The sequence below is a fragment of the Glycine max genome, chromosome 20 (genome assembly GCF_000004515.6).
Source record: "Glycine max cultivar Williams 82 chromosome 20, Glycine_max_v4.0, whole genome shotgun sequence".
Classification (NCBI taxonomy): Eukaryota; Viridiplantae; Streptophyta; class Magnoliopsida; order Fabales; family Fabaceae; genus Glycine; species Glycine max.
The window spans coordinates 33363868-33508046 of record NC_038256.2 but is presented as its reverse complement, the minus strand read 5'-3'; the positions used below and the strand labels follow the sequence as shown (position 1 = coordinate 33508046).

General features: G+C 33.4%; 9 protein-coding genes and 1 long non-coding RNA gene across 12 annotated transcripts; 6 read left to right on the top strand and 4 right to left on the bottom strand.

Annotated features, from left to right (window-relative positions):
- Positions 1-17292: 17292 nt before the first annotated feature.
- Positions 17293-17949, top strand: LOC102668097 (uncharacterized). The gene has a single exon (XM_006606797.4). The coding sequence runs from the start codon at positions 17422-17424 to the stop codon at positions 17686-17688; it is 267 nt and encodes an 88-aa protein (XP_006606860.1). The 5' UTR covers positions 17293-17421; the 3' UTR covers positions 17689-17949.
- A 5682-nt stretch (positions 17950-23631) lies between these two features.
- LOC100777589 (major facilitator superfamily domain-containing protein 12) lies at positions 23632-26240 on the bottom strand. Its single transcript, XM_014772521.1, has 7 exons — positions 26233-26240; positions 25656-25743; positions 24762-24845; positions 24599-24678; positions 24061-24187; positions 23769-23828; positions 23632-23655 (listed from the first exon to the last, which is right to left on the bottom strand). Exons 1-7 carry the CDS (start codon positions 26238-26240, stop codon positions 23632-23634), a joined length of 471 nt encoding a protein of 156 aa, XP_014628007.1.
- Positions 26241-40197: 13957 nt separating this feature from the next.
- LOC102667975 (uncharacterized) lies at positions 40198-42084 on the top strand. Its single transcript, XM_006606796.1, has 2 exons — positions 40198-40410; positions 40846-42084. The coding sequence occupies exons 1-2, from the start codon at positions 40198-40200 to the stop codon at positions 42082-42084; spliced, it is 1452 nt and encodes a 483-aa protein (XP_006606859.1).
- Positions 42085-68261: 26177 nt separating this feature from the next.
- On the top strand, positions 68262-73767 carry LOC100776546 (anaphase-promoting complex subunit 11). The gene is made up of 4 exons (XM_041013550.1): positions 68262-68416; positions 71848-71883; positions 72534-72652; positions 73485-73767. Exons 1-4 carry the CDS (start codon positions 68262-68264, stop codon positions 73598-73600), a joined length of 426 nt encoding a protein of 141 aa, XP_040869484.1. The 3' UTR covers positions 73601-73767.
- Positions 73768-75141: 1374 nt separating this feature from the next.
- LOC100306281 (low temperature induced protein 6B-like protein) lies at positions 75142-76430 on the bottom strand. Its single transcript, NM_001354203.1, has 3 exons — positions 76208-76430; positions 75943-76043; positions 75142-75433 (listed from the first exon to the last, which is right to left on the bottom strand). The coding sequence occupies exons 1-2, from the start codon at positions 76295-76297 to the stop codon at positions 75960-75962; spliced, it is 174 nt and encodes a 57-aa protein (NP_001341132.1). The 5' UTR covers positions 76298-76430; the 3' UTR covers positions 75142-75433; positions 75943-75959.
- A 15642-nt stretch (positions 76431-92072) lies between these two features.
- On the top strand, positions 92073-96999 carry LOC100794974 (transcription factor PIF3). Its single transcript, XM_006605713.4, has 8 exons — positions 92073-93092; positions 93206-94424; positions 94519-94623; positions 94750-94815; positions 95193-95258; positions 95351-95869; positions 96485-96605; positions 96687-96999. The coding sequence occupies exons 1-7, from the start codon at positions 93007-93009 to the stop codon at positions 96590-96592; spliced, it is 2169 nt and encodes a 722-aa protein (XP_006605776.1). The 5' UTR covers positions 92073-93006; the 3' UTR covers positions 96593-96605; positions 96687-96999.
- Positions 97000-97865: 866 nt separating this feature from the next.
- On the bottom strand, positions 97866-103998 carry LOC100776005 (neurofilament heavy polypeptide). 2 transcript variants are annotated; one of them, XM_003555122.5, is made up of 3 exons: positions 103777-103998; positions 101868-101959; positions 97866-100376 (listed from the first exon to the last, which is right to left on the bottom strand). In XM_003555122.5, exons 1-3 carry the CDS (start codon positions 103835-103837, stop codon positions 98166-98168), a joined length of 2364 nt encoding a protein of 787 aa, XP_003555170.2. In that variant the 5' UTR covers positions 103838-103998; the 3' UTR covers positions 97866-98165. The 2 variants fall into 2 exon arrangements, with proteins under 2 accessions (XP_003555170.2, XP_040869109.1); XM_041013175.1 differs by lacking the exon at positions 101868-101959 and having other exon boundaries at positions 103777-103973.
- A 169-nt stretch (positions 103999-104167) lies between these two features.
- Positions 104168-104897, top strand: LOC121174272 (uncharacterized). Its single transcript, XR_005890242.1, has 2 exons — positions 104168-104516; positions 104619-104897. It is a non-coding gene; the product is annotated as an uncharacterized lncRNA (long non-coding RNA).
- Positions 104898-121153: 16256 nt separating this feature from the next.
- Positions 121154-142221, top strand: LOC100793929 (uncharacterized). Of its 2 annotated transcripts, XM_006605711.4 has the most exons (5): positions 121155-121674; positions 122672-122791; positions 140120-140259; positions 140515-140674; positions 141915-142221. In XM_006605711.4, the coding sequence occupies exons 4-5, from the start codon at positions 140527-140529 to the stop codon at positions 142055-142057; spliced, it is 291 nt and encodes a 96-aa protein (XP_006605774.1). In that variant the 5' UTR covers positions 121155-121674; positions 122672-122791; positions 140120-140259; positions 140515-140526; the 3' UTR covers positions 142058-142221. The 2 variants fall into 2 exon arrangements, with proteins under 2 accessions (XP_040869111.1, XP_006605774.1); XM_041013177.1 differs by lacking the exon at positions 140120-140259 and having other exon boundaries at positions 121154-121674.
- LOC102667710 (aspartic proteinase) lies at positions 121186-124157 on the bottom strand. Its single transcript, XM_006606795.4, has 5 exons — positions 124079-124157; positions 123536-123689; positions 123310-123429; positions 122916-122999; positions 121186-121344 (listed from the first exon to the last, which is right to left on the bottom strand). The coding sequence occupies exons 2-5, from the start codon at positions 123674-123676 to the stop codon at positions 121186-121188; spliced, it is 504 nt and encodes a 167-aa protein (XP_006606858.2). The 5' UTR covers positions 123677-123689; positions 124079-124157.
- Positions 142222-144179: the final 1958 nt, after the last annotated feature.

Genomic DNA, 144179 nt, shown 5'->3' with positions numbered 1-144179 from the left:
TGATTGCCCCAATTAGTGAAAAAAGTGACATTTTCAACGGTGAACAATAATACTCAATTAGTAAACGACTTAACAGAAAAAGGAGAATTTGATTGCCCCAATTAGTGAGAAATCAAATCAGGTAAGTATCTGTCTAGTTCAACATGTGCACAGATTCATGCAGAATCAGTAAAATGTTTCTTAATTACAAGAGAGAAAAGTGGTAAAAAATAACGTGAAACAAGCTGAGGAAGCTAAGCCCAAAAATTGAGCATCATTGAACTAGAAACATAACCATAAGCAATCACATGACTTCTCAGGTCAAGCAAGAAACCAAAACCAAAACCAATGGAGCACAGAAGATGTGCCCTAAGCAAACGTTAAATAATTGTTTACTGTCCCATGTGAGCATGTTTGGACCATGAATATGGGGACTTACCGGTGGGTTTGAATCAGATTCCCTTGTCTAAGTTTAACAAAGGACGTCTAGTACTACTATATAAAGAGAAACCCCCTAGCTAGCAAGTTGGAACACAAGACAATTCTTCAATTCTTTCCTACTCATTAAGCCTAATATTCTCACTAACCAAAGAAACACTACTCACTACTCTCTCTGTAGTGTTTTCAATAGCCATGGGTGGCAACAGGCAAAGGAAATCTTCCTCCTTCAAGTCTGTTTTCAACATTTTCAAATCTAGCAATAGGCAAAGAGGAGGGCACTACGATGCTAATTATGATGATGCACCAAAGCAATGGACCAAAGTTTGGCCCAGTGATGAGGACAGAGGTCGCTGGGGGGTGGCTGATCCTGTCATTGACCTCAGAGCCACTGCTTTCATTGCTCAATACAAGAAACGAGTTTCTGAGTCAGAAATTCATTGCCAAGCTCAAGTTCAGCAGTAGGAAAACTCTTGTACCATGGATTTTAATAATTTGTTTGTGCCCCTATTGTAATTAGTTATTGATTATCATATGTGAATTCCACAATAATTAATGCTGTTATGAATAAACTTTCACCTTTGTTAGATCAAAGTTTGGCTTTCTTGTTGAAGTAGAACATATTATCTAGTACTAGTAGATACATAACTACATTACATCATTTATCTCAACGTAGTTCTTGTTGAAGTGGAACAAATTATTATCTAATACTAGTACATATTGTCCTTCAAGTTTATTCTTCTTTCACCTCTTTTGCTTTCAACATAGTTCTAGAGTTTGGATATACATTACATCATTTTCCTCATCAGTTTGAGCTCACTTCTACAAGGGTCAAGAGCAACAACTGTAAAAACACCTAAAAATGTTGATCCGCTAATATGTCTGTCATTGAAGTACATGTAGTCTTTCAAATCTATAAATGTTTTTTCTTTCCGCAGTTCAGTTAAGAGGCTTCTGGTCCATAACGTCATTGTTCTCATCAATTTACGCTAACCATTTGAAGGGCCAAGAGATGCTAAGTTTAGAATTGCCGAAACATCAAATAATGTTGGCCCTCGAGAGTACAGTTTTTCTTCCAATCCAATATAAAGAACAGAACCAAAGTATTAAGAGAAAATTGTTTCTATTATTGTTTTGATTATAACCTTTTTAGACAAAAGAAGCTAATCAAAGCACCGTAAATATTTTCCACTAACGTGCATGAATTTTCCTTCCAATGTGAAGAACAGTACCAAGTATTCTGAGAAAATACTTTCCTATTGTTGAATTACTCGTTTTACTAAACAACTTCAATAACGAAAATCAGCGGGCTAAGTAAGGCGCTTCACTTTTTTTTTCATGCCTTTGTTTATCCCTTTTCAAGCTAAGAAACGTCTAAAACTTTCTCAGAGTAGCATCACTTCACTTGTTTATGTTTGATCCTTCAAATATAATGCATAACCTCCTTGATGTATATCTATGTGTACTGGCATGACACTTGGGTACATCTGCATTTAAGTGACTTTAAAAATTCTTCATTAATTGTATGGCAATAACAAGCTATTAACGATCAATATTCGTGAAGAGTTAAGTGAATGCCAGCTCTTGGAATCCTACATAGTACAGACTTCCATCAAGTGAGTTTGTGGTTTCTTTTACGTTACAATGTGTACGTCTCACATGTTTCTTGTTAACCTGTTTCATTCATTTTAATCATAGTTTTCATATTGTCCCTTGCTCTCCCTTCTTTTTGGCCCCACTTTTATTCCTTCCTAACTATATACTAACATAATTTTTTATTTCATTCGTTTCCGTAAATAAGAAAAAATGTTGTTAAATGAATATTTTAAAACTTACTAGAATTTACGTTAAGAGAAATAAAGGATAAAATATGCAGTTGGGTTCATGTTTTAGATAAGCTAAGAGTAAATCTCTTTTATACTTGAATTTGACATATGTTACTTTAGTCTTTAAATTTAATGGAATGAAAAGTAGTCTCCAGATCTATCGTTTGTTTGTAACATTTGTCCAATTGTAAACCAATCTCTTATAACTTTTAACAAAGAATCAAAGTGTCATACACATCACATGCCGGTACAATCCACACATGAAGAGTTGTAAATCACCTAATTAGTCTATGAATTTGGCACCCACTACCACATTAGTTTTTGGATTTAAAGAAATTAAATAATAGTCCTTAAATCCTTATTTCATCCATCACATTAGTTCAAATATTAACTCGTTTGTTATTTTTAACATAGTGTCATAATTCAATAAAACGAGTAATTAAAATTAAATATAAGTGACATTTTTTTGAATTTTCTCTCTTTAGAAAACAACCACACGAGAAATTAAGATGAATAAAATGAGAAAGTGTTGGAATTAGGCTTCATTCTATTTCACCTAGAATTCCTAATATGAGTTTTTAATTCAATTCGATTTCTCACTTTGACTATCATATTTTTTAAATTATTTAAATCCTAATTCTTTAGATGTTTAAAACATCATTCCTAATTATCAACTCTAATTCATTTAGTAAAATTAAGAAGAAAAAATAAGTATTAAGATTAGAAATCCCTAATGATAGTAAACATATATCCAATTATTGTTCCTAGCCTAAAAGATCACTAGGTTTGTGTCCCATTGCATGTCTATAAAGTAAATTGTTTAGCTAGATATAGACAAATTAAATAACAATAAACATGTAGAAGAAGGAGAAGAGAACTCCACAATTGCTTGAAGAAATGTGAAGGATCCATTCTTGTGTTTGACTTGCTCTTTTGGTTCTCTTGTCTTGATCCATCAGAGTTGTAATTTTCCTTCTTTATTACCTAAAAATAAAACACAAAATGTAAAAAAAATATAAATCCTAATTAAAATTAGAAAATAAAATAGAAAACACATTCCACTGTAAAATTCTAGAATTTATTTATTTGATGACAAATTGAGTTAAAATTTTAAATAAGTAGCTTAAAATCCCCTATATAAATAATAGGATAAATTAGATAATTCAATGGATTATAATTTACGAAGACACTTGATTATCACTTGTCACATTCCATTGAAGATAACATACATGAGCTAACTTGGACTAGTATGATGGATGTAATACAAATTCGGAGACTATTTTTTAATTTCGTCAAATCTAGTGATTAATGCAATAATGGGTGCCAAATTTTAGGAACTGAACAGAGAGGGTTTGCGACTTTTATCACATGGACTGTACAAACAAACACAAGTGAGTTATAGGACTTGTCACATATCTGTCAGACATAAAATGTTTTTAATAGAGACGCGCGGTTTATGGTTAGACTAATGTGATGAACAAAATATATATTCAGAAACTATTATTTTATTTTATTAAATTCAAAGATTAAAGTAACAATAATTACTAAATTTAAGGAACAAATATGAAATTTACTCCTAAATTAACCAAATCTCATAATGCTCTCGTTTTTATAAGTATTTTGCTCTAACCGTGATTTTCACACAACATTTACATCCACGGCAAAGATTCATTCTAATCTAATTCAAAGGCGAGTAAAGTTTTTGGTCTAACATGGATAAAAAAAGTTTTGGCTTAGAAATATCACCACAATATGCTTTAACTTTAAGGTTATCTCACTTTCATTAAATATATATAGGATGCATCTTCTAAACAAGATTCAAAAAAATATATGCGGTCTTGAAATTAATTATATATAGAAGTGATAAGGTTGAATTTAAGAACTGATTTGAAGTATAACATTAAATTTAAGAAGTGGTTATTTTGAAGGAATATTGAGGGGTTGTAGGGAATGGATTCTTAGGGGTGACTTTTTATTTTTATTTTTATTTTACTACCTTTATCTTTGTGGGAGTGAATCTCGCTTGAGCCATATACTGCTATGAGCAGTAAAACTGTAAACTCGACATTATTGGCAATGCCTAACTTAGGAGTTATTATAGGTTGAGATTGTCCAAGGCGCACAACTATAAGAGGTTCAAAAAGAATTTAGACAACTTTAATACAAAAAGAGAAAATAATACATGTATTTTTTTTCTCTGAAAAAATAATACTTATACATAAAAGGTTCTTATTTATTATTTTACTTTAGGTGATAAGATGTAAGAGGAAGTCTGATTATTAGTTAGATTAGAACAATCCGCACCAGTTAAACAATCCAAGAAAGATCATGATATCACCTAGCAGTCTTGGTCCTGTGGATTTTTTTCATGCCAGAGTAAACAAATGCATGTAAGTAGGTAGATTATTGGGAGTAGAATCGTGGACTTACTTAGGTGCATAGATTAGGAGTGGAAAAGAGTCAATAATAACTAATAACGTGAATCTTCAGAAGACAAGAAAGTACAAAAGCAGAACCAACAATCGTGCGTTATTGATGGAATTCCCTCACAAAGCTTGTTTAAGTCAAGTACGAAACTAGCGGAGCACAGCAAATGTGCCTTGACATAGATGTTACAAAACAAACTCTCGTTTATTACTTTGCCAACTCAGCACCATTTGAACCATTTATGTCGGTCTTACCTCTTCTTTTTCATATTCTCTCACTATTCACCAGCATGCATTTGAAGCCTCCCTAGACTATAAATTAATCATATTACCTTTGAATTGAAAACCAACACAATCCACTCCAAGTTCTTTGTCTTCACAGTGACTGATTCAGTCATTGTTAGCCAAAAAAAGCACCAAAACCATGGCAGCTGGTAATAGGCAAAGGAAATCTTCTTCGGGTTTCTTCTCTATTTTCAACATCTTCTCATCAAGGAAGCCCAGAGGAGGGTACTCTGATGCCCCTGATTCGTGGCGCAGAGTCTATCCTAGTGATTACGACAAAGGTAACTGGGGTGTTGCTGAGCCCAATATTGACATGAAAGCTGAAGCTTTCATTGCCAAGTACAAGAAACGTGTTTCAGAATCTGCACTCTATCAACTTGATCCCGCTGCTGAAAATGCATAATATGAAACCATGTGTATATTTGTTTATGTATCTAGATTGTAATTTATGCATTAATATTGCTTCTACCTTGTAATAATGGAAATTATGTTAATAAATAACGATGATATATGATTACTTTATTGTATTCAACTACTTGTTTACCATATATTTCCTGCTCTTCAGGTGTATTTTACTCTTCCTTCTTTATCTAATACTATATGCTTTCACTCGGGTTTAGAAATAGCCTTTGGCTTTCACAAGGCCAAATAAAGTATTTTTTCTTTTTAATGATTACCATTACACATGTTGTGTAGCATTATTAACTTCTTCCATGATGTCAGTTAACTAATGCAAGTATGGTGAAGTTATATTAATTCTACAGGGTGTGACAAGTTCCTGTTGTATTCCTTGGCCCTAAACGTTATTCAGCTAAAGTTTTCTTGTATCTGCATGTGCACTAAATTAAAGCAAGATAATGAATTCTTCACAACAGAACATGGAAAAACAGAACAATAAAGATGGAAACCACTAGATTCTTTGTATCAAAATCATTTCTTTTCTTTCCTTGTGCGCAAAGAGAGAATTAAGAAAACTACTATTGATAGATCATGTGGGCTTGAAGTAGGTGTGCGAACCATATCAAGGAATTTCATTGTATCCTGAAGGGATTGGCGATATATCCTATTGCATCCCATTTCTAGAGATTGATGGAGATAAATCAAATCTAACAGCTAATGTTTTACACGTGTCTTGTACAATTTTGTCTTTTCTTTGTTGTTTCTTCTTCTTTCTTGCAAGATCATCATCGTCAATGATTTTTCTTGTGTTTTTCTTTCTGTCATATCACAGCTGAATGTTTCTATCTCTTCTTAACTTTATTTTATCATAAAGTTGCTTCTTGGATTATGCATACACACACTAACTTACATGTAGTCATAAAAACTTCAGTCACATATCACTGGTTTACGAATGAAGGAAATAAAAATTTTAGATTAAATTACTGATTTGGTCCTATAGTTTTAGGATTCTTATTTTTTTACTCCTTATAATTTTAGTCCCTATAGTTTACATTTTAATTTTCTTTTAGTCTCTATAGTTTTAAAAGTGATTTTTTTAGTTCCTATAATTTGTATTTTAATTCTCTTTTAATCTCTATAGTTTGAAAGTGATCTTTTTAGTTTTTATACTTTATATTTTAATTCCATTTTAGTCCTTACCATCAAAATATGAGTAATATTATCAATTATAATTAACTACAAAATATTAGCAAGTAATTCATAACTAATTTATCGTAAGATAATTTGTAATAAAAAATTGATAATTTATAATTAATTTGTAACTAATTATTTTTATATTTTTTGTAGTAAGGACTAAAAGATAATTAAAATAGAAATTATAGAGGCTAAAAATATCACTTTCAAACTATAGGAACTAAAAGAGAATTAAAATACAAACGATAAGGACTAAAAAGAACACTTTTAAACTACACTAAAAAAGAATTAAAATGTCAACTATAGGGACTAAAAACACTACTTTCAAACTATAGGAACTAAAAATGTAAGAATCACGAAACTATAGGGAGTAAATGAGTAATTTAACCAAAATTTTATTTTATTATTTGGAAAAAGGTTTAATTCTCAATTAATTTTCATTATTTTAAAAATTTTACCATTTAAATTTTATTTTCTTGTATTTTATCACCAAGAATTTTAATTTTTGTATATTTTATCACCCAAGTTTTAAATTTTTGTGCATTTTATCAATACTTACGTGTCAGTAAAAAGAAGTCACCAATTTTTACAAATCAATGTCTTTTTGTTTATAATACAATGATAAAATGCTTTTGGGTGGTAAAATTCACAATAACAAAACTTAGGTGGGTAAAATGTGTACAGATTAAAAATCGAGTGGTAAAATTTTAAAAAATAAAACTTGAATAATTTACAAAATAATAATAATTAAATTGAAAATGTACAATTAATCCTTATAAAGGGAATAAAATGAAAAAGGTTATAACTCTTTCAATCCTATATTATTTTTATTTTAAATATATTATCTTCAAAAGGCTAATGATTATGGTAAAATTGATAAAGATAAAATAGTTTTTTTACGATTTAAAAGTTTTGTTCCATCAACTACATCCAAATTTAGGAGGAAAGAAATTAGTTTTTTAGGGGGAATTTGGGTTAAAAATGGAATGGATCATGATCCATCATTTTATATTATGTTGCATTTTAATTTTACAAACTAAAAAATAAAACAACTATATAAACAAATTTTGAAAAAATTAACGTAGAAGATTATTTTGTAATTTAGTTAAATTTATTTTTCTAATTATAACTATAATTAATTAATTTTAAAATTCCCCTTCTTTCGTTCATTTTTAATTACTTTCTTATTTCTATTTTATTTTATTATTATTTATTTAATTATAAATAATTTCCCTTTTATATAATTTTTAAAATACTGTGGAAAATAAAATAGAGTCAAGCATAAGTATAATTCTTACTTCCACCCTTAAATGTTTTAATTTAATTTTGGTCTTTGGATATTCATATATGTTAATTAGAAATATTGAGGATTCTTGTTTCTTTCTAATTTTTCACTCATTATAATTATCTTATTGTTTTTTTATCTTTCCAAATATTTAATATGGTTTTATCTTTATGTATTTATCATTTGTAATCTAATTATTATTTTGTTTTTATATAACTTTATTTGATATTATTATACTTGAATTCATTCTATTTTAGTCTAAGCATCAAATATAAAATATAAAATGAAATAAAAATTGATAACCAAGATCAAGAACCAAACATTGGAATATGATATCCGGGTTATTCTTATTCATTTTCACAATAATAGAGAAAAATAAATTTATCAAAAATTTAAATATTTTAATTTAATTAAATTGAGAAAGGATAATCATTAATAACTAAATGCCTTATATTAAGTATGAAATAAAATGTATTTATAAATAAATAATTAAAATATAATTTTGGTCTCTTTATTTTTCTCAATTCAAAATTTTGAACTCTTTCTAAAAAAAATAAAGACGTTTAATTCTCTAGTTTCCAGAAATCAAGAAATATAGACTTAAAGCTTAAATCAATGCCTTATTGTTAAGTTACTAACTTGATTGCCTCTTATATATGTGTATATGTGACATGTCAAGTTAATAATTATAATTTTTAAGTTTATTTATTGATGACAAAATAATTTAATTTAATAAATAATTATTTAAAATATTAAATTTATTATTTTTTATTCAAAAAAACACAAAATCATCGAAAAATAACCTAATAAAACCATGATCATAAAAAAAGATAAAATTGTATTTTTGATTCCCCAGTTTATTTTCAATTTCAGATTTGGTCTCCCAGTAATTTAATTCTCGAATTAGGTCCTCCTATCTTGTAAAATCGTACAATGTTGGTCCCCCAGGTCACAATTGGACGTTGACGGTTAACAAGTGATGTTGACTGACATGTGTCACCATCTCATTGGATGATGATTACCACGAGTCATGTTTTGATTGGATGTCAACTATATGAAAGATGAAATGCATTGTTGTTTTCATTGACCAATTAGAACATGACATGAAACCGTCATCATCCAATAAGAACGTGACACGTGGCAGTCAACATCACTTGCTAACAGTCAACGTCCAATTGTGACCTGGGGAACCAACATTGCACGATTTTACAAGATAGGAGGACCCAATTCGAGAATTAAATTACTGGGAGACCAAATCCGAAATTGAAAATAAACTGGGGAATCAAAAATACAATTTTATCTTTTTTTATGATCATGGTTTTATTAGGTTGTTTTTTGATGATTTTGTGTTTTTTTGAATAAAAAATAATAAATTTAATATTTTAAATAATTATTTATTAAATTAAATTATTTTGTCATCAATAAATAAACTTAAAAATTATAATTATTAACTTGACATGTCACATATATAAGAGGCAATCAAGTTAGTAACTTAACAATAAGGCATTGATTTAAGCTTTAAGTCTATATTTCTTGATTTCCGGAAACTAGAGAATTAAACGTCTTTATTTTTTTAGAAAGAGTTCAAAATTTTGAATTGAGAAAAATAAAGAGACCAAAATTATATTTTAATTATTTATTTATAATGTCCAATTGTCGCCTGGAGGATCAACATTGCACGATTTTACAAGACAGGAGGATCAAAATCATGAATTAAATTAATAGGGATCAAATTTGAAATAAGAGATAAATTGGGGAACCAAAAATACAATTTTACCAAAAAAAAAAAACTAATCACCAAATGTTACATGAGATAAACCGTGTTAGCTAGAAGTCAACATTAAAATTAATTGGTAAATTAATTGGACAAATAAGATCAAATTTTCTGATTTTTGAAAATGAGAACTAAATGTATTTATTCTATTTTTAATGAAAAAATTAAAATTACAAATTAGAAGAAAAAAAAATAGAAGAATTAAAATTATATTTTACCCTAAATAAATAAACAAATGTCCAAAAAGTTTAAGGCTTACAGACACGGAGAAGATAACCATCCAGAATTCTCAATTTTGTTTCTTCAATTTATCTGTTTTCGTACATTAAAAAGATTACATTAATGTGTGTTATTTTGTGTCATATAATCTAAAAACAATACGAGTATATGAACAAGTTTATAATATCACATGAATTAGAAATATCAATAGTCAAATTTACATGTTACAAATTTTTTTTATGAATTTATAATAAAAATTGTATACACATTTATCAAAATTTTGTAGAAAAAGTTCTATTATTATGTTATAAAAATTTATTAAATTAAAATGAATCATGTTATCCACCAAACAATAGTAGCCAATAATCGTTGAAAAAAAATACTTTTATCTAAAATTAAGCGTTAATTTAGCAAAAGTTAAGACATCATATATATATATATATATATATATATATATATATATATATATATATATATATATATATATATATATATGATGTCTTAACTTAGAAATATTTTAAAATGAAAATAAATAAAAAGAGCCATGGTCCCCAATTGACAATGTATCTCCATCCCTGGCAATGCTTAAAGGTGTTGATATATCATTTCTTATTTTAATAATTGCAGCTATACAAGAATAAGGCTAGTGTTCTACCCATGCCAATTTAGTTACTCTTTTTTATTCGCATTTAAGAATTCAATAATCAAATTTACCTATCTGGATCATTTTAGCCGATTTGCTTAAACCTACAACTGATCATACATGCGTATGCCGAGAATTAAATTAAACACTAAGTACTTGTTTTATGGGCTGATTGAAAAAGTCTATGGGTATAATTGAAAATGTAAAGTAGTAATTTTTAAAAGAATTTTTTTAATGTGAGTAAACGGATTCATAAATCAAATTAAACAAATTAAAAAAGATCATGGTATCACTTACTCTTGTGCAGTCTTGGTGCTACTGTGGCCTGTGGGTGGACCAATTTCATGCGACAGCAAACAGATTCATGCAAGTAGGTAGATTATTGGAAGTACGATCATGCACTTACTTAGGTGCTTAGATTAGGAGTAGGAAAGTGCCAATAATAACGTGAACCTTAAGAAGACAAGAAGAGGACAAGAAAGTACAAAAGCAGAGCCAACAATCGTGCGTTATTGTTGGAATTCCCTCACAAGTTTGTTTATGTCAAGAACGAAACTAGCGGAGCACAGCAAATGTGCGTAGACATAGATGTTACAAAACAAATTACCCTTCCAAATCAGCACCATTTGAACCATTTATGTTGGTCTTACCTCTCCTTTTTCAGATTCTTTTACTATTCACCAGTCATGTGCATTTGAAAGCCTCCCTAGACTATAAATGAGTCATCTTACCTTTGAATTGAAAACCAACACAATCAATCCCCTCCAAGTCCATTGTCTTTACGGTGACTGATTCAGTCATTGTTAGCCAAAAGAAAAAAAAACACAACAATCATGGCAGGTAATAGGCATAAGAAGTCTTCTTCGGGTTTCTTCTCTATTTTCAACATCTTCTCATCAAGGACGCCCAGAGGAGGGTACTCTGATGCCCCTGATTCGTGGCGCAGAGTCTATCCTAGCGATTACGACAAAGGTAACTGGGGTGTTGCTGAGCCCAATATTGACATGAAAGCTGAAGCTTTCATTGCCAAGTACAAGAAGCGTGTTTCAGAATCTGCACTCTATCAACTTGATCCCGCTGCTGAAAATGTATAATATGAAACCATGTGTATATTTGTATGTATCTAGATTGTAATTTATGCATTAATATTGCTTCTACCTTGTAATATTGGAAACTATGTTAATAAATGATGATCATATATGAATTAACTTATTGTATTCAACTACTTGTTTAGTTTTTCATACTGATCAACCCAGTCTATTGCCTGCTCTTGCATTCTATTGCTTCTTCTTTATGTAATACGTAGTATATGCTTTCACTCTGGTTTACAAATTAAATAGCCTTTGGCTTTTTCACCGTATTTTTCAGATACTTACCATTACACATTGTTTGTAGAATTAGTAAGTCCTTCCACGATCTCAGTTAATACACTCCCTTGTTAGAGAAAGTCTTTCCTTGTTATTTGTGTCTAATTAAAAAATGTAAATAAATCAGAGGAAGTATGGGTGAGGTGTTACTTCTGAACTTGGTGGATAACTTCTTTCATTTACACCACCTTTGAGGTTTATTTCGCCATGACTTCATGCAATTAAGATTTTTCAAAAATACAATGTTAGCCAAAAGCACTCTGGCTTCGAGGGCAAGTACCTCCAAGAAGCAAAACCAAAGAGGAAGAAAAGGTGAATTTCATTCATATCTACCTTATTACATTATACTTATATTTATACTATGGTGAAATAACATAATTTGTAATTATGTGGTGATAAAGCTTAATAGAATTGGAAATGAAAGAGCATAGTAGTGGACTAGTGGCAGACAAGGTTGTCAGCTTAGCATGGCAATTATATGAAGCCCTTCAGGTATGCTGGTGCACTGCTCTTTCTCTTAGGCCTAGTTACTGGTTGTTCTTGCTTGTTATCATCCCCTTTGCCTTCCAAAATCACCTTGTCCTCTAGGTGATATTAAGCTTGAAGTTGTTCCCGATCCTCCCACTTCGTATCCTCGAGAAATAGGTCATCCCACTGCACAAGAACCTGCAGCTTAGCTTCACTAGAATTTGAGTTTTGTCTAGTGCCCACTATAGCTAATGGCGTAATAAGGGGTTGATTATCAATTGCAATAGGTGGTAACGATAATTGTGGAGCACTGTCATCAGTAGGAGGATGATGAAATGGTTTAAGCATAGAACAATGGAACACGAGATGAATATGGGCAGCTTCGGATAATTGAAGTTTATATGTGGTTGGGCCAATTCTGTCCAGCATCTTAAAAGGCCCATAAAATGTCTCAGCAAGTTTGGAATAACCCGTTTGTCGACCCGAAATTGAGGATTGCTTGTGTGGCCGGAGTTTCACCATTACCCAATCCCCTGTTTCAAATTGAACATCTCTACGTTTCGCATCCGCTAATTGTTTCATCACCATTTGGGCCTTTTGAAGCTTTTTTCAAAATTCCGCGAAGACTGCCTCTTTGTCTATTAAAAACTCATCCACCTTGGAAGATCCCGCAATGTATTGGGGAAAATTGAAGGGCTTTTTCCCAAATGTGATTTCGTATGGCGATGCACCCAAACTCGAATGACACGAAGTGTTGTAGGACCATTCCACCAAATTTAGAAATTCCCCCCAAGGCGAAGGTTTCTTATGGACAAAAGAACACAAGTATTATTCAATAACACGATTCAAGACTTCTGTTTGTCCATTCATTTGCAGATGATAGGCAGAGCTCATTCACAATTGCGTGCTGCTTAAACGAAACAAGTCTTGCCAAAAATGGCTAACAAATAACGGGTCTCGATCTGAAAGTAGACTTCGCGACATGCCTTGAAGCTTCCCGATAATGTCCATGAATAAGACTGCTACCAAATGAGAAGTATGGTGGTGTGCTAGCATGCCCAGATGAATGCCATTTGAGAAGTGATATACAAAAACAAGTATAGTAGTATTGTCGTGAAATGGAGGTAGTAGGCCAGTAATAAAGTCCAAGGAAAGATCCTCCCATGGCCGACAGGGCATCGGTAAAGGACATAAAAGCCCTGCTACCTTCTTGGTTTCATATTTTGTATGTTGGTAGTTGATACAAGCTGCCACAAAGTGTTCCACATCCTTTCTTAAATCAAGCCAATAAAAAATTTTCGTTAACCGCGCTAAAGTTTTCGCTACCCTCATATGGCCGTCGGTGGGGGTGGAATGATACTCCGTCAGAAGAGTTTGAATGAAAGGAAGCCCTTGTAGTAGCCAAATGCATCCTCTCTTTAAGACTAAATTTTGAGTGACTGAATACTCTGGGTGGGCTTCTGGGTGTGTGATGATTGCTCGTCGGAACTCAGTGAAAACATAATCCTGGGCCAAGTGTTTCTTGAGTTCTTCCAAAAATGTCAAACAAGGTACTGACAATAAGAACATGGTACCTGCTGGGTTGTCTGGAATCCTTGATAACGCATCTGCCACTACATTAGTGGTATCGGAACAATACTAGATGTAGTAATCATAGCCCATGAGCCGTGTGAGATACATTTGCTGTTCAGGAGTTTGAATCACCTGGGTCATGAACTCCTTGAGGCTCCGGTGATTAGTCAGAATGGTGAATCAATGGCCCAAAAGATATCGCTACCCCTTTTTACGACCACCGTTATTGTAAACAGTTCACGCACATAGGTAAATGCTTGCAGTAATTTGTGATTGAATGGCTTGTTGAAGAACACGATTGGGTGGCCCTTCTGAGATAGGACTACGCCCATTCCAATGCCTGATGCGTCTTTTTCCAAAGTAAATGGAAGTGTAAAATCCGGTAAGAAGAGAACCGAAGCCGAAGTCAAAGCCTCCTTGAGTGTGTGAAAAACATGTTGAGCGTCAGTAGACCACTCGAAAGGATCCTTCGTGGTGACCTTGATCAAAGGAGCTACAATGGAGGCATAACCGCAAATGAATTTACGATAAAATCCAATGAGACCCAAGAAGTTATGCAGGGCCCATGTGGATTGTGGGACGGGCCATTGATATATGACCTGGACTTTGGAAGCAACTGGTTCGACACCCTGGCCAGACACGACATGACCTAAGTATTCAACTTGCCTTTGAGCAAAGAAACACTTGGAAAATTTAAGCACCAATTGGTCGTGAAGGAGAACTTCGAACACTTTCTCCAAGTGAATCAAATGATCTTCCAAGGTACAACTATAAACCAATATGTCGTCAAAAAAGACGATAATGAATTGGTGAAGGTATGAACGGAAAATGACATTCATAGTGGCTTGGAACGAAGAGGGTGCATTGCACAGGCCAAAAGACATCATCACCTTGAACACATAATGTCCATGGTGATTGTGAAATGCAATTTTGCAAACGTCATCCTCATGCATACGAATTTGATGGTAGCCTTGTAAGAGATCCAGCTTAGAGAATCAGCTCGCACCTCCCAATTCGTCTAGTAACTCATCGATAATGGGAATGGGAAAACGATCCTTAATTGTTATCGCATTCAATGCTCGATAATCAACACATAAGCGTCATGTTCCGTCGTGCTTCTAGACCAAGAGAACAAGTGAAGAGAATGGACTGATACTAGGACAAATGAGTCCTTTCTGCAACATGTCTTCAACCTGACTTTCAATTTCCTATTTTTGAAAGTGAGGGTAATGGTATGGGCATACATTAACGGGGTCTGACTTAGGTTGAAGGTGGATGTGGTGATTTATGGGTGGTGAGGGAGGCAAGGATTGAGGAGGGTGAAATAGAGAGATAAATTTATAGGTGATTTAAATTATTTCAGAATTCTCGGCAGAAGGAACAAGTTGATAGAGTGCAGATTCTGAAACACACTTCTTGTACTTGGCAATGAAAACTTCAACTTTCATGTCAATATTAGGCTCAACAACACCCTTGTTACTTTTGTCGTAATCGCTAGGATGTGCGATGATAATGATGCAGAAAGGCTACATTTGACCAAAAAGCCTAAGAACGAACTTGCTGAATTTCTTCTTCAATGAATGGGTACCAGTATCACATCCCAACCTAGACATTTGAAGAGTGGCCTTTTGCATCCTAACTCGTTTTAATTGCAAGTGCCTGTACACGCACAATGAACCATAAAAAGCTTTGTTAGTTTGATAAAAAATTACTAATACACAATGAACCATAGAGGCTTCATTAGTTCACCGAAGTTGGTGGCGATGAACTCGGCGCCACCGGCAGTGTCGTCGATGACCTCGCGTGACACTTTGGGTTCTCCAGAAGCGAGTGGATGGGGAAGGGGAGAGCAAAGGGCATAAAGGAAACAGAGGAAAATAAATATTCATTAATTACAAATAAGATCATTCTATTCATCTGTCCAATTATATAGCTCACTAAGCAAAACATACGTGCATATTTGTAATGACAATTTGATCCAAAAGTATCCCATAAGTAAATTGTGAGGGTTAACAATGATGTAGAGTTAACTGTAAGATTATTTTGTCCTATTTCTTTAACATTCAAAAACTAAAATGAGTATTTACTCTTCCAATTTAATAAAAAAATGGAATCAAGTTAAAATTCGAATTCAAGCACTTTGATCACACAACAATTATTTAGGGTTTTAATTGCAATTTCAGATTATGATCATTTTTAGTTTGCATAAACCTGGGCATAGTAAGCAATCATTAGGATGATGTGGTTATTATAATTGTTGTAATTAGGATAATAGGATGCTATTCAGAACTTAAATATTCTTTGTTTTCGTTTGTGAAAAAAAATATTGATTTCACATAAGAAAATCAATTAGCATGCTTTTTAAATTGTCAATCCCAAATAATTTTTTTTAAAACTATCCTTCATTCACTGATCAATTTTTGAACTCTACAAAAAATAAATTAGTATTTTACTTTCATTACACCGACTCCCTTTCATAGGTGTAAATTGTTACACCATAAGAGTAAAAAATATCACACCGACCTCCCCCTTAGTTAGGAGAACTCAAAGTAATATGAAAAGATGGAAGAGTAGGAGTGTAATAAAAACAAATCTCAAGAAAATCTGTGTAATTTATTCAAGTTTGTATTTACCCCATGAATTAAATGAACTTAATTTTTGGGTATGTCTATGTCACGTAAAGTGCATGAACAAACATGTCGGCCTGTATATCCAATAAAAATACTAAAAAAGTTTCAATTATTTTTTTAAAATCTATCAAATAATGAAGATTTCATTTTTTTCTTTCATTTTTAAGTTAAAAAATCAGATATAAAAAATAAAAATACATAAAAGGTATAAATATAAGCATTCATCTCATCCGTGGACTCAAGCCATATACCTACCCTATTGATAGCTATCTGTAACTAATTTATCTAAAAGGAAAAATAAATCTCTCAAAAAACTAAAACATATATTACACCTCTGGGTTAAAATTCTTAATTATTGTTTTTTATTAACTTTTATTTTACGTATCATTTTGATTATTGTTTTTAATTTAATTTTCTACTCAAACCCTTCTTTTATTTTATTATTCTTGCTTTTAATTCCATAGAAGAAGCAAATTTTTACTAGTTAATGAAGAATCGACCCTATTCTCCCGTTTACTAAAATTATTTTTTTGAAAAGAAATAAATTTTTAAAACTTATTGACTCAACATCATTTGATTTAGATTAGTTTGGGATTTTTATTTTTTAGACAACCCTAAAGCTTGTTTAAGTCAAGTAAGAAACTAGCGGAGCACAGCAAATGTGCCTTGACATAGATGTTACAAAACAAACTCTCGTTTATTAACTTGCCAAGTCAGCACCATTTGAACCATTTATGTCGGTCTTACCTCTTTTTTTTCATATTCTCTCACTATTCACCAGCATGCATTTGAAGCCTCCCTAGACTATAAATGAGTCATATTACCTTTGAATTGAAAACCAACACAATCCACTCCAAGTTCTTTGTCTTCACAGTGACTGATTCAGTCATTGTTAGCCAAAAAAAGCACCAAAACCATGGCAGCTGGTAATAGGCAAAGGAAATCTTCTTCGGGTTTCTTCTCTATTTTCAATATCTTCTCATCAAGGAAGCCCAGAGGAGGGTACTCTGATGCCCCTGATTCGTGGCGCAGAGTCTATCCTAGTGATTACGACAAAGGTAACTGGGGTGTTGCTGAGCCCAATATTGACATGAAAGCTGAAGCTTTCATTGCAAAGTACAAGAAACGTGTTTCAGAATCTGCACTCTATCAACTTGAGCCCGCTGCTGCTGAAAATGCATAATATGAAACCATATGTATATTTGTTTATTTCTCTAGATTTTCATTTCCAAATTAATATTGCTTCTACCTTGTACTGGTAGAAATTATGTTAATTAATAATGATGATGATATATATATATATATATATATATATATATGAATTGTATTCAACTACTAGCTTTTTAATTAGTTGTTCATATTGATCACCCAAGTATATATTTGCCTGCTCTTTAGGTGCAATATTGTATTGTATTCTTCCTTCTAAATGGAATGTATGCTTTCACTCTGGTTTATATATATCCTTTTGCTCTAAGTACACAAGGCCTTACAGTATTTTTCTGATTACCATTACACATGTTGTGTAGTATTATTAAGTCCTTCCACGACTTCAGTTACACCCCCTTGTTATGTGTGTGTGATTAAAAAGTAAATAATAAAACGGACGAAGTATATATGTGTGAGATTACACCACCGCCTGGGGTTTATTTCGCCATGACTGCAATTAAGATTTCTCAGAAACATTACGGTATACGAACATTCAACAAGTGCATGACTTTATAGTTTGACTTCACCTGTTGAATCTATGATATTTGAGGGTGAGGCCCTAATAATATATTGACTAAGTTTACTTGTTTATGGTATGTGCGATAAATTAAAGGAAGATTTCAGTTCCTTGTATCGGAAAAAGACTGATCTTAATTTGGGAAAGAATTAACTGATTGCCAGCCTTGTGGAATCCTACATGTTTCCACCGGTGGAGGATTCAGTTTTCCTCAAGGCACAATATTATACATTCTACATGCATGTTTCTCTTTTCTATTCGGCCAATCTTTATTCCTTCCTTATATTATCTACCAGATAATTTGTCTTTCGGGTGATTCAAGCTTGGAAATAAATTAAAGGCAAATTTGAAAGGAGGGAAAAAGACTACTTCACAAACCCACGATTTTCAGAAATTTGGACCTCTTGGATACTAAAACAAGATAAAACTAGTTAGAATTAATTGTTGAAATGTTTTATTCTAATAATTAATGTGGATTAATATTATAAGATAATTATATTAATTATTTATTATTAGTGAGTTTTATTTTATGTGATCAAATTAAGTGAGCTCGTTAGACGATTAAATCAAATGATATGAATTTAAATGAGTAGATGTCTGGCTCATTAGGGAATAATGAGAATCCTATTTGGTTAACACGTTGTGCGAACGCTATGGTCCCCGATATATCGAGTCATCACACATACAATTTCTCTTCTCTCCATCTGAAGAGTTACAAAGGTCCTATTGAGGTATAAAGAGATTCCGGTTGAGAAAGAACCATGAAGCCATCAGTTACGCTATTAGTCGGTTATCCGTTGTCTCTACAACCTTCCGTAACAAATCATAAGAAGAGTACATAGATAATAAATCACCAACGAATTTAGATTTCGCTGCATTTATTTGATCAATCATTATGGATCCAAGTATTCCTAAAATTCTTCTTGATAATCTAAGCATAATGTGTTCTTGGTGATTATATTGGTATTTTATAAAAATCTTCTAAAATTTCAACAAGTGGTATTAGAGCCACCATTACTATTAGATTATTGGGATTTAAAGTTATTTGATTCTTATTATACCTTAATTGCTTTGTTTATATGAACCCTATTTTTTTGGAACAACACATATTAATTGTCGGTAAATTCAAATATTGTCATATTGGATATTTGGTTTGAATTTGAGTGTTTTTTTTCTGGCATCGTGTTGGGCTTTATACACTGCTTCTGTTTATGTCGAATGTGATTATATATTGTTATATATTGGAGGAAGCCCTATGAAAACAATTTTTTCTTTAAGATTTTCGAAAGAAAACTCATTACGGTGGATACAAACACAATTGTACTTTTACACTTTTATCTTTTTCCTTTTCGACATACGGTTGTATCACAATTATGTGAATTGTTGGCTGCATTGCAATTACCTGAATTGTTTTTTTATTATTGTAAAGTCTGGGAATTACTATAACAAGAAAGTATACATAAAGATGTTGTACACTTCTTTAGTTATGGATTATTGCATCTGATTTTCAAATTTTTTTTGGCATTATTGGTTAATTGATACACATGATTAGTGATGCTAGAATAAATTTGTGATAGCGTTATCTACGAATGTGATATTTACTTGTTTTATTTTAAATATAAATCAATGATAGCGTTAAATATATTTTAAAGATATAATATTTACTTGTCGTAATTAATGTTTTATATTTTTCTACTATCATGATTGGGTGTAAATCTAGCAATAACAAATCCTTCACATTTATTTGCATGTCTAGTAATTTTTTATAATTAAATTGATTGACACAATATATTGTCAAAGTAATTCATATTGTGAAAATTGATTTGATTAAAATTACATCAATTAAAGAATGCAATTTATATCTTTTTATGGTAACAATTAAATTAGTCACTAATAACCGTTATAGGTGTGAGCTAGGAAAATCCCAACATTAGGCATATGCATATTTGGGGATGTTCAGCTGAAGCAATGCCTTATAGGTTGCATAAAGGTAAGTTAGACTTAAAGATAATTAGTTACAATTTTTTTTAAAGTTCTCGCATGTATAAGTTTTACAATCTCACTTTAAGACCATGTTTGAGATGTGCAAGACTCCTTGAGGAAATTAAGTTTGGAGGGAAAGTAAACATAATGAGTGTTGTCTTTAAAGAATAACCTGTTATTGATACTAGATAAGCTTTTGTACTTATCATTGTTCAAGAAACGGATATGGTAATTAAATAATAATGTTACTCCTAACATTATTAAAAGACAAGACAACACTAAGATTTCCTCTCAAACATCACCTAAAGTTCAAACTCAATAGTCTTAAGAAGTGTAATTAATAAGATTTTCTACAAAAAGAAAAAATGTAATTTGATATGATTATGTTATATTTATTTAAGAACATGAATATGACATTAGGTTGACTGAGAAGGTCTAATCATTTTTAGTCAAGTCATGTTGTGCTCTAACTTTCAAGTGGATTGATGTCATAAATGATGTAATAAAATCGATGGTTGAACATGAAATTAGGGATATCGTCAAATTTTCTCAAAGTGTGAAACCCATAAGTTGGAGATAAATATCTATAGTCGAAGCAAATTCAATGGGTAATATTGAAATATATAAAGTTTGTTTTGTCACAAAAAGTTTTACAAGAAGAAAGACATTCAATGATCACAAAGAGACTTTCTTTTTTATTTCTTAGAAAGACTCTCTTAGGACTATAATGACACTATAGATCATTTTGATGATTGTTTTGCATACATGGATGTAAACCTTATGTTTCTAAATGGAAACATTGATGAAACAATTTATATGGTGCAACCAAAAATCCTTGTTTAAGATGATCCAAAGTCTATGGTATGTAAACTAAAGAAATCCATTTATGCTTTTAAACAAATCTCGCGTCTATAGTATTACAAAGTTCATCAAGATTATCTCTTATGGTGTTGAGGTAAATTTGGTGATGATTGTGTATGCTAAAAGTTTAGTGGGAGTAAATTTATTATTTTGGTATTATATGTTGATGACATCTTACTATCATCATACAATTTATTGTTGTAAAACAGTTATATTATAATTTATCATGTATGCTTAAGTTTATTTTTTTTGTTTTAATTATTGTCCTAAAATAATTTTTAGTGAGATTCCTAAGGTGATATATGAGTAATATTGGTATGCAACACTAGAAAGTAATAAAGCGCATAATGTGCTAATTGAAGAGAACAAGAAACTGCATGTTTTCTTATCGAAAGTCTAGAAGTTTAGAGATCATTAGGTATTCTAACTTCGATTTTTACAGAATATCTTAATAGCAATCACTCCACATAAGGATCCACATTTAACCATATTGGTGGAGTTAATATTTTTTGCTATGAGATATTATACTATAATTTATGACTACTAAATTATTGTAACTAACTTGACTATTGTTGCCAACATTAAGAAGTCATCGGGTGTTTATTGAGACAATATCTTAGTGGTCTTATTAAGGATTCAATCAAGTACAAGTTTGTTGATATAAAGTATTTGGTTGTTAAATAAAGAATTCAAAAATGACAAATTTATATAGAACATATAGGGACTCATTTCATGCTAGTTGATCCACTTAATAAGGGTCTAACACTTAAAGTTTTTTCATGAGCATACTGCTCATATGAGTGTAATTCCTGATAGTATCTTAGTTTAGCGAGAGTCTTGGTTATGTTCTATATCTTATGGTTTACAAACATTTTGTTGTTTGAATTTTTTGCAGAAATAAAGTTGAAGTTTATCATTTCATTATAAGCTTGTTTTGTTTGCAATATTTATGTTTTATTTGGATTGATCTTTATAAAGAATAAAGTTTAGACCAATTGGAAATAAGCATGACTAAGATTACATTACATGTAATTTCCGTATTGCTTATCCATATTGATCTATGCATTGAGTGTATTGATGTGGTGGTCATTGGGGTCTAGTTACATTCACTACTAGAAATTAGACTTTCTACATCGATTATTTGGCCCTTTCTACATCGGTTATGACCCGATGTTGTAGCGGCAGTCGTTGAAAACCCACACCCTTCAACGATGGTTATTGGACCGATGTAGAAAGGTGACAATTCTACAATGGGTTACAAGATTGACCATGGTAGTATTCTAAGAAATTTGCATCGGTTTTCTGTCAACCGATGTAGAATGATGCCAATAATGGCTTTATTCTACATTGGTTTTTTGGACGCTCGTTTTAGTATATTGAGATATATACATTGGTTTTTAGACCGATGTAGAATGCTGCCCATAATGGGTTAATTCTACATCGGTTGACCGTCTTAGTATGTTTAGTGATCTATACCGGTTATTTGACAACCGATGTAGAATGTGTGTGTGTGTGTGTGTGTGTGTGTGTGTGTTTTTTTTTGTGAAATTCAGCCAGTAACAAATATGCAAATACATATCATTAAAATGAAGATTTGTAGGGCAGTAAATTTCCATAACTTATAATTAAATGTCATTGAGATAAATAAGGTACATTCAGCGATTTTATTACCTTTATCCCTATCTATAATATATACAAAATTCCATACTAATACTAAAAATAACATGTCATCAGTTGTTTGAGGTTTAAAATTATACACTGCTTTCTATACTAATACTAATATTGGAAATAGCTTGAAAAGATTGTAGATTAGCTAGACATACATTTTATACTTGGTGGGATAATATATATGAGCAGATAGTCATCAAAGGCCAGAGAAAGAGCATCAAACCAAAGTTGCGTCCAAAATTAGCCATAAAGTGCAAACACATGAAAAAATTCTCTTAAATCATGAAGAGAGAACCCAATCACCATAGCTTACAAAAATCGTTGATCAAATAGATGAGTGCATGAGAAATCTTAAATTCCAAACTGCACAAAGAAGAAATCCCAACCAAGCCTTGGTAACATACCACGAGTCCAACAACAGAAATTATTCCCAAAATGCTGAATAGATGTGAATTCTCACATATATACAACCCCTTGGTATCAAAATTGAGCAATAAAAACACAAGAGGCAGGGCAGGGAGGTTGATGCAAAATTGAGCAATAAAAACATATATGGTCCATAGTTAGCAAAGATAATGTGTCAACTTACATTCTCATCGTCAAAATCATACTACTCAGCAGCTACAAAATGAAAAATATTAATGTTAGTAACTTCAAACTTCCTTACAACTTAAAAGGCTATATTAGCTAAACAACCAGGAGTCAATTTTTTGCTTGTAAACATGTTTAATAACAAATAAGCTTCACTAAACATAATAACTAGTTCATTCTTCCAAAAGAGTAGAAACAAGTGGAGAATTGGAGATTGGCTAAGGAAATGTAATATACATAAATATCCATTAAGGATACTTATTTAATGAGGAAACCTGTAATGCTATAGACACAACGAAGCTACAGTTGCATGAGAGCAGGAACCTATGTAAAACATCATCAGGCAATGTAATCAGCCATGCCATTATTCAAACTTCAAATTTTTTGAAGCTAAATGAACTACAATGAACTTAGAATGGACAAAATTTGTAGATTACCAAAGCTTTGGCTGATTGGGCCATTTGTAGGTCATTGATGACAAAGAAAGCAAGGTATGCCTGAAAAAGAAGCCATTTTGGTATCAAAATGTTCATATACCATAATATTATTGTTATGCTTCATTGGAAATTCAAATGCAAGCATGAAGTTTTAGTTTCTTTTTAATTATGCTCCTAAATGAGTGTCTTCCTCATGCACTATATCTAACATATAGCATAGCCTAAACATATCAAGCTAGTCCTCTTACAAGATAATGAACACAAATAAGCAAGAAAGAAACTGTGTGCTAACCTGTGAAACGTTGAGAACCAATCTTGTAAGAACATAAACAGGACCAACATGATAATATAGAATTCTCTTGAACCAGTAATCCCATGAAATCCTTGCATGAACCATTCCATGTACATCCACCTTCAATCTATGAATAAAACAAAAGAAAATCACTAAATACTAAAATAGTAGCTAAACTGCTCAAGCAAGCTATTTTACAATAGTTTCGAGAGGGATATAATTGAATAACATCAATGATGATAGTGTTCTTTGTTTAGTTGAAGTTATACAATTATAAGCTTGCTCTCATACCAAGTCTACATTTTCTTTAAGAATTTCTTTACAAGGTAAACACGATATTTTTAATATTTTCATTTAATCTGACTTCAAAGGGGTTATTCAAGCATTGCTTTTCCTCATATTTACAACTTCCGGATATAGCATCTTGATATTATAAATAGTATATACAAGAACATTTTTCCAGACATACAACTATTGTATGTGAATAGCAATAGGCTTTAATCCATGAATAATAACGGCAGTAAGCCAAGAAGCACACCTGGGCTCTTTGGTTGCAAGATGAAATACGCCCACAAAGCAACATCCAATAAAAATTGACAGATATGCAATCCAGCAGTACTGCTCATTTGGAGGAGTAAAAAGTGATTATGTTTGACAACAACTGATTAAAGATGGATCCAAATAATTACAATCTAACATACCTGATTTTCAACATCATCATGTGTTTTTCCATTGATGACACTGAATACTATCAATGCAACTGCATATAGGCTCAGGTTGACAACCTTCAAAGATAATTAGTTGTATACATTAGTAATTCATATTAAAATATTATTGATTTCTATGGAAATTTCACTAGAACTTACCATGGTAAAAGCATTGCGACAGCTAGCTAGTGCCACTTTGCTTGTAGAGTTCAGCGTGATGCAACTCACCACTTGTCATTCTCACTCTCAATTAAATATTTTTCATGTTCTATGTTTTTCCTTTTTGTAAGCATTCCAAATAAAACAGCTTGCAAGGATCGCAAGGTAATTCCAAAAAAGAGCCTTACTTTACAAAATACGGTCTTGGTCCTTACTGCTTGCTTCAAGAGCCGTAAATAGAAAACTTGACAAGTTACAAATCCAAAAATCAACTAGTGGCAACCCAAAGGTGACATTAAGGAAAAAATTATTGGAAGAAGGTATTTGGAATCATAAGGTAGTGTTAACCTCATTTGGGATGAGATGTCTAATAAGGTTAGGAAGGTTGCTAAAGTAGTAGTCTTGGGTGAATCAATAGACTATGGACTGAGATTAGAAATCTTGGTACTAGGATGAAAATGTGCGAAAAGGTAAGAAACAAAAGATTGTTTTAAAGCCTAGCATGAATGCAATAACCCAAAAAAATGGGCAAGGTATCGAAAGTTAGAAATGAGACAAGGAAAGTTGCGACAAGACCAAAAAATTTATAACTAAATTAACCATCATGTTATATGTCTCCAATAAGATTACGCCATGCATATGAACCATAAAGTGTACTCAGCTTGATTTATTTTCATGAATGTTGACACAAATAGATAAAGACAAAGATAAACCAGACCAAAACAATACCTTTACAAAATCACCAGCCTGAATCATAAAATCTTTAATCACTCTATGAAATTGACAACCCTTGTAACCAACCGGCAGTCCTGCTTTGCTGCCAATAAAATCAGATCATTAAAAGTATTAGTTAACTTAAACTCACAAACTAAAAAGGCAAACATTCAGTATCCTTTTGGCAGTTAATACAAGAATAAATCAGGAGAAGGCGGGGGCTCAAGAAAATACCAAAAGGTTGTTGATTTAAAAGATCCTACCTAGTCTCAAATGAGATGGGGGTGGAAGAAATGTAAAATGTACTAATAACAAATAAACATAAGACCTTTAAAATCATAATACTTAATTAAGCTTCAATTCAAGATAAATAACATGTGCCTTATACTTTGATTTGATATATAATCTTAGCATATATTTGGTTCTTAGATTTAGTTAATAAAATAATAATATTTTTCTCTCATCATTTCCACCACGTTGCTGAAATAGAAGAGGGCAGATGCCAAGCCAGTTGGAAGGGCTAAACAGAAATTACAGTTGCAAGGAGGCAGAAGTAAATGCAAATTTTAGTGGCAGCAAGGAGATGAATTACTTTCCCATTATAATTACAGATTTTAGTCGAAGCAAGATCACGACAGCAAGGATTTCTGGCTGGGGTATATTCAGTTACGAATTTCCAGGGTTTGGTTCTTGCCCACCCTAGACATCTGGTGATCAGTATGATCTTACAACCCCACAGGTGAAGGCTTTTGTTTGGCATCAATTGCTTGATTGGTTACAAAAAAAAACAACAACATACTATCGAATGAGGAGGATTTGAGATGCCCGTTCTGCAATGCATGCAAGGAGAATGCCAATCATTTGTTATTCCTATGCAAGTTCTCGACAAATATTTGGAACAAGTGCTAAAATTGGGTGGGAGTGGAGATGGTACAGCACAGCGATCCTCAGAAGTGCTTTGTTCAACACTATATGGGAAGCTTCTTGAAGAAACCAACAAACTTGGCTTCGGCAGTATGGTGCGAAACAACATGGGTCCTATGGCAGCACCAAAATGGGATTATCTTTCACAATGAGAGCCTTGATGTGGATAGAGTTTGGGACTTGATTGTTAGCAAATCATAGGCTTAGTCAACAAGTAAAATCAATACTTTCTCACACTCATGGCATGCATCGGCAACTCTACCACGAGTATGCATTTAAGGGTAAGCAACTAGTGGGGGCTTTGTTTTCACGGGTTGGGTCAAAGAAATTATCAATATACAAACATTCACACTTCAAATGCTATTCATAGGGGAGCAATATGGATACTGGATTGACAGATGGGACATATAGTATTATTGTAACGCTTGTTGGGGGAAGGGATCGGGGAGCAACATGGAGAACAATAATATGGAGGAGAATCAAGGGATAACTTTAATATGGAGGAGAATCATAGGGGATCAATATGGAGAACAATAACGAGAGATACAGAGTGATTAAGTTCCACTTTAGCACCACTATAGTCCCAACTCGACCATGTGTGGAGGAGAATCATGGGATAACTTTAATTTAATTTTTAAGAGGAATCATAATTACATTGAAAAGTTGTTTATAAATTTCTACTAGTCTTCAATGAAAATTTCTTCAACTCTTTATTTATTATTATTCAACGGTTTATAATTACATCGAAAAATTTAGTCCTACAAATGTAGTTATAAATTTTAACACTTGTTAACACAACTTCAAAAGATGCATATAGTCTAGAAGAAAAGAAAAACACGGTATAGAGGTTTCTAGAGAAGCCATATCAGCTAGAACAACGGTTGTTTATACATGTTGAAACACACTACTTATATCATACTGCAAGAAAATCTAAAGTGAAATATTAAAAATAATCAACAACAAAAGCATTGCTAGTCTATGTATTTATAATATTTTTTATCCGTAAGAATCAAAGATAGGTACTAAGGAATTTATAACAAAATTATGCATATTACTCAACCAAATGCGCTAGTTAGACTCCTTTGGTGCATGTATTTTTAATTGAAACTACGTAAATGCAGTTGCAAATTGATATTTTATTTGTCAATATTAATTTTGTAGCCAACAATTAAATTTGGTTTTAGACTACTATCTTCCAGCCATTGTTAGCAATAACTTTTGTAACTATTATTGGAGACAACCATGATATAACTACAATAGGAAGATGAGTAACAACACAATAGAGTTTCCATATAAAAAAGAGCTTAAAAACTGATCCAAATAGAGTTTGCTTGATCTCCTTCCCTTGATCAAAACAGAGTTTGAAATACACTTGCAGAGGCACTTTGCTGAGATGGCTTTTAGAATAGAACAAACTCATTTACAACTCAATTCAGAATCATTGCAGGAATAACATAAAATTGTACCACACGATATTATGTTGTCAAAAGTAAGTTGTATGCAAATAAAAACAAAATGAATAAGAATTGGCATAATATTAACTCAAAAGTCTAATTGGCAGGAAACTTGACAGACATGACATGAGGATTCAGCACGCATGCTGCAACTATAGCAGCCACAATAGTGGACAGAGTTTCGATCACGGATCCAGGGAATTTCGCAATGCAATAGCACCATAACGCCACTAAGTTTTGATTAAATTAGAATCATTTTATCTTAATATGCTAATTTTCTATATAAATTTTCATTGCACTAAGTTTTGTGTTATACTTATCAGTATAATTAATTTTGTTTACTAACAGGAATGTGATGAGTGAGAAAGTTCTAGGCCTTCTATTCTAGGTCCAATTGTGATGACTGAGAAAGTTCTAGGCCTTCTATTCATAGTTGGGGCAGTATTACATGGGGCAGCTCACAGTGCAAAATCATGATTCCAATTTAATATAATTTATACTGAACTATGTATATGGTGCAAGATCTTTTGTCACAAGCAAGTAGGCTAATGCATAGACTGCAACTATTGATATGCAGTATTACATGGGACAGCTCACAGTGCATAGTTGGGCTCTAAACCCGAAACAATTAGTTTCAGCACTGCAAAATCTTAGTTAACTGCAACCACATGCACCAAAATCTAATGGTGGAGTTCATAATGAGAATCCAGTAGAGGAAGTATCAAATTTGAACTAAATTTTTACAATTTATCTATTGGAGAATTTTCTGCACTAAGGTTGGAAACGATGAAAAAAGCCCTAAAAGGGATTTCAAGTTACAACTAAGTAAAATTAGGGTTTAAAAAAACAGAAACTCACAATGGCAACAAGTTGATATTATCATAAACACCAGGCATGCATCAATCAAACCTATTTTGTCGAGGACAACAAGAATAACAAACTTACGCCTGAAAACAATGTACTTACCGCACGACCATCAGAGTGAAGACCAACAAGGTTGTGGCTAGCTGTCGAGACCTACACAGACAATGGCAAGGTTGCGATGGAGTGAAGGACCTAGGTATGACCTTCTCTTTTAGTAAGAACCCAAGCAAGAAGATGAGTCTGCAAGCGTGCAAAAAAAGTGTAAAATTACGAATTAAATATCAAAATTTCAACGACGGTGCTTAAAATAAATTGTAGTAATCTTTTAACATACGAAGGCGGTTTTTATAAAATCATCTTTGTAACATTAACATCAAAGGCGGTTTTATAAAAACCGCCGTAAACTCCTTCAGAAAGTCGAATAAAATTTCAAAAATGCCACCTCGTGGTTTACTACATAGGTTTTCCAATAACCGATGTAGATTTAACGACGTAGAAAGCGTAATTTGTAGTAGTGATTTGTTGTAGTGACGAAAGTCACAGTGATTTCATTATTGATAGATAAGATGGACCAAGTTGTTAAGGTGGCAGTCTAAAGGTAAATAGCGTACAGATGCACACTTAAGATTTTTTATATAATCATCACAATATGTAGTCTAAGTGGGAGGTTGTTGGAATTTTCTATTCCAATAATTAATGTGGGCTAATATTATAAGACAATTATACTAGCTATTTATCATTAGTGAGTTTTATTTTATGTGATCAAATTAAGTGAGTACGTTTGACAACTAAATCTAATGATATGAACTTAAATGAGCAAATATTAGTGTTGGCCCATTAGAAGATGATGAAAACCCTATTTGGTTAACAAGTTATAAGAAAGTTATGGTCCTCAATATACCGAGTCGTCACATATAGTTTCTCTTCTTCCCATCTGAAGAGTTATGAATGTCTTATTAAGGAATAAAGAGGTTCCGGTTGAGGAAAAACCATGAAACCACTAGTTACGTTGTTAGCCGGTTATTTGTTGTCTCTATAGTCTTCTATAATAGATCCTAAGAAGAGTACATAGATCATAAATCACCAACGAATTCAAATTTTGTTGCGTTTGTTTGATCAATTATTATAGACTGAGATATCTGTAAAATTCTTATTAATAATCTAACGTAATGTGTTCTTGGTGGTTATATTAATATTTTATATGGATATCCTAAAATTCCAACATTAATCAAGAATGAAATAACAGTCAGGAAAAAAACATGTACAGTGTGTTATCACTATTGGAAAAAACATACTTAACGATGATCTTTTTGACTCATTTAACGATGATTTTAAATTGTCTTTAATGCTAACATCCTGAAAAATCAGAATATAACAAAGCCACTTATGTCTTTTTGCATCATTCTTATACATCTTGTATAGTTTTGTTGCCATTATTAATATATTTTGCCTTTTTCAAAACAAATATCGAAGCCAATATTGAAATACTGACAGTTATTTAAAGCAACTTTATTCCTAGTATTGCTTGTAATTTCCATCTCTTCTTAACTTTGTTTAGTAAGAGTTTAGCTTAGTAAGAGTTTAGCTCATTCAGGGTTTTAATTATAATATAATTTATATATTTAAAAATATTTATTTATTATTATTTTTAGTTATATAAAATAAAGTAAAAATATTTATGATATAGAATACATATACTAAAGAGCTAGTCAGGTTGTGAAAATGCAAAATAGATATATAGGGTTTGAAGATTCGTTCAATAATATAATCATTTAACTAGAGGGGCCTATAAAAATCATGGTTGTTGGGACATAAAATCAAATTGAAAGGGTCACTAGCATAGTCTTCAAACATTATTAATTGATTGAGTGGCTTTAGCATAAACATTCTGCACAAGCCCTTTATGTCTGTGGTGTTTAAGCTCTCTCTTTGGCTACCTTCCATCGCCTCATAAATCCTCATACACCAATCTTTACGGCATAACATGTGCCATGCACCCTCCAAAGTGAACAAAGACAAGTAAACATCACAGAATTTGAAAACAAGAAGAATCCATGAAATAACCCGCGGTTTTTAGAGATTCGTCCTTAATTGCCTTGTCTTGTCTTCTTTTTTTATTTTTTGATTCAGAACCAAAAAAGAGAAAAGCGAATCCCTGAATAGTGAAGCCAGCTAACTTAAAGTTATTGATACATCGAGTGTGATTTGTGAATCTCTTTTGTTACAAATTTACTGGATGGGATGGTGGCCATCTATATTGGTGAAGGTTCTACTTTCTCTGGATATCATAGGAATTCCATTTGATGGTTCTCATGGGTTTCTTAACCGATTGTTTTTACTTTATAGACCCTCGAATCAACCTTTTCTAGGTCGCTGAGTATTCTCTAGTACTCTTGCTTACTATTGCATTTGATTTCTGACCTATCTCACATCTCAACACAGAGAACTGATTAGTGTATGCCAAATCTTCAATGTATCATGTTATAATTTGTAATTATAAAAGTTTAAATTTTACACTGTTAGCCGTTATCATTGGTATAATTATCATTGGTATAATTTTTAGAATAATTATTATAAAAATTAATAAAAATTTACTGTATATAATATTTTGTGATTAAATAATAATGTAAAAATTTATATGTTTACATTGTGAGGACATACAATATTATGATAATAAAACAAAATGATTTGAGATTTTTTTTTTTTTTTACAAAAGAAAGGTACATTTTCAACCTAATAGCCAAATCTTCCAGTAAAATATTATGTTATGCATGAATTTATTTGAATACTTTAGTCTTAAGTGTCTAACAGCTCTCTAATAATTTGGTAAGAAAGTTTATCTGTATGCTTTAAATAGGATTTTTTAAAAAATATCTTGTGTGTCAGCACACAATTTTAGACTCAGCTTCATTCTGAATTTCTGATCAGGCCATTAATTTGAGCTAGAAAATTGAAGCCATGTTCAAATGTAAAACAATCAATTAAAAAAATCATGGAGAATTGCATATCAAATTATTGATCCACTACAAAAAAGTTGTGTTTTACTGGCAAAAAAACTTCTGGCGGTCATTATAAAAATTACATTATTTCTTATTTGTTATGATCATATCTTCATTTTGATTAAAAGATCACTCCAATTATTTTTTTATAATACTATATCTCAGTTTCATTTTAAATGATAGGGATGCTTAGTTTTAAATAATAGTTGAGATTAAAAGTAAAACGGAATACACAACATTGAATTGTAAAGATTTTAGAAAGAAATTTGCAAATTGACAATTTTAAATCCATAGGGTTAGGTAATAATACTAGTGTAAATTGTTACATGTTGTGGCGGCTGAAATCTGTCAATACTTGCAAGCTGAAAATTATTAGAAATGCAAATAGTGACGATTGTTAGTTGCTAGTAAACTGAGATGCTTTTTGTGACGATTTTTAAAGGAGGATATACCAGCGGCTGTTTGAAATTTGTCAAAAGTTGTCTGTAATATGCATAGTTTCGATAAATTTTTTAGCTGTCAGAAATATCATTTGTGGAGGTTTTTAACTGCCACACAAATTACAACTTTTTTGTAGTGATCTGAAATAAGCATCTTAGAAGATAACTGGAAATCTGAAATTGCTGCTGCTATAATATTTGGAAAAGTCACAGTGGTCTAAAGGCTAAATATCTTCATTCTTCTTCATAGGTTATTTTATCTTCACTTACCATTTGGACCTTTGGTATATTCCATTCAAAGTTTCAAATGCAAAGGAAAAGTCTTAACTGCTGGAATTGTCAATGTTGAAGAAGAGTAAGTCGAGGACATCTCCATCTCTACTAGCACTATTCTATCAGTAATTAAGTGTAAAGGGTAATGTGAAAATGATCTATCGATTAAAGAATCAGTAATAGCCCATGTTTGTGTTCAAATGTAAGCAAAATTGTTTCATAATCTTGATTCATCCAAATATGAATTACTTTGCCACTAGGGACACGTTTAGTAGGAGAATTTTTTTTTTCATACTGAGAAATATAATTTTTGGGAAAAATCAATTCCTGAAAATCATAATTTTTCATAAAATATATTTGATTAGTTTTAATATGTTTTTTAAAATTAAAGATTCATGTAAATATGTGACTAAAACTTTGTTTTCACTCAGAAACAAATTTTCATACTTGAGAAATATGATCCTTAGGAATGTTTTTACGAAAAAATGAATTAAAATTAATTTTCAAAAATCATAATTTTTTTTAACAATCTTTTATTATTAATTACATACCAAACATAAAAATCATAATTTTCTGGTCTAAAAAACTTTCGTTTAACTACCCCTAGGAACCAAATAAGCACATTTTCACTATTAATGTGTGTATAAGAATTATGTTGAATTGACCCTTAACGAGGAACTTTTGCCTTGAATTCAAGCCCGCCAGCAAAGACTTCCAATTTCAAAGAGGCAGCACTACATATATCGACTCATTATTTTAATATTTTTAGCTAAAAAATGTGTTTTAACATTTTAGAAAAAGTAGTTTGTGATAAATAAAAAAGTGCCGTGTACAATATTTAAAAGATTGGTTTAATTTAAATTATATTAATGACTAAAAAGTTTATTTAGTTGCAAGAAAATGAGTGGTTTTGTGAAATTCTCCTAGAACAAATAAAATGTTAGTTTTAAAAAGATTTTAGCAACGAAAGTTTTTCTTTGAGAAAAATAACCAATTTTAGTTCTTCGGCAAAAGTGATGGAATTTCTGTTCAAGTCTTTTCGTGTTGGAATAATGAATATACAATTTTCCAGTAATGGTTGTTAGAAATAAATAGCTTTTACTCCTTTTATTCCTGTAATATATATAAAAGAATCGTGTTCTGGCGTGAAAATTTTCCCCCAAACTTAAAGGAAAAAGGATGCATATTTTTGTTGATGCACACACCGGATGGTGCACATAAGGATTCACATCTCACATATGTCACACTGAAGACACTTGTTGCAACTATCACGCTGTCAATTCAATTATGTCTATATACTGCATGTGAAGTGCGTGTTCACATATATGCCATTAATTTGAAGCCTTCCATTTTTGTTTGTCACGACTCACAAATAAATAAAGCGTCACATATTAGAAGAAAGAATGGCTAATCTTGATTTTTCTGTCAACATATATATTTCCAGAATTCTAATGAAATTTAATTTGAATGGTCATTACCATTGAAAAAGGAAAAAACTTTTGTCTTGCGGCATCATATTGAATTCAAACATATCTAGAACCTTACTGAAATGTTGCATAGTATACCGGTGGATGGAACATTTCATTAAAAGCATATTAAAGTTTAGGCCGTTATTCTAAATTTTTTTTAAAAAATAAAGAATAAGTTGCATTGTCACATATAGGGTATATAGATCAACCAAGCTAGATGAGTTCTGGTTTTGAGTCTTTGAGCTAGCCAACATTTTTATAAGATTGGAATTGATCAAAGTTGATTCGATATCATATGATCTGATAGCATTTGATATTTTAAGATAATGTTTAGATTAAGAATTATTTTTTACTCAAATGAATATTTTATAAATAATATATATGATTATATTTCTGTCGTAATTTTGTATTATTTAAGGATGCTATGCTACGCACATATTTAGAAACTATTTATTAAATAAAAAATATATATACAATTTTTTAGCAGGAATAAAAAATAATTGTATTGATCGATTAAATTATAACACTTAAATGTTATTGCTTAACCAAAATATTAATGAACAATAATAATTTTTAAAAAATGATAAAATTGGCTTTAGATTTTAAGGGTATGATAAAATGACATAAATTTTAAAATGAATAAAATAATTCTAAAAATTATTTAACTTTAAGTTTTTATTTATATAATTTTATATCATTCATATAATATCTAAATTTTCATATTTCAACTAAATCTTTTGTGAATATTTTTTTTTTAAATTTAGGTTTGATCAGGTTCTAAGTCTCAACCTAATTAACCCATTAGGATTAGTCTATTACTAAGAAATTTTTTTTATAATCCTATGTCCTCTCTCAATATAAATTAGAATAACTATCTTAAATTGAAGTGTTTTTAGGAATCATTATTCAACGGTTGTGTTTTGAGAATTTTTATTCAATGAACATTTTTAGAATTTTAACTTTTTATTTCTTTCAATAGTTTAATTCAAAAATAATTTTATTGCTTCATGCACTCCCATATCCCATATAGTTTCATGCATTTTTCTATAATATTTTCTTAGAGTAAATTACACTTATTTTATTTTAGTTGATGACTTATTAGATTCATACTTCTTCATGTTTTATCTCTACACAAGTCCCCTAACTTTAGTACTTTCGTTACAAGTGCACCCCCTACACCATTACAGTGTTAATTTGGTTAACTGAAATGTCTCACCTGCGTGTTGCACATGCTTCTTTGATGAAATTATAGGATACTTCTGTCCTCATCTACATCATCTTACACAAGGGACACATGATGTCTCATAGAACATGACTAGTGCAGCTTCAACGAAGGAATCCGAGGCATACCCAGAAACCAAAAATGTGGGAACCCGAGATTATTAACCCCTTCAACATAAAAATTCAAAGGGTAAGACAATCAAGTCATTGCATATTCTTATCAAATAGATAGTTTTAGTATTACAATTTATTGTCTGTTTTTTATTTTATCTTATTTTAAATATCTTGCCTTTTGAAATGGTGTTTCATCTGAAAGGTAATCTTAATCAGATCCAAATCATGCAGCATATCTGAATTTCACTTCAGGATTGTATATATGGGTTTTCTTTTTGTGATTTGCATATACATTGGGGATTTGATTCCTTTTTTCCTTGTTTGGATGGAGATTTTAGCACTTCAAGAAATTTGAAATACATGAAATATAAATTTTAGCACGATGTTTTGATAAAGTAATTTAAATTTTTTATATTTTAATTTCTTTGTTCGGATATAATAATTCAATTTTTACCTAATGTTTTAAATATTGATTTAAGAAGTTAAAATTTTAATATTAGACTTTACCAAAAATAAGCATTAGTAATTAAATTTTATCAAAATAAACATTATTCAATTTTAAATATTTAATAATTCAAAATCATTTGAATATTATATAATATTTAATAATTTGAATTGCAATTTGATTAAGCAAAAGAGATCAGTATACACTTGACACCTCAACTATCAATTGACCTATAAAGTATGATGCAAATCAAAATTATATCAATTATCACTACCGGAAAAAAAAAACATTCGAAGACGGTTGTTTGACACATTCAAAGACGATTTTAAAATCATCTTTGAAATTAACCTTGTGAAAAGTTAAGACCTTCAACGACGGTTCATAATAAATTATCTTAAAAAAATTATCATTTTAAGACGATTTTGAGACAAATAATTGTTCTAAGAATTGTGACATTCTAAGACGATCATTTCTAAAAACCGTCTTAGAATGTTTTTTTTTAAAAAAAATTAAATTAAAAAATTGATAATTCTAAGACGATTTTTTCAAAAACCATCTTAGAATTTTTTTTAAAAATAAAAAAAATTATTGCGATATAAACAAACTCTAAATCAAAAAATGAGATTTAGTTATATAATGTTCTCAAGTAAAAATAGTTATTCATGATTTTCATAATAGTTAATTAAATTATTACGGTACCAGAAGCATAGAAACATTATCCATCTTCATTTCATAAATGGAATCAACTTACTGCCTATTGCTTTAAACTATGAAACAAACAATGATAGGCACTTATTTATGTTTATCTATGTGATCAACCTACTTAAATGAGAAAAAGCGGTTGTACATATATTATTTAGTACAATTAAAATTTAAAATTACTATTTGAAATATTCATCATTTAAAATAAATATTTTTAACTTAGTAAATCATATCAAGCAGGGGTAAATCATCTTGGATAAAATAGGCCAACGATCTTAAATAATAGTCATAAGTCATAACATATATTGCACCTTGGAAAAAAAAGGATCCACACAACTCAGGAGTCCTACACCACCTGGTTGCATCATAATCCTACAAGCATACAAATATTAAGAGGTGATGAGATGAGCTGAGAAAGAGAGCTATGTTCAATTGAAGGTGATAATTTCAAGGAAAAAGATTCATACTGTCCAAAAAATAGTAGTTGGAGTATCATTGAAAGCCACTATGGCAAGACCAAAGTCGCAAATCTTCAGTTTGCAGTCAGCATTTGCTAAAATGTTTTTTGGCTTTAGATCACAATGAAAAACATTTGCTACAAGTTCATTAAGAAGTTCAAAACCATTCCATGAGTTCAAAGACAACATATATATCTTTGAATTCCCTTCTAGAAGGAGGTAACATAATATGTTTGATCTCCACAATATGTTTGAAATGATTTGCAAAACAAATTCCACATTTGGGAAACTTTAAAAATGAATACAACTCATTTCGTTTAAGTAATTTACTTTATTACCCTAGAATATACAAAGTGGGACTAAACTACTAAGGGTAGAATTATCAATACAAATAATTAAAACTAAAATCAAAACCAACCAAATTTTAGTGGATTTTTAAATACACATAACTTAAATAAAAAAAAGGATTTTAAAAATCTAAAAGATTTATGACTTTCCAATTAAAGAAATTTATTTATAAATCAATTTAATTCATAATGTTGTTTCAAACACACTAGCACTAACCATTTTAAGTATGAGGCTTGCTATAGCCATACACAATAGAGCATAGCTGAATAAGGTACATTGTCAAAGATGTAAAATACCAATAGACCTTCAAAAACATTCTATCAACAATTCGATAGGAATGGTTCCCATATTTAATAAGGTTCTCTCTATCAATGAAAAAGTCATGATCTGTGTCAAGCTCTATTAGTTGCTATTCATAAGTTAGTTTGGTATTGAAAATTTGCAAGTGAATAGCACTCTGACCCATATTTATGGCTCTTTTTGTATAAATTGTACATATTTTCTTTATTGTGTGATTTTAAAGGGTAGAAACTCCAATTTTGTGACCTAATGTTGAATCCAACTCAGTTTCAGGCCAAAGAAGAAAAAGGTTAAAGCTGTTGATGACTTGCTCAGTGAGGCAGATCTGCTCAGCGAGATGCATTCGCTTAGCAAGGCATCCAACTCGCTTAGCGGATGGGAAACCCTAGAAGAGGATAAGTGAGAGATTTGCACGCCCAGCGTGCAGCCAGCCCGCCCAGTGAGGATGTTGTCTATTATCGCGCCCACTCTCACTAAGCAAAAATCCACTAACTCTCGCTTAGCGAGCCTTCAAAAACTGAAAAGTCCAAGAGCCTTTAAAAACACTGAAGTTGGCGGAGTTAAAAAGAGAACCGGTTGAGAGCAGCAAAGAGAGCTTAGTTTCGTGAGAAGTAGGGAGATTTAGGGTTGAGAAGTTGGAGGAGACATTCTCCACCATTTTCTTCCATTAAAATTTGTTTTCTAACTGCTTTGTGAAGCTTTGCTTGTAATGAAAGGCTAAGCCTCTTTGTTGAGGAGTTATTCACTACTAGAAATACACTTTCAACATCGGTTATTTAGAACATTCTACATCGGTTCTAAAACCGATGTTGAAAGTGACAATGTTGAATGTATGAATGTTAACATCGGTTTTGGAGAATCGATGTTAACATACATATGACAACATCGGTTCTCCAAATACCCGATGTTAAACACAATGAACAACAGCAAAAAAAAGTGTAGGCATGATGAACGTTGACATCAGTTTTCTAGTAAAACCGATGTAAATATGTTAGTTTAACATCGATTTTCTAGAAAAACTGATGTTAATATATGCCCTTAACATCGGTTTTGCTAGAAAACCGATGTCAACGTTGATGATGCATACACTTATTTGGTGTAGTTCTTTGTGTATAACATCGGTTAATTATAAATAACCAATGTTAATATTCAAATATTCACATCGGTTATTGATAATTAACCGATGTTAATGTACACTAGTTAACATCGATTTTCTACAGATAACCGATGTTAAATTACAAACGCTGACATCGGTTATACACAAAAAACTGATGTTAATATACAAACGTTAACATTGGTTTTCTATTATAACCAATGTTGGTTATGATATTAACATCGGTTTTTGTTAATAACCGATGTTGTTTTCAAATATTTTTTTATATATATACTTTCTGTTTTTATAGTAAACCCAAAATTGTACCTGTCAAATGCAATTTCAGAAGGCCCAATTCACAGCAAATAAACATTTTATTATGCTTTCAAGCAGTTTTAATGATAATAAACATCAAATAATTGATTTATATATTATAAAGAACTATCAACAAATGAATTGAATGTTCATGTTACATAGAAAATATAAAAATGTTAAAAAATGTCCCTAAATCCTAGGTCTGATCTCTAATTCGGAGATAAAACTATGCCCACTGGATCCGCAATGCTTTTAATCTCTCAAGCTCCAATGGTCTAGGGTCGTTAAAATACTGCATGATTAAATAAATCATATTAAGTTAATAATGTAATACAAATTATAAATAAATCGATTTTCTTTGAAATAAACTTATCGCTTCCCAATTATTTGTAAAAGTTCCTAAAATGATGATGGACATCCAGTGCATGACATAGTAGCCGCACTCAGTAGTTCCTTTTTGTCTATTACACTAAATACATAATGAAATTTGGATATTAATTAAACAACTAGTGTACAGACACATAAAGAAATATATATAAGTAGAAGTTTTATGTAAATGGCGTACCTTGACGACAATCCACCTAGCAGGAGCCTTTGATTTAGGCTGTGGAGCATCATCAAGACCCTTGATAGCACTGTTCCATATGAGTAACAATTAAAAACTGGTGTGTGTGTGGGTGTGTGGCTGTGTATGTGTGTGTGTGTGTTTCTGTGTGTGTGTGTGTGTGGTTGTGTGTGTGTGGGGGTGTGTGGTTGTGTATGTGTGTGTGTGTGTGTGTGGCTGTGTGTGGGTGTGTGGTTGTGTATGTGTGTGTGTGTGTGTGTGTGTGTGGCTGTGTGTGTGGGTGTGTGGCTGTGTATGTGTGTGTGTGTGTGTGTGTTTCTGTGTGTGTGTGTGGCTGTGTGTGTTGAAGATGCAGCAAGATCTCAGCTGCAGCAAGGACTTAAAATAAATTATGGGAAGAGCAACTTTGGGGTGTTAGGCCAATCTGAACAATGGAAATTGCAGGCTGCCAGTTATCTGAATTGCAGAATCATGCCTCTGCCTTTCTCTTATTTGGGAATACCAATCGGAGCTAATCCAGAGGAGGTTCCTATAGGATGGTGGCCTTGATCAGAAGAAAATTGCATGGGTTAAATGGGACTACTGGACAGCAGGCTAAAGGGTAAGCACATCATGAAGGAGGCAAATAAACAAATATATGATAAGGAAGACAGAGCTGAACAACAGGCTAAGTCCATACAATGTGGGCCTCAGTTGGGCCAGCTAACAGATTTGCCTTATGAACCTCAAACTTACTTGGACCATACCCCCTCTACTCATAAAAAACCTACGGGAGGTAATTGGCAGGTATATTCCCGGGGAAGCTGGTCTAATAGGAGACATCAAAGGAGTGGAAGCTTTGAAGGAAACCATATGCCACTAAGTATCATACAGCAGAGCAGCAGCAGAAATAGTTCAGGAACCGCAACAGGAAATATCAGTATAGATCTACAACAGTAGGCAAGTGGAGGTTATACTCAGACCCAACAAGTTGCTAAATTGTGGAAAATGATCCAGCAATTGGGGGTGACCATTGGAGACAATCAAGAGGTCCAACACAAGGAAATTTTGCAGAAATTAAGTAGTATGGAAATCAGAGACAGATTGGAAGCTGAGAGGATGGGAGCACATGTCAGGGACCCATGAATATAGCCTCTTATAATGTTAGAGGTCTGGGGAAGGGAGTGAAATGGGCTGCCATAAGGAGATTAATAAATAAAGAAAATATTCAAATGTCTGCAGGAGACTAAGAAAGACAGCATTGATAAGACATTATGTCAGGCTATATGGGGAAGTGATGAAGTTATGTGGGAGATGCAACCTGCAATCAATTCTGCTGGTGGCATTTTATGCATGTGGACTGAATCACTTTTTAGGCTACAAAACAAGGTTATTGGAACTGGATTCATTCTCTTGGAAGGAGTCTGCACCAGAGAGGCCCTAAAAATATGCATAGTGACAGTATATTCTCCTTGTGATATACATAACAAGAGACTATTATGGAATTCTATGAGACAATTGAAACAAGCATCTCAAGTAAGATTGTGGTGTGTGCTTGGGGATTTTAATTGCATAAGGAATCCAAATGAAAGAATGGGAAAAACAGACAGGTCAGTGGGAGACAACAGTATGCAAGAATTTAATGAATGGATTGAAGACATGGAGTTATTGAAGGTTCCAAATTTGGGCAGACAATACACTTGGTTTAGGCCAAATGGTGAATCTAAAAGCAGGTTAGACAGGGCTTTAATATCCCCTGAATGGAGGGATACTTGGCCAGAAAGTGTGCAGTTCACTCTATCAAGAAATGTTTCAGATCATTGCCCCATCCTTACCAAAGCTAATAATGTGGACTGGGGTCCTAAACCCTTCAGGATTTTAAATTGCTGGCTAACAGATAAGTCTTTCAGTGATGTAGTCAAGCATTGTTGGAATTCTGTCCAAGTGTCAGGATGGGGAGCTTATGTATTGAAGGAAAAATTCAAAAGGTTGAAGTGCAGACTAAAGACATGGAACAAGGAAGAATATGGGGATAGTTTTAAAAAAGTGCAGCAGCTGGAAATGGAGCTTAATAAATTAGAAGATGACGCATTGCATAGACAGATGACTGACTTGGAAGTTTCAAGAAGAAAGAAGTTGCAGGAAGACTGGTGGATGGCTGCCCAAGCACATGAAGCCTTGCTAAGGCAGAAATCAAGATCAAGATGGCTAAAAGAAGGAGACTGCAACACTAAATTTTTCCATATCAGGGTGAATGCAAACAGAAATAGGAATAGCATCAAAGGACTTCTCATTGAAGGTGTGTGGACTGATGACCCTAATAAGGTGAAAGAAGAAATCAGATCCTTCTTCTCTAATAGATTTCTAGAAGCAGATTTTCAGAGACCTAAAATTGATGGCATCTTCTTCAAATCCTTAGACCATCAGCATGTGCAGGTTGCTGACACGACAGAGGTTGCTGACACGTCATGCCAACTTTGAGAAAGGCTTCACATAACATTTTAATCACTGGTGCAGTAGTATTAGACAAGCTTTTCTGTACTAGTAGAGGATACAATTTTGGCTACTAGTTTTGTACTTTTCTTAGGTTTCTATAGAGTGGTCCTCTAATCTGGTAGATGCCTTTATGTAATTAGAAAGGGAATGTACTGGCTGAGACCTCTTCCAAGAGGTGCAGCACCTATGTACTTAAGTCAGGGGTTGTAGCTGGTACTTAATTCATCTTGTGTACCAGCTATGTTCAAAATATATTTGTACTCACAGTACCTCTGGTACTCTTTCATCTATCTAATACATATCTATTTTTGCTGAGCAAAAAAAAATTATCTTTGCTGATAAAAAAAACAAAAATAAGTACACTGCCCCTAAAATACCAACATTATACTCACTACTGTTCAGCTTGCCATAATTTATATAAAAAAACAATATAATCCTCATACAAATACAATCATGCAAGCATATTTCAAAACTTAAAATAGGAATAAACAACTCTGAACAAATTAACTTATGTAGACTTGGCAAATTTGTTTTCACTAATATTAGTAGGTCATCACCACTGCAGTAGAATTTAAGTTAAATTTAGATAAGTACCTTATGAAGAGGCCAGCTACCTTGTCACACCTAATAAGTTACAATTGAAGAAATTTATGCATGTATAATTGAACAAATTTGTTATCAAACTTCTGTGTGTGCGTGTGTGTGTGTGTTTGTATGATGAGTGTGTGTGTGTGTGTGTGTGTGTGTGTGTGTGTCATGAGTGTGTGTGTCTCTGTGTGTTATGTTTCTAATTTAAAGTTCTAAGCTTTTTATTTTGTCTCACGATGATGATGATAACACTGTTCTCCATATAACAGCAGAAATAGCAAAAATGATACGTGAAAATCTTGATTAGCTCATTGTATGCTTGGGAATCCTAATGCTGATGTATTAGTCAGAAACTACTGCCAAGTTGCAGCTCTATGCACTCATTGTCATTAGATTTTGATAATTTATATCACTTGCAAAGCATGACAACAAGTTTTCTTTTGGATTGAATTTCCTTTAATTTCTATATTAGTAACACTGGAGGTATAAGTTTGGGAGATATAAGGCATGCACCCCCTCTCCCAAATTCACCCCCCCCCCCCCTCGTAGAATCAATTTTGTAATGGGCCAACTGGTACCTTGGGCCCATTTCGGGAGAAGAATGGGAGCTATAAGGGTGGTCTCTTACCCATAGCCCATACATCTAAAACAAAGTCTGAATTGCACCCTAAAGTCTATGTTCGTCAAAAATATACCAAAGCCAAAGCCCAAGCTCTTGAACATGTGGAAGAGGAACCTCTGCTATCTAAAAGTGATAACGCTGTGGAAATTAGGCCTGCATCTCAAGATAAAAACTTACAGCAGTGCAAGAATGATTCAGGGAGGGGCTTAAAAAGCATAATTGAGTGCAACACAGCAGTGATGGAGGAAGCCCAACAGCAATGGAATATCGGGAAAGCCTTAGGCCTTGAGGGTGCCATAGACCAATCTATCCATATCCAAAATTTTGCCAACATGGAAATCCGTGATAGGGAGGAAGCTCTGCAGTTGGGAAATAAATATATTAACAGATGAATATCCTCTCATATAATATTAGAGGGATGGGCAGGGGCATCAAATGGGCCTCTATTCGGCACCTGGTGGGGAGATATAAGGTTGATCTTCTTTGCTTGCAAGAGACAAAGAGGGAGTCCTTTGACAAGGCTTCATGTCAGGCTTTGTGGGGTGATGTTGACCTTGCTTGGGAGTGGCAGCCTGCTGTTAATGCTGCAGGGGGGTTGCTTTGTGTCTGGAACAACAACAATTTCCAAGTTGACTTTAGAGTCTCTGAAAAGGGCTTCGTTATGCTAGGAGGGGTTTGGGTGCCTGATATGCAAAGGGTAGTTGTGATTAATATATATGCCCCCTGTGACATGGTGGGCAAAAGGCAATTATGGCAGGAATTGAGTAGAAGGAAGCTGCATTCCCAAGATATCTGCTGGTGTCTTATTGGCGATTTTAATTGTATTAGGCACCCTTCAAAGAGAATGGGAAGCAATCGTGGAAATTCAGAGTCCAACATCATGTCAGATTTCAATGATTGGCTTGCTGTCATGGAGGTGGAAGATATTCCTAGTGTGGGTAAGCAGTTCACATGGGTTAGGCCTAATGGTTCCTGTAAAAGCAAACTGGATAGAGTTGTTGTCTCTGATGGCTGGCTTTCTAAGTGGCCAGACAGTTCGCAGCACAACCTTGAAAGGAACAACTCTGATCACTTCCCTATCCTCATGAAATCTAAGAGCATTGATTGGGGTCCTAAGCCTTTTAAGGTCTTTGATGGATGGCTTAATAACAAGGATTACCACAAGGTGGTAAGGGACTGCTGGATTGAGAATCAGCCTTCGGGGTGGGGGGGATTTGTCTTAAAATGCAAGCTTAAGGATCTCAAACAAAGGCTGAAAGGCTGGAGCAGAGATACTGTAGGTGACTTGTGCTTTAAGGTTAAGCAGCTGCAGCAAAAGTTGAATGAATTGGAAGATTCCATGTCTCACCAACCTTCTAACCAGCAAGTCCTTCAGTTGAAGAATATTCAGGCTAAGCTATGGGAAAAGGCTAAGTTGCAGGAATCCTTTGTTAGGCAGAAATCTAGATGTAAATGGATTAAGAAGGGAGATAGCAACAGCTCCTATTTCCATAAAATTATCAATTTTAGTAGGAGAAGAAACACCTTGAGGGGGCTGATGATGGATGGTACTTGGGTAGAAAACCCTGATTTGATTAAGGATGAAGTTCTACAGCATTTTCAGAACAGATTTCATGAACCCCATTCAAGCAGACCCAACTTAGATGGAGTGCAGTTTAATGTCTTATCTGATACCCAGAGGGATATGTTGGTTCAGCCTTTTTCTGAAGAAGAGATAAGGAGTGTTGTGTGGAGCTGTGGAAGCGACAAAAGCCCGGGTCCAGATGGGTTTAACTTCAGATTCATCAAACATTTTTGGAAGGAGCTAAAACCTGATTTTTTAAGGTTTATTGCAGAATTTTATGTCAATGCTTCTTTCCCTAAGGGCAGCAATTCCTCTTTTATTGCTCGCATCCCTAAGCTAAAGGACCCCCAGTCTATTAGTGACTTTAGACCTATTTCCCTCATAGGATGTGTTTATAAAGTCATTGCTAAACTGTTAGCTAATAGGTTGAGAAAGGTCTTAACCCATCTTATTGATGAAAGGCAGTCAGCCTTTGTAAAGGATAGAAAGCTGTTGTATGGGGCTTTGGTTGCTAATGAGGTAGTGGAGGAGGCAAGGAGGACCAACAGGTCTTGTATGGTCTTTAAAGTTGACTTTGAAAAGGCCTATGACTCTGTGTCATGGCAGTTCCTCTTCTATATGTTGAGAAGAATGGGCTTTAATGAGAGATGGATTAGCTGGATCAAGGGGTGCATTACTTCAGCTTCTGTGTCAGTCCTTGTTAATGGAAGCCCAACCTCAGAGTTTAAGCCTCAAAGAGGCTTGAGACAAGGGGACCCTTTGGCCCCACTCCTTTTTGACCTGGTTGTTGAAGGTTTGACAGGTTTGATGAGGGAAGCAATCAGCAAAAATTGCTTCCAAAACTTTCTGGTGGGGAAGAATAAAGTGCCTGTTAATATTCTCCAATATGCCGACGATACTATTTTTTTTGGAGAAGCTTCTATGGAAAATGTCAAATCTGTGAAGGCAATGCTTAGATGTTTTGAGATGGTGTCTGGCCTGCGAATCAACTTTGCTAAAAGTAAATTTGGAGCTATAGGGAAATCTGAGGATTGGTGCATATCTGCTGCTGCCTTCTTAAATTGTGCTATGCTCAACTTTCCTTTCTGCTATCTTGGGATTCCTATTGGAGTTAATCCGAGAAGATTGGTGGTGTGGGAACCTATTATCAGAAAATTTGAGGCTAGACTCAATAAATGGAAACAGAGAAGCATCTCTATGGCTGGAAGAATTACTCTAATTGAAGTTGTCCTAACAGCTCTGCCTTTGTTTTATTTGTCCTTTTTCAGGGCCCCTTCAGCAGTGATTAATAGGCTAACTGCAATCCAAAGGAATTTTCTCTGGGGTGGCAGCTGTGAAGGGAAGAAAATACCTTGGATAGCTTGGAGCAAAGTCTGTGCCTCTAGAGATATGGGAGGCTTGGGAATTAAAGACATCAAGGCACTTAACAATGCTTTGTTAATTAAATGGAAATGGCTGATGTTTAATCAATCAGACCAGCTTTGGTGCAAGATTTTATTTTCCAAGTATAACGGATGGAGAGGCTTGGACCAGGGGCCATCAAAGAAATACTATTCCCAGTGGTGGTCTGATTTAAGGCTTGTTAACCAGCACCCGGTAATGGAGGATGTCTCCAAGCATTTCTGTTGGAAGGTGGGTAGGGGAGACCAAATTTTTTTCTGGGAAGATTCTTGGGTTGACGAAGGGGCTCCCCTTAAAGAGCAATTTCCAGAGCTTTACCAAATTTCTTCCCAAAGATTTCATGTTGTGGAAGACATGGGGTATTTCTTTGATTATGGCTGGGAATGGAACTTCTCTTGGAGGCGTAATCTATTCGAAAGTGAGATGGGGGTAGCTTCAAATTTTCTGGACGTTACTACAGGTATCACAATTCATGCCAACTTGAAAGACACCTAGCTGTGGGGGGCTGAACCTAATGGGATATTCTCTACCAAATCAGCTTACAACCTTATTAAAGCTGAGCAGTTCCCTGAGGTTCAAGTCTTTGGTTTCCATCAGCTTTGGGACCTGAAAGTCCCTCCTAAAGCCTTATCCTTTGCTTGGAGGCTGTTGTGGGATAGACTCCCTACTAAGGATAATCTGGCTAGGAGACAAATTCAGCTTGATAATAATCTGTCCTTTTTGCCAAACTCAACCAGAAACTGCCTCTCATTTATTTTTCACCTGTGAGAAAGTGTTGCCTCTGTGGTGGGAATTCTTTTCCTGGGTCAAGCAAGATACAGCTCTTCATTATAGGCCAATGGATAACTTTCTTCAACACTCATCTGTAGCTGGAGGAAAAGACACTAATAGAAGATGGAAGATTTGGTGGTTGGCTGCTACAAAGTCAATATGGCACTTCAGGAATGACTTGCTGTTTCACAATCATCCTTTTGACTCCTCTAAGTTGGTTGATAACTCTATTTTCCTCACCTGGACTTGGCTCAAAGGGTGGGATAAGGACTTCAATGTTCCTTATCATCAATGGTCATCAGCAATGCCTTTAGCCTTTGCTTAAGTTTTTATTGTGTATGGTTGGGGTGGTGTTGTTTCCTTTGTGGGGTTTGTCTTATGGTCTCTATCAGGAGATATATCTCCTCTGTTATTTGTAGTACCCCTAGTACTCATTTATATTAATATATTATTACTTTTGGCGGTTCAAAAAAAAACACTGGAGGTGAAGTAAAAAAAAGTAATCAATTACCAGGACAGAAGAATTTATCAGCCAATTTCTCAAAGGGGGTCCTGTCGTTGTAAATATACCTGCATCATTATCAACACAAGCATAAGATTGTTGTGTGTTTTTTTTTATCAGCCAAAAATATAATATATTCATTAATAAGTACCAGAGGTACTAAATTGATACATATTTGTATAAGTACGAATCATAGTTGATTCTCTAACAAGCCTTCATATTATACAAGCTGAAAGAAAACTATGGAGCTGGGTAGCAGGAAATTTTTAAAATGAATATTCTGTCTTATAACATTAGAGGACTTGGTAGAGGTATAAAGTGGGCCTCTATTAGGAGATTGGTTGGGAAACACAAGATAAACCTCCTCTGTTTGCAAGAAACAAAGAGGGACTCTTTGGATAAGGCACTGTGCCAGACTTTGTGGGGTCAATCAGACTTTGAATGGGAATGGGTCCCTGCTGTGAATACTACTGGGGGTTTATTGTGTATCTGGAACAATAATAATTTCCAGGTTGAGGTCAAAACTACTGAAAGGGGATTCATTATGTTGGAGGGGGTTTGGATGGCAGAAATGCAGAGAGTCGTGGTGGCCAACATTTATGCTCCTTGTGAGATAGAATGCAAAAGACAATTGTGGGGGAAGCTGTACTCAAGGAAGAGCCAGTCCCAGATTCAGTCTTGGTGCCTGGTGGGAGACTTTAATTGCATTAGACACCCAGCAGAAAGATTGGGAAGTAGACACTCCAATTCAGAAGCTAACCTTATAGCTAAACTTCTATATTTTGGTAGAAATTGCATTCCCAACGTGCATGATGTGTACTGGAACACAAATAGTCAAGCATCGATCCATGTCATGGAGACCGAAGACAATCCTTAGCTTTAATTAATATTGTACCTTTCCATTAACATTGATCATTCTCACTACTTCAAACTTATTTGTGTTTATTGAATGATCAATTTAAGATCTATTAACTCGAAAGTCAAATTAGATTGAAAAAAACAACATATTATACTTTCTCATTTGAATGCTTTTGGATTAAATCTCGTTTATGTGAAACCTGATCCGCTACATGAACAAATATATATTCAATTATATATGCATGCCACGGCCAATCAACATATATAATAACACTGATCGATACAATGTAAGTTGTAACACACTCTCAAACTGGATGAGAAAATAAACGTGGAACTTGAAACGGAAATTATAGACCTGCAGGAAGTAAATTAAAATGACTGGTGTGATAAATATGTTGATGTTTATTAGCATGGGAAGAGCCATTTTGACAGTAGCACTAAATGAAAATTGATCTGGGAGATCAGATTTTAGTCAAAAAGTAATTATTAAGAGGTGCCTGAGCCTGACATGCGTATACTTTATACATACTAATTAATCTTGTTCCATAATGAAATAAGACACAAATATTAGACCTAGTTATTAGCTTAAAATACAAGTCCTTTATTATTAGTACCGTTGAGTAAGAGGGTGCAGCATGCCACACTTGAATTTGCATTGTTCTTTATTTCAATCGGGACACAATTGTTAGTTTGTAACCGAAAATTGGGGGCCATCATTATCATGCACAGGTCAAAATTCAAATTGTGTTATTAATGCAACCAACCATAATATAATCAGGTTGAGTGGTCATGTGGAAATATGATTATGAGAGGCAACTGAAGGTGAAAAAAGGAAAGATTGCGTGCTGGGCATGGCGGGGTGGTGGGGTTGTGGCATAGTCATAGCTTTTTTCTCCCCTCCAAGGCACCCCAATGCCATGTGCTTCCCACATAGGTCGCGTCTAGAGAAGACACCAAACAAATTCCATACGCTTGGGCCAATGCCATTGTGGTGGGAATTCTTCACTTGGGTTAAGGAAGGCACAGTTCTACATAATAGTCCCATGGCTAATTTTCTTCGCACCTCAACTACAACTGGAGGAAAGAATATTACTAGAAGAAGGAAGACTTGGTGGTTGGCTGCTACAAAGTCAATCTGGCAATCCTGAAATGACTTGGTGTTTCACAATCAGGCGTTTGATATTCATAAGTTGATAGATAATTCTATTTTCCTCACTTGGACTTGACTTAAGGGGTGGGAAAAGAATTTATGTGCTCCTTTTCACCACTGGTCCTCAGCAATGTCCTTAGTTTTTGTTTAAATTTGCTTTGTAGGGAGGGGTTTGTGGGTTTCCTCACGAGGGGGTCATGTTTTTTGTATCCTTTCAGGAGTTTCTTCTCCTGTGTTTCATGTAGTACCCCTGGTACTCTTATCTATTAATATATTTATTCTTGGCGGTTCAAAAAAAAAATGGTCGTGGATCAAAGCAATGGACAAGGATTTTACTCTTCATTTTAACCAATGGTCCTCTAATCTTAAGGAAGGTTTTAGGAACTAGGAGGCGTTAACTCTTAAACTCTTAAACTGTTACAAGAACACAATAAGGGTAAGTGAAACTGTTAAACTCCAATAATAGGCGTTAACTCTTAAACTGTTACAAGAACACAATAAGGGTAAGGGAAACTGTTAAACTCCAATAATAGGCGTTAACTCTTAAACTGTTAGAAGAACACAATAAGGGTAAGGGAAACTTCACTAAGGAGAAGAAGCACAAAGTTGTCACGATGCTCGAGTTAAATATGAGAAACCCTAGCCATGTTTAGTTCACTAAGTGTGCGATACATGAATGCAATCAAATATTTATACAGGATTAGACCAAACATACCTACGTGAGGTGGCGAAGGAGAAGAAGCACAGACTTCTGACGATGCTCAAGTGTGACGAACACGATGCTCGACCTTAGACAAAATGATGGTCAGATGGAGAACATACAGCTTCAAGGTAGATGGAGAACAAAGAGAGCAAGAAAGCTTAGATGGAGAAGAAGACAGAAAGAAGGACAAGACAACGCGAAGGAGATGAAACATACCTAGGCATGGTGGCGAAGGAGAAGAAGCAGAGACTTGTGACGATGCTCGAGTGCGACGAACACGATGCTCAGATGCACACAGGGACGGTTTCGCTAGACGGAGATTAGAAGAAGAAGAGAGTGTGAAAGCTTAGATGGAGAAGAAGACACAGAGTGCCAGTTTCTTAGGGCTCACCATATTTTTTAAAATATAACTTCAACATCGGTTTTTAAAAAAACCCGATGTTAACAAAATGATGTTAAGGTTAACATCGGTTTTCTGGAGAAAACTGATGTTAACATAACAAACGTTAACATCGGTTTTCTAAAAACCCGATGTTAATAAACATATGTTAACATCGGTTATTTAAAAACCGATGTTACTAATAAATGTTAATATCGGTTCTCCAATAACCGATGTTAATGAACTTCGTTAACATCGATTTTTCACAAAACCGATGTTAACGTATACACGGTATTTACAATTATGCCACCGTGCATATGTTAACATCGGTTTTTTAACAACCGATGTTAACACACCGATGTTGAATCCGCTTTTTGTAGTAGTGATTACTGAACATCTTGATGTAATATTCTCACTATCTATTTAATGTTATTTCTCTGTGTTCATTGCTTCTATCTATACTTATTTTATATGCTTGTGGCTTGATCACCCATTTGTATGTGTAGTTAGGCTTTTTAGTATTGGAAAATGCTTTAAAACCTTAGAACTTGAAAGAGCAAGCTAGAAATTTGTATGTCTAGGAATGGAGTGCAGTGATCTAGTCCATTTTACACTGTATCTTAGTGCAGTTCTTTTAGCACAAGTTTGTTGAGGAATCAAGAACAAAGTCTAAAGAGAGTTAGGCTCATTCATGTGAGGAATCATGGTTTGAGTAGTTTCTCAGTGTAAGAACACTAGGGTAACCTTAAATAAAGAAAAACATGTTTTATACATCAAGAGAAATTCAATAGGACACTCCCCAACGATTTTAACTTGATAGTTGTCCCTTTTTATAACTTTAAATATTCTGTTTATGTTCAAATAGATTTTATAATTCATAACTCAACATTTGCCTTGTTTTAATCCTTATAAATGTTTACATACTGAGTGTACATGGTCTAGGTGAAACAAATTCCCTAAGGATGTGATACTTGGTCTTACTGTTTTATACTACTTATGCAAATCGGTACACTTGCCAACTAGCTCTAACAAGTTTTTGGCGCCATTGCCGAGGAATTTCTTTCCACTTAGATAGTATAATTCAGTTTGAAAACATTTATTCCTTATTCTTTGATTAATTTTTGTGAATAGATAGAATTCAAATTTTTTCTCTTGACTTGGTTAACTGCTGCTCTGTTTAGTTGCTTCTTGTATGCGAGGTAATTCTTTAGCAGGTGATTTAACTCCATTAGATTTGGAGATTGAAACTACTTGCAGGAGAAACAACACAGAAAGAAGGAGGAAAACTTTACAAGAAATGACAGTCCAATCAAGCATCGAGAGGACTCTTTCATCTGAATCATCTTTAGCATTTCCAGCAGACTTGAGGGAATCCAAAGTTGGTGCATCTGAAGCTCACATCATGGCGGACGACCAACCACAGAGGGTTACTCTTGAGGACTACTCCAGCTCTACCGTGCCATAATTTTTCACAAGCATTGTGCGGCCGGAAGTCCAAGCTCATAATATTTCCTATCCACATTCCTTGATTCAGCTGATTGAAGGAAATATATTCCATGGTCTGTCTAATGAAGACCCTTATGCATATCTTGCAACTTACATAGAAATTTGCAATACAATGAAGATCGCAGGAGTGCCGGAAGATGCAATAAAGTTGAGCTTGTTTTCATTCTCTTTAGCTGGTGAAGCTAAGAGATGATTGCATTCTTTTAAAGGGAATAGCTTAAAGACATGGGAGGAAGTAGTAGAGAAATTTCTGAAGAAATACTTCCCTGAATCAAAGACAGTTGAAGGCAAGGCAGCTATTTCATCATTCCATCAATTTCCAGATGAATCTTTGAGTGAAGTGCTTGAACGATTATGTGGTTTGTTGCAGAAGACACCTATTCATGGATTCACAGAACCTATTCAGTTGAATATCTTCATTGATGGTTTGAGACCGCAGTCCAAGCAATTGTTAGACGCTTCTCTTGGGGGAAAGATTAAGTTGAAGATTCCAGAAGAAGCAATGGAACTCATTGACAATATGGCTGCTAGTGATCATGTTATTTTGCATGATAGAACTCGTATTCCCACCAAGAGAAGCTTGTTGGAACTCTCTTCACAAGATGCACTATTGGCATAGAACAAGTTGTTGGCCAAACAACCGGTATCACTCACCAAGACACTCAGCAAGTTGCCAACACAGTTACAAGCAGCTCAGCCCTCTCATTCAACTATTATGCAAGTTGGAGGCTACAATATTTGTGGATGAGCTCATGAATGCAGTTGTTGTATACCCCAAGATGATTCTGCTAAAGAGGTAAGCTACATGGGGAATCAAAACAAACAGGGATTTCATTTAGGCGGCTTTTCAGGTTACCAGCAAGGAGGGAACTTCAATCAGAATCAAGGGCAAGGATGAAGGTCACATCCAGGGAATCAGTTTGACAAAGATCAAGGAGGACCTTCCAATAGACCCCCTAATCAAGGGCCTAACTTGTATGAGAGGACCACCAAGCTAGAAGAAACTTTGGCTCAGTTTATGCAGGTTTCAATGTCTAACTATAAAAGCACTGAGTCAGCTATTAAGAACCTGGAGATCCAAGTGGGACAACTAGCTAAGCAAATAGCTGAGAATTCTTCTGGATGTTTTGGAGCTAACACTGAGAAAAATCCCAAGGAAGAATGCAAGGCTGTCATGACTCGAAGCCAAAGGGAGATCATTGTGGAGAATGAGAGTAGGACTAGTGAGGAGAAGGAGTTAGAAGCTGAAGGGGAAAAAGAAAATGAGGGAGATCAGATGGAGGAAAGAAAAATAAATGGAGATAAGGAAGAAAAAAATGAAAAAAATGCAAAAAAGAGAGATAGTGAAGAAGAGAAAAAGACCAAAAGTGAGTTGGCAAGAGAGAAGAAGAAGGAGGTTGTCCCAAGTTCTGGAAAGGAAGCACTATTTCCTTTGGTGTCGTCTAAAAAAGACAAGGAACGATACTTTGTTTGTTTCCTTGATATCTTCAAGAAATTGGAGATCACTATTCCATTTGGAGAAGCCTTGCAATAGATGTCACTCTACTACAAGTTTCTCAAAGATCTGCTGACCAAGAAGGGCAAATATATCCATAGTGACAACATTATGGTGGAAGGAAATTGTAGTGCTATCATTTAGAGGATCCTTCCACCAAAATATAAGGATCCAGGGAGTGTTACTATCCCTTGCTTCATGGGTGTTATGTCAGTTGGAAATGTGCTTATTGATTTAGGGGCTAGCATTAATTTAATGCCCCTATCTATGTGTAGAAGGATTGGAGAATTGGAAATCCTACCAACTAGAATGACATTACAGCTAGCACATCGCTCAATCACAAGGCCATATGGTGTAGTGGAGGATGTGCTGGTCAAAGTGCGTCAATTCACTTTCACTGCAGATTTTGTAATTATGGACATTGAAGAGGACGCTAAAATTCCACTAATTCTAGGTTGTCCGTTCATGTTAACAGCCAATTGTATGGTTGATATGTGAAAGGGTAACCTTGAAATGAGTATAGATGATCAGAAGGTTACTTTCAACCTATTTGATGCACTGAAACATTCAAAGGACCAAAATGTATGTTCCAAGATGGAGAAGATTAAGAATGAGACAACTCTGGTGGCCAGAGCTAAGGTTTTACAAGACCCTTAGAGGTACCATATGTCAAGCTAGTGACGTTAAAGAAGCGCTTACTGGGAGGCAACCCAACTTTTTCTTAATTTTCTCAATCATTTTTCTGTTAAGCATTGCATGTAGCTAGGTTTTGACTTAATTGAGATTGCTAGAGTAAGAACTTAGACAAATTTTCAGTCATCCAACTCGCTCAGCGCACCTCATGCGCTAAGCGAGGCATACCCTATGCGCTGAGTGAGTAGCATCTCTCGCTAAGCGCACCAACCCCCATTCATTGGCTATTGGGGTCTCGCTAAGCGAGATAGTCGTGCTAAGCCCAAAAACCTCTCGAGTTGTGCAATTAATGGAATAGGGCTAAGCGAGTCAACTCGTTGAGCACGACATAGTCTCTCGCTAAGCGCACCTGTGAGCTAAGCGTAAAAGGCTATCTGCCCTTCATGGCAATTGGGCTAAGTGGGGCATCTCGCTAAGCCCAAAACCCTTTCTGGAATGGCAATAGCGCTAAGCAAGACCATCTCACTAAGCACAACCTTACTACTACATCAGGAGACATTTAATTCGCTAAGCAAGCCATGTCCCGCTTAGCGGAAGTTGCAGACCAATAAGAGTTGCATAACTCGCTAAGCGCACACCTGTGCGCTAAACCCAAAAACCTCTCGGGTTTCCTAATTTTCGAATTGGGCTAAGCGAGTCAGTCTCCCTAAGCGCATGAGTTTAAATCCTAAAAATTCAAACATCACTAAGTGCTTGCTTAGCGAGTCACTCATGCTTAGCGAGCAAATCAAAACTGCCAAAAATAAAACATAACTGCCTTAAGGTAGTTACTTTTGCACTATCCTATAACTGCATCCCATCATCATTTGCAATCATTCTTGCTTTGTGCTCGTATTCTATCTCTGCTTCTTACCTTCAATCCACTTCAATCTCAGCAATCCAAGTAAGTTCTCTTATTCTATTGTTATTTTAATTTTATAAACCCTAGGGTAGCAGCCTTATGAGTTGTACTGCGATTTGATGTTGTTGAGGTTGTTGTTGCTTCGTGTTTACTTGTTTAGTTAGCATGTAATTAGGGCTTTAGTTTACTATATAATGTAGGTTACTTGCAGGGCTGAGCCTCAGGCTTCCTATGCCTGAAAAGTGACTAGGGAGTTGAGGCTCCAAAGCCCCAATTTTCTGGAAATTCAATGCACTCGCTAAGCGAGCCCTGCTCGCTAAGCGAGTTCATCCGTTTTGGTTGAATTTTTGGGTTTTCTGATGAACACGCTAAGCGAGCCCTGTTCCGCTAAGCGAGTTCATCATTTTTGTTTAAATTTCTGCATACTTGTATGAACTCGCTAAACCATTGCACAATGGCTAAGCGAGCCTTTAAATTTCAGTTTCAATTTATGAGTTTGTATGAACTCGCTAAGCCGACATGTCGCACTTAGCGAGTACACTTAGTTAGGACTATGACATAAAGGCGCTTGGTATTCCCCTTGTGGCTAAGCGAGCCATGCTCACTAAGCCAGCATGCCTCTGATTGTGAATAAGCCTGGGCTAAGTGAATCTGTCTCGCTAAGCCCAAGGCAATTTATTTTGTAGATTTCTGGTGTGTCACGCTAAGCGAGCATTGTAGATTTCTGGTGTGTCGTGCTCGCTAAGCGCAATTTCTTCTCTGTTTTAGAATAGGGCTAAGCGAACCTGCTCGTTAAGCCATTAATGTTGCAGTAGTCAAGTCTTGCTAAGCGCCCACTGGCGCTAAGCCCAGGTAGTGTGTCGCGCTAAGCGAGCCATGCTCGCTAAGCGCAATTAGCTCTTTGTTAGAGAGTAAGGCTTAGCGAGCCATGCTCGCTTAGCCACTATGTTGTTTCAGCTAAGCGAGGGTGTCTCGCTTAGCCAGAGTCTTTATTTTTCTGTTGTCGTGCTAAGCGTGCCCTGTGCGCTAAGCGCATGTTGTTATTTTCTGATGGCGTGTTAAGCGAGTCTGTCTCACTAAGTGCCAAACCCTTTTTCCTGTTATATGTTTTTCAATAAACCTTGTCTCACTTCACTTCTTTTGCTTGTTTTGGTGCAGATGGCCTCTAGGAAGAGAAGAACGTCCACCTCCAGACCCCAAGAGCCTTACAATACCACTCGATTTATATCTGAGGTCACATGGGAGAGATACGAACAGAACATCCACGCCAGGAACATCCTCCCTGAGAGGAATGTTGAGTTGCAGATCACGTAGTATGATGAGTTCTGTTAGGAGCTCGACAGGCATAGATGGAGCAAAGCCTTGACCAGGCAGCCTGATAACCACATTGATGTGGCCCTAGTCAAGGAGTTTTATGCTAATCTTTTGAACCAGAGGATAAATCCCCGAGGTAGGTCAGAGTGCGGGGGAAGCTTATTAAATTTGATGTTGCGACTCTGAATGAATTTCTGGAGACCCCCGTGGTTTTGGAGCCAGGGGAGCGATACTCGGCATACTCTAGGTTCTGCAGCACATACCCTGATCCTCAGGAGCTTGCTGCCAGACTATCTATTCCGGGGCGGGGTTTTGTACTTAATGCTGAGGGAGCTCCTTGGAAGCTTCTAAGAAAGGATCTCACTACCTTCGCTCAAACCTGGAGCGTCTTCTCTTATTCTAACCTCGCCCCCACTTCTCATACGTTCGATCTTAATATGGACAGGGCGAGGTTAGTCTACGGACTAGTGATGAAGATGGATATAGATGTGGGCTCCATTACCTTAGACCAGATTTCTCAGGACGTGGACACCACACCTATGCCAGCTCAGGATGCCCCTAGATCACCTCAGGATGACCCAGCACCAGCTCAAGAGGAGTGAAGCCAAGATTTTATTTATTTTTTGCTATTTAGATATAGTTTTTAATTTTAGTTTTTAGCTCTAGTTTTATTTATTTACTTAGCATAATTTTACAGCTTTTTGAACAATTTACAGTTTTTAAACTATGCACAGTGGTTTCGAAACATCTTTTGGTTTAAATTGCTAGTGTTTGTCGATTTGGTTTGAATTGGATTGATTGCTTGAATTGAATTATTTGCGATACTAGATCACATGCCTTGAATAAGTATGCGGTAGTTAGAAGAGAAAGAACATGGAATTAGGGCGTGAGTGAAAATGTTAGTTTGTCTGACGGGTAAATAGTGAAGATTGGATATAACCCAATGTGATGTGTGAATCTAAATTGTGAGAGAACAACTAGCATCAAGTACAGATTTTTGCTTGAATCTCTAAATACTGAATGAATGCATGATTTGGAAATGACGAAGGCCATGATTGATTGATTTAGCCACTTAGCCAAACAGCTTTACCTTGTTCATGAATGATTAAACCCTTGCACCCATTTTGAGCTTGAATATGATTGAATGAGTCATTGAACCTTAAGCCTGATTGAAATTATAATCTTTGTCTACCTTTCCTTAGGTTATAGGAGAGCATTATGGTTTAAGACAAATTTGTTCCAAATTTGGGGGAGTGTGTTTGGGTGATTTTGATTGCAGGAAAGAAAGCAACAGTCACAAAAAATCATATCTAGTAGCAACAATCATAAGCTGCTAAAATAAAAAAAGAGAGAAAAATGAAAATTTCAAGAATAAGTAAAGCTTTGTGTGTGTTGTTGCTTGAGCTAAATGTCTTTTATGCTTATGGCATATCAATAAAAGCTGGGAATTAAAGAAGAAGGTGATCTAAGGATGAATGCTCTCCTAGAACCTAAGTTTTGCATCCTCGAAAAACCATGAATTGTTTGTAGCCCAGCCTCATTACAAGCCAAGAAAGTCCTTCAGATTCATTTTTGTGTGTTTGTGATTGTATGAAATGAGATGAAATGCAAAAGTTGAGACTTGTGTTGGTTGTTGATTTGAAGAATTACCTTAAATACTTGTGTTTATGAGGGAAACAGTGACCATGAGGATTAAGCTTGGTTAACCATCCTTGATACCTGTCATGCTTGCTAGCTTATTTCATTTGTGTTGCTTAATGGACATGTTCATATCTTTGAAATACTACATATCTTTGTGAAAGGTTGTTGGTTGAAATATTGCTAGTTGTCTCTGTTCATGTGATTGAAACTTTTGTAACAAACATGATTTTGGCTAACCACTGGTTATTTTTGTCACTTGAGGACAAGTAAACTATTATTTCTTTGCTTGAGGACAAGCAAATCTGTAAATTTGGGAGAGTTTGTTAGTTGTTATTCATAAGTTAGTTTGGTATTGAAAATTTGCAAGTAAATAGCACTCTGCCCCCAATTTATGACTCTTTTTATAGAAATTGTACATATTTTCTTTAGTGCGTGATTTTAAAGGGTAGAAACTCCAATTTTCTGACCTAATGTTGAATCCAGCTCAGTTTCAGGCCAAAGAAGAAAAGGTAAAAGCTGCTAATGACTCACTCAGCGAGGCAGATCTGCTCAGCGAGATGCATCCGCTTAACGAGGCATCCAACTCGCTTAGCGGATGGGAAACCCTAGAAGAGGATAAGTCAGAGATTTCCACGCCTAATGAGCAGCCAGCCTGCCTAGTGTGGATGTTGTCTCTTCTCGCACTCAGGGCGCCCCCTCTCGCTAAGCAAAAATTCACTAACTATCGCTTAGCGAGTCTTCAAAAACTGAAGAGTCCAAGAGCCTTTAAAAACACTGAAGTTGTCGGAGTTAAAAAGAGAACCGGTTGAGAGCAGCAAAGAGAGCTTAGTTTCGTGAGAAGTATGGAGATTTAGGGTTTAGAGGTTGGAGGATACATTCTCCACCATTTTCTTCCATCAAAATTTGTTTTCTAACTGCTTTGTGAAGCTTTGCTTGTAATGGAAGGCTAAGCCTCTTTGTTGGGTAGTTACTACTGAACATCTTGATGTAATATTCTCACTATCTATTTAATGTTATTTCTCTGTGTTCATTGCTTCTATTTATGCTTATTTTACATGCTTGTAGCTTGATCACCCATTGTATGTGTAGTTAGGCTTTTTAGTATTGGAAAATGCTTTAAAACCTTAGAATTTGATAGAGCAAGCTAGAAATTTGTATGTCTAGGAATGAAGTGCAGTGATCTAGTCCATTTTACACTGTAGGCTTAGTGCATCTCTTTTAGAACAAGTTTGTTGAGAAATTAAGAACAAAGTCTAAAGAGAGTTAGGCTCATTCATGTGAGAAATCATGGTTTGAGTAGTTTCTCAGTGTAAGAACACTAGGGTAACCTTAAATAGAGAAAAACACGTTTTATACATCAAGAGAAATTAAGTAGGACACTCCCTAATGCTTTTGACTTGATAGTTTTCCCTTTTATAACTTTAAATATTTTGTTTATGTTCAAATAGATTTTATAGTACAGAACTCAACATTTGTCTTGTTTTAATCCTTATAAATGTTTACATACTGAGTGTACATGGTCTAGGTGAAACAAATTCCCTGAGGATGCGATACTTGGTCTTACCGTTTTACACTACTTGTGGGAATCAATATACTTGCTGACTAGCTCTAACAAGCTCCCAAAATTTGCAGTAAAAGACATAAAAATTCTCATATAAGAAGTGCCCAAAATTCCATAAGATAATTAATGAAGCAAATACAAAGACAAGAAAATTTCAATTCTATATAGAACTAAATTGAAAATAAAAGTCGATCATGGATTTGCGACAACTTTGGGATCAAATTACTTAAGATTGAACATCAACCAAGCACAACAAGAAGAATAAAGGAAGTGGCCCACATATTAGAGTGGTGTTAGAGTAGTTACTATTCTATTATCCAGTTCAAATAATAATTATTGAGTTAGCTTAGCTAGATGGTTAGATTTTTGGGTTATCCAAATCTAGCTGACACAGGAAAAAAAACAATCAGATTCAAAATTTGGGGAATCCCCATTTTCTCCTAGCCTTCTTTTCTAACCTTGAATTCTATGAAGCTAGGTTCTTGATTTCTCTCTGTGTTTTCCTTGTCGACGAGGTTTTAAGAATGTTTTGAACCCTACAATTAGGGAAAATAATTTGGGTGATGGATTCTGGTAGAGATCGATTACTAATTGGGATGACTAAACATTCATGTATTATTCACCCAACAATTCATATATATAGAAGCATAAGCCAAACACAATTGATTCCATTTGGATGACCAAATATTCATGTGTTATTCCTCCAGCAGTTGGTATAAATTGAGATTTGAGGCATATGTAAGGATTCAATCAATCAACCTAATTTGATTCTAACAGTCAATCATCAATCCTAACCACATGCTTTCTATCCATGTAGAGAGAAATTACTGCATAAAGATGAATGACACTCCATTATGTTCCCATACTCAAAATCATGATGAAAACTAAATGCGGAAGCATACTTGGATTAGCCATAATGGAATGATGAAAGATTGATGAAGATCAAGATTAGTTTTATGATCTTCCAAATGTAAAGAGTTTTATGTTCTTCTCTAAATTTTCTCTTCTGATGGGGATAAAGAGAAAAAGAATTCAAGTTGTACGTGTTGTTACTACTCTCTACAAATGAGGACCACAACCTTTTTTATTTCTATTGGTAACTGTCATCGGTTACCCCAAATTTGATAATTATAATTTGGCTCCTCATCAAATTATAATATCACTAATGGTATCTACACAATTAGTCTTTCATAACATATACGACCTTAGCCATAATTTCATATTGATCAAACCATTTTAATATTTTTGTTAATAAAATAATGATCCTAACTCATTCAATCATATAATATATATGTATATATATATGTGTGTGTGTGTGTGTGTGTGTGTGTGTGTGTGTGTGTGTGTGTATGACCCAAAATTGCTAACAATCTTCCATTGGTCACAAATATATATATCCTTACAATCCTTATAAATGTGTTAGACTTTATGAGCTCAAAATTTTCCATTACATGCCTTGAGCATATTCCAAAAATCTTGTCCATTGATTACATCAGCACATAGAACCAAAGCAGTTTTCATTGTATCAATCACAACTAAACCCATAAATGATCACTAATGCTGATAGAATCAAATGACATAGACTCATCATGAAATGTGTAGCATGAAAATTACATGAAAATGGTCTCTACACGTCTATTTTCAACTGGTCCTACTTTTCCTCAATGAGATCATTTAATAACCTTAATGTATAAAGTGTAATAATGGAATAATAAAACATATATATATATATATATATAACCAAATATATCCAAAAGTCAATGTATGCATACATAAAATCTAATATAAAACATAAAATACATAAAAGTGACTAACTCCTACTAAACCAAATATTCCTCGAACTGTAAAACACCCATGTGAGCAACATGCTCATGAAAGATCTTGGGTGGAAGTCCCTTAGTAAGAAGATCTACTATCATGGAGTTTGTTCCTAAGTGTTCTATGGCAATTTGTCCACTCTGTACCATTTCCTTAACAATTAGGAACTTGATGTCAATATGCTTCGACTTGGTTGAGCTCCTATTGTTGTTAGAATACAATATAGTTGATTTGTTGTCACAATATAACTTAAGTGGTCTTTCAATTCCTTCCACAATTTTCAGCCCTATGACAAAATTTCTCAGCTATATTCCATGATTTGATGCCTCATAACATGCCACAAATTCTACCGCCATAGTGGATGAAGTAGTAAAGGTTTGCTTGGCACTGCGCCAAGAAATCACACCACCAGCAAACATGAAAATGTAACCCAAAGTGGATCTCAAACTATCTAGGCATCATGCAAAATCCGAGTCATAATACCCAGTGATCTCCAACTGATCTGACCTCTTGTATGTGAGCATAAAATACTTTGTTCTCTTCAAATACCTCATAACTCTTTTGGCTGCTTTCCAATGATCCATTCCTGGATTGCTTAAATATCTGCCTAATACGCCAACTATGTATGCTATATCCGAACGCTTACATACTTAGGCATACATCAAACTCCCTATAGCTGATGCATAAGGAATCTTCTGCACTTCCTGAATTTCCAAATTTCCTTTTGGGCACTGTTTGAGACTGAACTTGTCTTCCTTAGCAACTAGAGTATCCTTGAATTTACTTTCCTGCATGTCAAACCTTTTAAGTACCTTTTCGATATAGCTCCTTTGTGATAATCCTAGAATGTCTCGAGATCGATCTTGGTGTATTTGAATTCCTAATACAAATGAGGCGTCACAAAGATCTTTCATTTCGAAGTTTCTGATAGAAATCTTTTGGTTTCGTGCAACATGCCTATATCATTAGTGGTAAGCAATATGTCATTAACATATAAGACCAGGAAAATGTACTTGCTCCCACTGAATTTATGATACACACAATCATCAACAAGATTCATCTTGAAACCAAATGAGAGAATTAATTGATGAAATTTGTGGTACCATTGACGAGATGCCTGCTTTAGCCCATAACTGGATTTTGTCAGTTTGCAAACCATATTCTTTGGGTCTCCTAACACAAATTTTTCTGGTTGCACCATATAAATTGTCTCATCAATGCTACCATTGAGAAATTTCGTCTTGACATCCATTTGATGAAGCTCCAAATCATAATGTGCAACAAGAGCCATGATTGTCCTAAAAGAGTCTTTTGATGAAACGGGAGAGAAAGTCTCTTTAAAGTCAATCCCTTCCTTTTGGGTATAGCCCTTCACCACAAGACGAGTCTTATACCTCTCCATATTACCTTTGGAATCCCGCTTGGTCTTAAATATCCATTTGTAACCAATGGGTTTCACACCTTCTGGTAATGGGACAAGTTCCCAAACCTTGTTGTCTAGCATGAACTTATACTCCTCATTCATTGCTTCAATCCACTTTTTTGAGTTGGAATCTTGCATGGCTTGATGGAAGTTGGCTGGGTCATCTTCCATCATACCATTATTTTCCTCATGTTCCTGGAGAAATACCACATAATCTTCTGGAATAGCACTTCTCATTTCTCTTGTAGGTCTCCACAAAGGTTTTGGCTAATGAAGCATAGGTTCTTGAGTTTGTTCTTCATGAACTACCAAATTATCTTGAGTGGGAGATTCAATAACAATATCTTGTAGAGGTTCCGAATTTGTTTTATCAAAAGCAACTGTATGAATCAATTCTGGAATTGTTACTAATTCTTTCTTTAACACAAAGTCTCTAACCTTATTCTTCCCCCCAAACTCAATATCCTCAAAGAATGTGGCAGTTACCAATAAAGTAGTTGCTCACTATCTGGGAGTCCAATTTCCTTTCATTTGACTTATAAGGCCTTGTCTCAACTGGACATCCCCATACATGAAAATGTTTCAGACTAAGCTTTCGCCCAACCCAAAGCTCATAAGGTGTTTTGGCAGCTGCCTTGGTTGGCACTCTATTTAGAATGTATGCTGCAGCCTTTTATGCCCTTAGCCATAATTTCATATTGATCAGACCATTTTAATATTTTGACTAATAAAATAAGGATCCTAACTCATTCAATTATGTAATATATATATATATATATATATATATATATATATATATATATATATATATATATATATATATATATATATATATAATGTATGTATATATGTATGTATGACCCAAAATTGATAACAACATAACCTTGTTCTTCAACCTAAAATGTTTCTATATTTTCTCTGTATAACTTTTCCAAACTTCTTTGTTCATCTAATTAAAAGTAAAAACAAGAAATGAAAATAGAAAATATTTTCTTAAAGTAAACAGACCCTTAAATTTAATTTGTTCTTAAGTTTTTAGCTAGCCTTTCACAATACAAGGGTAGGAAAAAAACAATTCATTGAATTCAATAATGACTCAGAGCAAGATCATCATTTTCTCAAGGCTAGGGCATTATTCTATATTGTATAGGAGTTCATGCGAACAAACAACAGAAGGAATTTTCCAGGACAACAAGGGCATGCTTTCAATAGAAAATCTAGTGATTTTTAGATAAAAAGCCTTTACCTCAGTACTTTGTTAATATTCTCTTCCTCATCTACATGTAGTATTGCATTAATTAGGTTCCCACATTTCAATTCCCTCAGTGTAAGTCGGCCATTTCCTGATCTATTCATGTAGTAAAATATTTTGTGTATGACGGACTTAGCTGTTTAAGAACAAAACACTTGACAATGAGAAATAAACTGATAACTTTTTTTATAACAAATGTAGAAAAGCAATAAATACAAGAATATGTTATAAAAAATAAATTCTTAAATTGAACCTCAGTAAGACAAAAACTCCAAATACATTACATGTCTAATATGGAAATTCGATTGTGCTTATTATATTACAATGAAGGAAATTTATTGATGCCACATCACTGAACTAGTTAAATTTGTTTCTAGTCCTCACAAATAGGACAATGTTCCTTCGTAGTCTCTTGAAAGTAATTTGTCTCCTTTTGGTCCCATATTTATATTTATGAAGAGACGGAAAACATTAAGTAAAAAAAAATTGAAAACATATTTAACCCATTGGAAAATCAGTGGTGCGTGTCTTTTTTTTAGAATACATGGTGCATGTCTAGTAACACTTGTTTTAAAGGAAAAAATGATTATTTAAAAAAATATAAACTAAAAAAATGTATTGAATTTTAATCAATTTATAATTTTATATATGTGTGTGTTTTGTTGTAATCTCTTTTTTTTTTTTTTTTTGAGAGACTAAGTAGCAAAACAAGCTAACTTACAAAATCTAATAAGTGATTATTACTTGACATCAGGCACACTAATGACAGGCAAATTCCACCACTTCAGAACCAACACGTTCTACAAAACAAGTTGCAAGAAACCACATATATATAGCAAAGTTGGGACCACATTCATTGAACAATCACAAGTGAAATAAAAGAAGGAAAGAATATATAGACAAAAAGTAACACCCTCCCCCACCCCAAAAAGAGGCTGAAAAATTAAAACAAAATCACCTAGAAGGTTTACTCCTGTTGAGAGAGTTCCACCAAGTCATCAATGATTATGGCCCGTTCACCGGGCTGGACAGCACCAACAAACTCCAAGCAATCAGTTCAATATTCTAGAGCATATTTTTCTGAAATTACTTCACCTAAACATAAAACCATGTCAGGGTTAATTTAGGCAAAAATGTGGAGGGCCCAACAAAAGGCTGAAGTAAAGGTCCAAAACTAAATAATAAAAAAAATTCATTTGAAATTAAAAGTAAGGTTTTCTTTCTCCAGCTAAAGGCCATTTAGGGTGTGACTAAGCATTTGCAAGTGTGCCAGCAAGTGTAAGGGGAAGGGGACTTGGATTGAAGCCTGATTTATAACTAAGTTTGATTTGATTCCATTCACACCAAAGAGGTGAGTATAAAGTTAATTTAATTTGGAGGAACCAATATGAATTATGAAATTGTTACAAAAATGAGAATCTTATAGGTTTGAAGTCAGGCTTTCACTTTCTCTCTCAAAAAAAATGTTAGGCTTTCGCTACTCATTCAGTGAGCATTTACAAGGCAATTCACGCACACTTAAAAAAATTGTTACAGAAATGAGAATCTTACAACGCTTTCACTACACCATGACAATAATTATTTAAACACACCTCAAGATGAATTGTTGTAAAATTCCTACTATAAAGCATACTCTTTATCCAGTTTGGGCCTCTACTAGTTAGTAGGTTAAAAATAAATATGGAAGAAAGATGTTGAAAAAGGCACATTTATCCCCACCTCATGCAACTGTAATTCATGCAATATTGATCAGCATACATAGGATAGAAGTAAGCTCTTTTGGAAGCCAAACCTGAACAGGTAGATGCAGAGGACATGGTTTCATCATATCTAAAAAAGTATCTAACTCCATTTGTTTAGTGCAAAAGTGAAGCACCAGATTGTGAGAGAACCACTAAACTCAAATTGTCACAAAGGATTTTTAGGAGTCTGAAAAAAGCAGTGTAATTTGGTGAGCAACGACTGAATCCATAGAATCTCAGCTGAAGTTTGAACCAAGCTTCTATAGTCAGCTTTGGAACTTGCCACCAAATTTTTTAGGATTTTGTTTCAATATTGCACTTGTAGTTTCTTCTAAAATTTATCTAGTTAAAGATTGTATAATGTCTGCCCTTCCTATCTAATATCATTAAAAACTATCTCCAAGCCACAAGAGAAGAGTGCATCACCTTGCATCGAGATTCAACCACACAAGTAAAAACAGTATGAGAATGTGAACTTTCAGAATTTATACTGGTTGCACCAATTCTTCTGTTTAACAAACCCTGTATAATGAAAGGTATATAATGGTAAAAACACAAGAGAAAAGGACAAAGGAAAACCATGGCAATTATGAAATTTGGAGCCCAAAAATACATAAATAAAATAAAATAAAAACTATCAATTGAATGTGTTGGGCTCTAGAGATCCTTAGAAACAAAATTATAAAGAATGGAGATAGAGAATAGGAAACAAAATATAGCTCTTATGTATTGAAAAATTGAAATCAGGGGACGACTCTCCTCAAAGGAAATCCTCTTCCTCCACTGAGCAACACTGTCTCGGGCTCAACTTGACAAATATATAACAAACTCAATAACAACTCTCTGTCTATTTCTTCTGACTGACTAACAGACTAAATAATGCCCACTAACTACCTATTCTTCTTCGTCTAAAATAGATTAGTTACATTGGGCTGTATTCATTTACAGAAGACTGGGCCCTAACAGAATGGAAAGGAAAAACTTGATAATTACAAGCATATAAGAATGGTCAATTGTCTAAAAATGGAAAAGAGAGAGAGCTGTTCAAGTCAGACTGAGAGCAATTAAGCATTTCATTTCTCCTACTACTAATCAAATCAACTGGTTTTTCCTTGATGGAAATTTTTGTTTTTATGTAATGAGTCATATATGCTCAAAATGAAGCTCTGCCACATTTCTTACTAAAATACTTGTTAAAAAAAGTAATGAACTACACATTCAGTGTAATTTCAAAGATGACACATGCTAGGTGTTCATGAAGCATTGTTGCTGATGTAACGAGGATGCTTAACCAATTGAAGAATGCAGCCATAACCTCTACAACTTCCACAAATTTAGGTATGTAACATGGTCCAAACCAATTCAATTAGGATTGAATTAGGTCATCAAATTTATTATTAAAACAATAATAAATGAAAAAATTGAAAACAAATTTAGGAAATTGGTTTTGATTGTAAGTAATTTTATACATTTGACTCAAATTATTTTTTAACTACTAGTATAATATGAAACATGTTCAATTTCAAGTCAAAAGTTAAACCATGTTTTAAATCAGTAATTACTAATTAGTAACCTTAAAATGAAAAAAAAATACGATAAATATGATTGGGCTAAAGAGCTCAAACTCTTACCGTTAAAAACATAAATAAAAATAATACATCGTAAGTAATCATTTGGATTGGATTGAATGGGATCAAATTGAATTCTTAAAATCAAAATTTGAGATCTAACTAGAATTCATTTGATTTATATTTTTTTCAATATGATATGAACCAATGATCCAAACCAATTCAAATTTATATTGGGAAATTTGGAGGGGAAGTGAAGGATATTTAAATCATTTTAGCTATAATTTAGTAAAATATCCTTATGTTTTGAAATTTAAAATTATAAGGATATTTATAATTGGTTTCACACTTTATTTTAATTTCTCTTCAACTTAGAGTTTTAATTCTCCCTATTTGTGAATAAAAATTTAAAAATTAGTTTAATTTGATTTGACAATTGAATATGTTTTGATTGATTTTGTTTACTTTTTGAATAAAGGAGTAAAGATTCAAGTGAACCAAAAATGGAGCTTTTGAAGGAGAAGACTTGTGTCAACCTTGCTTAAGCAAGACATGTTCTAGAGAGCTAGCTGAGAAATGTCGCTCAAGCGCAAGACCTTTTTATTGCTACAACCAAATCTATTACCGACACTTAAGCGAGAGATCAGTCTCACTTAAGCAAGATTATTTCTAAAGCTTAACAAATGCACTCTCGCTTAATCGAGAGCTAACATGGTAGTTTTAGTGTGAGAAATTTGTTTATAATTGGACGACCTACGAAGTTGATATTGATGCAGTTGGAGAAAATCGTTAGAGACGATTTTTGGCGTGGAGTTCTCTATGAAGCTCTTATATGGTTGAATCTTTCATCTTCATCCATTTTTCTTTGGTTTTTGATCTTTCTATGGCTAGACATAGCTAAATCCCTGTTTGTTGGGATTGGACTGTAGTAGAACCTCAAACATGTATTCTCTATGATTTTCATATCTACTTTCTTCTTCAATGCAATCTATTCTACTTCAATGCTTCATATCTTTCTATTGATAGATCATCCATGGTTTTGTGAATTGTTTTGTGTTTGAAAACATAATTTAATTCTAGATTTGAAGTAGAATGATTAATAGATCTAATGGATAGGGATAGGGTTTTGATTCAATAATTCTTGCATTCTATCTCTCTAATCCGAATTTATGGATTAGATCTACTAAGGAATTAGAGATCTAATATAGAAATTAAGTCTCAATTAAATATACTACATTTTTTTGTACAAAATTATGTAATTACCCTTTACTCATATTTTTTTTCTTTCAAATAATCCTCATTTTGTTAAACCTCTTTGTTCTTCCATAAATGTCATTTCCCTCTTATCGAATGCCTTTTCTTTGTTCACGGAACTCCTTTTTTCTTTTGGGAAATGTTAATTCCTTTGCACCTTTTCTTCCAGAGATGCTATTCCTTTTCATTTCAATTCGTTTGTTCGCTAAATCCCTTAATTTTTCCATGTTTTTTTTTAATTTTGAGTCCTTTATTTTTAAATTATGATTAGACATCATATCTTATGAAGAAAAGAAGGAGAAAAATAAAGTTGGAATGAAATAAAATAAATGAAATAAAAAGTACTAAAAATTACATTATATAAAAATGCAATGACTTATTGATAAAAATGCAATGACATTATATATAGAATTGATGAAATATGCACAACATCACATTCATGAAAAACACATGGTATTAATATTGAGCTTCATGGAAAGCATCGTATTTAATGTAGGGAATAAAAATATAATGAAATTTTATTATTTTCTATAGAGAAAAAAAAAGAACATAGAAAACACATGTAAAGGGTTTAAGGAATAATGAAGTTTATGTGCACAACTGGGGATTTAACGAAAATAATGTATAAGTACTTATGTAAGCTTCATTGAGTCTTGAGATCTGTCAGGCCTTGCCGAGTCACAAACCCAACTCACATAAACTTTTCATTTGATAAAACAAATTTATGAAAATATAGGCTTAATTATATTTTTGGTCCATCAACTTATTGCAATTGTACAATTTTAGTTTCACGGATTTCAATTATGTTAGTTAAGTTCCTCAAGTATCACAAATGTATAATTTTAGTCCCCAAAATTTTAGTTGTCAATTGGGTCTCTTAGGTAGGGGTAAGCAGGGCCGTGCACAGACATTTTGGGGCCTAAGGCGAAAATATTAAAGGGATCTTTTTTTTTACAAAAATTTTAAAGAGACTTAGTATATTATATAAAATATCAATTTTTATATTAATCTTCTAGCTTTTTTAGTTGCAAAATCATTTATTAGAGTTTTATAATCAAGCAATTCTAACACTTCACTTCCAAGGGATTCTCATTATTCTTTACAAATATTAGTAAAAATATGAAATAAAAAACAATATTTTCTCAAAATAGTTCAAAAGGGTCATTGGCCTATATATGTTCTAGTCAGAGTCGTATATAGAGATTATAAGACCTAAAATAAAATTTACTTCAAATTTTAATTTAATACACTTTGTTAATTTTTTAAAAAACAATTGTGAGTTGTTATTTTAAATATTATTTAAATTTCAAATTAACTCAATTAAAGATTTAAATTAATTTATGTATACAAAATATCAATTATACAATTATACATGTTATTCCAATTATAATCACTATCAATGTTAATAACAATCTATGAGCAATCCCTTTTTTTGGATCTGTAGCAATTATCTACGATTATAATTTGAAAGAGAGATTGTAATATTACTTTTTTTTTGCTGAGTAGTCTGTAATATTACATAGTAACTAGTATATTGGAAAAAGAACGGGAGCCTAAGGCTGTGGCCTAACTGGCCTCACGTTGTACACAACCTTGGGGTAAGCATAAAAAGTGGTCTAGCTTGTTAAAGTTCGACCTATGAAACACACATTTTAGAAGAGGTTGATAAGTTTGGTATGTCGAATAAATTGTCTTTTATTCAAGGGCTATACTCGACTTGCAAAAGCTTGCGAATACACAGGTTAGTCCACAAGTTCAAATAGTCATTCGAAAAAAAATATGGTAAAAAAATATTTTTAAAAAAATATATAAAATTAAAATAAGAAAATTTGACTTCATTTGTTAAGCTTTTTTTTTACAAAATTTATCACACTAAAATATACAACATTTTAAACATAACAAATTAGCAACAACCTAAATTAAAGATCATAATCTTAACTTAATTAATTAATAATACTTGCACATTAAACTTAGACGAGTTACGTGGGTAATGCTTTAGTCGACAAATAACGTTTGTTAGGTCTCTCAAACTTGATATAGGTATGCAGATGTTAAAAAAAGAGATCCATTATCGGTAAGGTTCTTTAATTAGTTGATCCACGGATCCAAGTCCATGTACCTACCCCTACTCTTAGGTACCATAAGTGTAATTTTTGTTACACTTTATGACACAGAATGTGTCAACTTAGGGAAATGTAGTAAACTATGAGCGACTAGAACATATCAGCTAATATTGACATAGTTAATGACAAAGATTGAACGATCAATTTGGTATAAATAAAACACTAAAAAACCAAAGTAAAACTATTTTTTAAAAAATAAAATAAGTAATTTTATGTTTTTTCCGTGCTTATCTAGACGATATAAAAAAAACAGAAAACAAAAAAAAATTGATCTATTTTTTATAAAAAAATCAATTTATAAAACTAAGGGTTCTTTCGTTTATATTTTTATTTTTTGTTTATATTTTTTGTTTTCATTTTCTGAAAACTATTTCAATTATTAAAAGATTAGAATTCTGATAATATGTTTGGTTTGATTGGTTGTTTTCTACTTTTAATAAACAAAAATACTAAAAATGTATTGTCAAAATGAAATGTATTTTTAAATTAACTTAAAATTATATTTTTTATCACCGCGTGTTTTCATTCTACTCGAAATGAAATTATTAGTTTAAACTGAAAATGAGATTTTATCATTTTCAATTTTTGGTTCTTTTTGAGAAAATATTTTTACTCAAAATATTTTCAAACGGTTTACAATCAGCTTTGAATTTTGATTAAAGGTCCATTCCTTTCTCCATTTCAAATCTTGGTCTCCACTACGCATTCGGACAAACCCTAACTTCTTTTTGCTGTTGTTGGGCACCAAGATGAAAGTGAACATCTTGCGTATCCTTCCTTCCCATTCTTCTTCGTTTCATCTCTTACCCCTTTCATTGTTTTACTATTTTGCATTTTACATGTTTTTGTCTTTGCTTCCCTTTTTTGTATTTTTTTTTTTTGCTTTCAAATTTTCGTGCTTTTACTTTCAGCCTAATTCTCATATATCGAGAATTGGGTATTTGTGGAAAAGGAAAAGAATATGTTTTTCTTGACAAAGGTCTCTACTTGGATATCTGCTGTACTTCGAAAAAGAGTATGCTCTCTGTCTCTCTCTCTTAAACATAAACTTTCATATAATGATGAACTTGTTCTGCTTACTTGGTCTTTCAAATTATTCCTTGGCCGAAGTTTCTGGATGTTTATATTACCATATCTGTTGAATAATTAAGGTTGTGCTTGTTAGAGAATATAGAAAATAAGGAGGGAAGTAAAAAACGAAGTGATGTGGAAATGCCTTGATTTTCGCACATGATGCATGATTGAATTGAGTGTGGAAGGTTGCTTTTAGCTTACTTTCGTGCTCTGTCATGGGGATATGTTGCATTTTCAATTGCTTGGTAGAATTAGAATATTAGAGAATGTAGTGATTAGTGAAAAAAAAGTGGGGTGGAAGGTTTTGATTTTAAGTTGGTGGAACTTGTTAGGTGGAGTGGACAAGAGTAGGTTGTGAATAATTTTCTGCCCACATTTATGCTATAGAAGAATAGGCAAAACTTGTATGACTGGTGTGAAATTGAGTTGTATTTGACTTTCAATTGCTCCAAATTTCTGTTCTACCAAACTAGTTTAACATGATTTTTATTCCAAATTTTCAGCCTTCCTAGTTTCTATCTACTCATTTGCTTTGCGACTAAATCAACCACATCCTGATTACCACATTCCCTTTTGTTTTGTCAAATGTAGATGGCATGCTGTTGCTTCATGGACTTGGGATGCCCAGGATGAAACCTGTGGGATTTGTAGGATGGCCTTTGATGGATGTTGTCCTGACTGCAAACTTCCTGGAGATGACTGCCCACTGAGTAAGCTATTCATAATATTATATGACGACTTTCATCGTTATTATATTTTGCACCAAATTGTCTTAGTTATATTTGTTAATTAATCCTTTGCATTTTGGAAATTCTATGCTACTCTAGCGGTAATAAACAGCAACTGTACATTGTATACTTGTGATTTTGTTATTCACAATTAGCTTCTAGTAAGTAAATGACTTTGTGTGAACACTGATTGTGATGTGGGGTCTTAAGCAAGCCTCAAAACAGATTTTTAGAAGTTTGTTTAGTACACCTACCACAACGTGCATTCTATCCAACTAACAATCTAGGTGTGGATGAAGATTTCAAGCTTAGCTTATAAGTTTAAAAGTTTGTAGGTTTCTAAAAAACCCTTTTATTGCTTTTTGGGGTCTGTACATGTAGGGCAGTGACAGCAAATAACTCTGTCCCCTTATTAGGTATAGGATGATTGAGATTACAATGCTATCATGTTAGGAGTTTCCAATTTTCCTGACTGCAGATGCATTAGGATACCTCCAAAGTCCAAACTTTATTTGTAGAGTTTCACATATATACTAATACATAAGTTTAAAGTTCTCTAGCTCCCTTGATTTGAATGTGTTGAACTGCTGCAAAGATGCTATTATCGCTGACAAACATGTTGACTATTTAAAAAGTTTTATGCATACCCTAGGAGTTTGAAGGAATTCCTGCTTCAAAAATTCACTAAGATTACATAACTCTATTAAGAAATGGTAACCAATGTTTGGATTGAATGCCTGACTGACTAACTGATTCAATTGCTATATTCTGTGGATATTGATATCAGTAATTAATCTAACACATGTTTCTACAGTTTGGGGTGTATGCAATCACGCATTTCATCTGCACTGTATCCTGAAATGGGTGAATTCTCAGACATCACAAGCGCATTGCCCCATGTGCCGTAGGGAGTGGCAGTTTAAAGGATGAGAGCTCAGGTTTTCATTTTCTTTTTCGAGTGTGACCAGAGAGCAATGTAAATTGGTATGGTTAATTCGAAGATGTATTGTTTCCTTCATGTTAAATCTGTATCTTCATTGTAACTTGTAAGGAGATCGAAATCAAAGTTTCTGTTAAGTGCAAGTTTATTTTTTCCATTAATGACTAATGATAATGTCCTTTTCCTTTGTTTTCTAATATGATTCGATAGTGTATGCTGATGTCAAGATGGTCGTATGTATAGATAACAACTGGATTCCACAAGAGTAAATAGTCAAGCTGGTCATATATATGATTGAAATTGAACCTTTATAAATTTTACTTGGTTAAGGTTTCATTATTGAAGATTTTTTTGTTCTTTTTGTTTTTTTTTTTAAGTCTTCAATTATTGAAGATCTAAGTTCTCAATGCAAATATGATGGTGAAGTGTTGCATTCACTAAAGACTATGGAAATTTTAATTTGACAAGTTATTGCCTGATTTCACCACCCGCCATGTCGCAAGTGTCTGTTGCATTTGTCGTTTATGTAGTTAGCTTAAATTATAATTTAAGTCTTCTAAAATATTAAATGTATACAGCTAGGCCTCTAAATCTGTTTGTCACGTCAACAAATTATTTCCTATTGACAATATGATATGGATCACATCCAAATGGTGGCCATATCTTTTAGTGGATAAGTTGATTACTAAAATGTCACATTACATGATGTTTTAAAACTCATAAAATTTGGCTAAATAACAAATATACAAAGAACTTATGCCGAAGCAATTAAATTGGAGTGGAGGAGGAAAAAAAAAACTCATTTTCGCTTAAATAACAAAACTTGTCTAGTGGTGACATTTGTCCTACAATCTGCACATTCATATTTGAGTATTGCACATAGGAGGATTCCGATTATTTCACAAACAGTTTCATGGCCTGCCTTGTTGTTGGTTTTGCCGGTTGGTGACAAAAATCAGTGCCACTGGGGTAGCTGCTCTTGTTATCATAGCAGAGGCTTAACCATGGTGGGGCTTCAAAGAGTAAGATGCAAATTAATATGATTTTTTTATAGGCTGAAAAATCATAATTATAGCTACCAGACCAAGCTCTATTCTGAACCCCAAAGAAACCACCGAATCAAGAGTATAAAAAGAAGGAAAGCCTTCATGAATTTCCTTTATTTGTCTTTTTCTCTCTGCTCAATTCTCAAAGGAACCCGCCAAATTTATCATCGTTTTCATGCTACTATTTACGATTAAATTTATTGAATATAATTAAACAGTTAACAACGAATTGCGTACTTGTTTATCAAGAACATACTGATATTGAATCAGATTCTTTTGGTAATATCATTGGACAAATTTACTTGGCGAGACCATTATCTTTATCATTATCGTTAATCTTAAACAAAGATAAGACTGAATATGTGCAAAAGAGGCTCAATAATACAAGAACCTTGTCCCCATTGAACAGATGAATGGCATCGACAGAACAACTTTAACTGCTTAACAAAAACTCATGCGTTTTCAAAAATCAAAACACAATATATAATAAGAATAAATCCGATTTATTAATTTGAAAGTAATGAATAGCACAGTTTACATAAGATACATGAACAAGATCGTTGATACAAATGAAATTGTGTATTTCAAATCAATTACCAAATCTAGAGACTACATACACAAGCTAGTAAGCTACACACTCCACTCTCGCTTAAGCTAAGAACAAAAGGGGTTTTAAAAACAGAACATAAGAATATGACAACATTGGCGATATATTAAAGAAACACTAATATCTGAGTTGAAAGACAGAAACGCCCATGACATTTGTTTATTGTCCACCTGCCACAAAAAAAAAAGCATCATTTCATCAGTGAAATTAGGAGGTCCACCATAAAAGTAAAGCTAATCAAAGCCAAACCCACTTGAAATTCCTTTAATCACAATTATTAGCACGATAAATTAGCATGAAATCAGTGAGAGGTTGAACATCATGCCCTTCTCTATCCAAACTTTTGTCTTCTTTCTTATTTATAACTAGTGTTCTTCCGGATGAAGATATTGTGGTTTTCTTTTTTATAAAATGAAAAAAGGAAAGAAAGAAACGTATGGATATCATCTTAAGACTACTCAAAGAAAATTAAAAAATAATAATAATCTTATGACTACTCAACAATTGAAGTACAAGAGCTTATGCTGCTTGAAGCCTTGAAACTTTGCTAAAAATATCATTGACAAGTCCTCAAAAAACTCCAATGGCCAAACTATTTCAAACCCGAATTCTTAGAAGTAAACATTTATTTTACAAGAAAAAAAAAAATAAGGCTCTTCCAAGTAGAAGGGTCACTTACACAAAGTTAAAGGGTGATCACTTGGTGATAGCATAGACAGCATAGATAATTCCAGGTATATAACCAAAAAGGGTCAGCACCAAACAAATCCAGAACTCCACCTGCATCCAACAAATTAATTACCATCACCATTACCATTTCCATCAACCATGTGTTGTATTAGTCACCACACTCTACAATCCATTAACATGCAATGAAAAAAAGTAACCAATTTTTTGTGTAAAAATCTTTAATTCTGAAAAGAAAAATATGTGCAATTTAGTACCTGGCAGCCATATTTGAGAAAGACTCCAAGAGGAGGGAGAATGATGGCAAGGAGGATGTCTATGCATGTAGCTGCACCGTCACCGGCCATTTTTGTCTCTCTGGATTTCCTTAACTTAGAAACTTTTTTTCTGAGGAAGTAGTTGCAACTTTTGCGAAAGAAATGAAAATGGAACAATTCAAATTGGAAAGTAACACTACTACTGCCTTTAACTGCCAAGGGGTGGAGCATGCTTATTTATAAGCCACGTACACACTCCATGGACCAACGTGGCATCTTTTCATTGCAAACTAGAACGCGGTTGCTTCACCTTGTGTAAACTCCGCGTGCCATTATGCCGTTATCACATTATGCCAATGCGAAAGTCTATTCTTTCAAATAATTAAAAAAATCTTGCAGATTCTGCTCAACTAAGCTCTCTTGAATCCATGCTATTTTTATCTATAGTGTTTAAATTTGATAAATGTTAACGTATCTAGACCAAGAATGGTTTAATTTTGTTTTATAATAATAGCTATTAAATATAAAAAAAAAATACTGAAAATAAGACGAGTCCAAAAATTATGAGATTAATTCCCCAAGAAAAGTATCAACTAAATATATAAAAAAAAAATATTCTCTATTCACATAATCAACAATTAAATTCTATCATATGGTTAAAGACATAAATTATTAGTCACTTGTGTCACAATTTGTTTGTGAATTGTGAGTCTTATTAAATAAATAAAAATACTTACAGACTATTTTACAAAAGAAAAGATTTCTTCATAGTGGAGTGAGCTAATCTAAAACACTCTGAAGTGCATTGCTTAACCTGTTTTTCTAGGTTAATGAGAGGGTTATTTATCATTGTCTAACAACATGTATTCTCTAATATTTACATATTTGGTCTTTTATGTCGCATTAAAACATTATATTATATCTTGAAAATCTATGGCATCTTTATGGCATGTTTAAACCTCCCAAGATGATCCGATCGAACATCAATATTTACTGATTAAAAACCTGATCAAATGCAGTAAGTTATAAAGATCAGTACACAATCCCATCTAGATGGTACACATAATTATTTCAATGATGTATGTATTATCATCCAATTATAATTAATTATATATATGATAAATTTATTAACTTTTATAATAATAATTTTTTTAAAGAAATATTAATAACAAATTGTAATTCAACGATAATATAAAAATATTTTATATTATCACCCGTATATCATCTTTAAACACTTAAAATTTTCGTTAAAAAAAAGAAAACGTACTTAACTGTCAATGAAAATAAAAGGTAATTTATCCTTTGGATTGGAAGAAGAATGGGACAGGTCAGGTGTAACATAACATAGACAGGGGAAGAGTGTTTGTGGTGCCACGTGGGGACCAAAGAAGTAAGCAAAAAATAGTAACACACGCAATGAAAGTCAAAGGCAGAGTGCGGAAACTTAAGAGATCGACGGTTCGTATATTGCCGCGCTATTAAGAATCAACGGCGATGATGGAGCCACGCTTTATGGGGTCCCATGTTACAACCGACCTCTCACGTGTGTGTGCCACCTCCTTTATCTTCTTTTCTTTTCTCGGCTGATTTATTTAAGAAGGAATAGGTTCTTGTTTTTCTTCATTTTAGAGAATAAAGTAAAATGTTTTAGCTGTTAAATTATTATATAAAAAAAACTTAAATTTTGTTACATTTCTAATTAAATTTTTTAAGAAAGAATTGACTTAAAATAGTCAAATTCATTTAAGAGTATCTTTAGACGTAGAGTTTTAGAAGGAAAAATAAAAGAGTGAAGGTTTTTTTAATTAATAAAAAATAAATAATCTTATATGGACTTCTACATGGAGGAATGGGACCAATGGACTGTTATTTATATTGGTATTGGTTTTATTTTTTTAAGGCTGGATTCATATTAATATTAATTATATAGATATAAAACAACTTAATTGTCCGAATTAAAATTATTTGAATTAATATTTAAAAATAAAAAGGATATTAGTATCAAAATGATTTATAATAATAGTTAGATCTTTTATTTCAAGGATGTGCACATACTGTTCATCGCCTTAAATATTATATTTTTTATTAAACTTAATCTTGCTAAATAAATTATTATTATTATTATATATATATATATATATATATATATATATATATATATATATACATGTCTTCCTAATTTTGATTTTGATTCTTGATTGATGTAGGTATCAAATTGTCTATCGCAATTAGGCCACTGGTCGACCTCTCCTAATCCCCTTTAAAGATAATGGTATCAAATCATGTTATATAAAAGCATGAATTTAACTTTGATAGATTATTATATTGTCATCAAATTTGTATTGATAATTGTTTAAGTCATTCTCTCAGTTTAAAAAAAGTTATACTATCAATTAATTAGAAATTATTTATAGTATCGTTTTTAATTAAAATTTATCGCAAATAACAATTTTTTATAGGTCATTCATAAAATTATAAAATCCTAAATTTCTTAAATAGAATGATTATATTAAATAATAATATATTAAAACCAAACTCTAAATATAGAGTAGCATGTATATTAAAATGTTGATTGTTACTGTACAATGTATAGGAAGTCAGATCCGTCAAAAGTGCACCACGTGCAGCCAACACGTCAACTTCACATTCATGTATGCCACGTGGTGTAAAGAATCTTTTTCATTTTCATTTTCAAACAATGACTTACTTTTTCAGTTTAATACTTTATGTAAAGAATCTTTTTCATTTTCATTTTCAAACAACTACTTACTTTTTTCAGTTTAATACTTTATATTTTTCTTTCTCCTACGTGCGAATCAGATTCGACTGAAAAATATTTATTTCATGTTTAATTTAAAAAATAATCTAAGGGTAAAATAAAAAAAGGGTGAAACATATCATAAAAATATTATTTATTACTTAATGAAATAACAAATATAATGTATTATATAATACACAGTATACTAAACATTAATTTTAATTTTTTATTGATAACTAATTGTTTTCTAATTTTATGATCTATAAAATTATTTTTAATTTTTAATTTTCTATAGTTTACTATATTTTATTTTTAAATTTTTCCTTTTTTACATTTTAGTAGTCAATTATATTTTTATTTAATTTCTTACTTATTATTTAATTACATTTTTCTTTTATATGTTCATGTATTTCATTAAAAATCATTTGGATTCTTATTTCGTTTCCTTATGATTTTTCCTTATAGGTTGTATTAGTATTTAATTATATATAATTGTACTTTTAATTTTTCCTTTTTCAGTAATTATTATATTTATTTTTCTTTAACTTATTTTTTATTCATTTAATATTTTTTTTCATTTTATATATGTTCATGTATTTCGTTATCAATCATTATAATTCTGAATTGGTATTCTAATAATTTTTTAATTATAAAGTAATTCATTTTTTTCCTAATTTTCATTACCTTTAATTGTATTTTTATTCTTTCCTTTTCTATTTTAAGTAATTAATTATATTTATTATTTATTTAATTTTCTTTATCATTTTATATATGTTTATGTATTTCACTATCATTCATTATAATTCGGAATTGGTATCCTTATAACTTTTTAACTATAAAATTGTTCATTTTGTTTCCAATTTTCATTATCTATAATTGTATTCTTAATTTTCCATTTTTTATTATTAATATTCAATAATGTTTATCATTTTTAAAAATTTCTTCCATGTTCATTTAATTGTTTATTATAATATTTCTTTTTTATGCATACTAACGTGTTTCTCTTTAAAAAAATGAAAAATAAAAAATAAATATTATATTTAAAAGAACTAACCATATGTTTAAATTTATATAAAAAAAAAGGTCTTATTTTCAAAGTAAAACTATCCGAATGACTAATTGACTCCACCATTTGGCTATTTAGTTTTTTAAGGGAGAAATCGTGGGCGTAGAACTGAATTGAGTTAGGTTTAACTTAAACTCAATTTAACGATAGTAAAATTCTGTTTCTTTAATACCACCTTTTTCATATATAATAAAAAATCAATCAAAATTTTCATTTAAAAATTTAAAACATTTTATAATAATTACATTAATATTTCAAAACAAAACCTCCTAAAATTTTACATAAAAAAGTTTCATCAATGCTTTCTAAAGAATTTTAAAAAAATAACTCTTGATAAAATTCATAAAAAAATAATATATCAAATTATAATAACAATTCCTAAAATTTCATGTAACTACACAAATTCTTTATGATTGTTTATCCATTACATTCACTTTCTTGTAGAGGTATTACTATAAGATTTGAAAATGTGTTAAGGAGATGTGAGTATAATATTTTTAAATATATAATTGAGTGTTAGTGTAATATTTTTAAATTTAAAGGTATTAATGTAGGAAAATAAAAAAATGATGGAGTTAAGTGTAATTTTATAAAAATTTAGGAGTGTTGCTAGTTACTCAAAATAATATTATAAAAGTACTTTAAAAAAATTAAACAAATGGGCCTTATGTTTTGTTGACGGATAGTTGTTGTTACACACACCCAGTACATTTATTGGTACATCCAACATAATAGCGCGATTCTTGTTTTGTCTTCTCGTAAAACTGATACAGATTGGGCAATCATAGGTTTATATATATAAATTGTAAATAACAATCATAGGTTTATTAACATAAATCTATTAATGTATTTTTTACCTTATTATAATTAATTTTGATCTAATAATATATTTTTTTACATATATAAATTTTAAATAAATATCATAGATTTCATAAAAATTCATATATGTTAACATATTATATCAAAATTAATTGTCACAAAATTTATTATCTAAATTTATATGCACATTAAATATACATTACAAATCTTAGTGTTATATATAGCGATATTAATTATTTTGTAGCATAATTGGTCTATTAGCTCAGTTGGTTAGAGCGTTATGTTAATAACATGAAAGTCACAGTCAACGAAAAAAAATTTAAAAATGGATGAGATTCTCATTTCTAGTATGGTGTGATGGCTCATTCCTCCAACAAAGATGTATTGCATGCCCAATAGCTTTCGTTTCCATATTTAACTGATCTTAGGCGGTGTTGTTGGATGAGCCACGATTCACTTGATCGGATATGGGTTTTCACCTAACGAAACTCAATTTTTTCAACTTAGACAATAAGTTGTTGGTGTCTTTAATCGTTTTATGTGGCTGGAAGGCATTGTTGCTCTTTGTTCGATTCACACATTTCGTGCCTAGTGATGTGGATGAGGCGTCACTCGATATTTCCATTTGTCTGCATGCCTTTGGTATTGTGGGGTGTGGTTCGTTTAGTGGTGTCAAGTCTTGCGGACGTGAGGGTGCATGAGTGATAATCATAATGTTTTTGTTGCACGGCTCTATGCTTGCGCATGCAACGTGTGACATGCATCCTTTTTATTGTCACCTTAGCCTTTGTGGCTTAGGTGCTCACGATTGGTTCTTGTGTTGCCTACCTACCAAACGATATTCGCGTGGCTAGTCAGAGTCATTCCATCCAGGTCTCTTTGTTGGGGACGCTGGAACTGCTTGGGCCATTAATTTGTAAAACATTTGAAAAAAATTAAAAAATCGTATGGACCACTTAAGGATTGGGAAATCCATATGGATTGCTCAATCCTTATCAATTTTATGGAAGAGCAAAATGGGAATTTCTCAAGTTAGGTGTACCAGCAATTTACATGTGCGCATATCAACACCCCTAAGTGATTCGTTAAGAAGGTACGACGATTTTATTGGCCCAAACGTAACTCATCTTAAACACACAAACTGTTTGAATTTTTGGAATAGAAAACTGTGTAAATTCAACGGGTCGAGTTAAACTTTTAAAGCATTTAATAGATGACCAAAAACACACCCTCTATTTAATAGTTTTTTTTCTTAAAATTTATATTTGTCTAAACGTATATTAAATTTAAATATACAACTATAAAGCCATGTTCTAAAAAAAATAACTTTAAAGCTAATAAATTAATCAAATACAGGTTTAAGTACAATCTTTTTAACAAATAAATTAAAGATTTAATTTTAGTTATTCAAGTTTGCTCGAGTCTCATTTTATTATCAATGAATCAAACCACGACTACTTTGCAAGCTCATTTTATTGCCTTCCAGGTTTGAATGATAAGCTATACAAATTTGTTCAAAAAAGACTTAACTAGATTATTTGATATTTATTTACATTAATTAGATGTAATGGATAAATTTTCACACCTTTTATAATAATTAATTACAATGATAAAATTTACATATTGAATTTGAGCTGTTGGAGCTAAAAAAACTAATTGTAAAAAAATAAATTTTGTTTAGTTAGATCTTTACTGGTCCTAAGTTTGAACTCCAACGTTGGGCTAAGCCCATGAAAGGTAAGAAGGATACTCCAAAGTTTTTGAACATTAGGCTGTGTTCGGTTGTAATGAAAGAAAGTGTGAGAAAATAAAACTATAAAAGAAATAAAAAGGAAAGAAAGAGAGATGGAAGAGGGTGGAAACTGTGATAGTTTGGTAGAGATGAAGGAGATGTGAAATGAGATAAAAGAAAGTGATGTAGTGGATAATAAAAATAAACAAAGTATTTTTAAAATTTCAATTGTACCCATGTGTTGGTTTTTTTTCTTTAATATTTTATTTTCTGAAACGGTTTTTCTTTTTTGAAACAAAATAATTCTGATTATGTATATTTGAGAGACAAACCAACTTAACTTCATTTTCTTTTGTAATACATTTTATTGTATTACCTAATATTTTATTATATATATAATACTTTCCTTTTGCTTTTATACATTTTTTCTTTTAACTTGTTATTTTTGGTATGATAGTGGTTATTTTTCCTTTTTTTATTACATTATATATATATATATATATATATATATATATATATATATATATATATATATATATATATATATATCCCAAACTATCCTAAATCTCTACATATTCGATTCTCCAGCTTCCACGTTCGAATTTGGTTACCAAAATCAAATGTGTATACCATAATTGGGTAAAAGTGGTCCCTTGTCCCACGAAATATTAAGTGGGTTAAATTTGAAAAAAAAAACTTGTTTCTACTTTTTTCACAAATCACCTATTTTTGTGAAGAAATGTAAAGTGCCGAGCACCACAATTTTCTTACAAAAAAAGTGTTACTTTCCACTCCTTGAAACGGTAACGAATGGCGGAAGAACACACTTTCTTTGGTTTTCATTGCATCACACACTTTCTTCGTCCTACTTTCTTTCCAAACGATCACTACCTAAGCCTAATATAAAAAATAGGTGCATTTGAGCATTTGAAGAAATAAACATAAAAAAGATATATATCAATGGGTCCCGAATATCAGATAAGTGGACTAACACAATAATTTAACTTAAAATCATAATGTATTAGATTTGTAATCTTTTAATTTCTATGATATTCAATTGTATTATTTTTATCTAATATGATACTTCACCTTTATACTTACACTTTAAACATGTTGGATTGAATTGTCTCTCTTCCAAACTACATTTTGTCAACGCTTAAAACTTTTGCATTCCTTTTTATTGGATCATTAATCGATCAAAGAACATATATTTTGTGAAAAATGAATAAGCAGCACGAACAAACTATATTTATTATGTTTATTGACCTGCTTTTCACGTGATCAAGTGGCAATGCTAATACACTAGCAAATCGACATCGTATCTCGAGTGTGTTGTCAACTGCATGGTCTCATTTTACTAAAAATATATCTACTAGGGAACCGGCCGCGGCAAAATCAAATGAGATTTTACTTGAATTATTCACTGTATAAATCATTATAATGAGTCATGTGTACGTAACATGTAACAGACTGTACATAAAGTACAACATATGTTGAGTCATTGAAGAATGATTTTCTTTTGTCGTAAAGACATGCAGCAATATATATGTCTGCATATACAGAACTAAAGTTTGTTATTCTTGTTGATTAATTGTGATTAATAATTATCTCATATTTTATCGGACGCCAGGCTTGGATAGATGACAAGTTTGGATTAACCATCACCAACATGCTTCTGTGACACCTTAGAAATTTTATTTAGATATAATCAATTTAATTAGAATACACCCATTAATTGTTTATGATTATATTTATATGCTTGCGTAATATTTTTATATCTATTTTATTGCATTTTTTAACTTCTTTTTATTCTTTTCCTATCAGTTTGTGGTCAGGAAATGTATATATATAACCACGAACATAATATTTCTCTTACACTATGAGATGGTACGCGCATGGTACTCTCTTGGTATTGACACCTTCCAGTTGTCTTGGCAAAGAAAGATTTGTTACTTGAGTTGAATTAAGTTATTTTACTTTTATAGCTATTGATCGGATAGTTTCCAAAATTATAATAAAACATGGTAAGGTGGGTTAATTTTAATTTTGATTAAATTTTATATATTTAAATTATTTTCAAAATCATGATATGATGCATAAAAATTATGGGATAGTTGAAGTAAATAAGAGTAATTCTACTTTTACCAAAATTAATTCTATAATATATATATATATAATTAGATAAAATCAATTTAATTCAAAATTAATTTTGTTATTATCAATCCAAGCTTAACCCCAAACCTCAAAGCATCATGAGCAGGATAAGATAATAACATGAGCAGGTTAGACATAATTGGAAAATGACACTTTGAACATTTTTTTAAAATAATAATGATGAAAATTTTGGAATAATATCTACGAGGCTCTAAGTTCAAATTTAATTACAATCATTGTAATATATATATATATATATATATATATATATATATATATATATATATATATATATATATATATATATAATAATAATAATAATAATAATAATGGCGGCTGCTGATGTTTTTATGATGCTGAAAGATTTGGTATATACGTGTTCTTGGAAGCGCATATCATTATCATGAATAATTAAGGATCCATACAACGGTCTTAAAGAATAATATTATAATTTTCTAAAGTGCTGCTATAATCTTAATTGCTACTGACATTAATTTTTTTATCATTTACTGTAGATACAGAACTGAAAACGTACTATATAATTAATAACGGTATAACTGTAATTTTGTTTTATTAATGAACATGGTATAAATCGAAGGCCATTCTTGTTAGCTGGATCAATAAATTGTTTGTAACACATGATTAAATTACTGACAAAAATAGATTGATTGTTCTTTTGAGCAATAAATAGGTTGATTATTATTTATTACTATACCTTACTTCTCTATCTTTGTTCATACGCATGCAGTATATTTAAGATTGTAAAAACAATGAGTAGATTTTAATTATATGTGTCTAGCCACCATGTGCAGTCTGCAAGGGAGCAGGGCCAATTAGCAGTGCCAGTGGGAGCATATGACTTGTATTTGGTATAAGTATATGACAAGCTAAGTAAGGAAACTCAGAAAAAAGATGATTATAGAAGTCAAAATAGCCATAAATAAGCAATAATTTTATTTATATTTTTCAAATGGAATGCCTGAATTTAAGATATTCAATTTTTTATGTATTCTTTTTTATATATAATTGCCAAAAAACACTTTTACCCAACAGGTCAGACTGAGTTAAATTTTTTAAATATTTGTGACTTGAAAAAAATCGAATCAATTTGGTGTGGTCTGATAGATTAGACTATCAGGTTGGATCAATGAAATGCATATATACTAAACAATTAGGCTTATTTTGCTTGATATTTATTTATTTATTTATATATAAAATACATATAAATTAATGCAAAAATAAGATTCCAACATACTGAGAAGCCATCGTATCAGCGACTTATACAAAAATTGAGTATGCCCAGTCCACTTTTTATAGTTCTATTTTCAAATGTCCTATTTTATTTATCATTTTCTTCTAAATAATTATATTGATGTGTAACTTCTTTTAATATCAAATTTTATATTACAAATATGATTCTTTATTTTTAAAAGTGATGATTTTTAGGAGTAATTTTTTTATTAAGTTAGATATTTTTGGTTGCATTAAGTATTTTTTTAATTTTGATATTAAATTAGTTTATTTTTATTAACATTTTCTAATTTATTAAAATGTTAAAAATGTTACAAATACAAAATAAACTAATTTAAATTATCATTCTCATAAATATATAAAAAATATTCATATTTTAAATTTAATAAGCACATGATTAATTTTATTTTAAAAATTATGGACATTTTTATTTAATATACATGGCTAAGGAAATTGATAATAAGTTAAATAAAAAAATTACTTTTAAAACTCAAATATTAAAAAGTTATAAAAAAAACATTTTCAAATAAAATAATTCAAGCATATATTAATTTATGTTTATTTAGGGTTTAATTAATTGATTTACTCATTTTTAAAAAAATTGTTAAAAAAATTATTTTGATAAAATTAAAGTGATAATAAAGACATTCCATAAATCTTATAATAGTGGACTTACCCCTCAAATAGATCCATCCCCGGGTACGGCCTCTTTAATCATTTAGGTAACCATTTATTAATATTTTGGCGAAACGATCATTTGAGGGTGTTTTTTTTTTAATTAATTACCATTTCGCATCAGATTTCCTTTTTCGGTAATAATTTAAAATAAATTTTCAAATAGTAATTAACAAAAAAAAAACCCTACCCCAAGTGGTTTCGCCATGCATGCAAAAAGAATAAACTTTAGTCGTAAAAATTTCAGAAGGTTAAATTTGGCTTTTAAAACATTAACTAGTGATACAAAATTAGTTTTCAACTAGTTTTTTTTTTTTTCATCATCCATTAACGTTTAGTCATCCAGTAACCTGTTTGCGGGTTAAAACTTGCAAGCCTATCATAATAGACAATTTATCAAGATGGGATATAAATTCTTATACCATATCATATTTTATTTTAAAATTAATTAAAAATAATTTGTTCAACAAATATATAAGTCATATATCAAGAATTGAGACAAATGATGTGACACTTGGTAATAGATATCAATGTGATGTGATTAGTGTTAAAATTCTAAGGGATCTCAATAAAATACCAATAATTATTGGAAACACATTATGTTAGATTATGAAAAGGAATTATGAAAAATACATGAATATATCGTATGAGCGGAATTAACAATTATAAGAAACAATTGATTTGGTGATTTTACTCAATTAAATCACTTTTTTTCTTTGTTGTGGCCTTTGTTTTCTCCTCAGATGAGAAGAAGATAATATAATTTCTGAGTAAAGTACCAAATTAGTCTCTCACTTTTGGAGACGCTGTCAATTTGGTTCCTGAGATTTAAAAAATATCAAAATGATCGTCGACTTTACATTCCGTTTGTCACGTTAGTCTCTGTCGTTAGTAGTCTCCTAACACCGTTAGTAAATGTGTGATGTGACACGTTAAGTGCCACCTAGACGCACACGTGGAACTTCCACATCAATGATTCTATTCTTTGCACTTAACGTAAGGAGAGACTAAATTGACATTAAAGGGACTAAAATGACATAATTTAGGTGATCATCTTTTTTTCCAAAATGTTAAAACCCTAACGGCTACTTTAACATTCACGCTTTCCTTCCATTTTTTCTCCTACTCATACTCTCATCCAATTCTTATTCTTCTCCTATTCATCTTTCTCCATCTTTGTAATTCTTCTTCTATTATTTTGTGGTCTACCATGTCTGCTAATTCAAGCACAAGGGGGAATGTCACGTCAAACCGTCTTTGCTATTGTCGTAGAAGAGCTACCATTCGAACAGCAAGGACGACAAGGAATAATGAGAGACTATTTTATGCTTGCCCATTACCACAAGTAAGTAATGTTAATGTTGTTTTATGTATTCTAATTTTTGTGCAAGATTGAACATGAGTATTTTGTGTTGTGCAGCAAGATGAAGATCGATGTAATTTTTTTTTTGTGGGTTGATTAAGACATTGATGTTGGTGCAACTGAAATAGGTAGAATAGAACCAATACCAGACTTTGGTCTAAGGTTGAGACTGAAGATTATGCAAAGATGATCACCTAAATTATGTTATTTTAGTCCCTTTAATATCAATTTAGTGCGTCCATTGATGTGGAAGTTTCGATGACACTTAACGTGCTACATCACACATTTACTAACGGTATTAAGAGACTACTAATGACATGGATTAACGTGACAAACGGAATGTAAAGTCGATGATCATTTTGACATTTTTTAAATCTCAGAGACTAAATTGACAGTGTCTCCAAAAGTGAGAGACTAATTTGATATTTTACTCTATAATTTCTTGATTTTGTATATTAAGAACCACAACCAACTAGAGTTTTCATTATTCATTAATGAACCAAACTAGTATCTACTTATTAAGTCCATATTAATTTTCTAATGATAGGCTAATAGGTTCATTAAATTAAATCATTTATATTGAATCCATAAAAATGTAAGTAACTAATATAAATATTATAATATAATATATAGTTTAAATTAATTAATTAATTAGAAATTATAAAATTCCTGAATAGTTAAAATAGGCAAAGAAAAAAAAACTTAAATTTCAATCCTTAATAATAGCTTTCACGTTTTTTTTTATCATTTGAATGTAATTTTCTCTTTTCAAAGGTGTGTCTAAACAAAGTTAACATGATTACAATTGTATTCCCAAGATTGTAAATGTTGGTTCATAATGATTCCAAAACATTGCATGATAATTCGTATATTCTCCTGCTGCACAAAAAAGAATCAAAGCATCCTGATAAAAAAAAAGGATTCTGAAATTTGTTCTGGGCTAGGAAAGGAAGAAATATATCCAAGTTGTAACGACACAAACACATGGCGGCGAATTGCAGAGCAGAGCTGCAATAAGTAATGAGACATCATGAAACGCATTACTCAATTTAAGGTGGCTGCAGTTCGCAGAGGACCAAAAATGCGTCCACTTTTCGAACGAACGAGTCACAGCATATGATATGTGACTTCCAAAAACGGCAAAAGTACGAAAACAACGTGTCTGTCTCGTGAATGTCACCGCGCACGTGAAACCCACGTGCAGCGGTCAGGGTTACTGTTCTTTCTGTTTCTTCGAATAATAGTCACTATATATATATATATATATGTTTAGTCAAGGGTGTCTCTGCACAGAAAAAAATAAACTCTTTATAAAATGGAACATGCAATGCACCAGAAAAAAAGATAGGAAGGTCCACATGAATGGAGCCAAACCCCAAACAGTTAGTAACACACTAGTATATATACTCTTTGCTCCATAGTCCATACTGTCTAATGGGCCCCATTCACTCCACTGATTCCTATTTTTATGAAGGTGGAAATAACACCAGTTAAGTATTTCATTAAGTGGCTGGGTTGAGTGCTGATTTTTTTTTATAGTAAAATTTCATATTCAGGTAGCTACTGTGGATAAAAAAAATTATATAAAAAAATGTTATTAATGATGATCAATCAAGTCTTTTGACCAGTAAAATAAATGAAAAATAACTTAGCAATTAAAATTTAAGCTTGACTTGTAATCATAAATAAACAATTAATTAAAAAAAAATCATGACTTAACTAAAGTTTTACCACTGAACATGTGAATTAACATGCATAAAATTATTTCAATTTAATTATTAAAATTAGGTTTAAGTCTTAAAAATATCTAATTGTCTTAAACACTTTTTTTTATTTTCTATAATAATATTACTCAAATTGAAAAAATTTGTCTAATGTAAAAAATACCTATAGTCTATTCTAATATAAACATAACCAAAGTTTTTTTATTATCAGTTTTTAATAAGAAAACAAATTTTTTAGCTTTGCTCATTTAAACACAATTTTTATAAGGTTGATGATAAATCCCTTCTTCAACTTAAAAAATATTTTATAAATAACTGAATTTAGTTACACAGTTTACGACCATATAATGTAGTGAAAAAACTGCTATAAACAAAAGAACGAGTTACAAAAATAAAAATAAAAATAAAAAATAATCTCAAGCAGTTGAAATAAGCAAAGTTTAGGGCATGGTATATCTTTTAAGAAAAAATGTTATATATTTTTTTCACAGGGAAAACATATTCATTTATTTTTCAAATAATCTATGAAATATTTTGTAAAAACACTATTTTATAATATTTTTGTAAAAATGTTCATTTATTTCTCTCTAAAATGTCTTCCGTTGATTTATGTAAAGAACTACAAGAAGAAATATTAATTTGGACAATCATTATTCATTAATTTATGCCAACACTATTTTGCTCTCTTTTCAAAGGACAGGCAGACATCCAATCCCTTGCCGATAATCTCGTTGACCCATAACTAATCCATTCCCTAATCCTGTTTTCGATTAATTCCCACTTTTTCGGGGTCCTTCTCTGTTAGTTTATTATATTTTTTAAAAAATAAATCTTGTTTAGGTGGTGGTCCCTACACTCAATCTAATTAGTTGAAAGTTGATGATAGTGTCCAGATTACTACTAATAATCAAGTTATCTAAATTAAAACTAAAATGCATCCTTAGAAAATGGCGACAATAGCCTCCGTACCATAATGTTATCTTTGCTTAAAACAAAGGGCACGAGGGAGATCCTAGTGACATTTAAATAAGGGGGGGACCACACTAGCAATTTCTTAGATTCTACCTGATGACAATTGACAAAGGACCTTTGAATTCTTTAAGAAAACTCCAATTAATCAAAGCACTCGTCTTTAATCAATTAATCCTTTCTTATAATTTCAAATGATTATTCTAAACCCTTTCCTTATAATAATAGCAACAAATCCAAAACTCAAAGAAGTGAAACATAGAAAACCAGGAAAAGGACACCAGTCCTCTTCTGGCATGATTGCAGTGGCAATTTACCAAATATCAGAACCCACCACGCTCAATTAAACCATAGTCTTTCCAACAACGAAGGGAGGAAGATTGCTCTTTTTGTCAATTGAGAAATTTTTAAAAAGGTGATCATCAAGTCAATGACTTTATTAGTCTTTTAACCCTCAATTTACAAAGCAGAAATTCGAGTATTATTTTTTAAGATTATCTGCATCAAAGAGAGTCATTGTCCTAACAGGTTATAATGATACGGATATGATTTTGTTGGTTGCATTATGGATGCACTCATACACATACACACTTACCCAATTTTGCTAAGATAATATATACAAAGAACAAAACTTGAAAGATGACCCCTTCCTTTCTAAGTACACAGAATATGGACACGCACACAGACACATGCTCTTCCTATCCTAATGTGGTGTCACAATATGGCAAACCTACCCATCCATTAAGGGCACACAAGAGGATTGAAAATAATATATTCTCTAACCCATTTTATTTAAATTATATTTTTGTTATTAATTAAAATTTATTAAACTAGGTAATTTGGGATGTAATTTTTGTTATTGTTCTTTAATCAGACTTAAATTTTCATTTTGATAATCTGTGCAGTGAAAAATTTACATTAAATATTTTATTGATTACAAAAAAAATTAGGTAATTTGGATTTAGAGGACTTATCAAGCTAGGACCTCAAGAATTAATAAACACTTATAATATACATATATATATAGATTATTTACCAACATAATTTTTTATATCAATGCTAAAATTTGTATCTACATCTTTGTGAATATATGATTCATTCCTTACCCACTGAACCAATATTTGTTGAGAAATTTACATTAAATATCAGCAAAAATTATATAGTGAGATTTCAATTTTAGTTATAAAAAAAAACACCAAAAGAAATTGCATATATATGTTTTTTTTATCTCTCAAGGGCTAAAAACCCCAAATAAAAGGAGCGTGTGATCCACTCGCTTAAGAGGAGGGTGAGCGTTTGGTTCTAGAAGGGTCTGAGAAACTTAAACCACGACAACTTGTGACTAAACCATGGTTAGAACTTAGAAAGTAGAAACCCCTGAATTTCTCACTCTTTTCTGTTCCTGTCTGTTTCATTTGTGTCACTGCCAGACACTGCTTTGCTTTGCCTTCTTCCGCATTGCTTCTCTGCAAATCTTTCGCCACTTTCTGCATCCATTTGGGTCTTCTCTTTCTCCGAGCTGAGACACCTCTTAGGCCTGAAAAGATTGCTTTTTGATAACTTCCCAGTGCTTATGTGAACTGGGAAATGATCACCCCCACTCAAATAGCAGTGTTGCTGCATTTGGATTAGGAAAACCTCGTCGGTCACGATTCTCGAGGAGCCAAGGGTTTCCAAAAATTTCGTATCTTTTTGGGTGCCCATTTGAGAAGAGATCACTGGGTTTCAGCCTGAAATTATTGGAGTTACATGGGTTTCCCTTGATCTCAGCCGAGAATCAGTGTCACTATTGTCGATGGAACTCAACTGGGGTGGTTGTGTTGTGTGTGCCAACCTGAATGCTGCTGATTAGGGAAAAAGAAAAAAGAAAAAAAGAAAAAAAAAAAGAATAAAAATAAGATCGAATCTTTTAAAGCCCCTTACTATACTTTGCAAGATTTGTGCATTACATACATATACTTATTTAACTATACATCAAAGTATTGTTTCTCCCTGACTTGAGATATTAAATATAAAGGGGTTTTATTTTTTTGTAAATTGTTGCTGTGATGCAATGTTATTGTAAACTTGTTTTCTTTTCCTTTTAAAAATCATAGCAAAGTATGAGTAGTATGACTTACGTCGGGTTTCTTCTATGTCTTTCTGCTTCATTTGGATTCCAAAGGTTTTCGAGTTAATATAGTAGAGTATGCTCGATGCGACATTAGGGGGCTAAGTGCCCTTATTTTGATTTGAGGCCTTTCTGAGTTTTTGATACTTCGGTTCTGCCGATCGATTGATTCATCATCATGCCTTTGTATGAGTTATACCGGCTGGCCAGAGAGAAGCTTGGTAAAGAAACTACCAGCACACGTGCACCTGATCTATGTTCCTCGTAAGTTCATTAGCATAACTTGTTGTAAGCTTTTCATGTGTTTGAATTTTGAATTGTATTATTTTGTTTGTTTCTTTCTTAATGCTTTTTTGGGTTTGAAATTGGATGTGTAGGCCTGAGAATGATTTTTTTGAGCTAGTTTGGGAGAACGGTCAGATTTCAAGCCAGGGTCAGTCCAGTAGAGTTAGAAGGAGCCCCTCTTGCAAGAGTTTGCCATCTCACTGCTTACCATCTCACTGTCCCAAGGTCAGGGATAAAGATGTAGGATATGGTACCAACACAAGGATGGGAAAATTTGGGGATTTAGACTCTGGATTGAATGAAATTCCAATGTCGGTGCCATCCCGTGAAGTGGATTTCTGTCATGATGAAGATGTGTTACCTTGGTTGGATTATACATCAATGGATGGTTCCTTGCAACATGAATATGGTTCTGATTTCCTACATGCCTCAAACAGTTTTACTCTATTGGATAAAAAAAGTAATGGCAATATGGCGTTTAGGGATTCTCATAAAACTTCGGAAGAACAAGGGAATGTTTTCAAGGGTTCTTCAGCTGAACAGGTTGAGACTGCCAGACCTAAAGCTAGCACCAGTCAGTTATTCCCCCCATCATTGCATCAGTGTCAAACATCTTTTGTTTCTTCTAGATCAAGAGCATCGGATATAACTGAAAATAACAATACGAGTAATGCAAACCAGGATGTGTCTTATGGTGAAATTACTCATATTCTATCTTCCTCAAGTGATTTGTCTAGTGCAAAGGTGCAGAAGTGTGATCCACCTATTACTAGCAATGGTTCCAGTTCCACCATAATGAATTTCTCCCATTTTGCAAGGCCTGCTGCTATGGTAAGAGCTAATCTTCAGAACATTGGCCTGAAGTCTGGTTTGTCTTCAGCAAGATCAGATAGTATGGAAATTAAGAATAAAGGTGCTGCTGCAACTAGCAGCAATCCTCCTGAATCAATTCTTGTTGATTCAAGTGGTGAATGTTCGAAGGAACCGACCATGCAATGCCAGCAGGTTGTGGAGCAATCCAAGCCTGATGTGAACTCTTTGCAGCCAAAATCTGTTGAACAGAATGCTGTGCCTTCTAAGCAGTCAGAGCCTGCTAGTAAAGAGAGTGCCACAAAGATTGATCAAACTCCCAACCAAGTTCTTGGCGACAGTGGCACTAAAGGACAGACAGCTGCTGAAAAAAGTATGGAGCCAGCAGTAGCCTCTTCCTCTGTTTGCTCTGGCACTGGTGCAGACCAAGGTTCAGACGAGCCAAATCAAAATTTGAAGCGAAAAACAAAAGACACCGACGACTCTGAGTGCCATAGTGAAGTATGTCTTAGATTTATGGTTTTTTATCTGTTTAATAATTTTCTTACTTATCTTATAGTTTCCCTCCATAACCAAGAAAACATTTTATGTGAAGGATGTTGAGGAAGAATCAGCTGGTGCTAAAAAGACAGCTGGTGGGCAAGGAGGTGCAGGTTCCAAGAGAAGCCGTGCAGCTGAAGTGCATAATCTATCTGAAAGGGTGAGCAAGGCCATCTTCTATTTGTGCAGTATTAATTATTAATTATAATTATAAAACAACACATTTTCCCTTGAATCTTGAGTTTATGTTATTTCCAATTTATCTGATTATAATTTTTGCATACAGAGGCGAAGAGACAGGATCAATGAGAAGATGCGTGCATTACAAGAACTCATACCAAATTGCAATAAGGTCAGCTTCACTTTATCTGATTTTGCTTTTGTTAGGCATGCCTGAAAAACTTTGTAAGATTATGGAATGATGGTTAATGGTTACCTCTAATGATTTGAACTTGAAAACAGACAGTTATTGAAGTTTGTTCTTGTGGAACATGGAAGGTTTATCAAATCATCAGAAGTTACTACTTAAAATCTGTAGATTCAAACCTGAAGTTAGGCATTTTGTTTGAAGGGTTTATATCCTCAAATTGAATATAAACATGATCTTTCATTAAGTATATTGGTAATAGAAGTGGAAGATTAACTTAAACTATTAGAATACTTTGTATTTACATATATACATACTTGATTCCTCATTTATTTTGGTTTTTCTGACTTTGTATATATAAGGTGGATAAAGCTTCAATGCTGGATGAGGCAATTGAGTATCTTAAAACACTTCAGCTCCAAGTTCAAGTAATCTCTTCCCCCCTCTGACTTTGATTAAAATTTTCTGGTTATAAATGATATACCTGTAGTGTGAGATTGACTCCTATCTTCATATGCAGATTATGTCAATGGGAGCTGGTTTATATATGCCTCCAATGATGTTACCTGCAGGAATGCAGCACATGCATGCACCACATATGGCTCCATTTTCACCTATGGGTGTTGGCATGCATATGGGATATGGTATGGGTTATGGGATGGGAATGCCTGACATGAATGGTGGATCTTCAAGATTCCCTATGATTCAGGTGCCCCAAATGCAAGGAACTCATATCCCTGTTGCGCACATGTCTGGACCTACTGCTTTACATGGGATGGCCAGATCAAATCCTCCAGGATATGGGCTTCCTGGACAAGGCTATCCCATGCATATGCCGCCAGCTTCCGTGTTTCCTTTTTCAGGAGGACCTCTCATGAATTCACCAGCTCAGGGACTACATGCCCGTGGATCATCAGGACTTGTTGAAACCGTGGATTCAGCTTCTGCGTCTGGCTTAAAGGATCAAATGCAAAATGTTGACCCACAAGTTAAGCAAAGCACTGGTGGCTGTGACTCGACAAGTCAGATGCCTACCCAGGTATGTTAGCTGACAGATTTCTTGGCTTTTTTATATAAATGTATCTCAGTAGCATATAGGTTCAGGATAAATAATTTATTTAGTTGATTTAATTACAACCGTCATGGAAGCATTAGCATATACCCTGACATGGTATCCAGTTTTATATATATATATATATATATATAATTGCAAACATTGTTAAATCATTCTAAATATTCTGCTTAGTTTTCTTATATCACATATTTCCCTTGACACAGTTAAAAAGTGAAAAGTCCAGTACTCTATTTCTGCCCTTGTGCATTGTGTTACTAGACATTCTAGGTCACCTAAAATTCTCAAATTGTTCTAGTTTTTTAATTGATATTGTTCCTAGAAGGTGCGCCAGTGGTCAACTTTGTCAAGTATAGATTTTATGGTTTGATTGAACATTTTGAATTTTAGAAACTGAAAGGAACAAGTTAGAACATAAGATAAAAGTTGAAATCTAAAGTGATTATGTGGTCTTTTAGCACAAGTATTGGTGCATGCTGGTCCCCATGACCAATTTTCATTTCATATTAATGAAAACATTCTGGTTCCATTCTGTTATTCATGCTCTTGATGTATGTGTTTCTCTATTTTTTGTTATGCTAGTGTGAAGCAGCAGCTGTAGGATTTGAGCAATCTGCTTTGGCTCATAGTAGAGGTCATGCATCCAAGGCTAATGACAATGGAGCTGTTAATCCTGATCCTGGCAGATAACATTGTGTGATTGGTAAATCTTCTGAAAATGCATCACTAAGTGCATGCACGTGCACAAAGCCACATACGACTAACTGTTGAGTTGTACTTGCAGGTTATGATCGACAAGACCGTGCTCAATGGAAGTTTTAAAAAATGAGTCCAAAATCTCTTGCAGATTAGCACACAGGCTATATTTTAGAGTCATTGAGGTTAACCGCATCAAAATAACTACTGAATCCTAATTTCAGGACTCATTGCACGGATTTTGGCATCTTGAGCGATGCAACTCATTTGTACATCCACTTAGTAACCTGTTCAATCAATTTGCGTAGAAATTTTATATATCCTTACATATATGTATTCAAATGTTTGATCAGATCTTTCATAGTGATTCTTTGGATGAATGAAATAATAGTCTTTTTCTCTCTGCCCATGGCTATCTTTTTTGTCACCCTCCTAGCCCCGGAAAATTAATGAAAATGGGTACACTCTAGAAGCACTAACATACCCTATCATATCTACTTCATATGTTTGCTAAGGCCTAAGATATATGTTCTGTTTAACACAATCATTATTCTTTCCTTCTGCTGCCACTTCCCTGTATATACAATATATAACCCTTGAGTTTCTCAGGTATAGCTTTAGTTGAAGACAACATAGATGTTTTCAACTAAGCCACAGATTGTAAAAAATAAGTGGATGGGTATCTGGTTGTTTTCTACAGTAAGTTGGTCCAAGTAAGTCTGGTCTGATCACATATTATGGCCTCATTTAATATAATTCTGCTTTGCTTTTAATTACCTCAGGGTCATTGAAGTTAATGCCACACGCTTATTTGTGGGGAGGCTATTGTGTCGACAACGAGTAAAGTGTGGAACACATCACATTTTATTATTTTAAGGGTTCACAAGCAATAATTTTTTTTTATTCAAGTTGAGGTAAAAATTCTATCAAGGACTCATTGTGGGGGGTTTTGGTTCTTCTCTTGGGTGATTCAACTAATTTGGAGCCATGCCTGACTGTTGAAGGGAGGATTTAAAACTAGCTAATGTCAAGCATTTTTACAACACTTTTTAGAGGCGTTGATGGGTTGGTTTGGTTTCTTAGGAGTTGTTTGGTAGAGTTGAAAGAGAGGGAAATGAAAGTGAGAACCCAAAGAGGTGAAAAGTGAAAAAAGAGAATTGTTTGGTAGAAAACTTATCTATGTGAATTGTTGGTCTCGATCATATTCATTAATTACCTACCATAACAAAACACAATGCATATTATCCAAAAGAATAAAACAGAACAATAAGTTAAAATTGCCTTCCTCGTTTATCAACAACAAACAAAAACACAATGCATATTATCCAAAAGAATAAAACAGAACAAAACAATCAAATTTTACAGCACTGCCTAATGCATGGCCTAGTTCATCTATATACACTACATTCTGCACACCCTTTTGCATTCAAACAAATTCAAGAGAAAAATTACAATGTATAAAAACCAACAAATATGCTATAATGCTATGCGCCACGACAATGAAAAAAGAAAAGAAAAGAAAGAGAAAGTAAATACTTAATGCTGCAAACTTGTTCAGTCAGTTCCATTATTTGACTTTAATATCGCCCTTGGGCTCGGAGGAAAGGTTTTTGGAGGATGGAGATTTTCCAGTGATAGCTTTCTTTGCTTTCACTAGTGACTGCTTAACCTTTGAAATGATGTTATTTGATTGCTTTTGAGCTGGTTTGGCTGGAGTTTCTTTTGGAAGGTCCTTGGATGTTTTTGTTGCATCATTTTCCTTGGTGGCTTGAACCTCAGTTTTCTCAGGCTCCACAGTTTGTTCTTTCTCTACCTTATCCGCTCCAGGTTCAACACTTTCCTCTTCAAATTTAGATGCCAATGTTTCTCTAACAGGTTCATTAATAGCTCTAGAGATTTCTTCCACCTTTGTCTCAGTTTTCTCTTCCTTCTTGTCATCAACTACTTTATCAACTTTTACACTCTCTGCTGCTTCAGTTGTAGCTGCCTTTGCCTCGTTCTGTTCCTCAACCTTTTTGCTTTCAACCACTTCCTCTTGAGAGGATTCAGGGACAGCATTATTAGGTGCTTCAGGTTCCTTCTTGTCAACATCATCATTTGCAGCAACATCAACAGCAACCTTTTCCTCCACAGCAGCAGGAACATAAATCTCTCTTTCTTCGTTTAGGTCAGTTTTAGCTTCCTCATCAATGGAGGCTTGCTCTGGACTTTTTATGATGTCAGCGGCTTCGTTTGATTCCGCTTCGATCACATTGGAAATGCTTGATTCTTTCTTGTCATCAACCTCTTCAACAATCTTTTCTGCTGCTTCAGGAGAAACTTGTGAAGAAACTTGTGCAGCATTTACAGTGAGACTAGTTTCCTCCTCTTTGTCAGTTTTCTCTTCCTTGGCCGTGTCATCCAGAGCTCCTTCACTCTTGGAAGTCTCAAGCACAACTTCAGAAGAAGTTTCCACAGGATTTTCTTGAGGTTCCGCATTTGATGAAACTTGTGTGGCATTTACAGTGAGGCTAGTTTCCTCCTCTTTCTCAGTTTTCTCTTCCTTGATCGTGTCGTCAGATGTTCCTTCACTCTTGGCAGTCTCAATCACAATTTCTTTCTTAGTTTCCATTTCCTTACTAGCTTCTGCAACTTCCTCATCTACTTGTAGTTGTTCTCTTGGCTTTTCCTCCACTTCAGTTGGCAGAGGTTCTGGTTTCTCTGTTTTTTCAGGAACTGCTTCTGGCTCCGAGTTGCCAGTGTCTTTCACATCCTCAATACCTGAGTCTTTGGGAGGGTGAGCCTCAACTATATTTCCTTCTTGCTCTGCACTTTCAGCTTCTGTTAAAGGAGCAACTTTCTTAGGCTTCTCTTCTTTCTCTTGTTTTTCTGGCTCACTTTGGTTTTCATCAACTTTAGCGGCCACAGGCTCTGCTTTCACTGTTTCACTCTGTTTTTCATCAACTTTAGCAGCCACAGGCTCTGCTTTCTCTGCTTCTCTCTGGCTTTCAGCAACTTCAGCTTCCACAGGCTCTGGTTTCTCTGTTTCAGAGTTGTTAGTCTTTTCCAATACCTCTGCCTCAAATTCTAGTTCTCTTGTTTTGACCTCTGTGGCATCACCGCTTTCTTCTGAGTGTTGAGGAACTACAGATGTGTCTGGTTTCTCCTCTTCTACCCTTTGTTCCAATGATTGCTTTTCTGGTTCTTTCTGGCTTTCATCAACTTCAGCAGCCACAGGTGTAGACACAGGCTCAGGCTTCTCTTCCACTTGGGCACATGTTTCCAAAACTTGAGCTTCTTTCAGCACCCCTCCTTCTGATTCTGTCAGAGGACTAGTCTCATCTGTGTTGCTTGGTTCCTTTTCTAGTTCCAGTGGTGGTGTTTCCTCCGCAGCGGGTTCTGTGGATGGTGCCTTATGAACTGGTTCAATGTCACTGATACTGTGTGAGTCAGGAACCACTTCCTTCTCCTCCTTTACATTGTCTTCAACTGCAACAGATGGCACAGAATCTTCAGTCTTTTCTATAGTAATAGCAGGTTCAACCTTGTGATCTGTTGGGGGTGATGTTGCACTTTGTGCATCCTCAACCTTGTCATGTTTCACACTATCTTCAGCAGAAGCCTCTAATGCCGGAGAATCTTCAGATTTTTCGATCTCAACTGCAGCAACCTCATCTTCTTCTGTCTTTGATGAAGGAGTATCCTCATCCTCAGGCTTGTCATGTTTGACTTCATCTTCATTTGCTAAAGAAGCCATCTTTTGTGCAATGCCTTCGTCCTTTTCATTCTTCACATATTGCTATACAATAAAGATGAACAAAACATTAACAAACAATGAATGTAGGAACAAAAAACAAAGTACGAAACACGGTAGAATTTGGAACTAGTAGGGTACGTTAGAAAGACATGGCACAGAAATCACAGCTTTTCCCGTCATGTCCAATCAACAATAATGGAAAATTGATACGAGAGCATTTGCTCATATAACAAGGCAGGTGAGAGCAAAAAAATTATTCTCCATAATTAACAATACTCGTACAGGTACCAAAAAATACAAAGATATAGGTACTACTAGAACCTTGGTTTGCACCAAATTCATATTCATATTCAAGGGACACAACTATTTCTGTTGCAAATGCAATGAAAACAGTGGGTGGTACGTTGATCTTGCATCTCTTTATCAAAAGGGTATCTATTTATCTTACATAACACTCTACTTACTACTGGCAATGACGGAAAAAGAGGGAAGGCACGTTGCAAAATTCTTTTATTGCACACAGTTTTATTTGATTTATGTTTGATACTCTTCATTTTTTATCTTGCCCCCCTTACATTTTTTCATTTAGATAAAGAATATGTTGGATTCACAAATTTTTATATACAAAAATAAAATGAAATAGTGTCTAGAGTTATTTGAGGAATACCATAACTTTAAAAGAGTTTGAAAAATAACAACAAATTTGAATCCAGTTTGTCCCTTTAGGTTATACTATAAATTAACAAAACTTTCTCATTATTTAAGATGATCAAGATTAACTTTATTATTATTTGTGAGCCTTATTAGTTATTACTAAGAAAACATTACTCATAAAACTCTACGACATTATGGTCTTAAACTTGCATTAGTTTTACGTGAAATTTCTAAACCTTTTATGTATAAGAATAAATTGCTAAGAGATTTATACATTTAATTGAGGAAAATCAAATTAAGAATAAATATAATTAATTTTTAATTAGTTATTTTTGCTTCATCATACTTATTTTCTAGATCCGTCTTTAGTATACTACAGGTATATTTTTCTTGAACGAGGACAAATGATGATCAAATTCATTTCGTTTTTCATTTTTACAATATTTTGATATATATGTACTCTCACTAGGTCCTCTACAAATTAAAAAATAAAACATAAATGAGTAACATTTTTAATGAATACGAAAGTTATTATGAATCCTTAATAATCTATGACAAAAAAATCCTTACTAATAAATTATGGTTGTTGATGAAAAAAAAAGTAAAAAAATGAAGTGACAAAACAGAACAAACCTTCTTTTTTTTTTTCTTACTTTTCTCTATATCCATGAATTTTTTTATGAAAATAAATCCATGTGTGTAGCATGTTTCAAAAAAAAAATATCAGCAAAATCTGTTGATACTTATCCACTGAGTAAAGATATATAAGCTGCTTCAGCTTAGAATTGAGCACACAGTCACACAGATAGTTCTATAGAAAGAAGTTCAAGATCATATACAAAGAGATTTGAAACTGAGAAAATTAAAATATGAACAAACCTCATCAATAGTAGAAGCATGATCAGATGCAGAAGTCTCAGTAGCCATGATGGAAAATTCTTGAAGCTGATCACCTTCCAAGTTGTGGAGAACTTCAGGTGGAGAAAGAAATAAAGAAGATAGTAAGTGAAGAAGGGAATAATTTGGTTGGCAACAACTCCAGGAAAAGAAGGAAAGCCAGTTAAACTTTTAGGAAGAAGAACAACTAGTTTTCCACACAAAAAAGCAGAAACATAGATGTTTGACAGACTGTATCACATGAGCTGGTATGGTGGTCTCAATGATTTAGGAGGATTATTAGGATTAAGGTGCCACTAAAGTTTTCCCATTAAAAACAAAAAAGTATGAAATAATTATATATATAAAAAAAGTTGATTATGTAGCTGTGAGCTTTGGCAAAGTGACTAGCTTTATTGGGGACCAGATCAGCGGCAAGAAACTCATACATTTAACGGTTGAAAATGTTTGGGCCCTCTCCTCTATATCTAACCTTGTGGTTCATAAGATTCCTCTACGTCATTAAGCTTATAATTAATAATTCTAATTAAATTTCATCTCTCCAAATTATGTAATCGATAAATGAATGCTGATATATCTTGGCAAAAACTAAGGCAACTTCCACTGATAGTAATTTATAATACTGTGCAACTTGTTTCTCTTAAATTAAACTTTCATATTTGTTAGTTTTGTACAACCAATTTCTTAATTACTTATAATTGTATACATCTTTTGTTTGTTTGCAGCTAATAAGTCCAGAAATTTTCATAATTGTTGTGTGAGAAGTTATATTCTAATCACACATTAATTATTTCATAGTTACATCAATTTTTATAAACAAAATATTGTATATCATATTTAATTTCTGTCTAGCATCTTCAGACTTGTAAGGACCTTGTACAAAAAATGAAATCATACAAAAATTGGAGTGACATAGACAAATATGCAATATATAAATACCATGATATTTGATTAAATAACTGTAACATACAAATATCATGATATTTGCTAAATAATTATGTTCACTTTGGTCATGATTATTACTGGACACCAGTCTACCTTCTTTTTATATCTGTACCAAGATCAACAGTTAAGGAAAATTATCAAAATAAATAAGTTCATGATTTGAAGGTCGTGTTTTCTTCCACGGTAGGGTGATAGAATTTGCTTAAGTTTTCAAACTTGGACTAAGACATACACTTCGATGAAAATGATGCTGCCTTATGTCACTTTATTGGTGTTCGCATGTTTGGCATAGTAGGGTATACCCCCCCTCCCCCCTCTTCTGGTTCCAATTTTTCTCCCCCTTTAATTATTTTGGTATGTAAATATTAAATCATCTTGATAAACTTTATGCGTGTGATGTTAACCTACTTTCCAGAGGACATTATGTATTAATTGTTATATTATATCCAATAAATGCAGATTATGCAACATCCTCAAGAAAAAAAGAGAGGATTAAGAAGACAAAAAAAATAGAAAGAAAAAAGCATAACATGGCTATATGCATTGGAAAAATGTATTTAAAACTACACATTATGTTTTGGATTAAAAATGCAATACTTTTTTTCCTAAACAAAAGAAAGACGACAACAACAATACAATACTTTTCGTGCTTGATCAATGTTATGAAGCTGAAAACCATAAAATACTGTCCGTTTTGTTAGTTTAACATTTTAAAACTTTTGGCCAACAAGTTCAACCTTTCCATGATCTGTTTGTCGTTCTTTAAGCCTAATTAACCTAATCATCTTTTTAAATCCCTAAAGGAAAATGAGTATTCTCAAGTATCATGAGTCATTAGTCATTACAGCTGCCACAGCCCTCTTTTTAAAGATAAAAGACTAGTGTACACTGAGATTTGTTGAAAAATTATGACGTCTCATTAGCACAAAAATGCAAAGAAGCCCACCTTCTTTATTTATTGAGCTTGTTCCCCCTTCACATGTCCCCTCATCTTTGGAATCTTCCATCAAGCCCCATTTTTGAACTCAAGCTGTCTAAGATTCAAGGTGGTGTAATTTTCTTAAATTAGAAAAGAGAAAAAAAATGCTTTCTTATAGTGAAGGATGCTATTTTTTCTTTGTCCAAGTAAAGTATAGCGGACACTATGGGCATGAACATTCATGCTTGAAAGGTATTGATTAGTTGGAAATTTATATATGGACCCAACTTGACCATTAATTGTCTCCAAAAGAAAAATGTCTCTTCCACACCGAAAAGGAAATTAAACAAACTCGTTAATTTAAAGTAGTCAAGTTTGGTGTTTGGCCTTTCCTTCGAGTATAGTATAATTTTTTTCGTTTTGATATTAATTTTCGGCATCTAGAAGCCACAATATAATTAATCTAAGTTTTTATTTATTTATTTTTGTTAAGATGGGTTTAATCTAAAGTGGAATAGGGTAGACTCATTTATGAGGATAAAATGCTCCTCATTTATTTTTGTTAAGGAAAACTAATTAAGTTGGTTATCACTTGAGCTATAACATGTGTTAATTAGCTAGCTTTAATTTTATGATCGATGTTAGTGTATTCTTTGCTTGTCATCACAAGTTTGGTGTTTGTCACTAAACTTTTCTCTTTTCTCTTCAACACAAAAAGATCTTTTTCCATGGAGAATGGACATGATCCCTCAGAATGCCAACTGAGTGTATGTATACTTTATTTCTTTCCCTTTTCCTTTAGGACTCTCTTAATTTGCTTCTATATGAGCATGAGTGGCTAGTGCCAATCCCTCATAGATCAATTTCAGTTTTGTGAAGTTCCAGATAATGGTGGAGCATAACGAAAACGATGTTACAAAATTAGTTAAGGCATAGATGAGAGATCAAATTGCTTGCAGTAAAGTATTTGATAGAGTGGTGGTGAAGTGAAGATGTGCAACGAAATGGGGTCACTCTTAATTACTTGGAAAGCTTCATTTGGATCCACAGCTTTGTGAGACAGCTGAAGAAATAGATCCTTCTTTAATTTGCTTCAAAAGATTGTTTCATGTGCTCCAGCATTAATTCAAGATTATAGTTAAAGAAAACTAACAGCTTGCCAATGTTATTGGTAATTAAAGTCTACTTTCACCGATAATTATTGAAAAAAATACATTATTTTATTTCCGTTTTCTTTCTTATTTTCTAAAAATTTGTATAAGATAGGTTGCATGCATGTGAGTAACTTACACGACATATTTCTGCACACAGAAGAATCATGAATTTGCCACACCTGCACCTTTATCTTCTTGTGCAGTCCATTACAATTTTGCATAATGTCAGCTACGTACAACACTGATAAGGCCGCATTAAATCATATTCTTGCTCCAATTCCAAACACAAACCACTGTTTTTTGTATTATTGCCCCAACTTGGTCTTCTGTCGTTTGCCATTCGTTTTAATTCATACCTTTTTTTTTTCTTTTCCAAAACCTATGGGGAGGTTTGAGTTTGGGCCCATGTGGTTATTTGTTGAGTTAGAAGAATCCTGGTTAATGGGGTAAGGTCATTTTGGCCATCATTGTTGATGGTACAAATTGTCAAACGCATGTTACAATGTTAGTTGGTTTCGTTTTAGGACAAAATTTACATTTAGATGTTCTTATATCATTCTTCGATTAGAATTATAGCTTTACTTCGTCAATTTATACTAACTCTAGTTTTAATAAAATCAGAGAAGCCTGAGCTTTAATTTTTAAGCATAAGTTAACTCTATATTTTTCTAGCCTAATTCGATTGTGTCTTGATTTAGACTTAGTTTGTTGTAAAAGTTTGTACAAAGTTAAACTTTCTTTAGACTTGGACCTTATTATAGAAATTTGAAATAAATGTAAGCTTTTTTTTTTTGGCTTAACCGGCTACAGTATATAGCTTGCAACCTTCATCAAGTCCGCAACTAGACAGATTAAAACTCGTTTAATAAAATGTAGGGTTCAAGCTTTAAATTTTGGAAAGTGAACTAAATTCGAGCATTTTAGCTCAACTCAATCATGCTGTAATCTCGGCCTAGTCAACAAAAATTTGTAAAAATTAGACTTTTATTGGATCTCGTTTTAAAAGTCAAAATTAAATTTTAGTTTTTTTCTTGATTCATATTGAGCTTGTGAGGCCCAACCCAAAATCCTCTTGATAAAATGTTAGCCTTGGGCTTTATTTTTTAGCACAAATTCAATTGAGTACTTTTTCCTCAATATTAGAATAACCTATAAAATCTTCTGCAAACAATATCGATTTTAGTGGAATTGAACTTCTTTGAAAGTATAAATTGATTTTGAATGTTCTTGACTCAACCCGTTCTAGCTTACAACCTATATTTGGCTCACAACGGGCACAACCCAATCATAACCCTCTATGAAAAGTAGGACTTAGACTTTAAATTTTAAGCACATTGAATCTAATCTTAACCTACAAAAACTTGATCCACATTATGGTTTCATTGGACCTCATTTTAGAAAATTATATTAAATATGGATTGTTTGGCCAAATCCATTATAACTCAACCATCAATTATTTGATTTGTCCTATCCAAACCCACTCAATGAATTGTTGGGCTTCAACATTGAATTTTGATCACAAATTAAATTTAGGTCTTTTTAACCTAATTCAATCATGACATGATTTGGACTTAACCATGCAAAAATCCTTAAATAATTTGAATCTATTCTATTATGCTCTAGTCTCATTCCATATCAGTTCATCATAATCTTATGTGGAGAGTCTTGCATCTTTTTCATTAATTTTTTAATGAAAAATTATATGATTGATAACATACTTTTAAAACTAAAACAAAAATAACTGAAACTACAAACTAAAACCTAGTTTTAATTTTAAAAAATTTAAAAACTTAAAATATAAAACTACTTAAGATGGATCCTTAGTTTTAATGTTAATAAAATAATTTTTTTTCTAATATAAATAATATTAAAGGTGATTCAATAATTTTTATATAATTTTTTAAACCTTTTAAATAACTTTTTAATAATTTAAATTTAATTTTACTCAAACTACATATTTTGGTACATTTTTAATATTTTTTTTGTTTTCTCATCGTTGCTATGGTTTTCGTGTACATTTAAGTAAAAGTCACAATATTTCATATTATAATTTATAAACGAATTTTATTAGCAGATAATTAACTATTTTTTTTCCGTTTGGTTTCAAACTTGAACTTTATATGTATAAAAATTCAAACTAACAGAGTTAGTGCTATTAGATTTTTCTTTACTTAAGAAAAATTGTGTTTTAGAACACATTCTAAAAGAAACAAATATTATAAATGTATTTTCTCAATTTAATGCATGAGCAGATGAGCTCTTGGACTGAAAAAAGAAGAAGATTAAAAGCACCAGAAAAAACGGCCAAAGGACATAAGAATCTGACTCCATGCTTTCAGGGTTTGAGTCCATTAATTTCTTATTATTAAAATGTTTTTTTTTTATGAAAAAAGCTTTTTTTTAGATAAAACAAATATTATGGCTTTATTGTATAGATATGAGCCAGTAATTAACGAACACAACCATACATCGGGTGGAGGGGGAAATTCCTCATTTTGCACTTCCCTGAAATAATTTCAAAGGCCAGCATTAATTGGTGTTATAATCATGTCGATGAACGGTGGTGTTTGAACCAAAAAATATTGATTTCTATGGTATGAAAAAATGTTGCAATTTCGTTAACATCTGTAACAGGCCTAAGCGTTAATTAAAGTTGCACATAGAGGTGAAAAAAGGTTGTGTTAAACAAGACTTTATTTAAAATAATTTAATGTCTAAGTTTAACTTATTACTTGTCACAGATTTTTATACATTTTACCTGACATTTTTAAAAGTTTAGTTTGACCAGTTTGATTTTTTATATAAATATGCATATTTTTAAATAGGCTAATAGACTAACGACAAAAAGAATTGTTAAATAAACTATAGAATATGAAACTTAAAAGCACTGCTATTCTAGTCAGGACATGGGACGAGAGCGGAAATAGATAAGTTAAAATTTATGAGAGTCTAACTTGGTTATATGATACAAAATTCACCAACAAAAAAGTTATATGATACAAATTTATTTTTAAGCTTTAATATGGACTTCATAATAACTTATTTGAAATTCTAGTATTTTGCAATAATGTCTTTACATAGGACATAAGTTTAATAAATTTATAAAGTTGACTTTTATATATGTCAACATACTTAATATTTTTAAGGAAGTAAATAATTATATGATTTTAATACATTGTAAAAAATCAGTATAATAATAATATTGTAAGTCCTATAAAAAATAATATTAGAAAAATAACATTTATATTTATTTAAATAAATTGACTTGTTAGGCTTAAAATATTTTTTGAATAAGAAAAAATATTTTTTAATTAAATGAGTTTTTATAAAAGTCTTCATCTAATTTATTTCCTAAAAAAACTCGATCTAATCTAGTCTAACTTAACCTAACGTAAACTAGACCATAAATCTTTATCCAACAATTTGACCTATTTTCACTAAACAAACTCTATCTATTATTTGGGAAATAAGCCCCCACATAAATATTATGGTTCGCTAGACAACGAAATATATTTAAGAGTTGTTATTAACAAATATTTTCTTGAGAGATAAAAAATAAAAATAAAATCATAATTATTTTGGAAACGTAGTGCTTTTCATACCACTTTTGGTTGGACTTGGATTGCAAATGAATGACTAATTTTATATTTTATAGGTGATGTGAATAGACATGGTAATAAAATTTGTACCTATGGTATCCGTCTAAATCCGTCCTGGCTTTGAAGGGTAATACTCGAGTTGATCGGGTATGGATTTGGGTTCGAATTTTTTCCGATAACCAAAAGCGGGGAGGGGTATGGATTACTAACATCTGCCCTGACTCGAACCCGAACCCAAACCCGCCCCGTCACTTAAAAATAACATAAATAAAAATCCTATATATTCCTAAAACAGTTATGCAATGTTGTGCTTCCTCAGTTCCTTGTTCGTTTCCTCCACACAGGCACATGACAAGCCACCACGACACCAATAAACCACCGCGCTGCAACAACTTTTGGCTCTTTTTTCATTTCTGACTTCCTCAACAAATCCAACTCCTTTTTCTTCTTTTGCACTCAAACAATAGCTTCATGATCAGTTTCACATCAAAGATTTGGGTGATTTAAAGTTTTTCTTGAGCTTTGAGGTTGCACGATCTAAGATTGACTTGATTTTGAATAAAAGAAAGTATTGCTTAGAAATACTTTCTGAATTTGGTCTTACTGGTGGCAAACTAGTCAATTCTCCTGCCAATGCTTCTATTAGATTGAACTTTGATGAGGGAGATCTTTTAGAGGATGTCACTTCTTTCAAGAGGCTTATTGGAAGACTTCTTTATTTAACCAATACCCGATCAGACATTGCTTTTGCTTTGCAACAAGCCAGACAGTTCGTTTCCCTAGAACTCCTCACTTAGCCTTAAGAATTCTGAGATATAATCAGCAGTTGCCAGGAGCTCTATTTAAGCTGAGCATGAAGCTCTTACTTCTCTTGCTTGTGAATTACAATGGATAAAGTATGTTTGTGGTGATCTTCATCTCTCCATTCCTATTCCTTTTTGCACTTTTTTTTATAATGAATCTGCAATTCAGCTTGCAAAGAATCATTCTTTTCATGAAAGAACAAAACATATTGAAGTGGATTGTCATTTGATTCGAATCAAGATTCATGAAGGACTCATTCTCTTGTCTTATGTTCCTTTTGGATGTCAACTTGCTGATATGTTTACTAAGGCCTTGTATCCTACTCCTTTCAAGCAAAACGTGTGCAAGCTGGGCCTTGTTGATATACATTGCCCACCTTGAGAGGGAGTATTAAGATTAGATGATTTCTCTGCCATTACTTAGTTAGTTATCTTCCTAACCTTAGCTTTGATTGTATATATAACAACTCTTGTAATCTTTTTTAATTATTGATCAATGCATAATATTGCACAAGGAGAATTTTCCGGAAACTATTTTTTCCTTCAAATTCAGTTCATGTTCTTTCAATTGGTTATTAGGAACCAAGCTAGGGAAAATCCTTCCATTGAATTAGGGCCAGAATTTAAGAAGGTTAAGAGCAATATTTCTATTAACTTTGTGTTAGGTGGTGAATATGAGTTTGACATTCCCACTCTCCTTCACAAGTTAGCAACTTCTTGAGCCGATTCAAGTCAATCCCCTGTACTGTTGAGCTTGATAGTCTAAAAGTGACAGGCGATGTATGGTTTGGAGCTGGTGCAATCCTTAAGGTTTCGGATTTAATCCCTTACTTATATCTGATTTTTGTTCTTTATTTTTTCTTTCATTCTTATGGCAGGAGACTGGATAAATGCATACTGTTAGTGCTTCGATTACTAGTTATGGAATTTCTCTCTTGAATATTTATTTCCTCGTTTTTAAGTAGTAATGGTGCAATCTTGAGTCTTGACGATCTTCAACTTAAATTTGTGTATTGCTTCTAATTTGGTAGGGGTAAAAATAAGAAGGCAGTTTTTGCTGAGGATGTATGAACAAAAAGTTTATTAAATTGTGTTTCTCCTTATAACAATTTGTTTATTGGTTAAATCCTACACTAAAAACTTATTAAATCATACTGATTTAGTCTATGCCACCGTTAATTCCTTTATGCATTTTTAGTTTGGTTTCTATATATGTTATTAAATTGGACTACATTAAGAATGTATAAGGAAATTAACATATGATGACAATAATCGAATTGGTAACATATGTTCGTATATAGACCAATTTAATTTTTTTTTATGTATATCCTACTTATATTTGGGGTTGTTGGGCTACAAATAGAGTTAGTGGCTTAGCGCAGTTTCACGAAACAAGAAGAATCCTCAAAACGGAGGATGAAGTCTATCTATTTACCATTTACTGATTAGGCCATGTGTGATGTGTCCCATTTTTATTGATTGTAACAACTTCCCTGTGCAATTGTCAAAGCTTTCCCGCGCTCTCCACTGCTCCTTATTGTTACGCGCTACTTCCTTGAAAAGTTAAGCGAAAAAAATAAAAAGTGCACTAGAAGAAAGAAATAAAACTTCTAACCTCTCATCATGCTGGAGAAACCAAAATCTAAAATATGAAAGCCTATCCTAAATTTAATCATAATGCACTAAGTCCAATATTATTAGCCATAAGAAGATATATTGAAAAAATTCAAAAAATAAATAAATAGAATATACAAATAAAAGAATATTCTCTTCTCTCATAAATTTAGTTTTAAAATTGAGTTCGATTGAAAGTGACCTTTAATATAAAATGTATAAGTGAGTGAATGAGATTCATTTTACAAATTAACTTTTAGGATTTAATTAAACTTAAAATTAAAAATTAAAAATAAATAATTAGTATTAGATAAGCGAAAGTAAAGATGCTCAAACATCAAAACATTAGGCTAAGATTTTTATATGAAGTATCTTTAGGGGATTATTTGGTATCGGAAAATTTTTTTCATGCTCAAAAATCATTATCTCTAAAAATCAAATTTTAAAAATCATGATTTTTATAGGTGAATAAAATATGTTTGTTTGATTATAAATTTTATTTAAAATATTTATATAAATTGCTTAAAAATGAAATAATAATATAATATTTTTATTAATTATTTATCATGTTAAAAAAGTCAAATTCTAACCTTCCCATGGATCAAATTAAATGATTAAATATTAGATAATTTAAATAAAAAGAGAAACCAGAATAGTAATTTAAAATAATAATAGAAGAACCCCCAAAGTTGTGAACACGAGTTATAAAGGAGTAGAATTCTACACAGCACACAGTCCTCTACTAGGCAAATTTCTCAGTTTGGGGTTCTTTTACAAAGAATTTCTCAAACTAGGGCTGTTTTGAAAGTTTTTTTCCCCCAGGTGTTGTTTTTTACGTACAAGGCCATGCATGGCGCCATCACCACTGACGCCTTCAACAGGGACGAGCCACGTGGCATGTCGTCACTACAACTGGCGACACTGGCTACATGTCGCCACTCCTATTGGCGCGTCCAGGAGGTGCATGGAAGCGCTGGTTTGACCAGCGACTTCAGCTTTGCAGAGCTGCAGGCGTAGGCTGCAGCACCTGCAGCTGGTCAGGCCGTAGCTGGAAGGCGCCACCCAAGCTGGCGAGTTGCATGTGAGGGAGGCGTTAGTGGTGGTAGCGCGTTCAGCTTCAGGTGGGATTTAAAAACCCAAGTGCAGAGAGGGTGGTGGTTGCGCTTCCTTGTAAAATTTGTGTCGTGAAGGTGAAAAAGAAGGTGCTTGCTTGTGTTGAGAGAGGTAGCTGGTGGTGTTGTTCACTTTGTGTTCTTCCATTTTCTAAAAGCTTGCAAGTTATATATTGAATATATTTTATATGTTTTATTTATGTAGATGTTTATATTTTGATAAATGAATAGTTTTAGGTACTATAAGATAATAATTTTGTATAGTTTAGTTTGAATTGTTAATGTTATATGGTAGATTAGATTTAGGTTTATATGATAAATTAGGAATAGTTTTACATACTCTAAGTTATTAATTTTATATGGTAGATTAGGAATAATTTAAATTCTTATATGATAGATTAGGTTTAGTTGAAATTTTTTGTATAATAGATTAGAAATAGTTTGAAGTAGCATAACTTATTAATTTTAGATTAGCTTTAGTTTAAATATTGTATATGGTAGATTACATTTAATTTAAATATTTGATATGATAGATTAAGAAAAATTTTATGTACTGGAAATTATTAATTTTAAATTAGGTTAGAATGAAATATTTTATATTATGTTAGTTTTAGTTATTATTAGTTTCATATGTCATGTTTAAATTATAATAGTTTTACATATTTAAAATTATTGATTTTGTATGTTAAATTATTTTACTCATAATTATTTAAAGTTATTAATTTTGTATATGGTAAATTATATTTAATTTAAATATTTGATATGATAGATTAAGAATAATTTTATGTAGTGTAAATTATTAATTTTAAATTAGGTTAGTATTAAATTTTTTATATTACGGTAGTTTTAGATATTATTAGTTTCATATGTTATATTTAAATTATAATAGTTTTACGTATTTAAAATTATTGATTTTGTATGTTAAATTATTTTACTCGTAATTATTTAAAGTCATTAATTTTGTATATGGTAAATTATATTTAATTTAAATATTTGATATGATAGATTAAGAATAATTTTATGTAGTATAAATTATTAATTTTAAATTAGGTTAGAATTTAATTTTTTATATTACGTTAGTTTTAGTTTATAATTTTTAGTTTTTTATATTACGTTAGTTTTTAGTCGAAAATTTAATTATTAATTTTGTATATATATTATTTTAATTTTTAGTCAAAAATATAAATATTATTTTATATATTTAAATTTATATTTGTATGTAATTTAATTTATTTATAGAATATATATGAATTAGGTTATTTGTATAATATATTTTATTATTGAAATTAAAAAAAATATAAATTGTTATTTATGTAAAATTGTGTTTGGATGTGATTTAATTTATTTTGTATAATACATTTAAATTTCTGTGATTGTATAATACATTTAAATTTCCCTTATTTTAATTAAATTTTTTGTAAATATACTTAATTTGTGTATGTATAATTAATGTATAAATTTTATCGTCAATTAATTGTTTTATATTTTATTTTTTAGGATCAATGGCATCTCCGTCGTCATGCTCATCAAGTATACAAACTAGGTCTGGTCCAATTGATGGTGACGTCTTGTGGATGCAATCCAAGCATGTTTCAAAACATGTTTGGAATGGGGAACCAGACAGAAAACTACACATCAGACGAGCAGTCCCGACGTATCAAGGTGAAGAACAAATACCAGAGAAAATTGTTTCTCTGCTTCGGCAATCTGGGTTTTATTGGATCATGAAGATGAGATACCTAAAGATAAATGCGGCCTTAATTAGTGCGTTCATTGAAAGATGGAGGCCCGAAACCCACACGTTTCACCTGAGATGCGGAGAGACTACCATTACTCTCCAAGATGTGTCAGTTTTATTAGGTCTGCGTACTGACGGGGCACCATTAATTGGTTCAACAAATCTTGATTGGGCCGATTTGTGTGAAGAATTATTAAGAGTCAGACCACAGGAAGGCGAAATTGAAGGCAGTGTGGTAAAATTAAGTTGGCTGGCTCACCATTTTCCTCACATAAATATTGATGAGGGTAACGTTGAACAATTACAAAGGTTTACCCGTGCGTGGATCCTTCGATTCATAGGAGGTGTCCTCTTTGTTAACAAAACTAGTAGCAGAGTTTCCTTAAGGTACCTACAATTTTTACGTGACTTTGAACAGTGCAACACGTATGCGTGGGGACCTGCCATGCTTGCGTATTTATATAGAGAGATGTGCAGCGCCACCGATTACAAAGTTAAATCAATCGGAGGTATGTGCATCTTAATCCAAATGTGGGCATGGGAACGATGCACGACTTTGGCTCCAAAGAGGACGCCTCCCGTCATAGAAAATAAACCACTTGGACACAGGTTTGTCGTTTAAAAAGTTACATTTGAATTGAAAATATTTAATGATGAAACGTGTTGACAATGATGATTTCATTTTTATTGTAGGTGGCTGCGACGTGGAAATCAGCATATTGGCAATGATGATCTTAGAGTTTTTCGTCGTAAATTGGATTTGATGAAACGACATGAGGTAAGAAGATCGTAATGTATTGGTTAAATGAAATTTTAATATGTTATGTTTTACTGAAAATTGACAAGTGTGTTGTTATATGCAGTTTGTCTGGGAGCCATACACAGCAACTGGGATGGCAGCGTTGCCTCCAATTTGTGTGGTTGGAAGTGTAGCCTGGTTCGCGGTGATGCCACTGATTTGTTTCCATGTTGTTGAGTAGCACCAACCCGATAGAGTTTTACGACAATTTGGATTGCAACAACCTATTCCCGGGTGTCCTTCGCAACCGCAGAATCTTCATGGCATAACGCTCAAAGGCAAGCAAGATGAGAATTGGTTCCACCTGTTGGCCCCAATGATTAGTCAGTGGAACAATCGAGCTGAGTTTAGGGTCGACGTTTATCCTCGACAGGAGGGCCTACTGGGTTTTAACTCAGACTACATGATGTGGTATAGGCGTAAAACAAAGATGTTTGTCGACCCAAACAATGCAAACACAGTTGCATTGGTATTTATCTGTTTTTCAATGTTTAACTTCTAATTATTTTCTTAAGCATGAGCATTAATTTGTTGACGCTAATAATTGCAGGGTGAAGTTGTGGAGACTTTACAGTATATGGTGTCACCACAAGGGAGGAACACATGGACAGTTGATGATCTCGTGCCTTACGTGGATAAGTTAGCGATTATATCAGAAGAGCAAGAGAGAATCACTGAGCCAGTGTCACATGGTCCAACATCAGAGCGTGAATTCCCACCACAAGAGTTTCACATTCTTCAGTCAAGTGTTGAAACTCGGGGCATAGGCAGACGAAGGGAGTCTGTTGAAGTGGAGCAATATTCCCAACAAATGATGGAGCATGGTCATGGAATGTATTACACGCCAACAACATTTTTCGAATATCCTTCACAGATGTATCAGTATCCTTTTGAAGGTCATCACACTGATACTTCTGCGAGCGAACATTCGTTCGGTGGTGTTGCCGAAACACAACCTCATTTTTCATGGCCCACTGTGACTCCTTCACAGCAGCATGAAGCCCCCATGGCAACACCTAACGCCCCATTTGCTCCGCAATGGAATGTACCCGGAGCAATACCTAATATGGGCAACTTATTAGGTGTTGATTTGCATCAGGAGTTTTCTGCTGAGGCTGAGCAAGCAGAAGCGGGGAGACAACGCGACAGAAGAAATCCTGATCGTCAAGCGCGAAGATAGGATCGACCATGTGGCACATCCTCACGACATCACAGACACCATAATGACTGATTTTTATGTCTCTGTGTAAATTTCTTGTTGTTTGTAAGACATTTGATTTTGACAGTTAATCTATCGCATCTCATTTATTATGCCTTACTAATGTATAGAGTTTATGTGGCGCATCAAACTATAATAATAAAACAAAGTTTAAAAATAAAACTAAAGTACACAAATGAAAAATAAGTAGTTTTAGTAACTAAAGCCAAACACCAACGCCATATGTGCAGATACTCCACATTAACTAAGACCATAGTTCATCATTGTAAATAGGATTAGGGTTAGGCCTTAGGGGTTTAAGGGTTAGTGTTTTGGATTAGGGGTTAGGGGTTTGGGGTTTGGATTAGGGGTTAGGGTTAGGGTTAGGGCTTCGAGGTTTAAGGGTTAGTGTTTTGGATTATGGGTTTGGGGTTTGGATTAGGCCTTAGGGGTTTAAGAGTTAGTGTTTTGGATTAGGGGTTAGGGGTTTGGATTAGGGGTTAGGGTTAGGGTTAGGCCTTAGGGGTTTAAGAGTTAGTGTTTTGGATTAGGGGTTATGGTTAGGGTTAGGCCTTAGGGGTTTAAGAGTTAGTGTTTTGGATTTGGGGTTAGGGGTTTGGGATTTGGATTAGGGGTTAGGGTTAGGGTTAGGCCTTAAGGGTTTAAGAGTTAGTGTTTTGGATTAGGGGTTAGGGGTTTGGATTAGGGGTTAGGGTTAGGGTTAGGCCTTAGGGGTTTAAGAGTTAGTGTTTTGGATTAGGGGTTAGGGTTAGGGTTAGGGCTTAAGGGTTTAAGGATTAGTGTTTTGGATTAGGGGTTAGGGTTATGGTTAGGGCTTAGTGGTTTAAGGGTTAGTGTTTTGGATTATGGGTTAGGGTTTGGGGTAGGGCTAGGGTTAGGGCTTAGGGGTTTGGATTAGGGTTAGGGTTAGGGTTAGGGCTTAGGGGTTAGTGTTTTGGATTAGGGGTTAGGGTTTTGTGGTATGGTTAGGGTTAGGGTTAAGGCTTAGAGGTTTGGAATAAGGGTTAGGGTTTTGGGGTAGGGTTAGGGCTTTGGGGTTTGGATTAAGGGTTAGGGTTAGGGTTAGGTTTTAGGGATTAGGGATGTGGCTTAGGGCTTGGGGTTAGGGCTTTGGGGATGGGCTTAGGGCTTGGGGTGAGGGTTAGGGTTAGGGGTTAGGGTTAGGGCTTAGGTTTTTAAGGCTTAGTGTTTTGGATTAGGGGTTAGGGTTAGGGCTTATATGTTTAAGGCTTAGGGGTTTGGATTAGGGGTTAGGGGTTAGGGTTAGGGCTTAGGGGTTTAAGGCTTAGGGTTTTGGATTAGGGGTTATGAGTAGGGTTTATGGTTATGTTTTTAACTAATGAATTCATTGAACCCCACAAATAGCTAATGTACACAAAATAAGTAATGTTTTTAACTAACAAATTGATTCAACCCCAGAAATTCAATACATGGAAGATAACTTAAACAAATACAAGTCACTCGACTAACATACATAAATCAATGATTTGAACAACTCCCACGCTTAGATTGCATTGGAGAGCGACGCCTGTTATGCCCTTCGGCTCCACATCTACTGCATTTTTGTCGGTGCTCAGATGGTTCGACCCAATCCATCTCATTCTTTATCCTTGTTGATTTTGGCCGACCTTTCGCACGAATTGTAGTTGGGTTAGGGATAAGTGTCCATGCATCATTAGAAGGAGGAATAGCCGTTTCATTCCCAAGAGGCCACCATTGTGCGGAGTAAGCTTTTAAGATGTGTTCATTTGTATAAACAATATCTATGTATTGGTAGTAGTTCAGGCTCACGTAACCACAAGCTGCAATAATATGTGAACATGGATAGTGAAGCGCAGAATACCTTCCGCATTGACAATAATGAACATTCAAGTTAACTGCCCACTTTTGTCCGCCACGTTGCGTAATAGGATTGAAGGTCTCCTCTACTTCAAACCTTGTGGAGTGGATGTCATACACGCGAACGATGTGCGAACAAGCTTGTTCTTGATTTTTTCTAAGTTCTTTAACAAGCTTTGAACAATATACTCCCTTCATTTAATTGTCTCTGGGCTTGGCGGCCACGCTCAACAAAGTACTTTCGACACCTACTATACGTTGATTTGACCAATGTTGTTATGGGAATGTTGCGACAATCCTTCAAAACCTTATTGATACATTCTAAGAGGTTGGTTGTCATGTGGCCATATCGACGTCCTTCTCTATCATAAGCCATCGTCCATTTTTCCTTTGAAATGCGATCAATCCATGTTGCTATGGCTGGACTCAATTCATGAAATTTTTCTAAATTTTGATAAAAATTGTGCTTGTAAGGAGTGTAGGCTGCATAAAATTAGTTATGAATAACAATTTTAAGTATATATCAAAGTTAAATAGACGTGATCATCAAATATGAAATCTTACCCAATTTCTTCAACATTTCTTTTTGTTTGGCATTATTGAATTTCTGATTGAAGTTGCTTGCTATGTGTCGCACGCAGTAGACATGATAACCGTGGGGAGGTTGCCAACCAAGTGCTTCGTTAGCGACATCAGACTTTATACTTGCGTGTCGATCAGATATCAGACAAATACCATTTTTATCTGTGACGTGTTCACTCAAGTGTGCCAAAAACCATGACCACGTTGTCAACGTCTCACCTTCAACCACCGCGAATGCTAGAGGAAGGACACCACCATTTCCATCTTGTGATGTGGCCATTAAGAGGGTCCCACGGTATTTACCGTACAAATGTGTGCCGTCAACTTGTATGATTGGCTTACAGTACTTGAAAACCTCTTTACATTGGCCAAAAGTCCAAAAAACTCTATGAAACTGACGGTGTTCGCGACTAACCGTATTCCCAACGATAAAATCGTCATGTAGTACTTGAAAATATGATCCAGGAGAATGATTTTGCATGTGTGTTAGCCACGATGAAAGTTTCGCATATGATTCATCCTAATCGCCATATTCAATTGCAATGGCTTTCTGTTTCGCCAACCAAGCTTTTTTGTACGACACCTTGTATGCAAATTCACTGTTAATCCTCTCTTGAATCAAAATTTTTTTTATTGATGGATCTTCTCTGATCATGCCTGTCAATAACATAACAAAATTTAAATGACAATTAACAAAAAATGAACATAATATGAACATAAAATACGTACCTACTACACAAGTGACAATTAAATCTGAATCAAGTTTCTCGTGATCTTGTGTCATGGTCATATTCAGACATGTGTGTGGTCCACCCCATTGTGTGACTTTCCACGTTTCTGTTTTTTTAGATAAAATTGCCCTCATATAGAAAGGGCAAGGACACTCTGTATTTTTATTCAAGCAACAAACCACATACTTGTTCGATTTGCTTTCAACAACTTTGAAACTTTTATGCACCTTCATAACATATTGTTTGACTGCATTTTTTACCGCATCTTTACTATCAAATTCCATGCCAACATATAATTCTTGACCAACATTAAAGGTCGACGGCATCTCCAAACCGCAAATGTCCTCCTCATCAGGATAACTCCAGTTGATATTGTTATAATGTAAAGCATCATTCCAAAATGAATTTTCAATTCGTTGTGCACCTAACAGTTCAAAATAAAAAATAAAATAATACTTATTTAACATTAAATACAATTGTCATCAAATAATAAATGTATTGTCTAATTTTTTTATACAACAAATTATACCTTCTGCTAGGTGAACAATTCTTACTGGTTGAGAAATGTTGGTGACTTCATTGTCTGTATCAGATATACCGTCAACACTGTCATCTTCATCTAAAGACTCTTCAATGTATGAGTTAGACACAAGATAATAATCATCATCATCGTCTTCGTCAATATGTAAATTGCTCATATTTGTTGCCGGTTGTGTCTCATCATTAGATAAATAATTTCCACATGATGTAAGCAAATTGACAGAATGAAACATTGAACCACCAGTCACATCCTTTTCTATGTACAATTCTAGAACTAACATTTGGTCTTGTTGTTTAAAACTTTCCAGCATCGTTTTGACGTCTTCGTCATCACAAATTTGCAAGACAATATATTTTCCTAACACTAAAAATCTACAGTTGATAGCAGAAATAATTTCATTATTTTTTAACTTTACCTTATCTCCAATTTTTTTCTTCAAAGCATTGAAACTAATTCCACGTTTAATCTGAATCATTTTTCTACTGCCTTCAAATATTACACCATCATTATCTTCATATACCCTTCCATTGAAATACAATACTGTTATAACCGAATTCATTGTGTACCTACAAAAACAATATTTTAACACGTCAAATAAATTATAAAATGGGTATAACAAAAAGTCATTACTGGAACTTCAAAATAAAACTTTATTTTTTAAAAAAATTAACTTCAAATCAATTTCACATTAAAACACTTTAAAAAAATTAACGATTTCAATGTAGTAATTTTAAACTAATCAAGATGTAATTAAAATTATTAACTTTAAATAAATTTCACATCAACACACTTAAATAACACAAACGATTTTATAAAACTTTAAATCAAAACTAATAAAATGTAATCACAAAAGATCTCTTTATTGGAACTTCACATTCAATTTCTCTTTTAAAAAAAATTAATTAACTTCAAATTAATTTTATGGGACAAACATAAAAAAATGAACAATTTCAAGATAGTCATTTTTAACAGAAAATTAAATAATTCATTAACGAAGTTAGTAGTATAAATAATTAATCTTAACCATTAATAACTTTAAAATGGAAAAAGGTAATTACAAAATTACTACAAATATAATAAAATATTTGTAGTACGAGAAAAAACAAAGCATCAAATAACACTTTCAAGTTCAACATTTGCAAATTTTTAACACACCAACAAACCAACCTAATCTAATTAAAAAAATACTACAACTTCATATCAACAAAAAAAATTCATACTCAAAATACTTACTTCAAATAAATATCATCTATAAATTTTTTTTATTCAAAGTTCAAACGTTCATCAACACCAACCTAATTTAATTAAAAAAATAATACAAATTTCATATTCAAAATATTTTATTTTGACTGAAAATATTTTCTAAAAAAAATAAACATTCTTACACAATTTTTCTGTTTATTTTTGACATTTAAACACACACTAAAAGGCCTATCAAACATAAAAGTTGATATAATTTTTTAAAAAATAAATACTTCATACCACAGAAATTTCTAAAGTCACCAAAATGCCAAAGCCACGAAAACGAAAGCAAAATGTTCAAAAGGAAAGCGTTGAAGAAATGAAGAAGAGTTTGGGTATTTAAACACCCTCAAACGCCATTGGCGCCTCCCTATTGCAAATCGCAACCACCACTGGCGCCTCCTTGAGCAACTCTACAGGCCAGTTTGCAATGCTGCAACCTAGGGCTACGCGTTTGATTGAGCTAGCACCAAATTGTCACTACTGCTGGCGCTTCCAAAGCCACCTCGGCAAAAGGGGACGCACTGGTGGGAATGACGCTTCCATAGCCACGTGGCTCGTCCCTGTCAAAGGCGCCAGTGGTGATGGTGCCATGCATGACCTCGTACATAGAAAACAGCACCTGGGAGAAAAAACTTACAAAACAGTCCTAATTTGAAAAATTCTTTGGAAAAGAACCCCAAAGTGGAAAATTTGCCTCCTCTGCTACATATCCAAACGATAGCGTTTTCTCTTCATTCCTCGGAAGGTTCGAGAATCACAGTGAGATAAAGAGACGTGACGAAAGCAACAAGTGACCGTCATTCACTCACTCGCTGTACATGTTCCGGTAATTGGACTTGCGCTTTTCCTTTTCCCGCATTTTCAGATCAAAACCCTATTCCTCCATTTTCCCGTTTTCAGCCTCCAAAACCCTATCTCTAACTTCGTAACGCTTTTCCCCGTTCAACAGGTTCTTTTTCCTACTTCTTCTCCTTCCTCTGTTTCTCAATTTAAGCTGAGTTTTTTTTCCTTTCGCATTTATAGCTTTATTGTTCTGTGAATATTTAGACTTTATTATAACAATGTTGAGTTAGAGTTGCAATGAATAACGTTATACACACACACACACTCTCGGATTGACAAGTATGTTATATTTTGTACCTTTGTTTGGAGGTTGTTATTGTGTGTCTTTAAGGGTACTGCCAGGTTGCAAGGTTTTAAATAGCGGCCGCGGTTGCGGTTTTGTCGCGTTTCATGATTTTGCGGGAAATTGCGGACAAATGTCGATGTGGCCATAATTGTGGTTCCATTGCGGTCGCGGGCACTCCAAAAACCTTGATGCTGCGACCTAAATCGTGGTTGCTGACCGTTTTCTAAAACCTTGGGGTAGTGAAAAGGCATTCTGACTCGTGAAGTGTAAGCTGTAGCAATTACAGGTGGAAAGGTTTTGTTGGATTTGCAAACAGTTAAAAGTTATCAGATGATGAGCAGTTAAACTTCTGCTAGTGATTTTATATTCTTATTTAGAAAAATTGATTAGAAAATGTACTGTGCGGTGTGCACTTTGAAGTAGTGCCATAGTTTGTTTGGTTTGATTTTCTGTAAGATGTATGTTTTCATCTCTTAGTGGTTTTTCTATTAAGTTCTGTATTGGTAATCTTAAAGCTCTGTTTGTTGCCAGATTATCCAGTAGCATGGGATCAGCTTGGTTGTATTTTATTAATTTAACTTGAGAAAGTATTTCTTTTTCCTAGAGAGGTTTTATGGATGTTAGGCAGTGTGGGATAAGCAAGGAGAAAGCAAGCATTGGTAGTTTAGAGGGTTTGATTATTGGTTAAATAGTCTGATTGTTCTATATTTGGTGATTGGAATGCTGTGAAATAGTTAGGATGGCAGAAATATTTTTGGGAAGCAGTGATGCAAGAAAATGTCTCCAGAACTAATTGAATACCATTTGTAAAGTGCAGGAGGAGCTGGGTATAGAAGAAATTCCAGCTCAAGATCTCAAGTAAATTTTGTGTCTAATTTCTGGATGTTGGGATAGTCTAGCCATCTTTTACTCAGAACTGAAGTTGTCTGAATACTAGGTACTATTACTTGAATCATTCACTGTATATGCATTATACAGATTTCACTTGTTTGCTTGCCTCTTTGCCCTCCCCCCCCCCCCCCCCATGCATTGGTTAATTCCTTTCATGCGCTGTTCTGTACTATGAGAAAAATGAAAGGAATGTCAAAAGCAATAAACCCACTAAGGCAAACTTCTGCAATGCCTTCTCCAGTTTTCAGAATATACTGAAATCACAAAGCATATTCAGAACCAAAACAAAATTAAAAGTCTAAGAGTTAGCCTTGGGATATAGATAATAGGTAATATCATAATTCGTAGTTCAATATGCCCCCCTCCAACTCAACTATATGTCTACATCTTTTGAAAAGTTATTGCTATTAGTTTTTCTTTGAACTAAATTCCATATTCCAACCCAAAAGCAAAAATATTCACTACTTACTGACCCCAATGTTCTTTTGACGCCCACAGTAAATATATGGAGTATAATCATCCACCAAAACTTCATTTAATTTATTAAAATTTTCAATACCTAACCTGCTCAGGAGTGTGGGTGAAAGGTTTGTCTCCAACAGTAAACGTGATGTTTGGCAATCCATAAATGCTATTACAGTCTACTACTGACTCTCCATTTGGACTCGGCAAGCTCTCGCACAGCTGCCAAGGATCAAGTAAAAAAATAAATAAAAATCAGCACACTGTATACTGATATAAATGTAACCCACAACTTGGGTTTCTGGACAGGATGGTTCAGAAGCCCTACCTGATTTACATAGTTGAATACTATCTCCTTGGTCTTCTTTTGTTTTAGTTGATTCTGAATCCAAACCACGAGCATCTGACAGGAAGTGCACAAAGCAGTATCTTCAGTTGACAACTCTCTCTGTTCCTTTTCGGTCACCATCTCAATTCCATTGCTGCACAGCATTAGGATTCAAAGTAAATTTTGGAGTCTGTTTCAGCCAAAATCTGATAGCATTATAAGCAAGAATGGAACCTAAACTCTCCCAATGGCAAAAAAAGAAGTTTATAAACCAGTAATTGTAAATTTGATTGGTAGGTAATGGAGGTTGGTTGGTAAGGGAGGTTCTTTGACAACTTTTTTGCAGAAAATCTCTGCATATTGTATACTTGATTATACTTAGAACTTGACTTTAAGCTCACAGCCAGAATTATTAAGCATCCATCCAACATCTTCAAATCATTACTCAATTGAAGTGTACTGAATCAAATATGATAAAAAGGGGATACAAAAACATTGAAATATAAAAATGCTAATTACGATTTTAAAAGAACAAATCCTAACCTCTCTGATTTAGTCCTTTTGAAACATAAGCCAACCTGTGAGCATACATCATCAGGTCGTACCTGCAAATCAAGATGAGAATCAAGACACGATCAGGAACAATAATAATAAGTTGAATTTTACAATTGTTCCTCAATTTATTATTATTGTTCCTCAGTTTAAATTGAATTGAGGAACAACGACAATTGAAGGAGAATCGCGCGCGAGAGAGAGAATCAAGTATACTTATATAAATTAAATTGTAGTAGAAAATAATTTAAAATATTAAATTGTAGTAGAAAATATATACACACATATATATTATAATGTATATTCATATATACTTATATAAATTAAATTGTAGTAGAAAACAATTTAAAATATTAAATTGTTATAAAAATTAATTTCAAAATATTAAATTGTTACATAATTAGTTTTTAAATATTAAATTGCCCCACAAATTTATATATTATTGCTTGTCTCGCAATTTAACTTAATTTTAAAAATTATTTTTTTTAAAAGGGAAAACATTTTGATTTGGAATGTAATTAAAGGGTAGTATGCGTAAACTTACTCTCTTACTCAATTTCCACCTAAATGATTTTCATTAATTCTTATTATTAGTATTAATATCAATAGCTTACCATTTCATATAGTCGAATAAGTTATATATAAATAAAAATTATTAAGTCAATTTTATTTGTGATAAAATTGACAGAAGATAATAAAATCTTTACAAAACTCAAAAGTTTTTGAATATTTTTCTTTTTTTGACAAAAAGATAAAACAAACTTATATTAACATTGTTGCTATATGAGCCCTATACTTGGCATAATGTCACCCTCTATGCACTATTGTATCAATGATACTTTTAGCTAAACTCATATTTACACTATCATTTTCAAAAACAACTCTATTTCTATAGATCCATGTGCCATAAACAACCTCTGAAAAAGTTAATTTCAGAATTTTCCTTTTCCATCCTTTTCCTTTTGTATATTGCATAACCATCTAACTTCATCCCTCCACATTTGAGGTGTGTGATCAATATCCATCCATTTGAGGACCTCCAACCAAATAGCTTTTGTGACTCTACAGCTAAACATCAAGTGATCCAAGTCCTTATCTTGTTCTTTACAAAGACTGCACAAACTACATTGAATCAGATTCATGTTTTTCAATCTAGTCTTTGTGGCCAATCAGTTATGACAAGCAAGCCACAAAGTGACATTGGCTCTTGGTCTAGCTCTGTTATATCTCAACAACCTAAACCAGTCAGCCCTGTTATGATCCTCCACCAATTCCATATAAACTTGCTTCATCGAGAATTTCCTTTTACGCAACATTTCAATCCAAATCTGCTACAGATTATTAACTTGAGGCCTCTGTTTCATAATACTCTTCAGTATCCATGTGCTATTACTTTTAACAGTTGTACTCATGACATTGTTTCCCTTTAAGAAATAAGCATGGATCCACTTTACCCAAAGATTGTCATCCTTAGAACAGATATTCCATAAACATTTAAGCATAACAATTAAATTCCACAACTCAAGATTAATCAAATTTAGACCACCACATCTAGTAGGTTTACAAACCTGCTTCCAAGCCACAGGGCTTTTCCTCTTCACCTCTGCATTGCCAGACCAAATAAACAACCGACAAATACTATCAATTTTCTGAATAATCTTTTTTGGCATAGGAAAAACACTCATCCAATACTGAGCTATAGCAGTGATAATACTCCTCACAAGCTGAATTCGACCTGCTATGCTTAACAGCTTAGAAGACCAATGTCTGATTCTCCCCACTATCTTCTCCACAAGAGGCAGGTAATGATGGACATTGAGTTTTTTGCAAGACAAAGGAACCCCCAAATATCTGACAGGCAGAGTTCCCTCTTCAAACCCTGTGAAATTCTTCACAACTTGTATGCTATCATAATTCAAGCCACCACAAAACACCTTACACTTTGCTGGATTAATCTGTAGTCCTGTAGACTTAGAAAAGAAACTGAAGGCCTTTAGAATCATCTCTATAGACTTCTCATCACCTCTACAATGAAGAAGAACATCATCTGCAAAGGACAGATGAGTAATCCCCAATCGCTCACAATGGCTGTGATGATTAAAGTTAGGATCTCTTTGCATTTTGACCATAATCCTATTCAAATACTCCATCATTAGGACAAACAACAAAGGGGAAATAGGGTCCCCTTCCCTAATTCCTCTTTTAGCCTCTAGCACATTAGACAACTCTCCATTAATGTTGAACCTGTAATTCATAGTAGTAATGACTTTCATGACCCACCCAATAAACTTCTTTGGCAATCCAAATTCAGTAAGAACCCCCTCCAAGGCACCCCAGTCAACCATATCATAAGCTTTTCGGATGTCTATTTGCATCATACACCTAGGGGTCTCACCCTTTCTAGTATACCCCTTCATCAACTCAGTTGCAAGAATATGATTGTGAATGACTTGACCAGGCACAAAAGCTGCTTGGCTAGTATGAACAATATCCTGTATCACACTCCTTAGCCTCCTAGTCAAAATTTTTGAGATCACTTTATAAAAAGTAGAGCAACCTGCAATAGGCCTGCAATCCTTGACAGTCTTAGCAGTAATAGATTTAGGAATGAGTGTCACAAGAGTACTATTAAAAACCTTTAATAAAGTTCCTTTCTCGAAAAATTCATTCACTGCAACAATAAAATCTTTCTTTACTAAATGCCAGCTATTTTTGAAGAATTTTGCCCCATAACCATCTATGTCAGGTGCTTTCAAATCACCAATTCCCTGCAGAGCTTTAACAATCTCAGCTTCTGTAACTGTTGCAGTAAGAAAAGCTCCTTGGTCAAAAGTAATTTGCTTACCATCCCTCATAGCTTGGATATCAATATGCCTCAAATTACTAGCAGTACTTCCCATTAACTTTTTATAAAACTCCATCACTTCATTATGGATGTCACTTTGCTCAGTAAGAATAGTCCCATCACCTTTCTGTAGAATACTCATACTTCTATTCTGATGCTTGGCCTTGATGATAGAATGAAAAAAAAGCATTATTTTCATCTCCCATTCTAAGCCAATCCACCTTAGCTCTTTGTCTTAACATATTACCCTCCATTTCATTCCAATTTATCACCCTCTCAGTACATTTTTTCACAGTATCAATCAAGTTGCCATCCATCCTATTATGAGTGATAGCATTTTGGGCTAAGTCTAAATCTCTTCTGGCTTTAACCAATTCTTGTCTGGCATTGGTCATGCTTCTACCAAGTTGAACCAATTCAGGTTTAAGTCTTTGGAGTTTCTGCCACAAAACATGTCACACCCTCTACCCTTACAATTATAACTAACTAACTAAATAAATCATACAAAATTTATTTAAAAGATTATAAACACATAATAATAAAAGAAGGAAAAAAACATGCAAAATTAATTAATAATTTTTTTTAAACACATTTAATTTAAATCAATTCAAAAGGATAAAGGTTCACATCTACTTAGTGAAAACATAATAGAATTTTTTTAAAATAAAAGATAAGATTATCCCGGCTCAAAACAAGGCCGTCCACTCTAAATAAATAATAAAAAGAAACTAAAGTAGAAAAGTATAACACAATTATATCATTCAGTAAATCATAACATGCGAAAATCATAATATGCGAAGTAAAATTCTATGCCCCAATGCCACACTTATCAGAACATATCCCTATCACAGACTAAGTCTCTCCATCTCTAGCATGTGACTCATCATATGAAGGCTCACCTGAAATATAGTGGCAATCAGCCCAAACACAAACACACACCGGGAGTGAGTTGTCACATTCGTATATAATAAAACATTAGAGCATGTGAAACATATAATACTTAAAGCTGAATTTATATAAATAACATTACTGCACAAAATCACACACATTATTCACACTCATTCAAGTTTATACACTCCATAAAATAACATCAACCACAATTGTTAACTCAATGAAATTCAAACACAAGCGTTATGCAACAATTATACTAAGACTCAAGCCTATATGCAATGTGGTACCATGTTAGTGAAAAATAACACTGGGGCGCTTAGGAGTACATGACAAAGCACACCACACAATGGGTATACTCGGTCACTCTCACTAAATAACATCATAAGGTGACCAGTCAGGGTTACTCTGTTTTGCGAGAATGCCCCAACCACATGGGATCAACATGGACTTAAAGGAGCACTCAAATCGAGTATCTTTACCCCCAAGGCCTAGACTCCGAAGAATCCGTTTGGGCCTCACCTTCCTGATTCAGGTCCAACCCCTAAAATATTTTTTTTTTTGCACGCAGACACTGTTTATGAGTTATATAATACCCACGACCTCACTCTTATATTTCAAACATATTTAACAAATTGCGCTATAGTTTAACCCTTCAGGATCCTAACTAGGAATCCTACAATTTCCTTTAACACTGCGCATAAAAGTTCTCTCAAGGTAAACACTGGTCGGGTTACTGTATAACTCATAACTCACATGACAAGTAATATCACTACAAATATCAATCATACACTCATTGACAACCATATTTCATGTTTACAGTTTAACATTTCACACTTTAACTAATTACAAAATATACTCAACAATTAAATAACAATGTATCATAATAATAATAACATACAATATTTAACTTCAAGGCTTATAAACAAATAACTATAAAATACACGTAAAATATATATATAAGTATATTATATTCAATATATATATATATATATATATATATATATATATATATATATATATATATAACATATAAAAAGTATTAAATATATATTAATATAAAATAATCACAATAATATCAAATATATCATTAAGTAAATACAAATTATATATAACAATAAAATATATACTCATATTGATTTATATGAACAACATGTATACCTATATTCTAAATATATTTCAACTAAGTTACTAACATCAAGAAAATGCCTAATTACAATGTGAATACAACTTTAGTTAATTTCTTTAAATGATTTTAGCCAATTCAATTATCCAACAATCCTTACACATATGAATTTCATGACGAGAAATCACCCACGTGAAATAAAATATAAAGTTTGTAAAAAAAACAATATCAATATATATGTACACGTATACACTGCGGTGTGAAAAAAAAATAAAAAAAATAAAAAGAACAAGATTGAAAGGCCAACATATCTTGTATAAACAAAATCACCACCACACAATTTTTATGCTAATTATAAAGAATTCTAATTCCTAAGGTACACATCTAACACAGGAACACATCAATTCTACAACAAACTCGCAACAAAACACCAATTGGTTCATCAAACACACTCAATCCGCGATTAAACATGAAAACATAATTAAACTTCATAAACACCCCAAAATAACCCAAAAATTGATCCTCTAGGGATCCCTACACATGTTCATTCTAATCCCCAAGCATGACTAACTCATCCCTTACCTCGATGTAGTCGCTTAAATGTTCTCTGTTAACAATTGTGGCGTCTATGGTGCTCTTTAGAGCTCCTCCTCTAGTTGCTCTGTTAGGGTTCTTGTGCGTCAGAAAAGAAGAAAGAAACAAAATGTGTTTTCTAAAAAGCTGCTATAGGTTAACATTTGACTTATATAGTGAAAATTTATGACCTAATAATTTTTTTACTTATTTATTAATTTATTAATTTCTTAATTACTTATTAAAATTTACGGAAAGTTATGGCTGTTACAATTTCACCCCCCTAAAAAAAATGTTTCGCCCCCGAAACTTACCGGTATCGAATAACGTAGGATATGCATCATGCATCTGACCCTCTAGTTCCCAGGTGGCATCTTCGCCCGAAGCACTTCCCGATACTACTTTGACCAAGGGAATCTCTTTCCCCCTTAGCTGCTTAACCATACGATCGTCGATCCTCAATGGTTGTGTTTCATATGTCAAGTTCTCTTTCACTTGGACATTGTTTAATTCGATCACGTGCGACGGATCATGGACATATTTTCCGAGCTGAGAGATATGGAAGACACTGTGGAGATTTGAGAGAGATGGTGGCAAAGCCACCTGATACCCAACTGGGCCGACGCGCTTTAGGATTTCAAAGGGACCAATGAATCTAGGTGTGAGCTTACGGGACTTCAACGCCCTACCAACCCCAGTCCACGGAGTGACTCTCAAAAATACATGATCACCTATAGCAAATTCAAGATCCTTTCTTCTCTTATCATAGTAGCTCTTTTGCCTACTTTGGGCTGCTCTCATCCTTTCTTGGATCAACTTGACCTTTTCAGTGGTCTGCTGAACTACTTCAGGTCCTAAGGCAATGCTCTCACTGGAATCTACCCAACATAAAGGTGTCCTACATCTTCTACCATACAATGCCTCGTAAGGCGCCATACCTATACTAGAGTGAAAACTATTGTTGTATGTAAACTCTATCAAGGGTAAGAAACTATCCCAACTACCCCTCTGCTCTAACACACAGGCTCTCGAGAGGTCCTCTAAGGATTGGATGGTGCGCTCGGTTTGACCGTCAGTCTGTGGGTGGTAAGCAGAACTCAACCTAAGCTTGGTCCCCAAGGCTTTATGAAGACTCCCAAAATCTAGAGGTAAATTTGGGATCTCTAGAAGGAACACTGTGTAGTCTAACTATCTCACTGACGTACAAGCTAGTCAACCTCTCTAAAGAATATATGATGTTAATTGGAATGAAGTAAGCAGATTTGGTCAACCTGTCTACAATAACCCAAATGGAATCTAAACCTTTGGGGGTCCTAGGTAACCCCACCACGAAATCCATGGAGATGCTATCCCACTTCCACTCAGGTATCTCTAAAGGTTGCAACTTCTCTGAAGGCTTCTGGTGTTCTATCTTAGCTTTCTGACACACTTGGCATGCAAGGACAAACTCATTAACTTCTTCCTTCAGACCCGGCCACCAAAACATCTGCCTAAGGTCCTGGTACATCTTAGTCGCTCCTAGGTGGATACTCAGACTACTTCTATGGCCCTCTTCCAAAATCGTTCTTCTAAGCTTGGGTACACTAGGAACACACACCCTATCTTGAAACCTCAAGACTCCATCAGTTCCCACTCTAAAACTACTCTCTCTCCTTGTGACTATGGACTCTAACTGGGCTGACAAGAATGGGTCAGACTTCTGACCCCCACGGATCTCGCTCAAGAGTTCGAAGGTGACTCTCAACATACCCAACTTAATGCTACTAGAGGTGATCTCACATGCCAAACTCATGTCTCTAAACTGCTCTAAGAGGTCCAACTCTCTAACCATCAAAGCAGACATTTGAAGGGATTTCCTACTTAAGGCATCCGCTACTACATTTGCTTTACCTGGGTGAAAGCTAAGCTCAAAATCGTAATCCTTAAGGAACTCTAACCATCTCCTTTGCCTCATGTTATGCTCTTTTTGATCAAACAAATATATAAGGCTCTTATGGTCACTAAACACCTCAAATTTAGATCCATAAAGGTAATGCCTCCAAAGCTTAAGAGCAAAAACTACGGCTGCTAACTCAAGATCGTGTGTGGGATAATTCCTTTCATGTATCTTAAGCTGTCGAGAAGCATAGGCCACTACCTGTCCCCGTTGCATAAGCACTCCACCCAAACCCATCTTGGACGCATCACAATACACCACAAAAGATTCACTCGGGTTAGGTAACACTAAAACTGGTGTAGTGGTCAACCTTTCCTTAAGGGTACGGAAACTACTCTCACATTGGGCATCCCACACAAAAACTTGACCCTTACGAGTAAGCTTAGTCAAAGGTAAGACTAGCTTAGAAAAAACCTTTATGAATCTACGGTAGTATCCTGCTAAGCCAAGAAAGCTCCTAATCTCAAACACTGACTTAGGACTCTCCCAACTCATCACCGCCTCTACCTTGGAAGGATCTACTGCTATCCCTCCCTTAGATATAACGTGCCCTAAGAAGCTCACCTTCTCTAGCCAAAAATCACACTTGGACAACTTAGCATACAGTCTATTGTCTTTGAGGGTTTGCAACACAACTCTCAGATGCTCCTCATGTTCCTCTCTAGTCTTGGAATACACCAAGATATCATCTATGAAGACCACTACAAAACTATCTAGGTAGGGGTGAAAGATCCTATTCATATAATCCATGAACACACCAGGGGCGTTGGTCACACCAAAAGGCATAACCAAGTACTCATAATGACCGTAACGAGTCCTAAAGGCAGTCTTCGGAACATCTTCAGGCTTTACTCTAATTTGGTGGTAACCTGATCTAAGATCTATCTTACTGAACACACAAGCCCCTACTAATTGGTCCATCAGGTCATCTATCCTAGGCAAAGGGTACCTATTCTTAATTGTTACCTTATTTAACTGACGATAATCTACACATAGCCTCATAGTCCCATCCTTCTTCTTAACTAACAACACCGGTGCTCCCTAGGGTGACACACTAGGCCTCACAAGTTGTTTCTCTAAAAGTTCCTCTAACTGTTTCTTAAGCTCACTCAACTCTACAGGGGACATCCTATAAGGTGCTATGGATATGGGTCCAGTACCAGGTACTAGGTCTATAGAGAACTCGACCTCTCTCTCTGGTGGTAATCCTGACACCTCCTCAAACACCTCTGGAAACTCTCTCACCAAAGGTATATCACTCACAAGGTTTGTAGTCTCGACACTCATACTAGCTAAGATCATGTATATCCGTGCATCCTTCCTCAAAGATGCCTCAACTTAGTTAGCAGACAAAAACATATCACCTTCACTCACACCAGACTTAGGAAAGACAACAAATTTCTCAAAACAATTTAATAAGACATGATTGGAAGATAACCAGTCCATACCAAGAATAACATCAATCTGACTCAAAGGTAAAACAACTAAATCAATTTGAAACTATCTATCAGAAATTAAGACAGGACATTGCAAGCAAACATCAGAAGTTAAAACAGACCCACTAGTATGTGTATTCACAATCAAGTCAAATTTCAAGGAAGACACAGGCAAGACAAGTTTTTCAACACAGACACGAGAAATAAATGAATGGGTCGTACCTGAATCATACAATACAACTAAGGGAACTTGACTTATGAAACACATACCTTGGATGAGTTCATCAGACTGTGCGTCATCAGCACCACTAAGAGCAAACACTCTCCCTGTGGTCCTTGGTCGTCCACTCTGGTTATTCAGACTTTCACTCCTCTTCTCCCTCCTTGGATATGGGCAACTAGTACTGAGGTGGCCCTTACCTTGGCAGTTAAAGCAAGTCACCTCTCTATCTGTGCACTCACGAGCAATATGCCCAAGCCGACCACACTTCCCACACCTGAGTGGTGTAGTAACAATAGCAGTCTTCTCCCGCTGATCTTCATCAAAGATTCTACACATGTTGGTCAACTGTGCAAAGTTGTGAATACCGTGATAATTTACCATAATCTTTACTTCTGGTCGAAGGCCATTGACAAATTTCACGCATTTGGACCTTTCCCCAGCTTCCCCCTGATAATGAGAAAAATACCTTACAAGGTTCTCAAACCTCGCCGCATACTCTGCCACCGTCATACTTTCCTGTTTCAGCTCGAGAAACTCCATCTCTTTCCTATTCTTCACATCTTCTGGAAAATACTTCTCTAGAAAAAGTTGTCTGAAAGTCTCTCATTGGACAACAAAACCACCTGCTCCCTCTAAACGTGGGTGAGTGTTCTCCCACAAGTACTCTGCCTCATCTGCTAGCATGTGAGTAGCAAACAACACCTTCTGATGGTCCTGACACTCCATCACCCGGAAGATCTTCTCAATCTCCCTCAGCCAAGCCTCAACACCCTCAGGATCATAACCCCTTTTGAAAGTAGGTGGGTTGTTCCTCTGAAAGCGATCTAACCCATGGTACATAGGTTCTCCTCCACCGCCTCCCTGATTGACCATAACTTGCGCCAAGTTGTTCAAGGCCTCGGTAAGAAGTCGTTCTTGCTCATTTCTCGCAGCCATTACTTCTTATGTCACGCAAGAAACAAAACTTTGAAAGAAAAAAATATACCAACACAATAGAGTACACCTCTAATCAAGCAAAACAAACATAACACATCAGAGTACACAAGGAAACACATAAAGCTCATAACACACATAGCCGAAAGGTCCGACCTGCTCTGATACCACTAAATGTGACACCCTCTACCCTTACAATTATAACTAACTAACTAAATAAATCATACAAAATTTATTTAAAAGATTATAAACACATAATAATAAAAGAAGGAAAAAAACATGCAAAATTAATTAATAATTTTTCTTTTTAAACACATTTAATTTAAATCAATTCAAAAAGATAAAGGTTCACATCCACTTAGTGAAAACATAATAGAATTTTTTTTTTTAATAAAAGATAAGATTATCCCGGCTCAAAACAAGGCCGTCCACTCTAAATATATAATAAAAAGAAACTAAAATAGAAAAGTTTAACGCAATTATATCATTCAGGAAATCATAACATGCGAAAATCATAATATGCGAAGTAAAATCCTATGCCCCAATGTCACACTTATCAGAGCATATCTCTATCACAGACTAAGTCTCTCCATCTCTAGCATGTGACTCATCATATGAAGGCTCACCTGAAATAAAGTGGCAATCAGCCCAAACACAAACACACATCGGGATTGAGTTGTCACATTCGTATATAATAAAACATTAGAGCATGTGAAACATATAATACTTAAAGCTGAATTTATATAAATAACATTACTGCACAAAATCGCACACATTATTCACACCCATTCAAGTTTACACACTCCATAAAATAACATCAACCACAATTGTTAACTCAATGAAATTCAAACACAAGCGTTATGCAACAATTATACTAAGACTCAAACTTATATGCAATGTGGTACCATGTTAGTGAAAAATAACACTGGGGCGCTTAGGAGTACATGACAAAGCACACCACACAATGGGTATACTCGGTCACTCTCACTAAGTAACATCATAAGGTGACCAGTCAGGGTTACTCTGTTTTGCGAGAATGCCCCAACCACATGGGATCAACATGGGCTTAAAGGAGCACTTAAATCGAGTATCTTTACCCCCAAGGCCTAGACTCCGAAGAATTCGTTTGGGCCTCACCTTCCTGATTCAGGTCCAACCCCTAAAATATTTTTTTTTTGCACGCAGACACTGTTTATGAGTTATATAATACCCATGACCTCACTCTTATATTTCAAACATATTTAACAAATTGCGCTATAATTTAACCCTTCAGGATCCTAACTAAGAATCCTACAATTTCCTTTAACACTGCGCATAAAAGTTCTCTCAAGGTAAACACTGGTCGGGTTACTGTATAACTCATAGCTCACATGACAAGTAATATCACTACAAATATCAATCACACACTCATTCACAACCATATTTCATGTCTACAGTTTAACATTCCACACTTTAACTAATTACAAAATATACTCAACAATTAAATAACAATGTATCATAATAATAATAACATACAATATTTAACTTCAAGGCTTATAAATAAATAACTATAAAATACACGTAAAATATATATATAAGTATATTATATTCAATATATATATATATATATATATATAACATATAAAAAGTATTAAGTATATATTAATATAAAATAATCACAATAATATCAAATATATCATTGAGTAAATACAAATTATATATAACAATAAAATATATACTCATATTGATTTATATGAACAACACGTATACCTATATTCTAAATATATTTCAACTAAGTTACCAACATCAAGAAAATGTCTAATTACAATGTGAATACAACTTTAGTTAATTTCTTTAAATGATTTTAGCCAATTCAATTATCCAACAATCCCTACACATATGAATTTCATGACGAGAAATCATCCACGTGAAATAAAATATAAAGTTTGTAAAAAAACAATATTAATATATATGTACACGTATACACTGCGGTGTGAAAAAAAAATAAAAAGAACAAGATTGAAAGGTTAACATATCTGGTATAAACAAAATCACCACCACACAATTTTTATGCTAATTATAAAGAATTCTAATTCCTAAGGTACACACCTAACATAGGAACACATTAATTCTACAACAAACTCGCAACAGAACACCAATTGGTTCATCAAACACACTCAATCCGCGGTTAAACATGAAAACACAATTAAACTTCATAAACACCACAAAATAACCCAAAAATTGATCCTCTAGGGATCCCTACACATGTTCATTCTAATCCCCAAGCGTGAGTAACTCATCATTTACCTCGATGTAGTCGCTTAAATGTTCTTTGTTAGCAATTGTGGCGTCTCTGGTGCTCTCTAGAGCTCCTCCTCTGGTTGCTCTGTTAGGGTTCTTGTGCGTCAGAAAAGAAGAAAGGAACAAAATGTGTTTTATAAAAAGCTGTTCTAGGTTAACATTTGGCTTATATAGTGGGAATTTATGATCTAATAATTTTTTTTTATTTTTTTTACTTATTTATTTATTAATTTCTTGATTACTTATTAAAATTTACGAAAAGTTACGGCTGTTACAGAACATGCATAGGAGTACCTCTTATAGGCCTATTCCAACTATTCTAAACCACTTCCTCATAACCTATCATATCAACCATACAATTATAAAACTTGAATCTTCTGGTTTTATTCTTGGGCTGCATCTTACATTCCACACATAATAGAGCATGATCTGAAACACTAGGAGGTAGAATTTTCAGGTGGCAATCCAAACGGTCTTGAAACCATTGCACATTCCCCAATACTCTATCAATCTTAGAGTAGATAGTTCCCACATTATGTTTATTGCTCCAAGTAAAATAATCTCCTATACTTTCCATTTCACTCAAGCCAGCAACATTCATCATCTCTTGTAAATCAATATACTCATTTTCAGTAACCATCCTGCCTCCAATTCTATCATTAGCACTGGCCACATTGTTAAAATCCCCAATGACACACCATGGACCCTGAATAGTACTATGCAAATGCTCCAGATCTTTCCATAACACTCTTCTGTGTTCTAATTGGTTTTGAGCATATATTGCAGTCAACCAGTATTTGAACTTTCCCATATTATCATAGATGCCACAATGAATAAATTGATCTGTGTTACTAATTTGTTGCACAGTCAGTTTCATATCATCCCAAGACACCCAGATTCTACCATTAGCATGAGACTGATAGTTATCAATATAGTTGTTATGCAAATTAAGCTTTTCTCTTGTGCTACTAGCCTTAGTCTCCTTAACTCTAGTTTCCAGTAATATCATAATATCAGGCTTTAAATTGGAGAGACAGGAGCTAATCTCTCGAAGCTTACCTGATTTATTTAACCCCCTGACATTCCATGAGATTATCATGGACCCCTATCAGGGGCCACTGTAGAGTCATTCAAAACCCTAAGTGCCTCAAACCCATTCATACAATTAACATCAGAAGTAGATCCAGTATAAATCTTCCTCTTACCTCTGTCTCTAGTTGGCTTGCTAACCCTTGTCCAAATGTCTCCTTTGTCCTCCTCATTTATCTTCAATTGGTCTTCTTTTGGTGTCACAACAGCATTTGTCACCCCTGTTTCGTTTATGACTTCATGACTAGTATGAACATTTGGTGGTGCAGTAACATTAGCCACCACTGTTTCATCAGGTGGTTTTGTCTTAGGCTTCCATTGCTTCTCCTTTTTAATACCATTCTTTTTGCATTGATGACCCAGTTTATGACATTTCTCACAATATAATGGCCTCCACTCATACTCTACACCCTGTGATATCTTCCTACCTTCATAGTCTTTGATGGTAACTTCTTTCACCAGGGTCTTTGTAATGTCAACTTCTACAAGAATACGAGCATAAGACACTCGAATTTTACTAGCAGTGCACTCATCTGTTACCAAAGGCACACCTATGGCACTTCCAATCTTATTCAAACTCTTAACTCCCCACAGATGTAATGGTAGCTTCGGCAACTTGACCCAAAGAGGTAGTGTTCGCAGCATGTCTCTTTGCAAGTTGAAGTCTGGCTTCCACTCCTTCAGCAACAATGGCACATTTCTTATTGTGTAGGGGCCCTTCATCAAAACAGCATCCATGTCATCATGTGAATTGAATCTCAGGATGAAATAGCCATCGTCATGGTAATACATCTCTGGGAGTTTAACGAAATTCCACATCTTCACCATGTAGCTTTTCACAGCATTCATACTAAGATCTTCACCCAAAGCATACAGAATTAGCGCCGTCTCCCAAAACTTCATCTCAGTGGCTATATCATCCTCTTCAATCTCAATCTCCACTTCGCCATTAACCACATTAGGAGCAACATACTCCTTAGATAACCCTTTTGAAGGGTTACGATTGTCACTAACAACATCCACCCATAGCTTTGGTGGATCCATAGGTTTGATTTCAGCTTTTGGTGATACAGGACGATTATCAATTGATTCTAGGGTTTCCGCATCTTCGACTTCTACATCTCTTTCCTCCTCAAATTCTTCAGCATTCACATTCAGATCTTCAGTAATTCGATCATCTAATCGAACTAGAGTTTCCTCCACTGATGATTCCGGTGGTGGAAGATGAGTTACCGGCGACTGGGGCACCAAGTGTGGCCGCCCTCGCCCCCATTTCGCTCTTGCCCCCATTAATGCCTTTTTTTTTCCTCAACGAAACATTAATATTTTTTATTTTACTTAAGAGTGACTAATAATAAAAGAAATGATTTTTTTTCTTCTTTTTTCTTAAGATGGACGCATTGAGTTTTTCTTTATACAATGTATTACATATGTTTAAGAATCTCATCAAAATAAGTTTCGTTGAGAAAATAAATTTAAATGTTAATGTTTTGTTTTAAAGAAATAATATATATTAAAAGTAAATGCATTGGAAACTTAAAGACATCATTATAGTATAATTTGAATCTATTTAAATTTAGAGACATAATATATATATTCAATTGAAAAAAAATCCATACAAATAACCTTGCATTTTAACAAATTCAAAATTGAAAATACTTAAATATCAAACCATGAGAAATTACAAAAGATAAATTTAATCTTCCTCAACTTTGATAATCTTTTGTACCTTTATCATTTTAATTTGAGGCATAATACATACATTCAAGTGAATAAATTCAATACAAATAACCTTGCATTTGAACAAATTTAAAATTGAAAATACTTATCAAATCATAAAAAATTACAAAGATAGATTTAATCTTCCTTAACTTTGATAATCTTTTGTAGCTTTTATATTTCAGTTTGATTTTCTACATCCACCATTTCTTTAGAAATAAAACTCTCTTAAAATCATTTTAATATGCAAAATCTTCAAACAAATTGCTTTCACATCTTGATTCATTGACATCACCCAATGGGGACAGTGCAGTTAGACTGGGTCGAGAGATGATATATTGGTCACTTCTGTTCCTTGTTAATGAATAATTGGTGTAGAATACTTGGAATCTTAATGATACAGAGGCTTCTGTTCTGATCATGTTACTTTTGTTATTAGGAAGTCTTGTTTCTTTTCATTTTTCTACTTTGCTTGGATAGAAGTGTCTATATTGATTAGATAAACTTCTTCATCAGCACTTATAGGAGAATAAAATAAGAAAAAGGAAATAAACTTCTCCTATAAGCTAAAATTAGTGTATGCATAAGTTAATTTGTAGAAATTCTCTTATATTAGTTTCACCAAAACCTAATTTTAACTTATGAGTTATTTTTAGCTTATAAAAGAAGTTTATTTCATTTTTCCGTTCTATTTTCTTTTCCTTATAGGGCTTATGGAAAATATCATCAAAACAGGACCTAAATCCTAGTTTTTATTATGAGACAATACCTCCACGGTCTGAAATGTGACTTCTCTGAATTTGACTTTTGAAAGAAATGAGATAAAGCTGTTTAATAGGTAGTGTATATAGCTACCCCACCCTGCTGCAATATGACCTTATAGCTTCTGCTGCTGCATTAACTTTGTGATAATGAAGCTTGTCTTTGTCAATTTTGATTCTTAAAGTGCATAACATTTTATATTGTGTGGCTATTTTTATACAGTTTATTGCAGAATTAAAAACTATCATAGGGATAGTTTTACTAAAAAAATTCAAAGTAGTTTCCACAACATGCAATATCAGCAGCATCAGGAGATATTTTGTTCCTTGCATATACTTGATTCCATCCTACTAGCCAATTAGGTATCAACTTTATTCTGTTCTGCCCTTACAATGATTATTTCTTTTATTCTGCTTGATTTTCATTTTAAATCAACCTCTTTTAAGTTTATAATTGCCATCTCTCAATTGCAATCTCAGGCACACTGATGCAAAATGACTTTCTGATATTTACTGTTATATTAAAGTTAGAGCCATTCTAGTGCACAACTTTCTTATGCATTCTTGAACAGTATGTTGAGGCATTAGCTGTTAACTACCAAGGGATATTTGTGTCAGGTAGATAACACAATGTCGCTGAGGCGTTTCTTAGGCTATTCTGATGGTGAGGTCATGAGGTCTGATGCAAAACCTTGTTCCAGGCTAATGAGGCACACAGCTGCAATCTTTAGTGTTGGTGGAGCATTAGGATTTTGGGTCCTTTGCCGAATGCACTATGGTTTGTGCTACCTTTTTCCCTCACTTCTTTCTTGTTCTATCTGAACTTTGTGACTGAATTGCTGACAACATTGCTTTCCTGTGCATGGCAATTAAAGTAAATCCAGCATTTCTGGAGCTTTCTATTGACAGTTTTAATGTTTTTCTGAATCTCTAAGTCAACTAGTTGAGACCTGAGGAAAAAGGTTGTAAAATAAATATGTAGATTCCTGATAGATTAACCTTCAAAAGCCCAAGAGAAATTGATCATGTACCTCAGTACCTCACAGCCTCAAAGTAGAAGGTTGGTCTTCCATGCTCCACAATTGTGGGGCTGTGGGTTGTAACTTACAAAGACTTTAACACTCAAGTCAGTAGTAGGTCAGAGTCAAGAGATGAGTAACAGAGAGATAACATACCTTGAAGCGGCTAAGTTTAGGGTTTAGATAACATCTTTATGTTTATCTTTAGTCACCAATGTGGACAATTCCTTGTTGGGCCATGCCCTAGTCAAAACATATAGATAGTTAGATACTTGAAGAAGCCAAATATATAAAAATGGATGGAACTAAATAAACAACAATTTTTTTTCTTAGTTTTACCAAGAATGAAAAACAATGAAATGACTTCTTTTTTTATCCGGAAGATATATCCACATTGCATTAATCAAAATGTAAAATGTCAAATATCGAGTAATTTTTCATTTTTTGTTTTCTATAAAAAATATATAGGACATTTAAGATCCTAATTAGAAAATGTACAGTAAATATCCTAAAAATAGGCGATCTAATCTGTGATATATATAGGAACTAAGTCAACTAAATCAAATATGTATCGTATCTCCTATGATATTTCTGTAATATGTGATGTCTCAACACAACTGTGAGCCAACGTGACTATTGCAGCTTTCTAGTCTAGTCTTTAGTATTATAAAGTCTACTTAGTTATTTCACTTTAACTGAACTAAGTGAGTAGTCAGTACTCTTTTCTTGATATTAGCAGCTTTTTTTTTAGGTGAAAGTATGAGCAGCTTTTTAAACTAGTCAAGCTTGTCCTTTTTGTTCATTCAGTTATTTCAGTGTAACAGAGTGGCCAGATTAATAAGGAGGGGAGCGTGCTTCTTATTTAGAACAAAGCCTTCATACTTGTTTCTTGTGATGGAGTTTCTCTCTTGAGATGATTTTATGAGGTTTTAAACAGTGTAAAAAATTCTGACTGTAATTCATCCTTATGTATTCTCTCAATCTTTGTTGGTTATGCAGGTCCTCGAATTACAAATCCTAGGAGTCTTCGTTGGGCAGCATGTGGAGCTGTAACTGCGAGCTCTGGCACGGCTTTGCTGGTTCGTTTGTTTAGTCCTGAATGTGAGCCCCAGAATATAGCTGCTTATGACAATAAAAACTAACTGGTGTTGTCACCCACTTTCTTTTTCGCCTACTGATAACATTATAATATACTTGATGAGGTAGGTTGCAATTATCTCACATGTGTAAGTTTTATGGTATGGATGACATTTTCTGGCACATCACTAAGGGAAAATTTGGCTAATTAATCCAACTATTCTTAGATATTATAAAGGGTAAAAAATTATTTTCATTCTCTAATTTCTCCCCTGAAAATTTCCTCCAACCATTTTTCATTCCAAATTAGTCGTTCAACTTATTTATTTCACATATCGATTATATTAAGGCTACTTTTGTTTAGAGCATCACTGATTAATTTCAACTGTTTCTTATATAGACATTACAATAAAATTCGTACTCGTGGGTATCCGTTTGAATCTGTCCTGACTTTGACGAGTAATACCCGAGTTGACCGAGTATGAATTTGGGTTCGGGTTTTTCTCGATAACCAAAAGTGGGGACGGGTACGGGTATGAGATTACTAACATTCGCCTTGACCCTGAACCCGAACCTGTCTCGTCACTTACAAATAACATAAATAAAAATCCTATATATTCCTAAAACCTAAAAGTTATGTGGCGTCGCGTTTCCTCAGTTTCTCACTCGTTTCTTCCTCCACACAGGCACATCACAAGCCACCACGACACCAATAAACCACCGTGCTGCAACAACTTTTGGCTCTTTTTTCATTTCTCACTTCCTCAACAAATCCAACTCCTCTTTCTACTTTCACATTGCCATTGACCTCTCTTTAGGTATTCATTCTTCTCACTGTTCCAATTCCTCTCTTCTCCATCTCTTTCTCGCGCGCGTTTCTCTTTCAATTGTCGTTGTTCCTCAATTCAATTTATTATTATTGTTCTTGATCGTGTCTTATTCTGCTTTCTCTTGTATGAATCTACCAACTTTTGTAATTAATAATATTGTTTAATTTTCCTCTTTGAATTTGCATCGCCTTAATTCCTAAGTTTCTTACTTGCAACACCTTCGATTTGAAGCTCCATCTCAATTGGATACCTGGTATTGTCTTTTCCTTTTTGCAAAAGGTAAATTTTCCCCTCTTTTTTTTAATTTATTTTCTAAAATCATTTTTAATATTTTTTTACAAAAAAAATTATTTTTCTAATTTAAATCTGGTACGGGACGGGGTTGGAGATATTCGATATTCAACAGGTACGGGGATGAGATAATAAATTTTAACCCATCGGGTATTGAGAACAAGTATGGGAATATGTTGGAGAATTGGAGTTGGGGATTAGGGAGACAATATCCATCCTGTCCCATTGTCATGTTTACATATGAACATATTATTGTGTCAATCAACGGAATTGGGATGATAAAAAAACACTAAAAGATTTAGGGCTATTAAGTTGGGCTAGTTTAATCAATTTGGGTTAGACCATAGTATGTTGGGTTATTTTTCTTGCACCAATCCAATTTCTTTTACATCCAACAATTAAAATAAAATTCCTAAATTATCTTTCAATTAAAATTCAAATATATCTATCCCTCATCACACATCATTCACTGTTTGGGTGATAATACCAATTCCCTTTAAAAATTAGCTCCCCAAAATATCTTGCAGAATTTGAGTTGACGGATTAAGATGAATATGACTCTTTACTTTACAATCATTATGTTTTTGAGGCCTAATCTAAACCCATTTATGTAAGAACAACTGGCATCTTAAGTTCTTAACCTGTCATACCAAAAATCTAGGGTCATGAGATCCTACAACGGAATATTGTACTTCACAGATGTCATTATAATCGAGAAACCAAAACTAACTAACTCTAGTACCAATTTGTTATAAATAATGCATAATAGAGATAGAGAAAGAAGAATGAACACATAGATAATAGATTTAACATGGAAAATCCTTGATAGAAAAAAAGTTAATGGGTAGAAAAGAAACAATTCACTATATTGAAAAGAGTGTTGCTAGATGCACTCATTACAGATACTTATGCCCTCAACAAAATATGTGAAGTAACAAAAATATCCTTCACTTAAATTTTAAAAATCTCACATTTTCCCTCTTTTCCGTATGACATCGTGGTGTGCCTCCTTCCTCCTTTGTTTTTTGCTTCCTGTCGCACTACTGTTGCCGTTTGCGTTTGTTGC

Excerpts from the sequence above, each read along its gene's own strand:
- LOC100793929 (XM_041013177.1), top strand. The coding sequence starts at position 140,527 with ATGTCGCTGAGGCGTTTCTTAGGCTATTCTGATGGTGAGGTCATGAGG. Across the intron at positions 140,675-141,914 it reads CCTTTGCCGAATGCACTATG|GTCCTCGAATTACAAATCCT; the intron begins GTTTGTGCTACC and ends TTGGTTATGCAG.
- LOC100776546 (XM_041013550.1), top strand. The coding sequence starts at position 68,262 with ATGCAGTTGGAGAAAATCGTTAGAGACGATTTTTGGCGTGGAGTTCTC. Across the intron at positions 68,417-71,847 it reads CTGTTTGTTGGGATTGGACT|GTCTCTACTTGGATATCTGC; the intron begins GTAGTAGAACCT and ends TTCTTGACAAAG. Across the intron at positions 71,884-72,533 it reads CTGCTGTACTTCGAAAAAGA|ATGGCATGCTGTTGCTTCAT; the intron begins GTATGCTCTCTG and ends TGTCAAATGTAG.
- LOC100776005 (XM_003555122.5), bottom strand. The coding sequence starts at position 103,837 with ATGGAAGATTCCAAAGATGAGGGGACATGTGAAGGGGGAACAAGCTCA. Across the intron at positions 101,960-103,776 it reads AAGCTCAATAAATAAAGAAG|TTCTCCACAACTTGGAAGGT; the intron begins GTGGGCTTCTTT and ends CTCCACCTGAAG. Across the intron at positions 100,377-101,867 it reads ATGCTTCTACTATTGATGAG|CAATATGTGAAGAATGAAAA; the intron begins GTTTGTTCATAT and ends TTTATTGTATAG.
- LOC100794974 (XM_006605713.4), top strand. The coding sequence starts at position 93,007 with ATGCCTTTGTATGAGTTATACCGGCTGGCCAGAGAGAAGCTTGGTAAA. Across the intron at positions 95,259-95,350 it reads CACTTCAGCTCCAAGTTCAA|ATTATGTCAATGGGAGCTGG; the intron begins GTAATCTCTTCC and ends CTTCATATGCAG. Across the intron at positions 95,870-96,484 it reads CAAGTCAGATGCCTACCCAG|TGTGAAGCAGCAGCTGTAGG; the intron begins GTATGTTAGCTG and ends TTGTTATGCTAG.
- LOC102668097 (XM_006606797.4), top strand. The coding sequence starts at position 17,422 with ATGGCAGCTGGTAATAGGCAAAGGAAATCTTCTTCGGGTTTCTTCTCT.
- LOC100777589 (XM_014772521.1), bottom strand. Across the intron at positions 24,679-24,761 it reads ATGATGATGTTGAAAATCAG|TACTGCTGGATTGCATATCT; the intron begins GTATGTTAGATT and ends CCAAATGAGCAG. Across the intron at positions 23,829-24,060 it reads TGGTTCTCAACGTTTCACAG|GCATACCTTGCTTTCTTTGT; the intron begins GTTAGCACACAG and ends CTTCTTTTTCAG.
- LOC102667975 (XM_006606796.1), top strand. The coding sequence starts at position 40,198 with ATGGGACTACTGGACAGCAGGCTAAAGGGTAAGCACATCATGAAGGAG. Across the intron at positions 40,411-40,845 it reads CTACGGGAGGTAATTGGCAG|GAGACTAAGAAAGACAGCAT; the intron begins GTATATTCCCGG and ends AAATGTCTGCAG.
- LOC102667710 (XM_006606795.4), bottom strand. The coding sequence starts at position 123,676 with ATGGTGACCGAAAAGGAACAGAGAGAGTTGTCAACTGAAGATACTGCT. Across the intron at positions 123,000-123,309 it reads TCACCCACACTCCTGAGCAG|TATATTCTGAAAACTGGAGA; the intron begins GTTAGGTATTGA and ends TTGTGATTTCAG. Across the intron at positions 121,345-122,915 it reads TTCCTTTCATTTTTCTCATA|GTGCTGTTTTCTATGTACGA; the intron begins GTACAGAACAGC and ends TTTTTCTCCCAG.
- LOC100306281 (NM_001354203.1), bottom strand. The coding sequence starts at position 76,297 with ATGGCCGGTGACGGTGCAGCTACATGCATAGACATCCTCCTTGCCATC. Across the intron at positions 76,044-76,207 it reads TTCTCAAATATGGCTGCCAG|GTGGAGTTCTGGATTTGTTT; the intron begins GTACTAAATTGC and ends TGTTGGATGCAG.